This window comes from Peromyscus leucopus, chromosome 6, assembly GCF_004664715.2.
Source record: "Peromyscus leucopus breed LL Stock chromosome 6, UCI_PerLeu_2.1, whole genome shotgun sequence".
NCBI classification, from domain to species: Eukaryota; Metazoa; Chordata; class Mammalia; order Rodentia; family Cricetidae; genus Peromyscus; species Peromyscus leucopus.
Window position 1 is genome coordinate 57,349,079 of NC_051068.1, and position 144,179 is coordinate 57,493,257.

Here is a 144,179-nt window from a genome sequence, read left to right on the forward strand (position 1 = left end):
TTATTATTTTATCAACCTCCTTAGATAAGAATAGGCTAGTTCTACTCCTAATATTGTCTAAATTTCATACCATTTAATTTCTGATGGCTTCACAGTTCTAATTTAGTCTAAGCCTTCTATAGTTAGCATTTCTTTTGTATTTGTTTTATTTTTTTCAGTTTGTTTTGAAACAGGGTGACTTCAAACTTGCAATCCTCTTTTTTTCTCCTGAGTTCATGTGTGAACACACTTAACAGAATTGTGGTATCAGAAGAAGTTTAGGATCAATGAATTTTGCTATTTATTCTTAAATCCTCAAAAATTTCCCATGAATATTAATGGATTTAACCACTGGAAATTAACATTAAATATTTCAAAATGCTTGATGTTATTTCTAACCCATCTGTTCTTTTATTACTATAGAAATGTGTGAGTGTTCAGCCTTTTGACTGTTAAGGATAAAAATCTATAGTTCACTACTTTCCTGAAGGCTTATAGCCAGCTGTGAGTTGTGTCTTTTCTCTGCTAAAGTGGAAAACCAAAGTCCCATGCTTGAATTCTGGGTTTGATACTCGAGAAATGACTCAAAATGGATGGGTGCACCTGGAGATCTTAATGTTAAGTGAAGCAAGTTGGTCTCAGAAAGACAAAAATAACAACCTCATTCTTATATGCAGAGAAATTTAAATTTACATAGACATGTTTGCTCATGTGTGTGTGTGTGTGTGTGTGTGTGTGTGTGTGTGTATGTGTGTGTGTGTGCACGCGCAGTGGAATACTATACCATGGGAGCAGATAAGAGGAAACTAGGGGGAGGAAAGGGACCTGCAAGATGGGAGACAGAGAGATAGAGAGGACAACGGGGAGGGACACAAATAAGAGGAAAGTGAAATGGCATATACGCATGAAAATGTCACAGTGAAACCAATTGTCTTACATTCTAATTTAACATAATTAATTTTAAAATGAGAAATGAACAGTGCACTGAATTTCTGTTGTGTACTCAGGACACTTTCTGTCATCCCAGTGCAGAGAGGTGCAATGGCAGAATTAACCAGGACTCCGTGCATCTGTCTGGTTGTCAGCTCAGTGTCTGTGCTCGATAATGAGCTCAACATTTGCCTAAATTTAAATGAAACCACGAAAAAAAAAAAAAAAAAAAAAAGCAAAGTGTTTAATGTGCTTAGAAATTAGCCCTCCCAAAGGACTGATGCTTGGGGGCTGCAGCTGTATTACTTCTGACAGGCAGCCGAGTTCAGAGTAAAGACAGATACTTTTGAGAAGTGAGGAGTTTGAGTAAATTTGAGTATTTCTGCAATCCAGGCTTGGAAAGGTTGAATGCAGGACCAGTGGCAGTAGAAAAAAGGTGGCAGGATCTAGGCAAATAGACTTCAAAGAAAACATGCAGGACTCATCATGTCTTCCTTTGTTCTTTGGAAGAGTAAAGCTTTCAACTTTCAAATGTCAGAAAGATATCTGAAGGATAATTCAGACTGTCTGGAGTTTTAAATAGAACGGGTATGTACTCAGAGCTATAAAAGGTACCATAGGGAAAAAAAAAAAGGATTAAAATAATGAAAATACAATGAGGATTACAGGTAAGAATGTGTTGTTGGTTTGTTGTCTTCAGAAAGGAGCCTGTGCTCAGTCTTTCTCCCTGCTGGGTTTGGGTGTGTCCTTATCTCAGCTCGGAAGAGTTAGATCCCAGAGTTTACTGTTACCCTCAGCTGTTCATCTCCCTGGCCCCCTTGTCTGCATCTTCCTTCTTCCTACTCCCTTTATGAACATTTCCAGTTCACAAAGCAGTTCCTCTTAAGGAAAGGCAGACGTTTTTAGAAATCCTTTTCTTATTTCATTAAGTGATCTTTCAGGAAGATGCCATCTAGCATCATCTAAAAGTGAGACGCTAGACATGCAACATTTGATTATATAAGTATTTTATATCTTTAGACACATATTGAAATGACATGGCTTAATGCTTGTGTTAGGCTTTCTGTTGCAATAACAAGATACCTGAGATTATTTGTTTATAGAGAGAAAAGATTTATTTTGACTTACTGTATAACATTTGTGCTTATAACTAGTTGACCTCATGACAGCACAGTATCATGAGGTAGAGGACACCCATCTCCTTAAGGGCCTGGAACAAGAGAAGTTGAAGACTGGAATTTCATGGTCACCTTTAAAGATATGCCCCAATAATTAAAAATTATTCACTGGGCTCACCTCCTTTTATTTTTTAAGTTAAAATATAATTACATAATTTCACCCTTTCCCTTGTTCCTAAATCTGTATAGTCTGCACAATGCTACTTGCATGTATGTGATTTCAGGGTTGACGACTTGACATTGGATAACCATTTGGGGATTCTCCCCTGGGGAAGATATTTCTCTGGCTCTCTGCATTCTTTAGTTACTTGTAGTTCTTTGCAAGGGTTTGGGCCTTTGAGATATTTCCCTTCTATGTTAGAATGTCTATTGGTACCATCCTTGTCCAGGTCTAGTTAGGCAGCCATGTTGTTAGATACTTAGCCAACTACCTAGGGCTAGTAAGGGCATGAATCTTAGAGGAGAACTTCCAATTGCCGCTTTATTAAACCAGTGCAATTCCTAACTACATTCTAAATGTTTATCTTTATACGCATACATAAGTCTAGCTGTCATCCCTCAACAAGGACATTTTTTTCCCCAACCATTATATAGAAAGCTACAACAGATCAGATTGTGGAGAACAAGTGACTGGGTGGTATCCAGTACCAGCTAAGTCATGTACAATGCAGCTCTAGCACCCAATTCTCAAGGAACATTGCAGAAAAGAGGCCAGAATGATCGTAAGAGCCAGAGGAACAGTGTGTCTGCTGTGAGATTGTGTCTCCTAGAAATGTCAGAGAAGTTATACCCATGAAATCTCAACAACATATGGCAACTTCTTAAAGGTGTCTGCTGTTTCGAACGGTACTACACTGGGAACTGAGCTTTTGACATACATGAGCCTGTGGAGGGTATTTCTATTGCAGACACCAAACATCCCTAGGTGCTTATTGCTTTACATTGAGTTAAATTTTCTTCTTTAGTTAAATTTTGTTCTGTGACATAAAATGGAAAAATGGAGGGAAAAAAATCATATTTCACCTGCCCCCCTGCCCCCCACTCAGATCAGGGACCATCTTCCTTTTTTGGTATGTCCCTGTCCAATGTTCTGTTCCTCATCCTGCTTTGGTTCTCTGGAGGAATTAGAAGAGCATGAGTAGCATGAGGTAGGTTGCAGTCTGTCTTTCCAGCTCAGGAGAGTCTCCGAAGCTTCCTCTTGACGTTCTTGGTTCCATCTCCTGGTGTGTCGTCAGTGGTGTTCCAATGTATGTTAAGTCTTGTGTGCAAAGAGTATCGGTGGCTGAAGCAGAGAACAATGGGAGAATCACTCCCCCTCCCCATGCTTTGGGCAGCTGTCTGGAAGGATATATTTGATGGTAGATTAGTGTTCACACAGTTATTAGGAGGAGAAAATAGCAATGGGGGTGACTGGCCGATGGTGTGCTTCAGAGGCTTTGTAGATTTTACAACAAATTATGGTCATTACTTCGGCCTAGGGCCATGCGGAAGGTCTGCATGTTCCTTTTTTATTCCTGAAGTAAGAAGAATCACAACCTGTCTGTTTCACATTCGACTTGTGCAAAGCTGTACCACACATGGTCTGTAATATGGGGGCCCTGGGAGGCATGCAGCAGATGCAAGCATGGAGCCCTGTGAAAATGACCATTCTGTTAATTTCTAAAAGGTGTTTATGAGGATCCTCACATCTTTCATCTGGCACTTAGGAAAGGTCTGACTTCCTCAGTTCTGGTGATAATTGATTTTCAGCAGCAAATTCTACTTTATTAACACCCTGGACTTCTGAGAACTCCTTAGACAAATGTGAAAGGACTGGGTGATTTCCTCTTAGGAGAAGTAGAGGAACATTTGTGGTATGTACTTCCTCTCTAACTCAGGACAACTATTAAAGTATTTACATAATTTAGAGGTCAATGAATGTGCATGGGCATAAAACCATTACATTCTTATTTATAAATAGCATTTTATCTTTTCTATTATAGAAGAAAACATATTTTGATGTAACTACAATTTCAGATACGGACAATAGACCTATCTAGTGGCATGTACCTTTAATCCTAGAATTCAGGCTCCTGAGGCAGGAGGACAATGAATTTGAGGAAGCCTGACCTACATAGTAAGATCCTCTCTTTAAAATTTAAGTAAATAAATAACAAATTAGAATTAGGTAAAGCAAATTGATTAACTGGAATAATAAGCAGCTAATAATTTGTTAATAAATGATAAAAATTCATGTTGTAAACTTCAAAAAATATTTAAGTATGTTTTCAAAACAAGAAAGCATGTAGATATTTGGGTGTTTTCACCACAAAATAGTTGTAAGTATGTATGGCAGAACATAATATCATTTGCTCAATTGGCAAAGTGACAGTGTATACATATATTATAATTGCTTTGGTCATTATAAATATATAAATAAGTCAATTAAAATATAAAGAAAAAAGAACATTATACTATTTCAGTTTGAAGTAGTAGAGGGATATCTTTTCTGGCAAATATGATATGCAAAGTGTTATAGATGCATGAACAAACAAGTTATAAGTACAAAAATAAGTGACCTTATCTGTATTTTATAGCAACATTGAAAGAATTTCAGAATTGATAATATAATTTAAAATGCTGCTCTTATAAATCCTTTCAGATATTCACTTCCTATTTATGCCTGAGAAAGTGATAAACACCTTTCATTAATTCTGTAGTTTCACTCTGATAAAAAGGAATGTATTTACTACTGTGTTCCTTCCTATATATAATGTAATCTTATCTCATATTAATATCAAGTGCAATTGTTTTGATCTTTAAAAGAAATGTGTGTAAATTTAATTGCTCTCAGGAAAAATATTATTTCCTGACACTATCAAATTCTGTTTCTGATCACAAGTTGAACTATGACCTAACCATTTTGTATTAATTAATTTATATCAATTTGTTATCATGAGTGTCTAACATTTCAAAGCAGATAATTTCAATGATCAATCTAACTTATCCTATTGATTTGTAAAAAGGGGAAGGTAAGTCACACAGACACTAAAGGCATTTATCAGCATTTCCTAGGACAGAGCTTGTGTGATTCAATAAGCTTAATTACTTGAGTCAGTAGTGACTATGGTTACATAAGGAACAACCTGGGCCATTTCTTACTAAAATGTGTTTTACAGAGCTGGCAATGCTTTATAATTTTCCTTTTTATACAATTACAACAGTATTCCAAAACAGAATTCAGTAAGATCAATTTTTATATTGATAGAATTATAGATCACAGGGACACCATTCAAAGATAATCAAGAGTAACATACAAACAGCTTTGTGTCAACAAAATATGTATTGTCACACTAAAATACATATGTATACAATCAAAACTTATTCTCTCCTATATGAAATGTATTCTGACATTCTCTTCTAGTATTATTCAATATTTAATAGCTAACTAGGAAGTGACTAAATTGGTTTCTTGTCCCATAAATTGGTTGTGACCTATGAAATGAATATTTAAGATTCAAGGAATTTGAATATCACAGTCCCTGTTCCTTGTAATAAAATTTGAAGGACATTGTTATTTTCTGAAATAGCAGCTGGAACATAATGCTGCATTTGACGATTAAAGACAAACACTTTCAGGGTTTTGAAAAAGTAGGTGTTCTAAAGAAAAGCTGTTACCTTATGTAGGTTCCAAAAGCTGAGAAGAATCCTGCTGTTCTGCTCAAATCCCAGTCATGTGGGACAAAGGAATAGTCTGAATCTCAGCTGGGAAATCCTGCTGCCCCACCACAGGTCAGGGTAAACAGGTTGCCTCCTGCCTCTTAATTCCGAAGACAGCTGATATTTCAAACAAAAAGCTCTGACTTTATGTGAGTGTATATAAAAATTATGTTATCGTGAAAAGATAACATTTACAGAAGGAAGTCCGTATTAACATGTTTTTTGTCTTTTAAAAATAATCTCTATTTGATGCTTTTCTGGTAATCAAAACATTCATAATTTGTAAGTGCTAAAATTGTTATGTAACTTCATAAAATACAAATGGCCTTAGACAAAATCTTTACAGAAATGAGCAAACAAAATATTCAGTATTGAGTCTTTTGTCGAAATTGCCTTCTGTGTTTGTCTGCTTGTGAATTCACTTTTATCTTGAGCTTAGAGAGGTGGGTCTAATCATCAGAGTCAGCAAGTTTTGTTCTGTGTAACACAAAAATTCCTTGACTGTTGTCTCCACCATTTCATCTTTCCCCTCCACAAACACCAATAAACGCTGTTATGATCTTATTCACTCTGAAAGTACTAGATGTATATGTTGGTAAACAAATCAGGAATTAATATGGCAATGAAGGGATTCACTTTTGCCTAGGAATCAACTTCCAAAAACCCACAGGAGACATTTATGTCTTTACCCCAGGAGTTTTGGGGGATCCTCTCATAAGTTACTAACCTTCTTCATGTTTATACAGAGAGGAATCTCAGAACAAGATCTGTACACACGTCTCTAAATTGTCATTAGGTCTTGTATTAATTACCCACTTCATATTCATTTCATTCATTTGTTCAAGTTCACTGTTTTGTTAGGAGAATTGTTTAAATGATGACTGTGATAACTAAATCCATATATTGTCAAAGTGGCAAATTGTCTGTGAATAGAAAATGTTTAAAATAGTAAGTTTAATAATTACAATAGAAGACTAATGATTTCTAAGTGTTTTACTGGAAAATATGTCTTTATAGAACAAGATACAACCTTAAAAGAATAGTAAATGTTAGATTTTATAAAATGTCTCTGGCATACAAAAATATTGTCATTTTGTGCTTATAATATATTTAGTAGAAATATTAGGATTGTAGATGATGGCACTAAATCCATGGATTTGAATTTTTTCTATCTCCTGCTCATCATGTTGTCTGGAAGAGTAAGCTCTGTTGAATACTTCATTCTTTTCCTTTTTTCTGAGATGAGACCTCATTGTCTGTCCCATGCTGACTTCCAATGCTGCTCTTTCCTCTGCCTCCCACATACTGAACTAGGATTAAAGAAAGCTCCTCTCTACCCTGCTCAGCCCTGTTTGTTTGATTTTTAATTCTTAAAGCTACAGTGACAGAGCTACCTCTCTGTATTGCTGAAAGGACAGAAGCGTCGAACAGCGAACAACAGCACTGCTGAGAAGGAGATTTGGCTCACATACACAGCTGTGGAGTGGGGGACAATGTTTTCTGAGTCCAGCCACAGCCATGGTGCCCTTCATAAAAGCAACTCTTGGAGGCCATTTCTTTTCTCTTTCACAAGTCTCAACTTCTCTTGTATTTTGATGATTCCACTTTTAGGGAAAACATAGCTACTTGATTAGAAAATTGCCTTTCTTATTCCTTCATCTTTCTGTGTTTAGGGAAAAGGTGAGTGGCACATTCTTGTGTTTGAGCAAAGAGAACATCTTAGGTAAGGGAAACCAAGAGGAAACAAGGAATATTTCTACATGAGGAGATGATTAAGTTGTTCTACAAGTTTGGGTGGTACTTCAGCCTAGCTATTGCCTCATTTTTTTTTTTTTTACATTTAAAGACATGTGTCAGACAATAATTTCATTAAAAGATCTATTATTCTTTTTGTTGGTGCTACTTAGCACATGGTCAAGCTGTGTGTGCACGTATTTCTCACTGTTTGCAAACACTTAGTGAATATTAGAGCTTATGTTCTTACTGTTTTTAATGGAGTAGATGTGATTTATCCTCTAGAAACTTTCTACCTCTCTTTTCCATCACCTTTCACTTTGTCACTTTTCTTATTTAATTTTTTTACATTAAATATCAAGATAATAAAAATGCCACTCACCCTTACACATAACTCTCTCCTATCATATTTTGAGTACATGCATTAGCTATGATCTTCCTATTAGAAAGTCAAGGTGGTACTGAAGAATGCAGATTAAGAAGTATAGGCAACAGCTTCTGTGAATGGGGAAATCACAAATCTGTAAGCTGAAATTAAGACGGTATTTTTCAAAGAGACTAAAGTAACCACATGCACCAGGGTCCTTTCTTTAAGGAGGTTCTGGAGACAGGCTCCCTCTCCTTACACAATACTTTATCTGAAAAACAGACCTTCTGGGATTCCCTGCCCTGTTCTGGTCTTTTAGAGTTAGCTAAGAAACTAACTTTGTCAAGAAGCCTTCCTGGCAATTTGAGGGCAGCCATGATCCTCGGCCCCAGTGCTAGCCTTCACTGTAGCAATGTCACAGTGTCACTGTGAGTCCCTGATGATCTCTTCCTGTCTGAAAGTTCATTGAAAACAATTGCTGCTGTTGCATCGTCACACTTAGAGCCTCAACTGAAGACTTTGCGGTGTAGCCATGTCACTGAATGGGCTGAATCAACATTATAAATGTGGGCTTCTTTCCATTTTCCTTGAATGCTGTTAAGTATTGGCCAGTATAAAAAAATAGGTTTTGAGTTTGTGTTCTTCATCTTTCCATTCCTGTAGACAAATTCTTGATATAATTAACTTAAAAAGATAAAAGACTCATTCTGAAACACAGTTTTGAAGATCTGTGTTAATTATGTTCTCATTGGTTTGACCAAAATACTTGATGGAAACAATGTCATGCAGGAAAGGTTTAGTCTGACTCATGATCTCAGAGGAGCTCAGTCACTCCTCATGGGGAAGGCACAGTAAGCAGCTCAGTCTACCATGGTGGGATTGTACAATGAAAGCTGTTCATGTCTCAGGAGGACAGGAAGCAGAGAGCATAACAGGAACTAGGGTAGGGATAGTCTTCAGAGGCCTTTACTTCCTCCAGCTAAGCCCCACCTCCTGAAGAATCTGTAGTCTCTCAAAGTAGTGCTACCACCCGGAGAACAAGTATTCAAAAGGTGAAGACTTGGAACTAGGCTCCACCTCTTCACTTTTCCATAGCCTTCCAACATTACTCCAGACGAAGAGTAAGGTCTTTGGGGAACAGTTACATGAGACATAAACTTGGTTGGTTTGTTTTTGTTTCTGTTTGGCATGGATCTTTTTTGCTCCTCATTCATTTATTAGAGTACTGCATCATGGTAAAATCACAGAAGCCTATAACAATTCGCTATGACACTATCTGATGTTTATCAATTCTGTTATTAGATTGTGATTCACTTTTATACATACTCTGATCTGTCTTATAGCAATTAATTCTAGTATTGCAGAAGCAAAACTGATCTGGTAATATTTTTGGAAAATGAAATATATTTTCTTATGGGCTTAAGGGAAGATTACTGTGTGATGCAGAATCTGATAATCATAAGATATGGCTTTAGAATGCTGCACATTGAAATTGCAGGGATTCTATAAAACTGATTAAATCACAGTTCATAGCATCTTCCACAAAAACAGAAACACCAGTGTATGTAACTTACATTTAACAAGTTTATCAAACGAAGATCTTAGGTCTGTTCTCAAAAATATCTGTGTGTTTAGATTCAAACCTTGTGAGAACTCCGTTCCTTTGTGGCCATCTAACATGCTTCTAAGGCTTCTTACTATGTAGAATGGAAGGGTTAAGAAATGAGTGCTGGGTCTCCTGGCATTGGCCTGCAGCTGGTGGGAGGGTGAGGCAGGAAGATTGTAAGTTCAAAACTTGTCTGGACTGCATAATGAGTTCAAAGCCACATTTCAGCATGGCCATGTCTCAAAATAAAAAGTAAAATAGGTGGGTCGATAGCTCAATGCCAAAGAGAATGCACAACAAAGTAGGTTAACTGCTAGTCCTACAAAAGCTAAACAAAAGGGAAAGGAATCTGGGTGTTTTAGATAGAAAACTAGGTAAGGCAGATGATGAATGGGGGTGCACATCCTCTGGTGCTTTCACCTGGAGTAAGAGGTATATTTCAACTTAACCTGAATTTGCTTTTTATCTCTGTTCTTTTTCAACCCACCTCCATTTCACTTTGTTTCTAAATTATTTCCTTGAGAAGCAATTAATCTAAGGCTCATGCTGATCCCTTCTATGTATCTTACACATCCAGATCAGCTTTTATATTTACTTACTCAAGTCTATTGAACAACTTCAGTAGGTTATTTTTGTCTTACTTGCTTTTCAAAGACAGAGCTTGAGCTTTCCATAGGCTTACCTCAGAAGCTTTCTTATTTTCCTTCCTCAGGAAAAGTTTAAAACAATCCTAACTATTGACTGGGTCAAAGTTCTAGAAGGTGTTTTCCTGGAAATTCTGATACCAGAAGTGTTTCTTTAGTAGAATACATTGAAGACATCTGTTTATTAGTAAACTCATTTAAATTGTGAGTCTCCAGTGGGGACAATTCCTGCTGTGTGTCTACATTTATTTTGTACTTTGCTTCTCTGACTTTGTGAAATATTTAAGATTTAATGATGAGGTTACGCTGAAAAGAGGAGCATTTCATGCAATGATCTTTATTATTCAGTTGTTAGCTAAACTAATGAAGGACTGCAGTAATCAGTGAAATAGTGGAAACACATACAAACTTAACTCACTTCAATTCCATTTATTTTCCATTTCAGTTTCAATACTTACTGAGTTTTCAGTTTTTGTATGTGTGATAGAAAGGAGCTTCTACCACATTCTAAGAAAGGGACTTAGGATGCATGAATATCCTAAAACCTCTAGTCAAAGTGTATTGTGTTGTTATTTTCTAATGGCTCCTTCCTTGAAGGTACAATGTTTGGGAAAGTGATAAATTCTTTCATTCTAATGCTGTCCTTAGCAGTCTAATCCATGATGATTAGTCTATCACTGAGAACATGAAAGCCAACCTTGCATATGTGTTCTAGTACCTAGGAATTTTAGCATCTAACTGGAAGTATAAAGAAAGAGACAAGAAAGTACAGTTGTGTGTAATATAGTCAATGGTAAAAACATGAGAAAGCTTGGACTTAGGAAAGGATTTTCTGAGAAATTGCTATCTAATATATGGCCCTAGTCATAGTTAAGTACTAGAAATATAAGGTCAAAAGAGAAGGTATATTTAAGCAGGAAAATGAATATTGTGTGCCAGTTCCCCAAGAGAAATGGGAACAGATGACAGAGCTGAACAATGAAAAGAGACACTAGTTTCCAATCAAAAACTTGGCCATGAATCTGAATAAAAAGTTCTCAACCATAGACATACAAATAATCAAGAAATATAAAAAACCAAAAAAACAAACCTGTTCAACATCACTAGTCATCAGGAAAATGTCAATTTAAACAACTTTCAGATGCCATCTCACCCTAGTCAGAATGACTGTTATCAGAAAGTGGAAGGCAACACATGCTATTGAGGATGTGGGAGAGGAGAACCCTTACTTATTGCTGGTGAGTATATAAACTAGTACAGCCACTACAACAATCAGTATGGAGTACCTCAAAATGATTCAAGTACCATATAACCCGAGTTATGAAACTCCTGACTACTTACCCAAGGATTCCACACTATATGATCCAAATACCTTCAAATTCATGTTCACTGCTGTCCTTTTTACAGTAGGTAGGTAATGAAACCTTAACTGATGAATTAATAATGAAAATGTACATGAACACAATGGAATTGCTTTTAGTACTAAAGAAAAATGAGTTTCTGAAATTTACAGGAAAATGGATAGAACAGGGAAATATAATGTGAAGTAACTGAGTCCAAAAATGATAAATGCTATATGTTTTCTTATAGAAGATGCTATTTTAAGTCTTTACATTTTTGGATGTGTTTAAGTTGGAAAGAGTAAACATATAGATAGACAAGGCAACAAGAAATGATCCAAGTTTTCTCACCCCCCATCCCCTACCCTCCATTACCCTCAACATAAGGGAATGGGATAGTCAAGCTGGACAGGGATGGGGTCAGAGAGCAATGAAAGAGAACATGATAGAGGTTGACTTCATGGGGATAGGGAGAAACCGGGTGCTAGGGAAGTCCTCAGGAATGCACAAGGATGGACCCTAGTTTAGACAACTAGCAATAGTGGAGAGGGTGCCTGAACTGGCTAACTCTAGTAATCAGATTGATGAATACTCTATACTGTTCAGCATAGAGCCTTTCTCCAGTAACTGGTGGAAGCAGATACCGAGATCCACAGTCAAACACAAGACTGAGCTCCAGGAGTCCAATCAAAGAGAGGGAAGAGGGATTCTATGAGCAAGGGCATCAAGATCATGATGGGGAAACCTACAGAGACAACCAAACCAAACTAGTGGGAACTCATGAATTTGAGACCAATAGCTGTGGAGCCTCCACGGGACAGGACTAGGACCTCTGCATAAATGAGACAGTTGTGTAGCTTGTTCTGCTTAAGGGTCCCCGTGGCAGTAGGATCAGGATCCATCCCTGGTGGATGAGCTGGTTTTTTGGAGCCCAGTGCCTATGGTGGGACAGCTCATATAGCCTTGAGGCAGGGGGAGGGGCTTGGCCCTGTATCTACTGAATGTGCCAGGCTCCACTGACTCCCCACAGGAGGCCTTACCTTCTTGTAGGAGGTAAGGAATGGGGGATGGTTTCTGGAGGGGGAGGTTGTAGGGGTGGGAGGAGAGAAGAGGGGGATCTGTGATTGGTATGTAAAATGAATAAAAAATTCCTTAATAAAAGCAACAACAACAACAAAAAGGAAATGATCCAAGAGAGGTGGAAGAATCATAGGTGTGTGGAGGGATAAAAAAGACAAAAGAGTAAATTGGCAACATTACAGGTAGAGAAGTTTGAATGTGGGCTGAGCAGAGGAGTAGGGGGAAGGTTAATTTTGGGAAGAATCAATAAAATGAAGGGTATAGGCAAAAACTACATGGAAGTCTACTACTATGCAAACTAATACTAAACCCTAAAACCAATTGTTTAATCAGAGATACTCTGCTTAAATTGTTAATAGAGTTCCTATAAGCCTTTGGTTTTTAAATGAAAATCCCAGTGCCAGGTATAGGGTATCTCTGTATGAATTCTTGGCAGGAGAGCCCTCAGGATCCCAAATCAAAACAGGCTATTGTCATTGATCTTGGTTACACACCAGACTAGATGATAAGGAGGCCATTTTTGAGAATGAACACATACTTGGAATGTAAACTTTGTCAAAGTTCCATGAATAAGGAGGCCACAGGCCCTGGGTGTGTGTGGGAGGAACTGACACTTTGCTAAATGGATATGTAGACAAACTGTCTCTTAAACATTCATGTTCATATCTCTGACTAATGCTGTTCTTAGTGTAGGAGAGAGAGTTTTTTTTTAAATTTCTATTTATTTATTTTTACAGAGGTTGATAATGCAGGGACTCACACATTGTCTAATTGCTGAGAATAAGTGACTAGTAAGTGCTCAGTCCTAAATGAGATATCTATATCAGCTTATTTAAGTCCCATGGAATACCACAGAAGGGGTGGAGGAAAAATTATAAGAGCTGGGACATGGAAAGGAGTGTTACAAAACACTGTCTTCAGGATATGTCATGGGCATCACAGTCTACCACACAGTCGATGTGGCCACCTGCACAAGACCTCTTAGACACACACACACACACACACACACACACACACACACACACACACACGGTGGGATGGGGACAGCAAGAGTTAGAGAGGGACAGGGCGGGTAATGGCGAGGATGATGATGATCACAATACTTTCTGTATATGGATGCAGTTATAAAAACAGAAATGTCTGTTTTGTGCTTACTAACAAGGGGAAGAGCACAGGAAAGGACAGGGCATTTCTGGCCAATCATCTAATGTCTGCGTTTAATCAGCACTGGAGGATTAATGTGTTTCTGAATACTATACAAATACTAAGGCCACCTGAAAAATGCATGTTTCTTTGGCAATGAAGACAGTTCTTATGTGTGTTGTAAAAAATATCTTAATTAGTTCAAAGCATGAGTGAATGGAAGGCTGTGATAGCATGAGGGTCCTTAAATTGTAAATAAAGAGTAAATTAAAGAACTCAGTGAAAATATTCAAGGGTTTATGATATGTTAATTGATGTCCAATTACTAAGGGGAAACATTATTATATCAACATTCCTCAACTTAAGAAATTTGGAGTTCAGAGGAATAAGTGAAATCCTGGGGAAGCAATGGAAACCGACGGGTTGGGAGTGCAGTGAGGGGTTGGGAAAGGCTAACGTTGACTGAACAGGAACAACTTGTGAAATACTTCAGGGTAACTTACAGAAATGTGAAGGAGCAGATTCCAGTTAGAGATCACCAAAGCAGAGTTAAGGAGCAGGGGAAACAATGGTTGACTCCAGAGAGATAGACAGGACCTATCAGAATGCAATGGAATAAAACCTTATTCTTAGTCACAGATGGTTACCAAAACAGAGAAATATGTTTATCAGGACAGAAAGTGAAAGCAAAGACTCCTGTGCCTGTTGTGATATCTCCCTGGCTGTGATTCAAGGCATAGTGACATGATTCATCTTGCTTCTGCATTATTTATTTGCATTCTTATTATACCTGGTTGACAGTAAATATTCTCTCCTTACACACTGTTGAAAGAAGACATTTACCTAAGGCTCTTTTCTAAAATTAGTTTAGATGAAATATCCAGATGAAAAAGTACAATGTATCCAAAGGTTTTTATTTGAACATTACTACCAATTGGCTTAACGGTATGCATTTCTCCTTAATGGAAATATATGATAGCAATGAAGAAAGTGAAACTTCTGAAATTAGTGCAATGCTGTTTTTAAACTTGAACAAATTCATTTTAATTTGTACACCTTATTGTTTGTCAGGGAGAATTTTTCAATGGTCTGGCACCGAGCTACAGCATTCTTATTTCAGTAAATTTTAATTTTGATCTCTCCAGGCAAAATCACGTATATGATAAAGCCTTGTCACAAATGACAAGATGGTGATAAATACAAAATTAAAACTGACTTCTAATTTTGCAGACAGTTTTATATTATGCTTACTTGGCTTGCAGTACTGTAAGCTCACAGAAAAAGAAGCAGCCTAGTTAATCACAGGCATCATGGGATAATTTGTTCTGACAGAACACCATGTGTGCTCATTAAAAGCAATGACTCTTTCATCCCTTTAATCTTACTTTCTTCCTTTTAAGATTCTTGTCTAGTAATTGTGAAGGCTACACAGCAATAGGGATCAAGAATTAATAGCCATGTCTAACATTGCATAAAGCATCATATAGATTCTTCTTCGTTAAATTTGAGGGAAAGAAATAAGCCCAGTCAATGACACTGTAAATGTCTACATTTATAAACCATGAATGGACACATTATACATTTAATTCTCACTTAACACGATGATGGTGATGAACCTGATAGGTCATAGATTATGACTTTTACTGAAATGATATGATGCTCTTAATTGCTGGGAATTTGCAAATTTGTACAAGGCCATTCTCCACAAATGTGGAAGAAAACCTTAAGCATAGTTCATAAAATATGAACATAAGAACATTTACATTTCTCATCTTCCTCAAGACTCATTATTTACTTTCAAATTTTTGATCTGCTCAGCTCACTGACTGATTTGACATCTGCATCTGGACCCTCAGGGGAAAAGATTATGCTAATCTTAAAACTCAATCCAGTGTAGGAGCTGATATACACAGGGAGAGCTTCAGACAACTTGATTCAGAGCCCTGTCTGAATTACTCACTTGTAAAAGCAAGTAAGTTACCTAGTTTTTATGAATAAATATTCATATTAATTTGAACAATGATATTACAAGAATTTTTTTTTTTTTTAGCAATTAGTGGGTGTCTACTAAATACAATCACATTTGAGCAACTTGCTGTTTGTGAATGTTTGTAAGTAATATTTTTATCTCAATGATAGAAACGGCTTATAAAATACTTTAGGTTTATAAATACAGAAAAGCAGAAGGCATGATTAGAGAACCATACAATATGTTTTTGCTTTAATTAAAATAAGTCCACAATTAGGGATGCCAGTGCTGATTCATCAGAAAATGAAACTTAAAAAAAACCAAATATTTATCGTCAGGTAATAAAAATATACTTACATTTTAGAAACTGGAGATAAAGGGTTAATAGGAGGATGTGGTAAACATTATGGCGATGTTTGATATTTAATTGAAACACACAAATTATAAGAAAAGTAAATTATACAACATGACTCCAGGGAAAAAATACAATTTCTAAATAATTTATTCAGTAGCCAAAATTTTTGTATGAGAAGTACAAAAAAATTTAGAATTAGTGGTGAGTTGTAACAAATATTTTAACGTTAGCAAAAACTGTTATGCAGAGCAAAAGAACAAGAAATAGAAAAAAAAATCCCAGTGTCCATATGGAAACCTGAAAGACAATAGCCAAAGCAATAAACATGCTAAGCACAGTGAACATAATGGGATGTACGACAAATGGCATCAAAGTATTCTCCCGAGCTGTAGTGCCTTAAACAGCCTGGTACTGGTGCCAAAACAGAACAATAAAAGAGAATACAAGACTGGCTACAAACCCCAGACTTATGGCCACCTAACTCTTGACAAGGGTGTCAGAAAACATAGTGGAAGAAAGAGTATTCAATAAATGGTTCTGGCAAAAATGGATACCCACTTGTGGAAGAATGAAACAGATGCCCATCATTCACCCTATTCATAAATCAATAGAAAAGATCAAAGACTTTAATACAAACCCCAAATACTGAAATTACTGGAAGAAAACAGGTATGCACTTCAGGTTACAGAAAAAGGCAAGAACTTTCTGAATAAGTTTCTAATAGCACAGGAAATAGTCCCAAGAATTAACTAATGAGATGATGTAAAATTAAATTTTTTTTTTCTGAATTACAAAGGAAACTATAATCAGAGTGGAGAGACAGCTTCCAGAATGAGAGATAATCTTTTCTAATTATACTTTAAGCACAGGACTAATATCCAGAATTTATAAAGAGCTGCAAAAATTATATACCAACCCCAACACACAGTCAACAAGTTGATTAATGGAATGAATAGACAGTTCTCAAACGATACCAATTAATATTTCTTTTTTTTTTCTTCTTTTTTTTTTTTTTTTGTTTTTTTTTTTTTCGAGACAGGGTTTCTCTGTGTAGCTTTGTGCCTCTCCTGGAACTCACTTGGTAGCCCAGGCTGGCCTTGAACTCACAGAGATCTACCTGACTCTACCTAGTGAGTGCTGGGATTAAAGGCATGTGCCACCACCACCTGGCACCAATTAGTATTTCAAAGAAGTGTTTACATGACCAGTGAGACTCCATGGGAGAAAACTAACTTTTCCTTTGCAAGCAGATGTTAATTGGAAATTGGAGACAGCTTTTGGTTATGGATAGGCACTCATGACCACTTCTCCAGCAGATGGCCAGTGCAAGATGAACTCAACGGTATTTTTGCAGACTTTTGTCTCCATGACTTTGGGCACTTTTTGTCTTACTAGCCTTCCGCTTGTATTGTATGACTTTGATTTATTTTACAGGGTGTGTGTGTGTGTGTGTGTGTGTGTGTGTGTGTGTGTGTGTGTGTTTCTTGTCCTCTTTATTTTTCTGGTTTGCTTGGGCTCTTTTTGTCTCTTTGTTTTCTAAGCAGATAGAGAAAGAAAGAATATGGATGTGTGGTAGAGTCTGGGAGGAGTTGCAGGGGACTGTGAACAGAACATATTATATAATTTTTTCCAATAATATATATAACACATATATACATAGATGTGAAATGTTCAACCGCCAGATCCATCAGGGCAATGAATACAAATTAAAATGTCTTTGAGTCCAAACTCACCGAATGGCTATCTTCAAGAAAACTGACCTGTGTAGGAGAGGATGAGAGGAACCAGGAACCTTATTCAGTGATGCTGGGAGTGCCAACGTTATAGCCATGTTGGAAACCACTCCTGCTGGCAATACAAAGCAGAACAGCCACAATGGAAATGAATTTGGTGATTTAAAAAAAAAACTTAAATGAGAAGTACCCAATTACCCAGCTTTACCACTCTACGCACATTCCTGGAGGACTCCATATCCCACCACAAAAATTCTTGTCCATCCATATTTATTACTGCTCTATGCATAACAATAAACAATGGAACAAACTTAGATGCCAGTCAATAGATGAATGGATAATAAAAATGTGGTACATATACACAATGGAATTTTATTCAGCTTTAAAGTAAATGAAATTGTGAAATTCGTAGAAAAGTCGATGTATCTGAAAAGTATTTTATTAAGCAAGGTTGCCCAAACTCAAAAACAAACAAACAAACAAACAAACAAAAAGCAACAGAGAAAGAAAATTACATTTTCTATCATGTGTAGACCTTAATTTGTAATATGTATTTAAATGGAAATAAATGTGGTAAAGCCTAACATACAAGAAAGGACCCTAGGAACAGTTTAAAAGGGTACTTTGGAAAGGAGATTGGGAAGGCAAAGGGACACATGTGACATTAGAATTGAAAGAGACAGGTCAGTAGATAGGTGTAAGGGGACAGGGGCATGGAGGAAATAGAGAAAGGAAAAGCTACAATATTTTGCTTGAAATACAAAATGCTACCTAATATTTGTATACCAGTTTAAAAATACTTAAAGGAGAATGCTTCCTAACATATTTTGTTATGATAAAACAGGTGTTAGTTGCTGATGTAACCAACCGTCTTATTAAATAAGAAACACAGAAACAATGTAAAAGAGAAAGCCAAGAGGTCAGAGCTCAGAGCTAAAATCTCACCCTTCCTCCTGCTGTGTCCCAGCTTCCCGAAAGAGAGCTATTTCCTTGTGTGTCAGTCGTTTCAAAGTCATTCTGCCTTCTCATTGGTTGTAAACCCAAACACGTGACTGCCTCGTCACTGTCTGTATGTACAGCCCTCTAGGTCTTAAAGGCATATGTCTCCAATGCTGGCTGTATCCCTGAACACACAGAGATCTATGGGATTAAAGGCGTGTGCCACCACCGCCATGCTCTTTCTATGGCTCTAATAGCTCTGACCCCCGGGCAACTTTATTTATTAACATACAATCAAAATCACATTTCAGTACAATTAGATTACCACCACAGTTAGTATTGAAAAAAAAAAAGGTTAGGACAGCAAGGTCTGCCTCGACCTGAGATGCCCCCCAATTCCAGCAGACTCTCCCAGTACTCTCCCTCCATGCCATACTCCCCGGCCCCCATTCTAGGAACCTAGTTCAGCTGAAATGCCCTGGAATTTATGAGATTGACCCTAGCTAAGACTCCTAGTGATGGGGGACATGGAGCTTGAATTGGTTATCTTCTGTAACCAGGCAAGTCTTCCAGTGGAGTGACTGGGACACCAACCCAGTCATAAAACCTTCAACCTACCATTTGTCCAGCCTGCAAGATGTACTGGGGTAAAGGTGATGCAGAACTTGCACTTCCTGAGACTTAGAGACCGGCCCCCAGCTCCCAGCCTGCCCCCGACTTCCCTTCTGGTCCAGAGCTCCCAGCCTGCCCCCGATTGCCATTCTGGACCAGAGCCCGCCCCGGACTTCCCTTCTGGACCAGAGAGTTGGACAAGAGAACTCCCTTTTGGACAAAAGAGAGAGTCTTCCTGAATCTGTCAGCTCTTTCTGAAACAAGTACACTGATAAGACGAAGAAAGAACCACAAGGAGATGGGCAGACGTCAAGGCAGAAGTACATACAGCAAAATGAAGAGCAATACAGCATCACCAGAACCTAGCCCGCCTCCAACATCTAGACCTGAACACCAAAAATTGGAAGAAGCAGAAGAAAGTAGCCTTATGAGTAACTTCATGAAGAAGGTAGAGGCTTGTGTAGAGGAAAAGACAAGGAAATTGGAAGAACACTATAAACAACTAGAGGAAAGAGCAAACAAATTAGAAGAAAACAATAAAGCCCTCCAAGAAAATAATAAAGTCCTGGAAGAAAACATTAAAGTCCTGGAAGAAAACATTAAAGTCCTGGAAGAAAACAATAAAACACTGAAAGAAAATCATGAAAAAGCAATGAAACAAACAAAGGAAACAGTCCAAGAATTGAAAAGGGAAATTGAAAAAATAAAGAAGACACAAACAGAGGGAATGCTGGAAATAGAAACCCTGAGTAAAAGATCAGGAACTTCGGATGCAAGTATAACCAACAGAATGCAAGAGGTGGAAGAGAGGATTTCTGGCATTGAAGATACAGTAGAAGAAATAGTTTCATCAGTCGAAGGAAACACTAAAGCCAACAAAGTCATGAACCAAAATGTCCAAGAAATCTGGGACACCATGAAAAGACCAAACCTACGAATTATAGGGATAGAGGAAGGTGAAGAATACCAACTCAAAGGCACAGAAAATATATTCAACAAAATTATAGAAGAAAACTTTCCCAACTTAAAGAAGGAAATGCCTATGAAGATACAAGAAGCCTATCGAGCACCAAACAGACTAGACCCCCAAAAAAAGTCCCCTCGACACATAATAATTAAACAACTAAATGTACAGAATAAAGAAAGAATATTAAGAGCAGCCAAGGAAAAAGGCCAAGTGACCTATAAAGGTAAACCCATCAGAATAACACCCGATTTCTCAATGGAGACTTTGAAAGCCAGAAGGACCTGGACAGATGTAATGCAGACACTAAGAAACCATGGATGTCAGCCCAGACTAATATACCCAGCAAAACTTTCAATCATCATAGACGGAAGGAACAAGACATTCGAAGACAAAGCCAGATTTAAACAATTCCTATCCACAAACCCAGCCCTACAGAAAGCACTAGAAGGAAAATTCCAACCGAAGGAAGTCAGATACACACTCGAAAACACAGGCAATAGATAAAGCCACAACAGTAAACCCCAAAGAAGGGAAGTACACACACACTACCACCAAAAATGACAGGGATGAACAATCACTGGTCGTTAATATCCCTTAATATCAACGGACTTAATTCACCTATAAAAAGACATAGACTTACAGAATGGATACGAAAGCAGAACCCAACTTTCTGCTGCATACAAGAAACACATCTCAAATTCAAAGACAGACACTACCTAAGAATAAAAGGCTGGGAAAAGACTTTCCAATCAAATGGCCTTAAGAAACAAGCAGGGGTAGCCATACTGATATCCAACAAAATAGACTTCAAACTAAAATCAATCAAAAGAGATAAAGAAGGACATTACATATTCATCACAGGAAAGATCCACCAAGATGAAGTTTCAATTCTGAACATTTATGCCCCAAACACAAGGGCACCCACATATGTAAAAGAAACATTACTAAAGCTTAAACCACATATAAAACCCCACACATTAATAGTGGGAGATCTCAACACCCCACTTTCACCACTGGACAGATCTCCCAAATCGAAACTTAACAGAGAAATAAAGGACTTAACTGATATCATGACCCAATTGGACCTAATAGATATCTACAGAACATTCCATCCTAACAAGAAAGAATATACATTCTTCTTAGCACCCCATGGAACTTTCTCTAAAATTGACCACATACTTGGCCACAAAGCATATCTCAACAGATACAAAACAATTAGAATAACCTCCTGTGTTCTATCAGACCACCATGGGTTAAAGTTAGATCTCAACAACAACAAAAACTACAGAAAACCTACTTTCTCATGGAAACTGAATAATGCTCAACTAAATCACCAATGGGTTAAGGAAGAAATAAAGAAAGAAATTAAAGACTTCCTAGAGATCAATGAAAATGAAGAAACCACATACCCAAACTTATGGGACACTATGAAAGCAGTGCTAAGAGGGAAATTCATAGCACTAAATGCACACATAAAGAAGTTGGAGAAATCTCACACTAGTGACTTAACAGCACACCTGAAAGCTCTAGAACAAGAAGAAGCAAAGTCTCCCAGGAAGAATAGACGCCAGGAAATTATCAAAGTGAGAGGGGAAATTAATAAATTAGAAACTAAGAGAATAATACAAAAAATTAATGAAACAAAGAGTTGGTTCTATGAGAAAATCAACAAGATAGACAAGCCCTTATCCAAACTAACCAAAAGACAGAGAGAGAGAATCCAAATCAACAAAATCAGAAATGAAAAGGGGGACATAACAACAGACATTGAGGAAATCCAGAGAATTATAAGGTCATATTTCAAAAACCTCTACTCCACAAAACTGGAAAACCTAAAAGAAATGGACATTTTTCTGGATAAGTACCACATACCTAAGTTAAATCAAGACCAGATAAACTATTTAAATAGCCCAATAACCCCTAAGGAAATAGAAACAGTCATTAAAAGTCTCCCAACCAAAAAAAGCCCAGGACCAGATGGTTTCAGCGCAGAATTCTACCAGATCTTCAAAGAAGAGTTAATACCAATACTCTCTAAATTGTTCCACATAATAGAAACAGAAGGAACATTACCAAACTCCTTTTATGAGGCTACAATTACCCTGATTCCTAAACCAAACAAGGATACAACAAAGAAAGAGAACTACAGACCGATCTCCCTCATGAACATTGATGCAAAAATACTCAATAAAATATTGGCAAACAGACTCCAAGAACACATCAGAACAATTATCCACCATGATCAAGTAGGCTTCATCCCAGGGATGCAAGGGTGGTTCAACATACGAAAGTCCATCAACGTAATACACCATATAAACAAACTCAAAGAAAAAAACCACATGATCATCTCACTAGATGCAGAAAAGGCATTTGACAAAATCCAGCACCCCTTCATGATAAAAGTCTTGGAGCGATCAGGAATACGGGCAACATACCTAAACATAATAAAGGCAATATATAGCAAACCAACAGCCAACATCAAATTAAATGGAGAGAAACTCAAAGCAATTCCACTAAAATCAGGAACGAGGCAAGGCTGTCCACTCTCCCCTACTTATTCAATATAGTACTTGAAGTTCTAGCCAGAGCAATAAGACAACATAAGGAGATTAAGGGGATACAAATTGGAAAGGAAGAAGTCAAGCTTTCCCTATTTGCAGATGACATGATAGTATACTTGAGTGACCCCAAAGATTCCACCCAGGATTTGATAAAGCTTATAAACACCTTCAGCAACATAGCAGGATACAAGATCAACTCAAAAAACTCAGTAGCCTTCCTATATACAATGGTCAAAGAAGATGAGAAGGCAATTAGAGATACATCACCCTTTACAATAGCCAAAAATGACATAAAATACCTTGGGATAACACTAACCAAGCAAGTGAAGGACCTATATGACAAGAACTTTAAGTCCCTGAAAAAAGAAATTGAAGATGTCAGAAAATGGAAAGATCTCCCATGCTCATGGATAGGCAGGGTTAACATAGTAAAAATGGCAATCTTACCAAAAGCAATATACAGATTCAATGCAATCCCCATCAAAATACCAACACAATTCTTCACAGACCTGGAAAGAATAATACTCAACTTCATATGGAAAAACAAAAAACCCAGAATAGCTAAAAAAAACCTGTACAATAAAACAACTTCTGGAGGCATCACAATCCCTAACTTCAAGCTCTACTATAGAGCTACAGTAATAAAAACAGCTTGGTATTGGCATAAAAACCGACATGTGGACCAATGGAATCGAATTGAAGACCCTGACATTAACCCACACACCTATGGACATATAATTTTTGACAAAGAAGCCAAAAGTGTACAATGGAAAAAAGAAAGCATCTTCAACAAATGGTGCTGGCATAACTGGATATCAACGTGTAGAAGGCTGCAAATAGATCCATATCTGTCACCGTGCACAAAACTTAAGTCCAAGTGGATCAAAGACCTCAACATAAATCCAGCTACTCTAAACCTGCTAGAAGAGAAAGTAGGAAGTAATCTTGAACGCATTGGCATAGGAGATCACTTTCTAAATAGAACACCAGTAGCGCAGACACTGAGACAAACAATCAATCAATGGGACCTCCTGAAACTGAGAAGCTTTTGTAGAGCAAAGGATATGGTCAACAAGGCAAAGCGACAGCCTACTGAATGGGAAAAGATCTTCACCAACCCCACAGGTGACAGAGGACTGATATCCAGAATATATAAGGAACTCAAGAAATTAGACATCAAAACGACCAACAGTCCAATTGAGAAATGGGCTTTAGAATTAAACAGAGAATTCTCAACAGAGGAAACCCAAATGGCTGAAAGACATTTAAGGAATTGCTCAACATCCCTAATCATCAGGGAAATGCAAATCAAAACAACTCTGAGATACCACCTTACGCCTGTCAGAATGGCTAAGATCAAAAACACTGAAGACACTTTATGCTGGAGAGGTTGTGGAGCTAGAGGAACTCTCCTCCACTGCTGGTGGGAATGCAAGCTTGTACAACCACTTTGGAAATCAATATGGCGCTTTCTTAGAAAATTGGGAATCAATCTCCCCCAAGATCCAGCTATACCACTTTTGGGCATATACCCAAGAAATGCTCAATCATACCACAAGAGCACTTGCTCAGCTATGTTCATATCAGCATTGTTTGTAATAGCCAAAACCTGGAAACAACCTAGATGCCCTTCAACTGAAGAATGGATAAATAAATTGTGGCACATATGCACAATGGAATACTACTCAGCAGAGAAAAACAATGACATCATACGGTTTGCAGACAAATGGATGGATCTAGAAAAAATCATCCTGAGTGAGGTGACCCAGACTCAGAAAGACAAATATGGTATGTACCCACTCATAGGAAGATACTAGATGTGGAACAAGGATGACTGAACTGCTACTCACATCACCAGTGAGGCTACCTGGAAAACGGGACCCCAAAAAAGACATGGAGAAATGGATGAGATCTACATGAACAGCCTGGTCATGAGTGGGAACAATGAAGAGCGACGGTCGAGGGAAAGAGAGTGGGAGATCCTAGCTGGATCAAGAAAAGAGAGGGAGAACAACGAATAGGAGACCATGGTAAATGAAGACCACATGAGAAGGGGAGGAAGCAGAGAGCTAGGGAGGCCCACGGAGATCCACAAAGATACCGCCAGAAAAGACTGCTGGCAATGGACGAGAGACGGCAGGAACTGACCTACTCCGGTAATGGGATGGCCAGACACCCTGTTAGTTGTGCCATAAACCCCATCCAAGGAAGGTCTGAGGAATCTGGATGCAGACATCCACGGCTGGGCCCCTGGTGGAGCACTGGGAGTCTAATTAGTGAGAAAGAAGAGGGTTTATATGAGCGAGAATTGTTGAAGCCAGGGTTGGATAAAGCACAGGGGCAAATAGCCAAACGAATGGAAGCACAGGATCTATGAACCAAAGGCTGAGGGGCCCCCAACTGCATCAGGCCCCCTGAACGGGTGAGACAGTCATTTGGCTTGATCTGTTTGGGAGGCAGCCGTGTGTTGGTGCCGGGTCCTGGGCTTGTTGCATGAGTTGGCTGTTTGAATCCTGGGACATATGCAGGGACACTTGGCTCGGTCTGGGAGGGGGGACTGGTCCTGGCTGGACTGAGTCTACCAGGTCGATCCCGGTCCTCGGGGGAGACCTTGATCTGGAGGAGGTGGGAATGGGGGGTGGGATGGGGGGAGGGGGAGGGGGGCGAGAGCGGGAGAACAGGGGAATCTGTGGCTATTATGTTGAACTAAATGATGTTGTAAAATAAATTTACTTAAAAAAAAAAAAAAAAGGTGATGCAGAACTTTTAGGTGTGTCCATCTAACAACTGTTCCAAATTGAAACCCATGCTACAAGAGGGAACCCATACCTGACACTGCCTCTATAGCAAGGAAGCAGAGGCTGGATATCCCAGAGACCTAGGATAGAGCCAAACATGACTTGGGAAAAAAAGTCAGAGAAATGATTCCTAATGATACTCCTCTACTCTGCTATACTTGTGGACTGGGGCTTAGCATAGTCATCATCAGAGAGGCTTCCTCCAGCAACTGACCCAGCAACTGACCGGAGCAGGTGTAGAGACCCACAGCCAAACATTTGAAGGAGCTTGGTGAATCCTGCAGAAGAGGGAGAGGAAGAATTCTAGGAGCCAGAGGTGTCATGGACACCAGGAGAACACAGCCCACAGAATCAACTAACCAGAGCTCAAAGGTACTCACAGAGACTGAACTTAAAATCAGAGCACCTATATGGGTCTGAGCTAGGCCCTCTACATATATGTTATGTTTGTGTAGCTTGGTGTTCTGGTGGGACTCCTAACAGTGGGAGAAGCAACCATCTCTGACTTTTTTTCTGCTCTTGGGACCTTTTTCCTCTTCCTGGGTTGCCTTGTCCAGCTTCATATGAGGAAAAGTGCCTAGTCTTATTGCAATTTTAGATGCCATGTTTGGTTGATATCCCTGGGAGGCCTGTCTTTTTCAAAGGGAAGTGGAGGAGTGGATCTAGAGTAGAAGGGAGGGGGAACAGGAGGAGGAGAGACTGGGAGGAGAGGAAGGAGGGGAAACTGCAGTCAGATATAATATAGGAGAAAAGAATAAATTTCAATGGAAAAAGACAGTGAGGTCTGGATAAGGAAATAAAGGAGGGAAATACAAGGGTTGGTAAGATGGGTGTGAGATGGCCAGAGGAAGGACAGAGCTCTCAGGACAAGCCAGGGACAGCAGTCCCTACAGGCTCCCAGTCCACAGAATACTTAAAAAGTTCCCAAAGGCTTTAAAGTTGTAATGCTCTATGGTATAGATACATAAAAGCTATCACTATTATTCATTATTGTAACTATACATAATTTTTGTTTCTGCATATATATTTAAATATAAGTAAATTATATCCACTTATTTATTTATTTGTTTGTTTGTTGTTAATGATTTGACAGGGTTTTCTATGTAGCTCTGGCTGGCTTTGAACTTTTTTATGTAGTCCAGCATGGCCTTGAACTCACAGAGATCCAACTGCCTCTGTCATCCAGTGCTGAGATTACAGGTTGGCACCACCACACTTATCACAGTTTGTTGGCCTTTAAAGAAAGAACCCTCCAGGCTTTAGCTTTGTGCATATCTACCTTCTATTTAAAGCACAAATTCTATGTTTTCACTTTGTGTTTGAGTATTTTCTTCAGTCTAAAGATAGGGAGGAAATGAAGGAGGAAAAAAATCAAAATACATTGTATGGAAAACACTTTTTCAATAAGAAACTAAATAAATTTAAAATTAAAAGCAAGTCTTGGGCAAGGGGCAGACAGCAATATTTTAAAAGTTACAGGTAAAACACAATATTTAAGCATGCAAATATGGCAATCTGCATATTATGGTAGTTTGGGGGAATTTTGAATAAATCTGGTTTTATAACGTTCAGCAATCTGTTCCAAAAACAAAACAAGCAAATGAACAAACAAAAAAGGAAGTTCAATACTTAGAAAATTATTATTAGCATGCAGAAGTCATTTAAGAGTGATTCCATGATATCAATCACATCATTTTAAATTCTGAAGCATTTATTATTATGTGTCTGGAGGGGTATAGGTGCATGTAAGATCAGAGGACAATTTTGTGGCATTAGTTTGCTTTATTGTGGGAATCTTTCTGGTCTAAGCACTCTGCCATCAATGAGAGTGGAAGAAAGGAGATGTCTCCAGAAGGCAGAAGCCAGGACAGTTCCTAAAAGGCCTTGGTCAGAGATGTCACCAGTGGGAAGAACCCAGGACAGTCTCTGAAAGGTCTTGGTCATGAGTCCAGCTTGTGTTCTCATTTATACTCTAAGACCAGGAGGTGGGGAGAAGTAAGGGAGATTTTACAAGGGTGTGCTTGGCACCAGCAGGTTGTTAAAGGCAACAACCCATTGTTTTAGCTATTTCTCTAGGCAGCAAGTAAAGTCGTGCTCAGCAAACAGTCCAAGCAATGTTTGAGTAAACTGGCAAACCGGCATCATTGGTTTGGTTTGTTCTACCATATTCTGCTTCACTATCTCCACCTTTACGTGGGCTTCAAGGCTCGAACTTAGGTTGTAGGCTTTTGTGGCAAGCACCTTTACCCACTGAGCCATCCTGCTGGCCCAATGTCACTTGTTTAAAGGAAGAGATAGAGTACATTTTAATAAATTATCCACAAAATTTTATAATACAGAGAAAAAGCTTTAATGTTTTGTAAGTTGACCTTAGAGCACCTGAAAAGACACACTCACAAACGTGTAACTGGGGAGGAGTTTAGCTTCTTTGGTACTACTCCTCTTTACAAAAGTTCAAAATCAGAGTCAGGTACTGATTTCCTCAATATCATTGTGAACATGAGTGTCAGTGGTGGTTTTAAATAGTAAGTCTCATTTTTTTTATATGGAGAAAATTTCAGGAATATTTTCACTAATTTTTATATTTTATTCCCCCCAGTTCTGGAAATGAATGTGCTATTGGAATTATACTTACAATCCTTAATATGAAGAATAAATATTGACTCCTTGAAACATGCTAGAATGCCTTTAAGTACTAGGGAGATAAAAGTCTACTGAACCATTCAAACATCCTGTAAGGCAGTGTGTCTGTTACCTCTCACTGCAAAACAAATGAGCACCAAAATATCTAACTTAAAGCTGGTCATATTTCTGGTTAAGGACTTTGTGGTTTCGCTGTTATCACTTGTCACACAGAGGCAGAAATGCCTATTTGGTGTCAGATGAGAAGAAAATACTGAGATAAGATCTTTGAGAAAGCATTATAGACTAGATGCAGAAAAAGAAAAGAGTTATGAAACCCTATTTTGGTGAGTTGCAACAATGAAACACTTGAAATACAGGATTGCAAACACACAATAAAAATAAAGAACATAAAATTAACAAAGAAGTGAAATGGAAGACAGAATTTCAGTCAGCATCTCTTTCTATCTGGGAGGAATGCAGTTTCTCCCTTTACCCAGATAGTCTTTTGTAGCCACAACTGCACATAGAGGCAATGTTGTTAGCCTCAGGAATCCACGTGTTGCTAACTGAGGTTCTCCCTGCTGAGAGGGGGTTCAATGTGAGACTGTTTGTGCAGGAATTCACCAACCTGAGAACACCCCGCCCGTTATTAATTACTCCCTTTCTGGTGTGTTGGTGATGTTTTCCATGTCAAGATGGCCTTTTGTGGCAAAGGTCTTCAATGACTACGGAAGACATGCCTACTTAGGTTTGTCTCTGTGGCATCCTACTTGCTTCATTTCACCCTTCTATCTTATTTTGCTTTGTGTTTGTTTATTTATCCTTCTTGGTGTTTGATTTTTCCATCTGGGGATTCCTGTATTTGTGGACCAAATTCAGCAGCTCACTTGCACTTATCAAATTCACTAGGCAGTGACAGGTTGTTCCTGCTTAGGCTGTTTATTACAGGGTGCTAGCAGAGAATCTGTCTTAGGCTCCTGTATCAAGCTTGTGCCTCCATCTCCACACCCAGAGCAGATCCAGCTGTATCCAGCCCCTGCTTACATCTCCCCATTTACATCAATTTCACACTTGTTTGTTGTTCTTCCAGCAGGTATGGCCAGAAGGGGACATAACATCCCAGGCAGCTGCTACTTCCTCCTGCTGTTGCTCACTAGCAACGCATTGCATCTGCCCCTGGATCCTTCTCCAGGGAGTATTTGTCGTCCTCACCTTGCTTCACTTCTCTCTATCTGACAGAGTTAGAATCTGTTGTTGTTGTTCTCCTTCTTCTTCTCTGTCTTCTCCTCCTCCTCCTCCTTCTTCATCCCAATTTTATCCCTCATTGGTCACACATACATAGTTTATCCAAGCCACCATCTTGTCCTTAGAAGCCTTCAGTGTTCCTTTCCGACACCAGTTTAAAGTACCTCACTTTAAAAAATGTTAAATTCTGCCTTGTTCTAATCATTAGTCCTTCTGTCTACTTTTTGAAACCATTCTGACATCTGAATGATTTTAATTGATACTTCAATGGGTTATAATATTCTTTCATTTTAAGTTTCTCCCACATATTTTTCAGTGAATGTATACTGACATACATCATGTTATTTATGCATATTAATCTTAATATGAATATGCACTAATATTTGCTGTGATAGTTGCAATTTTATTCTGTTTGTTTGTTGTTGAATGCCTGGACTTACTTTATAGAGAACAATATTATTTGTAAGCTATATATTGTCTAAATAAGTCCATGTCTTACTCTGTCGCATCTGTGTTTTCTAGAGTGTTCTTTAATAATGTTCACATTAGGTTATATAATTTCCCAGTTATTAGTGTGACTCTTAATATTTTAACAATAGATACATTTTTATTATATATCATGACTGCTATATATTATAATATAGTCAGATAATTGTGGTTTGTTTTTTCGAGGGAAATAATGCATATATAAATATGTAAGTATATATATATATATATGCATATATACTTGGATACATATGCACTATATAATGCATTATATATATATATATTATATATAAAACATTGATGTTTAGTTGTTGAATTTTATAACAAGACAGTTTGCATTCCATTGAGGTAGTCATTTTTTTCTCTTTAACATATTAGCATAATGATTTACATAAATAGATTTCCTAATATGAAATCACCCTTGCATGATAAACTAAACCCAATTTGGTCATGGGATATTAGTCTTTAATAACACACATGGATTCCATTTGCTAATATTTTATTTGGAATTTAATGTATTTATAAGTGAAGCTGATCTATAGTGCTGTTTCCAAGGATAAGTTCTTTGGTATGCTGATTTTGTCGAGGAGCTATGAAATTTTTAAAGAATGAACTTTATTCTAGTTTAGCTCAATATGTTCTAAGATCATTATATGCAAGAATAAATAGTACACTATAGATGACTAGTTGTAGCAAATTAGTGGTAAAAAAGTATATGAAGTTTTTGCATGTGTAAACACTTCTAACTGTTGAGAAAATAAAATTACAACCTAAAAATACCTGTCAAAAGCTTGAGTATAAAACTGTCACCTTCAAAATGTTAGAATCTTATAAACTAGGGAAGCATGCTGTGGCGTAGAGCAGAAGAACAGGAGAGAGCTGATCAAATCCGAACTGTGCTCTTGTGTGTGACAAGAAGGATTTCAACTATTTCATAACAAATCTGATGGCATCATAAAGAAAAAGTAACAACATGTGAAGAAAAAAGAAATTATTTTAAAAAATTGCATGAGGAAGTTCCTTCACCCAGATATGAAAAAATAATTGAGATCTACTTCACATGAATTAAGAGATAATATGTAAAAAAAATGAGATAATAGAATTAATAGGAGAAAAAACAAATTATCTTTTCTATACTTTTAAGATTTTTTTCAACATGTCTATGAATATTTTAGTTGCGTGTGTGCACACATGTGTGTACATGTGCCCTGAGGCATGTGTGAAGGTCAGAAGACCACACTCAGGGACCTGCTCTCTTCTTTCACCAGCTGAGTCCCAGGGCTCAAACTTCTGTCACCACACTTAGTTGCAAGTGCCTCTACCTGAGGAGCCATCCCTCCGGCCCCTCAAACTAAAATGCTCTAATGGAACTGAAGACAAAAAGAACATTTGGGGGGACACTCAATTGCCAAATGCAACAAACGTGCTTAAAGTTATTGAAAACCTTTAGCTCAATAGCTCATTTATTATAGGAAGAAAAGATTTTTGTTAGTTCACAAAAGTAAGAATTGTTTACATACTGCACATAAAGAACAGAGCTAAGACAACATTACTCAACAATCTAAAGACACGTTACGACAAAACACATGCCTATTAATGGTCCTAAAAATGGAAGGCATGTGATCCTCATGGGAAACAGGTACACTGGAAACCAAAAGCATTGCATTTTATAAATTGGGATTTTTTTAATCAAAAATTTCTTCTTCATAGTAAGAACACAACATTTGTAAAGATCTATATCCTAGACATTAAAGAAACTAATGCTACAGCCGTAAATATGCTAACAGGTGCAAAAAGTAGACTTTAAAAAATAACAAATAGAGATTTGAGATTCCACACTCCATTAAAGACAGATCTAACTGAAATGTAAAATACAGGTATGGAGGATCTATGCAGTAGGATCAGCATCTCTTCATGATAAACTCTGAACATTCTAAGTCCAGAGGGATTATACTTCGATCTAGTAAATCTGTGCTTTACAAACTCACTGGTAAAATAGGTGTGAATGGGCAGAAACTGAAAGCATTTCCTCTAAGATCAAAATCAAGACAAGGCTGTCATCTCTTGCTGTGTTCATCAATACAGTATTTGAAGTTTAGGTGCAACAAGCAGGCTAGAAAAGAAATATGGTACATCAAAACCCAAAATGAACGAAAAAGAATGAAAAAAAAACAAGAGATAATCAGTTCGCAGATAACATGTTTCTATATTTATAAAAACTGAAAAACCCCACCCAATGATTTTAGAACTACTAATCTTGGCAAAAAGAAAATTTGGCTACAAATTAGATACACAAAAGCAAGCAGGAGAACTTTATAGGAGAGTTTGGTAAGAGGAAAGAGTGGGGGAATAATATAATTATACTCTTAAAAAAGCAAAAGAGATCATATATACCCAAATTAAGCTTGCTGACAAAGAAATCATGAAATGAGCCCATTCATAGCTGTTAACAGGAAGAAAAGTTAAATTTCAAAGAGTAAATAAGATTAATCAAAAAAGCAAAAAGGCCTCTAGTATGAAATGGCAAGATATCATCTAAAACATTATTTATGATACATCTTAAAATATAAAAATAGAGTGAGATTTCTTGAATTAATTAGTGAAAGGGTAGAAAATGGATGTGGTCAGTCATATGCATTCATTCCTGAAAACATCTGTATGTGTCTGTTATTCATATTAACTTACAAAAATGTGCAATTCATTTACATATTGCAAATGATAAATTTAGGTAAATTTATTGCATCATTTATTTAGATTTTAGAAGTTTGGCTGCATGCAAATACTGGACATGGGTTTTGTTCCTTTCCTTTTTATCCTGAGGCAAGCGCTTTGCAATCAGGCTGGCCTTGAGCTTCCTACACAGCCCAGGCTGACCTGGAATTGGAATTGTTGGGTTGTAAAAATACACCACCATACCTACCAAATGTATTTTCTTAAAACTATATTAAAAAAAAGAAATTTGAAGCAATGTTGAAAAACTATCAAATATAAAGTTTCTGATGTACCATTTCTGTATGTTTGAAAAACTCCATAGTCTAACCAAACAAATTATGTATTATAGTGTTTCCCCCTAAAACCTCATATTGAGGTACATTATAGTTTGAAGAATGTCTTAAAATTAGTTCTTCCTGAAGTACTGTCTGGAGTTAATATCCATGTAATATTGCAAACTTATAGTAAATATTTCTCTTCTTTCCTGTCTCCTAGGGAACACATTTTACAATCTAAAATGCACATTGCTTCTTTCCTGTCTCCTAAGGAACACATTTTACAAAATCTTGACACCAGGTTTGAAAGCATCTTCTCTTGGGCCCGTGCCCTGTGAATTCCCACCTGACAGAACTTCCTTACCTCTAATTTGTGATTCAAGGTGTGAGCACAGAGAGGTGGTTTGATGCTTAGAAGTGTCAGTATGAGAAAATAAAAACAGTAATTGCACAAATAGGGTACAATACAGAAGTGTCAAATACAACGTAATTTTGGAGAAATACAGACTTTGTAGAACTCATTTTTTTCACTATAGTCTAGACATCTTTTCAAATACTGTTTTTCCTATATAAATAGTAGATATAAATATATCAATTTTTGACCTTGGCAGACATTTAGTAGTTCTATCTGAAGGTAGGATTTTTTTAAAGGCTTTATTTGAAAAACTCAAGGAAAGCAGAGTAGAAATGGAAAATTCTGATTTCAATGAGACTCATTATATAACTGTGAACAAAATAAAATCTACATACTTCTGGCCAATCTTTTCTATTTTTATTAAAGTAAAATAGATGACTCTAAATGTATGTAATTGGAGGTTATGTTTTCCTAAAATTCATTACATTTTTAAAACTTTAATAGAGTAGTATAGATGTGTGTGTGATGCACGTGTGTATGTTTGTCCATGTGTAAGCGTTCTCTCCCTCTCTCTCTCTCTCTCTCTCTCTCTCTCTCTCTCTCTCTCTCTCTCTCTCTCTCTCTCTCTCTATGTGTACATGCATTACTGCCCCAGGACCAGCTCACAGATAACTGGCCTAGCTTAGATTGCTGTCAGAGACAGACACTGGCTCTGCCTTGATACAAAGGAAGAAATGTAACAGCTCCATCCCCTTGGGATTTACCCAATATAATAGAAAGTGGGCTTGGTTTTCACAGGAGTTTGATCCCCGGTACTCACATTGTGAATGAAGAGAACAGGTCCCTGAGTATTGTCTTCTGATCTCTACATATGCCTCATGGGATATGTGCCATGTTCTAAAAATGATCCACCATGAGGAAATGGGTTTGTACAGTATTGTAATTTTCTGTGCAGGAATAGATGATGTTGAAGATCAAATTGTTATTCCTTAAGGGAGTTTGTTATCTGACTCCTCGTGACCCTGGGAAGAGGTTGCTTCAGAAACCAGAAATGATTTTCTTTTCACAGGGCCTTGAGTCACTGAGATTCTCCACAAGAAGGTAGGGAGATCCCAGCAACTGTGGATTCTCATTGATTGCTGTGGCAAAACTCTGACAGCATAAGTGAACAAGACTTTTGCCGACAAACCCCAAGGCTGACTTTAACCTTCAGACTGTGCGTATTCACTTAGATTAGATTTTGTATGTCAAGTTGTATGGGATTTGTGTCATAGAATTTGGATGATTCATAAATTGAATTTAATATTGATAGAAATTTCACTTTTTTACTAAAAAGAAATTTTATACAATATATTATGATCACAATTTCCCCTCCCTATTATCCTGCCAGATCCTACCCACATTCTCACGCATCCAACTCCAAGACTTCTTTTCCTTCTCTTTAGAAAACAAACAGGCAAATAAATAATAAAACATAAACCAGAATTTAAAAAAAAAAACAACAAAGAAAAAAGCACAAGAAATACACACAGACACAAACACACATAAACATAAAACCCATAAAAATACATAATCAGAAATTATAATATTCAAGCAAAAGACCTGTAAGATAAAAAACAAAACAAAACAAACAAACAACAACAAAATACTCAACAAATCAATATGAGCCAAAAAGTTTTAGAAAAATACCATTGACTTTATTTTTTGTTGGCCATTTATTGCAGCTACACATAGGGCCTAACACTAAGTGTGTTTTAATATACCCAGCAGGTCTCCATTGGAAAAGACTCATTGTACCTTTGCAACACAATTGTCAGTTGGAGACAGCTCCTTGATTAGGAATGGAATGTTATGTCCATGTGCCCCTCTCAGGGCTGGGACCAAGTTTCACTTGAACCTGTGCAGGTCCTGTGCATGCTGCCACGGTCTCTGTGAGTTAATATGTACATCAGTCCTTTTGAGTATGGAGACAAATCCCCTCTGGATCTTACAATCTTTCTGCCTCCTTTTCTGCATAACTTCCTGAGCCCTGAGGGGATGAATTTGATGATGATATCTCTTTTAGAATTAACTGTTCTAAAGCTCTCACTCTCTGCTCATGGTCCAGTTGTGAGTCTCTGTCTTAGTTCCCATCTAATGCAAAAGGAAGCTTTGCTGATGATGGCTGGGTAGATACTTATCTGTCATTTTAGCAGAATTTTGTCAGTTGTATTATTACTATGTTCCTTTAGCAGAACAAGAATATTTGGTTTTCCCTAGGCCTATGGTCTATGCCATCTCAGGTTCTTGGCCACCTGAGCAATGTTATTCATGGGTTCCACCTCATGTAGTGGACCTTAAATCAAATTAGATAGTGGTTGCTTACTCCCACATTTGTGCAACAATTGTACCAGTGTGTTCTTTAGGCAGGTTACCACTGTCAGTTGCAGGGTTTAAAGTTGGGGTTTTCTTTGGTAGCATGCAGAGTTATTTCCAGGACTATGAACACTAGTCAGTGGGAGTGGGAAGTCTAATTAGGCACCGGCTTGACTTCTCTGTGGAAAATGAGACAGTGATAGGACCTTACCACCCATTTGTAGAGAACAACCAATAGCCTTGGCAATAGCCTGATTTGTTTGGTGATTGTCAGGGAATGCTGTTGGTCAACAACTCAATTAGGTGTAACATACTCCTGACGCTGGGAATTTCACTCAGTGATGAGAGAGGTCTAGTTGAGGCTTTGTCTCCTGAACTATTTGGTAGTTCCATTTAGAATTCTTTCACATATTTTAAGATGCTTCTACTGTAGTAGGGTCTCATATGAGCCTTGAATGGTCCTTAGTATTAGGTGTCTCTCTCAGTTTCCCCTTCCTTACCCCTCTGTTTCACTTCCTCCCCATTTAATCTTCATGTTCCAGTCTTCCCCCATCTCTCCATAACTGTATTTCACTTTTGATGAGAAATAGAGAGTTGTAAAGAGTGTGTGGGGCTTCTTGGCCACTGCCAAAAAAAAAATTGACACAAAAACTATAACAAAAACTTGATCCCTTAAGAAATCTGAGATTATACAACAGTGATCTAGGTGGCACTATGATCAAAAACAGATGAAGCTTCTGGCCACTGAATGACAACATCAGTCCTCCACCCTGTAGCAGAAGGTCAGGATCCACTTGGGCTTCAGAAACACAGGAGCAAGACCTGTAGGAGAAGGACAGCGTGAGCACAGAATAGAGCCTTGCACTACGAGCATTAGGTGTCTCAAGGACAAGGTTTTCCTCTCACATGACATGTCAGAGGTGCAAGGCAGAGTATAGCTGTCATAAGAAGAGACAGGCACACTGAGAAAATCTCATTAGTAAAGCCCAGGTTCACAGGGTATGCCTAAGACAGGGAGGCGCTGTACTAGCAAAGGCAAACATCTACTTTTAAACTAGTGAGATTAAAACAAAAAACTCAGATCAGCCTACAATAGGAATGAATACAAGGTACTTCCAAGCAACTTCCCCTATAGCACAAGCTTGAAGGATGCCTGAACACTTATAGTAAAAAACCCCAGCACTGCAGGTCCAACTTTTACCACAAGGAATCCTGGCACTGATATTAACACCAAATAATCTAGACCATCTTCTGATGATACTGACTCAGCTCACCAGCAGCACAGGAGAAGGAGAGCAGAGCTCATTTCCAAGCACACACACACACACACACACACACTCCTTGCCATGAATATTATATTTAAAATTCAACCAACATGAGAAAGAAAAACCTGTCGTCAAGGGAAAAATAAAAAAAAAGCAACTTATAGATGACTAATATGCTGAAGTTATAAGAAAAAAAAAAAATATATATATATATATATATATATATATATATATATATATATATATATATATATACTTGATATGTCCAAGAGTCTACTAGAAAATGGATAGCTTGCATCTACAAGAGGGGAGATTTAAGTAGAAAGTGTCAAAAAGCAATAGCAGAAATACAATCCAGAGATAAGTAATTCTTTTGTTGATCTCAGCGCAGGAAACATGATTCAACTTGAAGATAAGAAAGAGGGAAAGATGCAATTTGAAACACACAGAGAATAGATGGTTCTACAGCAAGAACCCACCTTCCACGAATATGGGGAAATGCGAAGCCGTCTGCCATATGAGCAACTATTTCATCACAGAAACGATGTAGAGAAGAAATGTGGAAAGGGATATTAATGTTTAATTTTCCAAAAATAACAAAATACATCAAGCTCTATATCCAAAATTCATAGGACACTCTCAGAAGACATTTGTAATTGAAAATAAATAAGAATATCTTGACTCATCATGCTAAAACCACTGATAACTAAAGATAAAAATAGTAACAAGTAAGACAGCTTTAAAAATAACCAAAAGGAAGTGCCAATCACAGATAATTCTATAGTAGGCAGAAAAAAAGGTGAAATAAAGGCTCCTTCAGATAAAATTGAAAATTGATTATTAGTAGATATAAGCTGTAAGAGATTTTGAAGAAATTCTCCACACAGAAGAAATGTTATACAATCACCAAAGAGGTTCAGAGCTGGTAAAATGAAATATTTTTCTTATTTTTGTTTTTATTTCCCTAAGAAATCTCTCCCTGTCTAATACAAAAACAACAAACTGTATTGTGAGATCTCTGGGGGAGAATAAAGCATAAGATTAAAATGTCAAGGCAAGCACAGAGGAGAGGGCTAGAGTCTGTTATTGAGAATTACAAAGTAAGTACAAAAGTGTAACTGTGCTCAGAGTTTTGTTTAAAAAGCACCCCTAATTACTAAGAACTATAAGTAATAAAACAATAAAGAAAACAATGTGGTATTACAGATAATAAATGAAAGAATCATAAAGGGAGAAGAGAACAGATAACCAGGGTGAAATCAAAACACCCAGCAGGGCTTCAGGTTTGAATCCAATCAGATCAATTCAAATGGACAAATTGTCTAAGGATTCCAATTAAAAGTGGTTAAATTGCAAACAAAACAAAGCTTATCTAGCATTCTCCAGGCTGTAGACTCTTTCTGCAGTGTTTTAAAATTTTTAAAAATAAATCATGTGTTTTTTTAAGGTACATGGTATAAACAGTAAACTGTTTACAACCAAGAAACACTATATAGCATGAAATTGGATTTCATACAAAAATATATACCAGGAGAGACAGAGTCACACTTTCTAGTGACAAACATTTGGATACATGCTCTGGAATCTTACAGTTGCATCATATGAAGAGTAGCTTCACCATTCTATGCCCCCATCAACAGTGAGAAAGGGCTCTGCTTTTCCTTGCCAGCATCTGTTCTTGTCATTTGATAATTTTATAATAGTCACTTTAAATCTCAAAGCAGCTTTAATTTTAATTTCTATGATGGCTCATGTTGGGTATTTTTTAAGTGTCCATTAGCCATTTTATTGTTAAGACCTCTCTAGTGAGTTCCAAAGCCTATCTTTTGATAGTTTTTTATGGATATTTTTTCCCTTCACAGTAAGTACTAAGTACTTTGTTACTTAGTCTCTCCGGGTCTGTGGATTATAGCATGATTATCCTTTACTTTATAGCTAATTCCACTTATAAGTGAATACATAGCATGTTTGCCTTTCTGGGTCTGGGTTACCTCACTCAGGATGATTTCTTTCTAGTTCTATCAATTTGTCAGCAAATTTCATGTAGTCATCATTTTTAACAGCTGAGTAATACTGCATTGTGAAGATATATCTCATTTTCATTACCCATTTTTCAAGTGAGGGTCATCTAGTTTTGTTTCCAGTTTCTGGCTATCACTAATAAAGCTGCTGTGGACACAGTTGAGAAAGTATCCTTGTGGTATGGTAGAACATCCTTTGGGTATATGTGCAGGAGTAGTATAGCTGGGTCTTGAAGTAGATTGATTCCCCATTGTCTAAGAAACTGCCGTATTGATTTTCAAAGTGGCTGTACAAGTTTGTACTCCTACCAGCAGTGGACGAGTGTTCCCCTTGCTCCATATCCTCTCCAGCATGAGCTGTTACTTGGGTTTCTGTCTTTCTGATAGATATAAGATGGACTCTCAGCATCATTTTCATTTTCATTTCCATGATGACTAAGGAAGATGAACATTTTTTTAAAGTGATTCTTGGCCATTTGAGATTCCTCTGTTGAGAATTGCGTTTAGACTTGTACCTATTTTTTAATTGGATGACTTGATTTTTAAATTTTTTGAATTCCTTGTATGCTTTAGGTATAAATTCTCTGCCCTGTGTATCACTTTCAAAAGCTTTCCAACAGTTATTTTAATATCTGTGTGAGGCCTCTCTATTGTGCTATCATAAAGTGTTAGATGTGCTGTTATCAGTAGAAGAAGTAAGTGGGGACTTGTTTCTTAGCTTGCCGTTACTATACTTAGGGTCATTTTGTTTTATCTCGCTGGTGACACTAAAGGAATTATTGTTCCCACGGTACTTTTATCCTTTAGCATAAAGAAAATCCAGAGACATAATGAGAGAAAGTAGCTGGGCCATTGTGTTGTTGAATGTCATAGCATTGAAATATCCAAAAGTGGTCTCTTGCCTCAAAGTATTGGGAGATCCCCACATGCAGTTGTGCTCGTCATTCTTGGGTCACATTCTAGTTCTGGACAATCCTAGCAATGAGACAGTCTTGATGTAATTTTTTTTCATTTTTTTGTATTTAAGATGACTTCCATGTGTTTCTGTCTGGTGTGTTTTAAAATAGACAAACAAACTAATTGATAATTCAAACTTTTTGAGTTCTGCATTGTGTTCTAGTTACAAAATTCAACCCCTTCACCTGATACAGAGTCACTATTTCATATGCCACTCTTGTTTAAATAATTTTTTAACTGATGATTTTTTCATTCAAGATTGGAGGGATGGCTCAGCTGTTAAAAATGTGTATTGCTCTTGCAGAGACAGGAGTTTGTACCCAACACCCATGTCAGGCCTCCATCAGCACCTGCACTCACATGTACATAATATAATTTAAAAAGTAAAATAGATCCTCAATAATGAACTGAGTATGCTCTCTTCTGTTTCAGTTCTCCATGATTGATTTAGGTTCTCAATAATTTCATTGCCTTTGTTGAAAATGAGACTCCTCTCACTGTGCTAAGCTATATCCCTTTACACTGAGCACAATTCAGTCTGCACATGTGGTATGTGCCATCACAGGACAGAGGATCTGACACTGATAGATACACTAATAATTGCCCATTCTCTCTATTTCCACAATATCTCTCTCCATCATGGTATCTCTCTCATTGCTTTCCTACTCCATCCCTGTTCCAGTTCAACCATCCCATTCTCTTATGTTCTCATCCCCAATCTCCTACCCTCCATTGCCTACCCCTCACCCCCAGTTCACTCAGGAGATCTCATCTATTTCCCCTTTCCAGGGTGATCCATGTATTCCTCTTTGGATTTTCCTTGTTAGCTATCTTCTCTGGAGCTTTGGGAAGTTGCCAGGAATCCGCAAGAATGACCCCAGCTTGGAGTACTGGAAATAGTGGAGAGGGTGCCTGAACTGAACTGGCTTGCCCAGTGATCAGTTCAGTTAATCCCCTAACTGTCAACACAGAGCTTTTCTCCAAAGACTGATGGAGGCAGATGCAGAGATCTACAGCAAAATGCCAGGCAGAGCTCTAGGAGTCCAGTAGGAGAGAGGAGGAATTCTATGAGCAAGTTTATCAGGATCATGATGGGGAAACCTGCAGAGACAAATAAACCAAACTAGTGTCAACTCATGAAAGTTAGATCAATGGCTGTGGAGCCTGCGTGGGACTGGACTAGGCCCTCTGCATGGTGAGACAATTGTTTAGCTTGATCTGCTTGGGAGGCTCCCTGGCAGTAGAATTAGAATCTATCCCTGATGCATGAGGGGGCTTTTTGGAGCCCACTACCTATGATGGGCCACCTCGTGCAGCCTTGAGGCAGGGGGAAGGGCTTGGACTTGCCTCTACTGGATGTGCCTCCCCATGGGAGGCCTTGCATTCTTATGGGGGGAGTGGAGGGTGGGTTGGGGGATTGCTGGAGGTGGGAGGAAAGAAGAAGGGGATCTTTGATTGGTCTGTAAAATTAATGAAAATATATTTTTTTTTTTTTTTTGGTTTTTTTGAGACAGGGTTTCTCTGTGTAGCTTTGCGCCTTTCCTGGGACTCACTTGGTAGCCCAGGCTGGCCTCGAACTCACAGAGATCCGCCTGCCTCTGCCTCCCGAGTGCTGGAATTAAAGGCGTGCGCCACCACCGCCCGGCCGAAAATATTTTCTTAATAAAAAATATGTCTGAATATATTCAGTATTGACACGCTTAAAAAAAGCAATTGCCTAATTCTCTGCCATCATATGCTTTGTACATCTTGCACTAAGCATCTGATTTTCTCCAGTCACATGACTATCTCTGTTTTGCATTTGGAAAACTCATTTTAGTTTTCTTTCTCACAGGAACACAGAAAATCTTCATGCTTTCAGGAGCCTCTTTGGAGGTTACTTGGGATCTATGTACATCTCTGGCAAATGGTTATAAATGGAAAGGTGATGTGCTAGCTGGAATTTAGAGACTGTCTCTTCTCTCATCTTCCACTGTGGAGGAAAACCATTGGATAGATAATCAACACAGACTGGACAAATTCTTCAGCTTAGGTTCAGCTTAGGAAGAGCCAAGGGGAGCTTGACCTGAATTTTCTGTGTTGTATGGGTGAGAGGTGAGCTTTGCCATGTTAAGTCACTGTCTCATTCACTGCAGAACCAGCCTACATATCTGTAGATCCAGCTCCTGGAGAGCCTTTTCACACATAACTGCCAGCCTTCTACTTCCACACTGACATATCTCAACTCTTTCCTGCTGGAGTAATTGTGAAAGGCAATAACATATCACTCCACCTTATGGCATCTCTATGTTACTAAATAATGTGAAATTGAGCATGCTGATTTTTTTGCTGCTTAAGTTCTCCCATCTTGCTAACATCATTCTTTTTTCCCCTCTCTTCTGAGGCTCAAGAGACTTCATGTATTTTGAAATGGCTTGAGTAAATAAACAAGACTGTGTTGATTGACATTCTGTAATGAATGTGTAATGTATCAGTTGGAGGATACTACTTCTGGTTTTCCCCATCCTTGGCCATATCTCACAGAGCATAGGGATGTCAATAACTACTCCTTTTCTTTCTATCCATAGAAAATGGTGAAAGTGGAATACAAGGCAGGGAAGAGAAAGTATCAACTTGGGTGGTCTGTGCTGGGGAAGGTGATTTTACTCTTCTAAAACTAAGAGGGTTTCATGTTCAGTCTTTCAGTTCTGGAATTATAATGCTACCATACCTAATAAAGAATCATTAATATTGATAATAAAAGTTCTGGGTTGGAGGAAGATATAAGCTTTTAAACATACTCAGGTGTAACTTACCATTTATGGAGGGTGCTAATTCTGTTGCGTATGTGAATTTTTCAAACATAAATGCATGTTAAAGTGTATTGGATGATATAACAAAATTACCATGCAGCTATACTCCTTTCATTACTTAACTCCATAAAGACAAACTTCAGGGGCTAATGTGCATATTATTTGCAAGATAGAGGCATAATGGTGCAATCTTCTATTTTTATTGGGTAGTAGTTACATAATCTAAATCTGAAGTGGTAAATGGATTTTGCTTACTTTTTTAGAGTGAAAAGCAAGTATTTATACCCCACAGAGATAATAAAATCTTTAATTTTGTGGGTTGCTCTGTGATTTGGTTTTTAATCATAAAATGTAACATACAAGTAATGAAATTTCAAAAGAAATTATTTGTGTTCTATGGCAATTTACAGTATTTATTTTCTTTCAAATGTTCCCTATAGTGATGTTTTATTGGAAAACAAAATAGGTTAGAGAAGAATCTACGAAAAGCAGCAGAGTTATATATGCAATGGGATCATAATATAAAGAGCAATTAATCCTTAAACTGGGTTATTTTATATTTTAAATAGCCAAGTCTTCAATTTGAAGAACACATCTCCAATCCTACTACTTGGTTTAACGGTTTTCCTATGCATGTTACCTTACTTGTCTACCAAACATGACCAATATTTACTACCTCTTTACCTCCTTGAGTAATTGGAATAAACTTTTGAAGTGTAAATCAGATTCTACCACCATTTTCCTACCCTCTACATTGCTGTTCTGTTCCCCATGCACCCACCGCTTGGAAACTGAGGCCACATTTCCCAGATGACTTTGACAATGACTTTCCTGAACTATTGGGTTCTACAAGGGACACAACATTTATAGACAAGGAATATAACATACTGATCACAAGTGTGCAAGTGCATGCTCAGTGATTAGGCAGGCAGTGCTTACTGGTCCCAAGTCCATGGGGCAGATGGATGCTCAGCTCTGAAGTTTTATCAACAGCAACTTTGTGCAGAAACATTGTGAACTCTGCATCTTAGGGGTCAACTAGAAACTAGTTGCTTCCCCAGTTGGTTCTTGCATATTTTCTAACAAATTTATTAGCGTCCAATTACCTGTATGAAATCTCTCCAGTTTGAAATACACTTTTTAAATTTCCCGACTTAACTCAAACTCATATCTACTCTTTATTGTCCATGCTAAAATGGAGAAAAAAAATTGAAAAATGCTTTGGAGATGAAGGACAAAAATGTTCTTTAGGACATTGATGGAGCCTTTTCTTATACCAGTCACCCACACTTTGGTTGGTACAGCTGTTAAAGTCTTCTGAAAGGTTCCATACTTGTCCCAGTTTCCTCCTGTGTTGTATTGGTCAGTATACCTTGCCTTTCCACAGATGTAATAAACAGACATTTTCCAATATTTTAATTTTAGTACATCTTTACTAATTTTCTTAGTAAAATCAGAACTATTTTATTTTTAAAAATAAATGTAATGTAACACAGTTACTAATTATTTGAAAATGTTCAGGCAGTGTGTTTTGACCGTCATCACTACCCATTCTTCCCAGATCCCCTAATTCTTCCCAGATCCACCTCCACCTCTCTCACTCCCGATTTTGTGTCCTCTTCATTTTTTTAATTACCCACTGAGTCTAGTTTGTGCTGTCCATTTACTCATGGGTGTTCGGCCATCCACTGTAGATTGGTTGATAAAAAAAAAAAAAAAAAAAAAAAAAAAAAAAAAAAAAAAGGCAGGCAGTAGGACCAGGTCCTGTACTCAGTGCATGAGTTGGCTGTTTGGAACCTGGGGCTTATACAGGGACACTTGGCTCAGCCTGGGAGGAAGGCACTGGACCTGCCTAGACTGAATCTACCCGGTTGAACTCAATCCACAGGGGAGTCTTTGCTCAGGAGGAGATGGAAATGGGGGTAGGCTGGGGGGAAGTCAGGGGTGGGGTCAGGAGGGAGGAGAACAAGGGAATCCGTGGATGATATGTAAAATTAAATTAAACTATAAAATTAAAAAAAATAAATAATAAAGGGCTATATATTTGAAGAAAACTGACTTTTCCTCCCCCAGAGTAATTCCTCAAGTGTTGGCTGGGACTCATGAGACCCTTCATGCTAGAATGTCTACTGGCTTGACCTTGTGCAGGTCTTGTGAAGGCAACCCCAGCTGCCGTGAGTTCATGAACACAGCCATTCTGTCATGCCCAAAAGACACTGTTTCACCCCTCCTCCTAGATTTTAATCTTTTCTTGCTTAATGGTCCTTGAACTCTCTCTCTGTCTCTCTGTCTCTGTCTCTGTTTCTCTCTCTCAATGCTCTACTACTACAGAAACTCATGCTGATCTATGTTCATAGCAACTCTATTCACAGTAGCTTTGACATAGAAAGGCATACATGTCCATCAACTACTAAATGGATAATGAGAATGTGGTACTTACACACAACTGAATTTTATTAAGATGTAAAGAAAATGAAATTATGATATTTGCATTTAAAATTTAGAATACTGTGCTTAACCAAGAGTTTTCTTATTTAAAAAAAATATTGTATGAGAATAAGAAAGGGGTAATTTAAGGGGACAGGGGAGGACTGAATGCAGGTAGTGGATATGTGTAATGAAAAAGAACATAAGGCTAATTGTTTTTCTTGTTCTAATTCTGTTGTGGAAATTTTGGTTTGGGTGGTGGATAACCACAAAAAATATATTTGATACAAAAAGTGTAAAATACAATGTGAAACTTCACAGCTTTTGTTCAAAATGCCTACTGTAACGATATAGAAATTTGTTTAGTTTGTAGCATATCAAATAATGAAAGCAAGCTCATTTTTATCAAAAAAATGTATGTGTATATGTTTTTAACCATCATTTGTATCTGTGTACCACATGTTTGCCTGGTGTCCCAGCATTCAAGAGGACATAGAGATCTCCTGAAAACAGAGTTAAAGAGAGTTTTGAGTCACAGTGCACCAGATCTGGGTGCAGTAGAACAGACAATGGGTGCTCTTTGTCACTGAATCATGGCTCCAGACAAAAATTGTGTTGTTAATAATATTTCTTTTAGAACATTTTGATGATTTCTTAAACATCTACCAAAAAAGTAGACATACAATCATCAGTAAAATCCCCATTTCAAATTTTCTTCAACTATTTTGTATGCATGTGAAAAATTAGACTGAATGTTGTTGCATCTATCACTACTCCATTACAGACTGCTGTGTGCACACAATATTACTTTCCTCTCTAAACCTCTTCCAATATGTTTATCAAAATCTCTGCTTCTCAAAAACTTCTTATGAGGGACTGTAAAGTTTCTAAAAATACTCACAATCAAATCCATATTCTTAGAGCTGGGGAGAAGGCTTTAGGGTTTAAGAGTAATTGCTACCCTTACAGAGGATATGGATTTGGTTCCCAGCACCCACATCAGGTAACTTACAACTGCCTATAAATTTTGCTTCAGAGAATTTGATATTCTCTCCTGTCCTCCATGAAAACACACACACACACACACACACACACACACACATGCACACGCACACACGCACACACACACACACACAGATATTAAAATGTATGATCTCTATAATTACATATAAAGATTGCTTTTTATTTATTTTATTGTTTTTCTATGGATTTGAGGAAAACTCAGGTGTTATAAGGCCTTTGAAAACAGGTTTTTTGTTACCACATAGAATATACGACAGCCATCCAAGCATGGATAAAGATCTATTAGTAATAAAATTCTGTTCCTTGTTTTTAAAAAGTGAAATCATGGAAAATATAGATATTCAATCATATGGATTTCAAAGAGTGAAAATATCTATTTTTCTTTTGATTACTAAAGAAAATAATGAAGTCAAGTTCACTAAAATCTTAGCAATAAAAATAATCCCTAGCTTTTAAAAATCAATTAAGCCAAATGAAATAATTTTATGAAAATAAATGAATGAACAGTATCTTAAGTAGTCTACACACTCCTGAAGTTTTCCAATAATGCTTTGATTATGCATTTGAGTTTTTCAGTTCAGCAGAGGCCCCAGGTAGGCAGTGCTTTATTGAGCTCTGCTTCTGGCTGTATGTGAAAGGAAAGGGAGGCTATGGGGGAGTGATCTTTTATTCTTCATAGATGCTGGCAAAAATAGAAAGCGGGGGATAGAAAATTACTAGTTAGGTACTGTACACTCTGTTTGTGAAAAAGTCCTCCTTTCACATGAATGCCAGCAAGAATTTTCCTTTTCCCTACATATTCTACCACACAGTCTCAGTGTAGTTTAGCATGTATGTTAGGAAAGATATGGCATGGCATAATAAATTTTACACAAAATCTAAATATGGCCCAGTCTCTCTAAGTTTTCCTTTTTTTCAAATTATACTTTGGTATGAACTTAAATTACACTTAAATAAATAAATGGGGATATTGAGCATCTACCCCTGTTTCACATCCGCTGTCATTGAAGTCTGCCAGAGATTGTTTTGTCTTTATTTGATACTAATAATTCTTTTTGGTGACTGGTCACATTTTTTTTAGGTTATGCGCTGCCGAAGTGAGCGCAACTTGTCACATTTTTTTTTTATGTGCCAATTTCTTCATAAAATGTTTCTTTGTTTTATGATTTACTATGATATTTAATTATACTAAAAAGATAGGCACATATATTACATACGTGTATGATAATGTCTACTAAAATGGCAAGATAGTTTTATAATATGACCTATCAAGTAGCCATCCAATAAATAATTAGTCTTATTGATTTGGGACATTAGAAATGTCTGTACTCTGTTAATTAAGAAAGTTTGCTAAAATGGAAAAAAGCATAGGCATACACACTCAGGATGGAATATCTATAGATGAAATAGTATCTTCCATATCCTGCCAGGCCACTGCACATGTGAACTCACAGTGGTTATGACAGTATGCACAAGATCCATGCAAGCTCAAGACAGACCAAACATGAGTATGAAAGAAAACACAAATGGATGCAAAGACTTACCCTAGCTGAGGATCTATTGGCAATTGATAGTTCCTGAAAGAGGGCAAGTCAGGTTTCTTTAAGAATGTAGCTCCTGGTAGGTTGATCATGCTTCATTGGTCTGAGGCCATGTGGGCAGGAAAAACTGGACTCCATGGGTTTTGAAAAAAATGACATATAGCTGAGTGGGTAGAGAAGGGGGTGCATCTGAGAGAGGTTGGGAGGGGGTGGATATGATGAAAACATATTGTACAGAATTGCCAAAGAACTAATAGAAGATAAAAACAAAAATAGTATCAATGATTTTGCTTTTCCCCATTCTGTTTATATAAAGATTCACAAATGAATGTTGGTTTCAGACTTATCTTCAAACCAAGAAGTAGTTTCATAATAAACATACACAATTTTAAATATAAACACATACACACAGAGAATTCCTTCCTGGAAAACTTGCTGCTTACCTTTGTAAGCACTCATATGGCTAAGCCACAGGAAAATCAGCATGCGTACTTCTGTGCATACTGACTGTTAGGAAAATTATTTTATTTTAAGATTTGAAGGTGTGCTTTTCTAAGTTCCCTGCCTTAATACATTGAATTAAATCTTTAAGCATGAAATTCAGAGTACAAAAGCTATCACAGTTAGTGGGAAGGAACCGCATGAAGCTCAAAAATTGCACAGAAATAGATAAATCATTTAGAAACACCCCACCAAGGACTCAGACTCCCACTTTCAGCTGAGCACAAGCTGAAGAACATGGAGATGATGATTACAAGATCCTCTCTTGCATTAAAAGAGGTATATTTAATCTTCCCTAAAAATCTAAATCAAGGTGCCCCAAGATAAATAACATGAAGTGAAATTGGGCTTCTAAAACCAAGAGGCACACACGTTTAATTTCTCTTTGGCTATGTGCTTATACTGCACACTGCTTTTTTATTATTTTGAGTAAAAGCTGAAAAGGGCAGGAGAAAGCCATGGGGCTAAGAAAGCAGCATGAAGCTATCCTATTCTTGCCTTTGGCCCAGGAAAGGTTGCTAATCCCCCAAGGGTTAAGTGGTAGTGAAAAGTAGCAGAGCATGAGCTGTCTTGCTGGTATCCTGCCCAGGAGCAGCGCCCAGTGAGAGATGCTGTGGTAGGCTGCCAAGCGCACAAGCTGGGAAAGCGGGGAGAACTCAAGCGAGCATGAATTTCTCACATTAAAGAACTGTGCTATAAATTCCTTGCAGCTTGCTCTGAAAGAACTCATTTGTGACCCTACCAGGGAGCTGACATCTGATACCCGCCACACACAGGGTGTTGAGAATCATGTAGGTTAGACAGGGGCACACTCAATGTGCTGCCGCTCCTGAACCTCCCGTGTCCTTTCTAGTGTCCCCTATCCTCCTGCTCTGCCTCAACAACGGCATGAAAAATTTATTTCTTACGCATGTTAAGTTACAATGCCAGCTTTAGTTTGAGGATGCCAGACGTATATACTTTTCAAAGTATGCTTTTAAATGAAAGAATTTATTTTTTCGAAGTTATCAGTTTCAAAAATAGGAAATTACATATAGAAGTCACATGCATCAGTGAGACATGTATAAAAATTTAGCAGTTGATGCAAACACTGAGATGTTTGGATAAAAGGGAGACATGGGCCTAGCTGCCTTGTGGCCCCTGTAACACATTACGTGTATTATGTATAGACACATAAATATGTATACACACCATCTATCCCAAATGGATAACTATTGTATATTTACTTATTGTTCAGAGAGGAAAGAAATAAATGTCAATTCTTTGATTATGTTAGCTGGAAAAGCTGCCTGAATTTGTAGGAAATGTAGGAATTTTAAAGGCCTTTAAAAATTAAAAGCCTTTAAAATTTCTGGTGATGAGTGTACTTTGACCATCTTAAGTGAACCAGAGTTCATTCTATTTACATTTGCATACTAACTCCATCACTCCGGCACCAATTAGTCTCTGCTTGCCAGCCAGTCTCAAATTCAGTGGTAGTTATCATGAAATATACATATGTAAATAAAGGAAGATATTACACATTATAGTTATTATAACAGTAACAGATAATTTGAAAAATACAACTGGTTTAGTTATATAGTAATATACTAATATATACTATATACTAAAACAAATGTGTTTTAGTAAAAAAAAAATGTGTTACCTATTTTAAGCTACATGTTCATTTTTATTTTTGGTATGTGTGTGTATGTCATGTATGCATATGCCCATGAGGCCAGAAGAGGCACTGTGTCCTCTGGAGCTGGAGACATAGGCAGTTGTGAGCCACCAGACGTGAGTTCTGGAACCTGAAATTCATCAGAATTGTAGCAAGTGCTTTTAAGTGTTTTGCCAACTCTCCAGCCCAATGCATCTTATAAATGCATTTTGATGGTCATAATTAATGATAGGCACATGTATCTGGTGATATTTCAATAGTTTTGAACATTAGAATCTTACTTCTTTATTTTTTCTATGTATATCTAAAAAAAAAAGATTATAAAATTTGTCTTGATTGTGTTATATTCCTTGTCCTAAAAGATCCGGGAGAACTGAGTCTGGTTTGGAAGTCTCCCTGCTGCATTCTCATTTCTTCCATTAGTGGTTTTACCTTTATCATCACATATAGCCCATATTTTCCTTTTATGTAGGTGTTGTGGGATACAGAACAGATTGTTGGAAATTTTATGGATGATCACAAATCCAAGTAAATAATATTAAATTTTCTTTATAGTAAAATATAGCACTGAATTTGAAGCTAAATAAATTTCAGCTGCTTAACTAATTATACCTTATTATCCTTAAGTAAGTTTGATATTCTCATAAGTGTGTATTAAGTTGTAAATTTTTGCAATTGAAAATACAAATATAGAAAAGGTCATCTTTTGCCCCAATTTTACATATTTCAACTATAAAAGTGAATATATAAATACTTTATATATAGTATATAAATATATCATATATGTTCTGTAGAGGTAACATATAGATATGCATTAGTTAATATGAAGATATTTAGTATAACAATAATACATATAAAATGTAAAGATGGACATATATCTATTTGAACACATATATATGCATATAAAATAGTTTGGAAACATTAACATGACTCAAGTTGTATTTCTGTTATTCAATGTTATTATGAAGCGTATACTGCCAACTTATAACTCAGTGAAATATAAATTAAATTGATATACTGGAAGAAAGATGCAAAAATAGTGAAAAATATATGCATTATCCTTACAAAGTTTGTCATTTTCTCTGATAAATTATTGCCTCAGAGATATATTGGATCTCTATGCATCTGTGAGTTTACTCTGGCTGGCAAGGTAAAGCTCCTCATTGGGGTAATGTTGCAGAGAATGTTAGCATATCAGGAATTGGTAATACTCAAATAAGCAATCTGAGAGGTTGTTTATAGTGGAATCTATTAACAAACACACATTAGACTGGCAGCCTTATATTAATGGGAAAATACTATATATACTGAATTGTTACCCATTCTGGGGTGGGCTTTAATATGATGAAGCTTCTCAAGAGTCACTCATACTCATAGATGTGACTTCAATAAACTTATATCTCCAAGCTGCACATGGGTGGAAGGATTTCTTCAGTCTTCCATCAGTCCTTTATCTGCGGTAATTAGCATTTTTTATATTTCCTAAGAAAAAGTCACAAAACTCTGAAATTTTTGTAGATTACAAATACATAAATATTTATTAAAGGTAGCTATGAGACAAGTACTCTTGACTTGATTTTTCTTTCCTTTCTTCGATTTATTGTTTGTTTTAGTACTCTACCTTTCTTTGTACCTGGGAAGAACTAAAAATATGTTAGCTTGATTTGCTGAGGAATGCCTGTAATATTAGTACTAAAGAGGCAGAAAGGCAGAGGCAGAGGCAGAGGCAGAAAGATATCTATTTGAGGCCATCCATTGCCAGAAAATGTCAATTAGTCTTGAGTTTCAGTAGACTCATGAACTTTTCAGAATAATAACAACAAAGGTCAGTGTCAGGAATGGATTACCTCTTTTGGATTTGTTGGCCAGTGATGTTCTACAGACCCCAAAACATTACTGTCTATTGTCAATGTTCTCCTTAGAAGCCTCTAGAACTTGACAGTAAGTCCCAATTGCAGAAGACACTAAACACTTCAGCCATAGAATATGAAGAAATCAAGACGATACTTACCTGGAAGCTTCATCCCTACTATTAGATTTCATAGTGCTGGAAGGTGCTGTGCATGCTACTAGAGGAACAGAAGAATCTCTAATCTTATCCATTCATGAACACTATGTGCTACATCAATGACCAACATGGCCAGAAATATCACCTACTGAATTAATGCTAAGAATATGAGAATTACTGCCTATTTACTGATTGCATTTAAGACCCTATCCAGAAGCTGTAACCCATGACTGGCACTGATATCAGGAGTAGTTGCACATGTGAAATCACAGCAGATGTGACAGCATGCACGAGACCTAAACAAGTTATAACCCTAGGGGAGAAACCACTACTCTTATTCTGCTAACTGGACCTAGTATTATTCCTAATGGCTTAGTGTATCTCTCAACACTCATCTGAGAAGCTGCATTTTCCTGTAGATGGTGCTTAACATAGAAATCCACTGTCAAGGTGCAGGGACATGACTGGGGAATGCTGAGCCCTAAATAAGACAACTACATCACAGCTCCTTCTACTAAGTCTCCAGGATCATTGTGGAAGAAGGGGCAGAATGACTAAGAGCAGAGGTGGTGGATGACTTCCACACACAACAGAGCAGTCACACATGTTAATTCAGGGCAGTTGTGACAGCCCACATGAGACCTATGTCAGGAGAGACAAGCCCCCAACATGCAGAGGTAGACACAAAATTTCACTACTAGATGAGTATCTATTAGCAACTGAACTACTAGGAGAGGGAAAATCAGCCTTTTTATGAATATGGCTACTAGTAGATCAACCACTCTATTGGATGGTCAATACATCAAAGAGTACTTATACAGTACATATTGGACTTGGTGGGTTTTCAAAAGAAGGACACGAAATTGGATGGGTATGGAATAGGGCAATGGTTCAATATAAGTCCTCAGTAGAACAAAAGTATGAGAAAAATTTTTTCAATTAATTATACTCAGAAAATTTTGAAAACTTTTAAAAGTTTTTTTTGTGTGTATGTATATGTGTGTGTGTCTGTGTGTATGTATGTGTCTGTGTGTGAGTGTGTGTATATGTGTATGTGTGTGCATGTGTATGTATGTGTCTCTCTGTGTGTGTAGGTAAGGGTGATTCTTGTTGAAGTATTAATGGCTATTTCTTTAATTACAAAATACAGAATCTTTTCTCCCTCAATAGAAGGAAACATGTTTATTCTCTTGAAATCAGACATGCTAAACTGCAATGAGTCTCATGTGGTGTTGAGACAAAGCCTCACTAAGAGTTTCTGCAAACTGTCTTTTCAGTACTATATTAGATCAGCCACTTGAGAATACTGTGGTGACTACATTAGGCACCAGATAACCTTCACATGTTGAAAGTGTGATTTCACTTTGTTATTTTTAAGGTAACTTTTCTTTACTGGAGGTGCCAACTACACTAGAAATTGAGAGGATATTTTGTTTTAATGAAAGTACAGAACTGAGCTGTGATTGTTGGTATATGGCTGGGCACATATTTCCCAGAGTAGATGCACTGCATTTAGGGTAAAAAAATGTTTTTGAAATATTTATGAAAATAATATGTTCTTTATATTTTCTTGGTCATAAATTCCTCTCAGTTTAAAATAATACAGTAAACATTATTTTATGATAGCCAATTTTAAAAGGGTAAAAATTTCAACCATGTAGTAACATATAGAATGATGGTTAAATGACTAGAAATTTAAAGGTATTTCTGTTTGATTTTGGGATTATTTAGGGAATTTCGTTTACATTGAATGTTATGTATATTTTAAATCCCCAAGTTCATAGAGGAATTTCTTGTTACATAAAATATACCTGGCAAATGAGGCAACCACATAGGAAAAGCAACATTGATTTTCCCAGCAAAACTCTGAGGCTAGAATTTTCATTAGGCAAAGATGAAGTATGGGATTGAGAGAAGCAGTAGGAGAAAATCCAAAGACTGAACACGGTCTTACCAGGGCTTATCCTGCGTTCATCTCTGAAACTAGATGTGCTCTCAGGTATGCTCTGTATTTAATAAAAAGAGATATAACTGCCCTACAGTCCTACCCCTGAACCAAGATGCAGCTGTCCCACCAATCTTCAAGAATGCACCCCTAACTGTCAATCCCAGGGTTATCTGCAAAAAGGCCATACATTGCTTGTCTTAAAGCCATATTCATCTACAATAGCCATGGAGAGTTAAGGATAAATTAGGTTCAGGATCTTATCTTTAAAGTGTGTGTCTAACACAGTATTGTGAGTCATTTTTCTTTTTCTGTCTTTCTAGAAATTGTGCTTGTTTGCTTATCATATTTATTTGTAGTTGTTTGATCCATTTATAGTTAATATAGCAAGAAGTGGACGTCCTGACTTATTTCTGTCCATGTTGATACATTATGAGAATAGAATTAAGAGTTTACTGAATCTCTGTTTCACTATACTATGCTCTATGTTGGAAAAAAATGTCAAGTGCATCTAAAATCCAAATTATTATCATTTTTGTTCAAATAAACAAAGATGAATTATGACCAGGAAAATGCCATATTGGGAATTGAATAGGAAAAAATATGGATATCCTCAGCAACTGCTTTCATATTTCTTCTTCCTTTATTTCATTGGTATTTTTTACTTACCTCAAAAATGAAAATATATTCACTACATAACACTAAATACGATACAAATGTAAGACTGTTTAATCTACCATTAAAAATAAAAGACAGGCAATGTCTCTGAGCGTTCATGAGGTACCGTGGCCATATTGATTTCTCACTAGCAGCTGGTCTCCAGGCAGAGCCCTTGACAGCGCCAGCACTCTCCTCTGTTATGATGATCAGAGGTAATATTCCATTCTCTTTCTGGACTCTACCCTCTAAGCAGCCTCCGCTGTCCCATTCAGCAGCACATTCTGTGTAGCAGTTTGTGATGAGCTTCAGGTATATATATGCAACTTTAATTAGTGTTTAGTGGCGAGTAGGTAGATTTAAAATTTTATAAGATGCATGCATTATTTAAACTAGTTCTTATAGTTTCAAATTTCTCAACTCAGTAATAGTAATAATGGCAATAACAATTTGAAAACTGTGTTCTTTATAACATCTCTGAGTGCAATGGGAAAGCATATATCCAAATTCTTATATTAAACCAATGTTCTGGGAAATCATAACTAGATTGTAAACTCCTTTCAATGTTTTCATTTTTATCATCACCTTCTCTGTAGAACAGTAAGCCCTAAAGGAGAAATGATCAAATAGCTAAGGGTGTATTGAACTAAGGCAATTCATGCTAACAGAATTCTGCCTACACGGTGGATTTGTACTGTAGTCACCCACGTAATAATGATAGCATTAAAGGAAATGAGAGTGCCATGTTGAATATGAGGGAGACATCTGTTAGCCAGTGTGTGGTACTAATGGGAAAAATTAAAGAAAAACCACCCATCCAAAGTAGAATAAAGTTATGCATTCTAACAAAAGTGCAGTTGCAGAAATGCTTACTGGAGATAAGACATGTTCCATAGAAAGAGAACAACCCCTCCTCTTGATTCTTTTTTTAAAAAAGAAAAGACAAAGGGCTAATAAAGAAAAGCAAAAGGAATAATAAAGAAAAGAAAAGCTAATCCCTTATAATTAAAACTTTGACCAGTGATCAGATTAAATATATTGAATTTTCTGGTTACACACATGCATGTACACACACACACACACACACACACACACACACACACACACTAAAAGTAGTTTATAAAGTTATCATAAGTATGCACTTATTACATTAGGCTATACCTTAAGATATCCAAAGTCTGTTTATCTATCTATCTATCTATCTATCTATCTATCTATATCTATTTATTTATTTATCTTAATGAAAATAGATTTTTCATATAATAGACTCTGACTATGGCTTCCCCTTCCTTTACTCTTCCCAGATCCTTCTTTTTTTTTTTTTTTTTTTTTTTCGAGACAGGGTTTCTCTGTGTATTATTGCTCCTTTCCTGGGACTCACTTGGTAGCCCAGGCTGGCCTCAAACTCATAGAGATCCGCCTGGCTCTGCCTCCCTAGTGCTGGGATTAAAGGTGTGCGCCACCACCGCCCAGCCTCCCAGATCCTTCTTACCTCTCCACCCATCTGAATTCACACTGATTCTTTCTCTCTCTCATTAGAAAGCAAACAGAAATCTAAAAAATAATAAAATAAAATAAGGAAAAACCCAAAGAAAACATAATAGAACAAAACAAACAGAAAAAGTTGCCAAATAAAAAGCATAAGAAACACATGTAGATACAGAAATGCTCACATTTGCACTCACAGAAATCCTTTGCAATCACAAAACTGGAAAGCATAATATATAAGCAAAAGATCTGTAAGGTTAAAAAAATAAATCCCAGACAGAACATTATGAGAGAAAAAAAAATCTTCCAAAAATACTATTGGGTTTGCTTTGTGTTGGCTATCTACCAGTGGGCATTGGACATGACCTGAACTGTGGTTTGTATACTCAGTGATACTCCATTGAAGAAAATTAATATCTGCTTTCATAATGATTGTCACTTGGAGATAGCTTCTGTATTAGGTATATATCTACTTCCCTCTCAGTGCTAGGACCTCTTCTGGATTAAACCTATGCAGTTGCTGTGCATGCTGCTACAGTCTGTGAGTTCATAAGTTCATCAGTCCTGTTGTGTCTAGAAAGGACTGTTTCTTTGGTGTCTTTCATCCCCACCTGCTCTTACAATCTTTCTGTCTCCTCTTCTGTAAAGCTGCCTGAGCCCTGAAGGGAGAGATTTTTAGGACTGAGTGTTCCAAGGTCTCCCACTCTCTGCACATTGTCCAGTTGTTTATCTCTGTACTTGTTTCCATCTACTGCAGGTAGAAGCTTCTCTGATAATGGCTGAGTAAGACATTGACTTATAAGTATAATAAAGTGTTATTAGGCATCATTTTGTTGTTAAGTTCCTTTAGCAGACAATAGTATTTGGTTTCCCCCAAGGCTTATGGTCAATCTAGTCTCATGTTCTTGGCCACCCAAGCAAAGTAGGATATGGTTTCTCTCTCATCGAGAGGGCCTTAAATCCAATCAGATAGTGGTTGCCCAATACTTTTTGGGACAGTCTTATTATTGGCTGGCTTCCAATTCTCAATAGGCCCCCAAATGCTGAGATTACTAGCATGCACCACAATCACTCAGAATTGGACCCCCCCAAATCAAAAGCCAGGTCAGATTCTCCTTGCTTATTTGTCTTTAGTGTGATCGTAGATTTGGGCTTTATATGTAATTATAAACTGAATGTTCACATTTGACATTAGTTCTGATTGTGTAAAATTATGCTTAGATGTTAACATCTTTTAATAGTTTTAGGCAAAATAAAAGACAACTGAAAGAAAATTAACAACATGGATAAAAGAAAGCAGGTTAGCTTGGGGTTGTCATCAAGAGACTTAAAGCAGATATAAGTCCCCAGGACTGAAGAAGCAGAGAGGAAAAGAGTCAAAAGTGCCAGAGTCCGGCTCCAGATGAAGGCAGGGTCTGAAGATGGGTGGATGCTAGAGCAGTGACAGAGGAATCAGATACTTCTTAATTTCATTTTAGGAGAGATGAATGGAGAGGAAGCATACAGGAGTCAGTGGAACAGGTCTTAGTAGAGGCTATAAGGAGTCAGTGTGTGGTGGGGGGAGGGCAGGAAGAAGTGATGGGTCAGGCCATGATGATTGGGAGAATCTTGCAGTCTGACTGACTAGCAGCCAGAGTGTTTCTTTATTTATACTGAATTTAGTAAACATGGATACATTCATGATGTTCCAAACATAGATCATATCATTTTTGTTTTTGGACATGTGTTTCACTTCTTTTTGCTCATCTTTTATTCATCCTTAATAAACTATGACAAAACAGAGTTATCATTTCCAATAATTTTCCCTCAAATTTTGACATCATTAATAAACAGAGTTATCATTCTTACTCATTAACCCCAAGTTTTGAGAATCTAGAGGCATATGACAGCCTGTGATCATGCTGGTTGCTTCAAGGACACTAGAGCAAAATGAAATCTTTAACCACACTGGGCATTTTGCCATGTCTCAAGCAATATATTATTAACTCTTAGTGGTCAGAGTGCCCAGGAAAAATCCTCAGGCCAAAGCTGCTGCACTTACTATTCAAATTCTGGCATAATACAATCAATGTTCCCATTTATATCTTTATAGATTTTCTTCTGTATGTCTAATCCTGACATTCTGTTGTTCCTTGGCCGAATGACATTATAGTGGCTCTGTATAAGCTAACTGTTCTAAGAGATGGAGGTCCTGATGTTTCATACTTTTATCATCTTTCCACTCCATACTTTACTCATCAATATGTCTATGTAGGGCAGAGTTGTATGCCACATTCTTCTCTGAGTGTACAGTGGGAAGAGGCTTGTAATCTGAACTGTGGCCAACTCCTCTAGCCCACCAGATCTTGTTGACCTTTTTGAATTTACTTTGTATTGAGTATCTTGTTCCAGTGTAAGTACAGGAACAGATATTTCTTTTTCTTTTTTTTTTTTTTTTTTTTTGGTTTTTCGAGACAGGGTTTCTCTTGTGTAGCTTTGCGCCTTTCCTGGAACTCACTTGGTAGCCCAGGCTGGCCTCGAACTCACAGAGATAGGGACAGATATTTCAAGAATGTCTCATAGCCTCATGAAGAGACCTTTGGCTTCTATATGTGTGTCACAACCTCCAAGACATAAGAAAGACCTTCAAGTAGATAAGGATATCTCCTTAAAACTGGCAGAATAGTATGTTCAGGGCTGTCTTTGGGAAGCTTAGAAGCAGCATTCCTAGGAGAAGACATAAATGATTCATAAAAAATTTTCCATCAATCCAATATCCTCAAATTGTACAAATATTAAAAGTGCCCAAAGTATGTAACAGGTGGAGATGAAAACCAAAGGTGACATGGCAGCCATCGTGTGGCTCAGCTCTGCTGGATCTTTGTCAAGCAGCTGTGCTGGCTTTATGACTTCTGCCATTCCATTCAGATATGGCTGTGCCACAAAAGGAGTTTTTCGAGGGTAAATAGTAAGTGATCTGAGAATTAAAAAAAAAATGTCAGTTTGTGGGGAAACATGCTATTCACCAAGGCAGAACAACATACTGTCATTGGAAGATTTCCCCAAGGTCAGCTTGCTTATAATATTTGGCTCTGAAAGTAGATGTTTTCAAAACTCTCATGTGACTTTGTATTTAGAAATATCAGGTGATTCACTGTAAGGAAAGATTTCTGACTAGAATGTGAGGGAGGGTATGGAGAAATTACTTATTATTCTTCCTCTGTTTTCTCCTGCATGAAATGATGCATCAGAATACCTGTAATGAACCAGTAGTAAGGTTCATATGAACATAAACCCAAATGTTTTCATTTGCAGAGAAGGAAGACATGAGACAAACAACAATCAGCAGATAATGCCTGCTGCTCACTTTTCCTCATACTTAGGACTCAGGCATGATTTTCTTTACTGACCCCTGACCCTCACTGACCTGAACATTAAATGCTTCCTCTGAAGGCACAAAATAACTGATCTAGACTTTCTCATTCAAATGTCATTGAGGAAATAAACAAGATTAATAAATTATACTTCTCTTGTGTTTCAAATAGGAACATTTGAATTCCATGTAACTGAAATATTATATGACCAGTAGAGAGTCATGCACAGCTTGTGGCCAAGTTCACAGTAAAGTATTAAATATCTGCCAGTTCATTGACTTTTATATACCTCTGCTTTGTTTCCTGTCATTATCACATATTTTTTTTTATTTTTGGCAAATCTTTATTTTCTTTTTATATGACAGATGCACACGGCTTTCTTCGTGGTTGGAAAGTAATGGAAAATTGAGTATATAATAAATCAGATTTTCTCTTTCCTCATTAAAAATTGCTGCATTTTGGAGGACTTGGGAGATGGTTCATTTGATAAAGAACTTTCTCTACAATCATGAGGACCTGAATTTGATGACAAACAAGCCATTCAAATCCTAGGTGAAGCAGCATGAGCCTGAAATCCTAGCCCTGGGCAAGTGGTGATAGCAAGGTCCCTGGGACTCACTGGCCTTTTACACTAGCTGATATGTGAACTGAATCTCCAAACAATAGGTTGGAGAGGACACATGAGGATGACATCTGATGTTGATATTAAATCTCCATGTTCATGCTCACATGTGTGCGACCCACCCCATCCCACACTTAGCAAGGGGTAAGGGAGACCATACAGTTTATTGGGTGAGATGGTATCCATGTTTGAGGAGTATACATACACAGGCACACACACACACACACACACACACACACACACACACACGCACACGCACACGCACACACACACACACAAACATGTGCATACACACACATACATACACACACACAGAATTATGCACAGCATTTGAAGTTGAACAAGAAAGTTTTTATAAAAGTCAAGTATACTTTATAAAGGCAATTTGAATTTTCTTGTATAGATTTTCATGTAGATTATGTATTCTTCAACTTATCTGGGTAGTTCTTATGTACATATAGGAGCCATGGGCTGGAGATTAGGATTGGAACGATTTTACATTGAACTATGAATGTGGTGAAGAATATGGGTTCTGGGTTTTTTTTTTTTTTTCATACTATCTCCTAAGGCTTAGAGGTCTGAGATAGGCTAACTTTATTTCTTAGTTTCTCACTTGAGAAAATGGGAAAGTCCTTCCAACATATCGAGTTTTCTTTAAGTCTGAACACATTATTATGGTCTACATAAGCATATTGGAACAGTGAAGGACCCAGTATGCTTGTAAACTTGTTCATTTTGATTAACCACTCATAAGCTTTTCCTGAAAATTGTATGTTCTAGATTCACTGAAGCATGCCATATCCTTCCATTGTTCTCCCTGGTGATTTTGTAGTACCACATCCATGTGAAAGCAATTTTATGTCCTGTTTGGGAAATACTTTTAAAAAACTGAAATAAGTTCTCAAAAAGCAGAAGTATCAAAATGAAAAGGTAGCCCAGGGCTTGCCAGGTGTCTTATACCATACACACATGACTGCATTCTGCTGGTATGGACTTGAAAATTGTTTGAAGTTTTGCACATGCTAAAATTAACTTGGCAGAACGTATAATTAGAATCACAAATTAGTATGTTTTTACATCATATACCAAATTAGTACATAAATCCAACTTCAGACACAGTGAAATCATATATAAACTAATAAGTATAACTAATTAAACATTAGTAGGATCATAGGCACTAGTTAAATGGTATATTAAATATATGAATACATATAAGATACATATGACTATAATATATAAGAAAACTTCAGCTCACACAAATCTTTTCTTCAAAGTGACAAGTGACATGCACTAAAGTATATAAGTTATGACTAATCTCTTGTATTAGTATTAAGCCATGGATTGCAATCACAGCACTATAATACTACTTTAGAAAATGTCACTTTTCATTATTGTAAGTTTTTAGTGGGAATTAGAGAAATAAGAAGTTAAATTGTATATTTTCTGACTATACAAATCTCATGCTTCTCTATTCTCTCTCTCTCTCTCTCACAGTTTGATTAATTGTGTTTTCCACAACATCCATTCCTTATACACTATGCTTCAATTAGTTATTTAGTAGTTCTCTTCAGGATCAGATAAGCTGTGGTATCACCACAGTAAGCTATGTCACAAGGCTCATCATCCATCATTCCTCATTTCCTCATAGACATTATGTTGTTCCCATAAGAAGTATAAAATATGGTGAAATACAACAGAATATTTTAAGTTATGGATCTGTGGGATGACTCATCCCTAACAGGCTTGAGGGCCAGCCAACCCAAACCAGTAATAAGATGCTTCCTGAGAGCCAACCTGGGTCTGCCTAAGGGTCCTAGCAACAACAGCTGAGACATGATCTGAGATGAACTGGACCAATGAGAAGCAGCCATGTCACACCAGTAGATGTATATTCATCAAACCTTCCCCCAAGAAGGGGTGGAGGGTATATAAGGCTTGTCTCTTCCTGAATGAACTAAGCTTGTTATTTCAACATTCTCCTGGAGTCTGTGTCATTGACTCTGTGCCTACTTGGCCCCCTCCTCCAAAGGGAGCAACAGCACAGGACCTTGTCACATGGATCTATCTATCATCTATCTATCTATCTATCTATCTATCTATCTATCTATCTATCTATCTATCTATCCATTCATCATCATCTATCTATCTATTCAGACGTGGTCTCACTATGCACCACCAATAAGATAATAATACATTTTTAAAGACAAGTAAAATTAAAAAATTTCTAATGAAAATAATCAATCAAAGATAGAATACTCAAATCAATGATTGTATGAGTTAAAACTGAAATCATCCTAAATACAGAAATTGTATTGATAAGAAATACAATTATTAGAATGTATGTTGGCATGAGAATAATTTCCTAGAGAAATATAATCTTAAAGTGATTTTTAAAAAACACAAAATATATAAATATCCCATAAGGATCAATGGAATGAAAAAACATTTTAAAAATCCTTACAAGAGAAGACACTGGCCTTAACTATTTTGTGAAGGAAGCCATCACTTAGTTTTAGACAAACCTTTCAGAAACAGAATAGTTCAGGCCATTTTTTCTAAGTTAGTTTCTTTCCTGATTGTTAAAAAGAAAAAGAAAAACACATAATAGTTTCACCAAGAAACACCGAGGACATAGATGAAAAAATTACCAGGAAAATTTACTAACCTACAACAAAAATGAAATGAATATTAGGAATTCGAAAGCTTGGTTTAAAAATAGAAAATGTCAATATATTAGACTACCAAGTGCTGTTTTACCTGCATATGCAATAGTCCCAACTTGGAAGAGAATTCTATTTCCCCATTACATTTATGTCAGCCTTAGGCAAGTAATTTTCAGAGCAAAGCAAATGTAAGTGCAAACGGCAGACAAACACTTCAACAGGCAGCATGGATTCCCTGTGAATATGTTACTTTCACTCCTAAAACCAGCAATGTCCCAGACAGAACCTGATTCGCTAGCACTGACCCTGGTTGAAGAGTACATGAAGCAGAGCAGCAGCCAGCCTGTGACAGCGAAGAGCATTTGCCAGTTTGGGAGACTGAAGTCTAATTGCTTGTGGCCAGAAGTCACATATGGAACCCTGACGACTTGTGTGACAGTGTTTAGAGGTTAGCTCACATGAAAATGCTGAAATGAGCACTCACACACGTGTCTTCACACTTTGTTGTCATTGATTCCCTTATCCCAATATTCTTGAATCTTCATGTACCCTGTCCAGCTTTTCCCCCTTCCTTCCTGTTACTCCTCCCTCTGCTTTCTTCTCACTTACATTTCACTAAGGTTTGTATTTCTGACTTCCTTTAAGACCATTTCCTTCCATTTCATGATCGATCTCCTTACCATTTCTTATAATCGTTTAATACATGTATCCCATTACAAACATACACACCTATATGATTTTAAATCTAGGTTCCACAAATGAGAAAATTATGGTATTTACCCGAATCTGACTTATTTTCCTAAGATAATGATATCGGCTGGCAACTATTTTCCTACAAACACCAGCATTTCATTTTCTTCACAGTTGTAAAAAGTATCAGTCCTGTGATTGCATCACATTTTCTCTGTCCAATCATCAGTTCATGGACACCAAGGTTCATGGTATTTTATGGCTTTTGTACTTAGTATAGAAGAGTACAAGTATCACTGTGGTGTGTTGATTTAGATTCCTTTGAGTACACAGCCAAGGATTATAGAGATGTGTCATCTGGTTGTTTAATTTTCAGTCATAAGAGAAAACACCACACTAAATTTCCATAGGTATGCACAAATGGAGATCACAGAAGTAAACCAGCATTTTTTAGTGTTTGTTTTAATTGTCCACATTCTGCCTAGGGTGAGATGAAATATCAAAATTATAGGTTTTATTTCCCTTATAAATAAGAATATTGAACACATTTGCAAATATTTATTAGCCCTTTGTGTTTCTCCTTTTGAGAACCATCCTTCCAATTCATCAGCCAATTTATTGACCGGGTGATTTGATCTAAGGTGCTTAATCCTTCATATGTACTGTAAGATACAATTTGCAATGATACTCTTTCAACTCTGTGGGTTGACTCTTCACTCTGGTGAGGTTTTCCTCTTCTGTAGAGTAGCTTGTTAATTTCAGGCAATCTCATTTGCCACTTTTTATGAGTATTTCCTTGCTGTTCCAATCCTGTTCAATTATGCTCATCTATACCTCCAGCTTGAAGTGTTTAATCTATATCTTCTAGTATCTTTAAAGTTTCAGGTCTTATTTTTTTAAATCATAAATGTGTCTATGTTTGCATTTTGTATATAAACACAGCACCATAGAGTTTAAGCTTTTATTTTTTTATATGCAGATCTACATGGGAATAAGGAAAGGGAGATGCCAAGAAGCTAGAAAGGGACCCAGGACATTTGGGAAAATACTTTGATCAGAAAATAAACCGATGATTCGATTTCAGAAAATGTTAACTATGATATGTTTAAAATTTTAAAAATTCTTGATCAATTGCAACATTTGACCATATATAAGAAATTTTAAATTCCTGATGACATTCTCCTATCTCAAGGTATATACCCATAGGAGAGGGCATATATAGTGTTTTCTTTTGGAGCCTGTTACTGAACTTAATATAATATTTTTCAGATCCATCTGTTTTCCTGAAAACTTCCTAATTCGTTTTTCTTTGGATGAAAAAAATCCCATTTACATGTACCACATTTGCACACATCTGGGATGATGCTACTTTTCACTATTGTAAATAGAACACCAATAAACATGGATGAGCAAGTAACTCTGTAAGGATACAGTCTTTAGGGTAATACCTAGGGTAGTATAGCTATGTATGAAAGGGTTCGTTTTAGCTTCTTGAGGATCTGCACAGGCACAGGTTTCCACTCCCATCCCCAATGGGTAAGGAAAGGCTCCTCTTTCCCCACACTTTCTCCAGTGTTTGTTGTCATTTGTTTTGTTGATGGTAGCAATTCTGATCCAAGTGTCATGGAACCTCAGAGTGAATTTTAATTTACACTTCACTGATGACTGTGGATGTTGAGCATTTTTAAAAAGTATTTATTGGCCATTCATATCCTCTTTTAAGAAATCTCTGTTAAACTCCTCAGATCACATATTTGATTTGGGTGTTTATTTTCTTAGTTTTGTTTTGTTTTTCTTCTGCTTTGTTGTCATTGTTCAGAGATGTGGTTTACACAGATGCTGTCCATGGACATTAAAGATATTTTCTATACAGCATCTGGAGCACAGGGTGGACTGAGCTATCCTCTTGTCAACTGACCTTAATTACTTCTCTCAGGTCATTGGCTATTCATTAATGAGTGCTAAAGATTCTTAATTCTGTATAAGAACTCGGCAGAACTACCTACAGTCTTATGAAGAAACTATCCACAGCTATCCACTCGTTCACTGCATATTAAGTGTTTACAGATGTCCAGAGTCTGTTGAAGTAATATATCGATATCTGCAGGTGCTCACATTTAATTATGCCAACCAATTATTAACCTTCTTTTTCAATATTTTAAAAATATGCTTTTTCTTGGCTAATACTTTTTTAATAATGAATATCATTGGGAAAATTTTAGATATTCTATAAAAATTACAAGAAGAAACAAAAAATGAGAAACAAGTTAGGTTAATGATCTGCTTCACTACAATGAGTCTATTTTACCAGTTTGGGAACCACCGGATTTTCTCAGTTTGAAACCTGCAGATTTCCTTAAAGTTCTTTCCCAGACCATCTTACTAGGAACAGCTGTTTAGTTAATTCCTTCTCAATCTCATCTACAGTCTTTTTTGCCTTTGCCATGAATGTGTTTTCTGTCTAAATTATATTTAATCGTAAGGTCTAAGTCACATGTATTTTTGCTTAACATTTATATTTTACTATATACAATAAAATTGATTGTATTTTATGTATTATGTAGTATATAGCATTTACAGTTAAAGTCTATCACAGAAGCTATCTGGTAGCATTAAACTGAACCATGTGGTTCAATGTGGAGGGCGCCACATTTAAGTGTTAGGCTGGTTAAATCATACCTTCTGCCAACATATATTATTAAAGCTCATCCAAGCCTCTATCATCATATCCAAAAGCCTACAAACTAGAAAGAAAGTATTCTGCAAAGTTGTCCCCCACTGGTGTGCTGGATGGCTAGATGGTAGTGTTTACATATAAGAAAATTTCAAGTGGCTCACTGAATAGTCTATAAATACATTATATATGCAACACCCTTTACCAAGGGTGGTCTTTTAGTGCTAATATCTGAGGAGTTCCTGTCCCATGTTTTATGCAAATTTAATTCAGAGTTACATTTGTCATGAAAATAGGATGATTTTGGACAAGAACTCCTGTCAGCTGTTGATTTGGACAAGAATTTCTGCCAGTAGATTGGTCTTTGCCATTAAGATAACTGTTTCCTTTATTAGAGAAATGCTAACTTGCTCTCTAAAGAGCAATGGATTTTGCAAGGTCATTTTGCTAACCTCTCTGAACAGAATTATCAAATCCATAGGAATAAATAACAGTTGTTGCTCTCATGTGTTGACAACCTCAATAATAATCTGTTACAGTGACTCAGTGGCCTCAGGTCAATGTGTAATGATGCAGAATGATTAAAGAGCTTTCTAAGAAGTGCTGAGGAACTTAAAAGGTCAAAAACATACACAATAGATTATAATCATAAGTGTTCCTTTGAAATAAGATATGTTGTTTCTGGAAGAATGACAGTATTCATTAAACTGATTTAAGAATTGCAAAGGAGCCTCTACCCATGCTCCATAATTACTTAAGGAATTTATGTCACTAATTCTGAGGATAACATAGAGTAAAATCCATTTACACATGTGGAAAATATGTATTATCTTGCTGTTTAGAAAATGCTACTTATATTTAGAACTCCTTATTAAGCAAAATTTTATGTTCTGGCTGTAGGCATTTTTCATATATTTGAGTAAATATATATTAAGATCAGTGTGTGGGTGTGGGTTCTATTTGTTCTCGATGGTAATGTTTTAAAGTTCTAAAATATATCATTGCAAACTAAAGAACAAAATTCACAATAATTTTAACTAAGTTAAAAGAACGTAGCTGTGAACAATAATGATCCAGTTTGAGGGAGAACAAATACTTAAACAATGTAAAGTTGTGTTACTAATTAGTTAGATGTTGTCTTTTTGTTCGATTGAAATAGGATTTCTGGGTAGATGAAAAGCTCTTTCAGTAATTTGGGCCTGGCTAGAAATGGGGAGAGAATGAAGAAGTGACAGACACAGAGACACAGACAAAAAGCTGGTGTCTGGTGGACTGAGCTCTTGGATGGAGAAATCAGTGTTCAGAAAGCTCAGCATTTATTCTGTAAAGTTGAACAGCGAGGCAGGGTTATTATATACAGTTGAACTAGGTGGTGGGTTTATTACATTCAGATAAACAAGGAGGCAGAGTTTATGGTATATAGCTGCATCAAGTAGGCAGATTTTCTTTATTTCAATAGGAGCAGTCTTCAGGCAGTTATTATCCAGGGGGAGAAAGTTATGATCACGTAGTCAATGCCATACATGGACCAGAACAGAAGGCTTTCCCATTTACATCTGTTCTTCACTCCTGGGGAGAAGGCTTTGCCATTTTCTCCATATTCTGAGGCTCTATGATTATCATTATTACTGTCCCCATGTCAACAGCACACATTCACTTAGGACTGTATCATTCAGGGCTTCCTTCACTCCCTACAGAGGGACGTTTTCACCAATCACACAGACTGTCACATAAAGGAAGACTTCTGTTCAAGCCAATCATGCTATTGTCCCATTTATACCAAATACAACAGTTCCTCTGTAAGGTCACCATGGAAAGTGCTACCTCTCTGGCCTTGGAGGAAAACACCACAGAGATACCCAGACTTCCCAAAGATTGTGATTGAAAAAAAAATTTACCACAAACTGAAAGAATCATGGTTATAGTTGTACCTTTAGGAGCCAGAGTTGTGCTCCCAGGGCAAGCAGCTGGGTTTATCATGTAGCTTCCTCAAAGTGTCCACGAGTTGTTCTCAATGGCTGATAATGGGCATAAGAGAAGTCTGGCTTGATTAACTGATAGTCATTTGCTCCAGTTAGTCAAAGTTCCAGCAAGGAGTCTAACATAAATATCAGATGGAGTGCTTACAGCAAGAACCTATTGTTATCTATTATTAATATTAATCATTGTTTTAATGGTTTAAATGGGGTTAAATAGTAATTTAGTAATACTTGTTGCCTGCTTAGTAACCCAGGGTAAGTTTTTCCATCTAATTTCTAAAAGTTATATGGTTTTACATTGCTGATTTAGATTTTGGACACGAACTGTAACATGTACAATTTTATGAGTCTCTGATTTTCTTGACAAGGAAATCTTGTAATGTTCTTTTAATAAAAAATAGTAAATTAGTATATTTGGAGGAAAAGGGGAGCAGACAGAAGAGGTATCATTACTCTTTCACTGATTTGTTTTCTTTCACTCACAGGGTTTTTATTTGTTATATATTTCTCATTAACATGTATCATGGCAGATTGAGGGACATTTATAAATGAAACATTATTCTGATAAATACAATTTAAGGAAGTAAAGATTTGGCTTCACCAGTCATTTACTCATCTACCAAGTACTTTCAGCCTAGAGTTCTTGGCAGCAAGGATTCAAACCTACTTAAAAATTAGAGATATATTTGTTAAAATTTTCCATAATTTATTTTTCAAAAAGTAAATATTATAAATAATTATATGTAAGAGGAAAACAAATATTTAGAGGTATAAAAGCATAATTTAACAGTGATGATATTTAAGTTATGCAAATATAAGTACCTAATGTTCCTTTTGCTACCTCTAAGAAACATACCTCGGGATCAATGATAGATTCCATCATAGGATAAATGAAGAAGCACACATAGTCATTTTACTGCCTGAAAAAAATAGACTTCAAACAAAAAGCAGCCATAGGAAATAAAGACAGACATTGTATACTCATCAAGGAATGAAAAAAATTCACCAAGATGTCTTAATTTTATATATATATATATATATATATATATATATATATATATATATGCATATATATATACTAAACAGAGGGAGACCAAATTTCATATAAAAATTCATATAACCATAATACAGTACAGTGTGTAAATTCAATGCCTTACTCACACCTTTAGACAGGTCATCCAGAAGTAAAACAAACAATCAAATAAGAAACAGAGAAACATTAGAATTAAATTACATCACAAATAAAATGGATTGAATAGACATTTGCAATATATCTCATTAACCCAAACAATACAGAATACATATTTCATTCACCAACCCATTGAACTTTCTAAAAAATTAGTCGTGTATTAGGACACAAATCAAGTCTCAACAAATATAAGAGAACTGGAATAACATCCTGCATTCTTTCTGATCACAAAAGAATATAGATAGCTTGAAATTAATAGCAATTTAAACTTCAGAAGACACACAACTCATAGAAACTAAACCACACACCAATGAATAACAAATGAGTCTAGGAAGAAAGCAAAAGGAAAATGTAAGTATCCCAAGAACTGAATGAAAATAAAATCACAACATATCAAAATCTGTGGGATTCAAATGAAGTCAGTTGTAAATGTAAATTTTACAGCACTAAGTGCCTACAAAATAAACTCAGAGGTCTCAAATTAACAACCTAATGATTCACCTGAAGGCATTGTAAGAACAAGAACAAACAATTATCCAAAAACAGTACAAGGGAGAAGATAATCAAAATCAGGGCTGAAATTAATGAAAAAAATATAATACAAAGAATCAGTAAAAGAAAGAGTTGGATCTCTGAAAAGATTAACAAAATTGACAAAACTATAGGCATATTAACCAAAAGAAATATAGAGAAGATTCAAATTAATAAAATTAAAGAAGAAAAGAAAACATCACAACAGATACTGATATAATTCAGAAAATCATAAGGGTATACAGATATATATGCTTATATGTGTATATACACATATATATATACATGCATATGTACATTTATACTAAACTGAAATTTTTAAAAGAAATGAATTCATTTCTAGGTATATATGATCCACCAAAGCTAAATGAATATGAAGCCAGCAATCTAAATAGACCAATATTGACCGATGATATAGTAACAGTAATTAAGATTTCCTAACTAATAAAAGCCAGTACATGACAAATTCTATGCAGAATTTTAGCAGTTCTTCAAAGAAAAACTAATACCAATATTGCTCAAATTATTTCTTGAAAGAGAAAACTAAGTATTTTAAAATTCTTTTTACAGAGTCAGTGTACCCTAGAAATCAAAACAATGACCCAACAACAGCAAAATACGAAAATTATAAGCCAATCTCTCTGTTAAACATAAATATAAAAATTATCAATACAATATTTTAAAATCTAATTTAAGAATGCATAAAAGATTATCCATCATTATCAAGTTGGCTACTTCACAAAGCGGCATGGAAATATCAGAGATATTCGTGTCAAAAAAAATCTACAGATTCAATGCAATCTTCAACAAAATTTCAATATATTCTTCTTAGAAACTCAATAGATAATCTACAATCCCATATGGTAATATGGATGACCCAAGATTGCAAAAAAAAAATTGTTAGCAATAAAAGGATGGCTTCAGGTACCATCAGTCCAGATTTCAAGTTATACTGAGGCATCATCTTAATAAAAATAGCAGGATTGTTGCCGGGCGGTGGTGGCGCACGCCTTTAATCCCAGCACTTGGGAGGCAGAGCCAGGCGGATCTCTGTGAGTTCGAGGCCAGCCTGGACTACCAAGTGAGTCCCAGGAAAGGCGCAAAGCTACACAGAGAAACCCTGTCTCGAAAAACCAAAAAAAAAAATAGCAGGATTGTGACACAAAAAAACAGACACAAAAATCAATAGAATAAAATTGAGAATTAGCATAAAGCATAAAATCACTATATTCAAGAATTATTGATGAAGAGGCAAAAGGTACACATTGGAGAATAGAATCTTCAAAATGCATTCTAGGATTGGATAGTTACATGCAGCAAAATGAAACTAGATCCAAATCTCTCACCCTTCACACAACTCCCAATGGACCAAGGACATTAACATAAGACATAATACCCTGAATGTAGTAGAAGAGAAAGTACGAGATGCACTTCAACATTTAGGAAAATACTTTATGAACAGTACCCCGGTATTGAAGGCATTAAGACCAACAATTAACAAATGAGACTTCATGAAAGTAAAATCTTCTTATACCAAAATGCACCACCATTTGAATTAAGAGGAGGATGAAGAATGGGGAAAAATTCATTACCAGCTATACATCTGGCAGAGTATTAGAATTGAAAAATGTATCAAGATCTTTAAACTCTAAATATCAAAACAACAACAAATTTACTTAAAGGATTAAGCATGGAAGTAGATGGTGAACTCTCAAAAGAAGAAAAACAAATGGATGAAAAATAATTTTTAAGTTTTCAACACTCTCTGCCATCAGAAAAATGCAAATTAAAACTCCTTTGAAATTTCATCTTACCCTGGTATGAATTGCTAAGATCAAAAACCCAAATGAAAGGAAATGCTGGCATGGATACAGGAGAAAACACTGATTCACTATTGATGGAAGTGCAATCTGATAAAAATATAATAAAAATCAGTGTAGAAGTTCCTCATGAAGCTAGAAATAGATTTATTATATAATCTAGTTAAATCACATTTGGGGATATACACAAATGACTCCATATTCTTTCCATTCTTAAAGTTATTAAATGATGTTCTCCTCTTCCAGGATCAACATAAACTCCTGAGCTAAACAATCATAAAATCGCTGATCAAGATACAATATTACAGTTATAAGGTGATCCATTCATATTCTTTATTTGTTTAAATTTGTTTGGTGTCTTTGTGTGTGTGTGTGTGTGTGTGTGTGTGTGTGTGTGTGTGTGTGTGTGTGTGTTTGTGTGTGTGTGTTTGTGTGTGTGTGTGTGACTCTGTGTGTACACATACATGCTATGGCACACTTGTGGAAACTGGGAGGCAACTTCAAGTAGTCAGCTTTCTTTTTTAATAATTTTGGTTTTGTAGATCAAAATCAGGTTATCAGTTTTGACTACAAGTGCCTTTACTCAATAGCCATCTCACAGGCCATTGATATTTTTGTTTGTTACGTTGTTATGTTATTTGGCAGAACTGAGAAATGAACCTGGGCTGTCACACATACTAGGTAAGAAGCTCTACTGCTCAGCTACAATCCTGACCCTGCTAATCTTTCTTTTTTATTATTTATTTATTCTTTTCTCATATATTACATACTGACTGTAGTTTTCCCTTCCTCCTCTTTTTCATCACCTCCCCTCTCCTCCAGATCTACCCCTTCTCTTTCTCTTCAGAAAGGTAGAAGCCACCCAAGGATATCAATCAAACATGGCATATCAAGTTGCAATATGATTAGATTCATCCCCTCATATTAAGGCTGGATAAGGCCACCCAGTGGGAGGAACAGGGTCCCAAAAGCAAGCAAAAGAGTCAGAGAAAGCCCCTTATCACACTGTTCAGAGTCCAAACCAGAACAGCAAGTTACACAAATATAACATATATGCAGAGGACCTAGGTCAGACCCATACAGGCTACCAGATTGTTGGTTCAGTGTCTGTGAGCCCCACTGAACCCTGGTTAGTTGATTATGTGGGTTTTCTTGTGGTGTCCTTGACCCATTTGGCTTCTACAATGATTCCTCCTCGTCATCTGCAGTATTCCCTGATAGCTCCATCTAATGTTTGGCTGTGGGTGTCTGAATCTGCTCCCATTGGTTGCTGGATGAATTCTTTCTGATATTTTTTCTTAACACAGATCTTTGCTCATCATTTTTGCCCTGGGTTTTCTTTTCTCACCATCATTCTCTGCTTTGACTGAACTCATCCTGAGAACTGCTGCTGCACTTTCTTGTCCTTTTCCTACGTTTATGTTGAAGTCATCTTTGTTAGACTGGCTCTTCCCTTGGACTGGTAACTAGACTGAATATAGAAATTGCTCTGAGTTATAGTCTTCTTCTCTCCTAAACTATTACAATTAATTAATATAACAGTTGCTAAGTAGATATTTGATAATTTAGCAGTTAGGATTGCTGTCTGATAGAAGTACCCTTGAAATAAACTTTGCAGTGGTCTCAGGACAGATATTCTGTTATATCTACAACCCCAGTTCTCCAGATGGGTTGAACATTAGAAAGTGAGGTCATTTTTTTAACCATTAGATGCCTAGAAATAAGGGTTTCCAAAGATTCAATGTGACGATATTGAAATATCTTTATTGAGATTCTTGGTACAGAATAACATATTTTCATCGTTCAATTTATAAGAGTTATTATTTTTAAATCATCTAGACCCAGATCTTTCCCCTTGTATGATGCTTTATTAGAGTCTAATGAGTAATAAGTATTTAATTGACTGGGCTGGAGATAAACTTCAATGGTAGTATGTCATCAGCATGTGTGACATTACGCATAGTCCCAATTCAACCCTTGTGCTGTTAAAAATCATTTGATGTATTTCAGGTTATTAACCAATTTCCCAATAGTTCCATGTATCTTTATTACCCAAAAGTCTTCTTAAGTTACTTTTTGCTTCCATCCTTAACCTAGATGAGCTAAGCACAACTGTGCCTGCAGAGTTTTATTTAGCTACAGAATTAGGTTGTTAGGATGTCAGTCCTTGGATGCCCTGGCTTCCATTTGGGTCATGGTTAAAAACAACCCTGAGTGAATAATGAATTTGAAATTTTATGTAAAATTTTACTTTCTGAGTGTTCTGCTTGCATCAGAAATTCTCATTTAAAGCTCAGTTGCTGAAGCTTCCAATTGGCATTTCCCATATCCATATTGATGATTTTGAAAATCACCCTAGGGTTTTTTTTTTAAATTTTAATCTTCATTTTCACGGTCAGTTCAAATGTTACATGTGTTTATAGTTTATCGTTTCAATAAAATGAAGACAGTGCAGGGGAAAGCATGGTCTCTTACTTCCAGTCTCATGGTCAGTGAGAAATAGTGTCATAAAGGTCACCAGGTTCTTAATTATTATTATAGTAATATGTAACAATAAGTAAATATGCTTTGGTGATTTCTGTATGAAAGGGTATCATAGAAAGATACAACCCATGTTTGAATGATGTATGCTTACAGGTTTACCACCTTCAAAGATACTTCTTCATCTTGAAGGGCAGCTTGAAGTTGAACAATCTCAGAACATTCAAAGCCCTAGCTTCTCACCTGCAGTGGGGAGGCCTCATAAGAAAGCATCCTTAGAAATTCTTGACAGTAACAGAAGTGAATACTTTCTATGTAGTTTATTAATTGATGATCATGGCTATTTCCAGTTAATTGAAATTATAAATAAGGCCATGACCACATCAACAGACCTTCATGGCATTTGATAACAAAAGCCCCAGTTAGCATTTAAACTATGTGGTTAGATAAAATGGACATTTGAAATACAGGATGGGATTGTCAGTTCATATATATCATTCACATGAAATGAAATTAATTGATTTCAAATCCTCCACTCTAATTGGAATTTTATATAAAATATGTGTGGTAAAATACATGTCCTGAAATGTTCTGGTATTTTAACACTAAAACATAGGCATAATACAACATGATATTTGGTGTCTACTTTTCCTTAAATGTTATTAGAATTGGTGTGAAGGGTTTTCTATCTACAAAACTGTCATCTGAATCAAACTGACTATGCATACTTTGTATCTGAATGTTAAATAACAAACTTCTTTTTAACATACACATTTGTTTTCCTTCTTAAAAAATGGAAACTCTATGAAGCAGATTTCAAAAGGTATCTCTATAATAAATGTTTATTCCCTTATGAGCATTGTTTCTATGTATCTTTCCAAATCAGGTGTATTGTTGGATATGCAGATTCTTTTGTTTTGTAAGCATGTTGCATCCTTCTGCCCCTTCTATTCTCTGTCTTATTGATATCATATTACTTCTGTATGTAGAAGATTTATCTAGTTGCTATATGAATATAGACTGATAAAGTGATGATTATTTATTAGGCCAGATTAAAATTGGAAAAGAGTCTAATGAATTTGTTAGACATAAGGGATATGTTGGAAAAAGTTTGATTATTGTACCAAGGATCAGCAAGGAAATAATATTTATAAAATTGAATCTATAAATCTGACCTTGAGTAACAGTAGAAATAAGAGTGTGCTCAGATGCCAGAATAAAGGATGGTGGACAGGGAGTGGTGTTAGGTTATTCTTTTCACCTTTTAAACATATATTCTGACTACCTCACAATCTTCTCAAGAAAAGGCACACATACTACAACAAATAACAATATAAGATTGAGATTTCAACATCCTGAAGAAACAGATTATTTTTTATTTATACTTTTGAGTAAAGGTCAAAACTCTCATATCAGGCAAGCAACAGGCTGTTTCCACAGTACCACTTCCTTAGGGCTCTATAATTATTCATTTCTGAATGTGCGTTTTCACATTAATTTTGCTGGAAGCAGCCAGTTGATGGCTCACATGACATGTCACAAAGAGACTGGCAAATTAGGGACTGGACCTTGGTCTGTCTCAATAAGCATTGTCATAACCCCTTTTCCATAAACAAATACACAATGGCAGTAACAGTCTTCACAAGCCTATGTATTCCTAACCCTGAGAGACCAGGAAAATCTGCAGAAGTGTTCACTGATTTATCTTCATATTTTACAAATTGTTCACTTAGCCAGTTGTTTTAAAATTTCCAAGCTTCTAAAAATTTCAACTTTCTGTATTTACATTTATTTTTCTCTTCTCTTTTCATTTTCTGTTCTTCTTGGAGGCCAGGTTGTGCTATGTAACCTCAAGACTGGTCTCAAACACCATACCCTCCTGCATTAGCTCTTAAGGGTTGGGTTTATGGGCATATTCTTCTGCATTGGGTCTACCTCTAACATTTTTAATGTATAGATGATGGTTAGATTTTCTGTAACCTTGATACAAGCCAAAGTCATCTGGGAAGAGAGAATTTCAATTGGAAAATGCCTCCATTAGACTGGCCCTGTAAGTGAGCCCACAGGGGTATCTTCTTGATTAGAGATTGATATGTAAAGGCCGAACTCACTGTGAGAGGTGCCATCCATGGGAAGGTGGTCTTTGAATATGTAAGAAAACAAGCTGAGCGACTGAGGAGGAGCAAGAGAGTAAGCAATACTCCTCTGTGGCTTCTATTTCAGTTCCTGCTTCCCTGTTCCTGTCTGTGGTTCCCACCCAGACTTCCCTCAGTAACTGACTGTGATGTGGAACTGTAAGTTGAGCTTTCCTCCCCAAGATGCTATTGGCCATGACGTTTTAGGATAACAACAGAAGCCCTAAATAAGATAGTATAAAACAGTAAATATCTATGTACATCACCTTTCATGAGAAATCAGTGTGGTAATATTTAAAAGATAATAGTTAACACTATCAAAGATTTTAGCATTTGCTAAGACTTCGTTAATTGGCGATCATAAAATTATTATTCTGTATTTTAATAGTATTGATAATTTTCATTTAGTTCTCACAATAGTATACATGGGAAGGAAAAACACACTCTTTTATGAAGAAGGACCTGGGTTTTCATTTTAAATATTATAGTTTTTCCAAGATCCTCTGAGCATAATGAAAGAGCTAGGATAGAAAATGATAGATGGCTGATTCCAGTTCTCCATCATGTGCCTCACGTAACTAAGGCTTTCAACCCCACATTTTGTGCATTGTATTTAGAACATATTCTTGGTTTCTGAATTTTAAAGGATAATATATAAAATAATAATTAAGTTTGCTTTTCTCTCTTTTCTTTCCTTTCCTTTCTTCTGTTTTATTTTTCTCTTTTTGGTTCTAATTATTGATCCCAAACTCTTGCACATCCTAAACATATACCTTGTTGTGTATCTATACCATAGATCTACTTTTTCCTTTTTCCCCTCAAATTTTTGCATACATAAGGGGTAGGCATGTATATTTAACTATAGAAAGGGGGCATCTAAATATGCACTATGAGTGTCATTTCAGCCTCCTGTGTATATAGAAAGAACTGCTACAGTTACGAGGAATAATTCAGATAAGTTTATGGCATAACATTCTTTAGGAAATCAAAATTTCTTACTAATAAGTGTCATTGAAGGCTCTGTTTTAATTTAACAAATTATTTTTAAATTATGGGATTTCTTAAAGTATCAAGCTTTGAAAAAGCTAGTGATGAGAAGTAGTGGGATCATAATATTAAAGGTCTTAAGATTTCCATGTTTATTTTCTAAGCAATTACATTTGGTGAAAATGTTTTTATACGTATTTATTTACTGAATATTCACTGTCATTTGCTTTGGCATTTTAAAGCTTACAGGTAGCACCAAGTACTTAGATATATTACAGGAACTATAATGGAATTGTTTTCAATTTTTCCAGTGAACATTTCCACTTCAAGTAATGCTAACATAGAAAGTGACATGTAGTAAGATCCACATGTAGTATTTTTACATTTCTAAGCTCCGTGTAAGTGATTTCTATTACCATGAGAATCTAAGATTCACATATCTATCCAGGCAACTCAAAGCAATAAAAAAGCTGATTCATTTGTTCACCATCTATAGAAATGACAAGAATTCAGAGTGCTGAGGAAAGCATACATAGAGTAATTTCTCCATGTACTTTGACTCCTGTGCTTAGGTTCAGTTCTTTATTTTACTTGTTATGTTTGCTTCTTATTTTCCCTTGACAACAACAACAACACTGGAAGTACAGTGTAGAAGGACTAGTCTGGGTGGGCACTGCAACTGATGTTATGATTATTTCCCAAGTGCCATGAGCAGTAGGAATTCATCAGGTCTGTCCTTCTCATCACAGTAATATTTCTGGAACCACAACACTGCTTGCTATGGTTTCAGGTATTTTTGTTATGCTTTGAAAACATTAAGTAGAAATATTCAGAAGTAAGTAACTCATAACTTTTTGATTGTGTGTTGTTCTAGATGGCACAGGGAAAAATTCTCAGCATTCTGCTTCATCCCATATGGGATGTGGATTTCTCCTTCATCCAGTTCATCCACACTACATATACTAGCTGCTTGTTGACCAGTCCTCACCTGTCTTGATCATCAACTTCCATCATATCATAACTCTTATTTTCAAGTATCCTTACATAGTAATTGTGGCTATCTTGCAATGCCTATTTATGAACCCCCCTAATCTCATCATGTGATCACTGTGCTGTTTGTCTTGTTAAGACTACAAGGGTGAGTACCACACAGTAGGATACTATGAGAAAGAACATTGGCATAACTCTTATCACAGCATGTTGGAAAGTTGTTCTGTTTTATTAATTACTGTTAGCATCTTGATGTAACTCATCCATAAGCTAAATGTCATCATAGATAGGCACATACTGGAATGATGACACTGAATGTAGGAGTTGGAACTGTTGATGGCCTTGACGTTCTTTGAGACCTTGAAACATCTTTCCTATGGTGAAGCAGGTGACTGTACTTGAGTGGAAACTTCAGCTCTGAACTGTTAAGATCAATCTTTGAAAGGTCATCAGTTCTGACAGCCTGGGCTCTGTTCCTAGCCAGTGAGCTCATGCCCTCACTGTGGCAGAGGCAGAGGCCAACTTACAACTCATTGTGTTTTTGATAACAAAGATATTTTATTTCATGATTAACAGAAACTGGAGTGTCTTGTTAGTGGTAAATGCTTACTGAATTGTCATTCTTTTTTTTATGACCCTTGCCATTAGTCCCCTTTTAGGGAAAGTAGTTAGTGCCTGGACTATCTTATGAAGAATCTGATGTTGGGCTTTATATAAGTCATATACCTAAGCTTACCTATTTTTAATATTCTTCCTCTCAATCCATCTAGATGTGGGTGTTTGAAGGAAATGGAACTGGCCAGAAGCAAGCAGGCAGAAAAGGCAGTAGGGCTTCTCAAACCAGTTTACAAATAAACAGCAGGAGAAGGAACAGTTGGACTCTCTTACTGATTTCTGCTTTTTGCCTTTTCAATCCCTTTGCAAATGGAAATGGGAGCTAGTTAGAGAAGGACTTCAAACACTACTGGCAGAGAGAGAGCCACAATTGTTTTGTGGAGTTCTTGCTGTAGACTATGAGCTGTGCTAAGTGATTGAAATTGACATTTGCTACTTTTTAAAAATAGCAGTAATTTTGAGTGAAGTAGAGGATTTTCAAAAATCAATAAATGTGCAATCATTTGGAGGAAAGAAAATCTAAGATAAATATCCATCACCCTGAAGAAGAGCGGCGTTCTGGATCTCACTCTGGGGGGACTCATCTCATTGGATTATTTGAGGGGATCTATTGCAGCGCACCAAACATCTTGTTGCTATTTCTAAGTTCTCGAAACCAGTCCCAAGGAAGGAAGCAGGTACCAAAATTGCTCAGTTCCCTTTGTGTTTCACATTCTGTCTCAGGCTTTTCTGCCCTTGGTGCTGTTGTATTAAATGCCAATGGCCAGCTCGGGTTATTTATTGTTACTCTAATAATTACCTCCAAGGATATGAATTAGTTATTTTGTGCCAAAATATGAGTGAAAAACTGTCAAAACTTGCTTCAGTTAATTCTTATAAAATATTCATGCAGAAATCTGCCCTTTTCAGAAATATGTGGGAACACTAAGACTCTTGGTTCCAGAATCCTAGCAAATCATTAGCTGTGGTCTCCAAGTGGGTCAAATTAGCACATCACACATGCAGAACTTTCTATAATGATATACAATGAAGTTTCATGTCAGTTACTTGCCTCAGTCAAGTTTTTCAGATAAAGAAAAGATAAATTTAGTACTTTCAAAAGGCTTAGCTATTAAAAGAAGACAGTTGGGAAGAGAGTTGAATCTCTGGGAAATTCTGACACTGTTTATTTGCATTACAGAAGCTCACTCATTAAAATTATGGAAGTGACACGGGGAATTTAATGGATTTTGACATCTGGTACATTGCAGTGAGAAAATATTACTAAGCAGAACGTCTGAACCATCATTCCAAACTGTGACTTTTATAGTGTGAAAATGACATATGAAAGAGCAGAAAGGAAACTAATTAAATATTTCCCTTGAAAAAAAAACCCAAAGTATATTTTGTCAGGTTTTTTACCCCCGATGTATTTCTTAGAAATTCAAACTAGCCATTAAGTACAGCTGATTAGTGTTCATAACTAACAAAATAAGGGCTCTGACTTTGAGAAAATTATACTCTTAACAGTTTATTTCTGTCATTGGAAAAATATAAGGTTTAAGATTAGATAGAAAGTTATTCCTTTGGGTCTAATTAACACTATCTAAATTGATTATCCAGATATACTAAATGGTCTAAGGATGTTATTTTGGATATACAGGATTCCACTGTTGGCAATGGCAGCTGATATAATGGCATAAGTCAATGCAAAATTGGTTTCAAAGAGAGATAATTAAAGTTGATGATGATAATTATTCATCCATCACTTAAAACAGTCAAAATTCATTAAGTTTTGGTTAAATCTGTATTGTTAAGAAATGAGAAGTTTCAGAGGCTTGGGGATGGTTCCATGAATGGAGTGCTTGCTGCACAAATATGAGGAACCAAGTTTCAATTTCCAACATTACAAAAACAAACAAACAAAAAATTGGGCATGGTGACACATGATCTCAGTGATTTGTGGGTGGAGGGAGAGAGTAGACCTGGGAGCTTTAGTGGCCAACCAATCTGGCCAAAACAATAACCTACAAGTTTCTTGAAAGATCCTGCCTCAGAGAGTGCAGTGGGAGTATAGAGTAAGACTCCTAAAACAGATTTCTGTCTTCTATATACACATAGACAGGTAAGCAGAACTGCACACACATTACAAACACACATGTAACACAAACATATATACACATGGAAAAGAAATTAGAAATTTACAATCTTTCCAAATAAACATTTAGTGTTTTCCTAGAAATTTGTCTTGGCCATTAGGGTCACCTGCAGAAGATGTATAGAATTTCTTTAAAGTGTACATACAAATTACCCATGTAAAAGTGCCTGAATCCAAAGTGACATATCTTATATGCCTTCTCATACTCTTATGGCAACATCTTGTTTTTTCAAAATCATGTTGGCTAAATACAAAAATACACAAGTGTGTTTGTATGGACACTTTTATACTTTTCCCTCTACTGTATTTTTGTCCTCTTCCTCTCTTTCTTCTCTCCCCTTTCTCCCCCTCTCTCATGCATGTATTATACATCTACAAGATACACTGCCAAATCCACTAAATTATATACAACATATGAGCAAATATCTTTTGAATGAAACATCCAAATAAAACTGAACAGGTTTATTGAAATGGATAACAAAGATCATTCAATCTGACCATGAGTATAAGTATACCTTGTATATTTAATCTCCCACTATGAAGAGCTAATTTAAATGGAATACAACCAAATGATAATTTTAAAAGATTAGAGATGGTAGCAAACATAAGCCTATTATAATTGAGAGCACAATACATATTTAAAGAGATGTTCTCCCTGACAGCATTTCCAAATCACAGAAGAGAGAATATGAGCATCTATCTCAAAGGGTTGAAAAAGGATGCTCCAGAGTATGAGTCACAGAAGTCACATGGTGCCTGGGGACATGATGTAGGTGAGAAATGAGGAGAAAAGAATGAAACTCTGTGCAAAGTTCTGCTTAACTCAATGGCCAACCTCTTAAATGCAATCATTCACAGTGAGATTCTGAGATGCTAGGGGAAATACAATATAAGCAGAAAGTTTAAGACAGTTTTGCATTTTGTCAGAAATCTTCTCCTGATGAGCCATGACTAATGTCCAGAAGAGACTTTAGGAAAGCAAAAGCTAAAAGAGACTTATTTTCATATTTTTATGATCCTTTTTTATTAAGAATTTTTATTGCTTTTACATACTAATCACAGAACCCCTTCTCTTCCCTCCACCTGCCCCCAGCCTTCCCCTCCACAACCCACCCCCATTCCCTTCTCTGACAAGGTAAGACCTCCCATGGGGAGTCAGGAGAGCCTGGCACATTCAGTTGAGGCAGGTCCAGGCCCCTCCCCCTGCATCATGGCTGTGCAAGGTGTCCCACCATAGGTAGTGGGCTCCCAAAAGCCAGCTCATGCAGCAGGGATGGATGCTGATCTCACTGCCAGGGAACCCCTTAAGCAGATCAAGGTACACAACATCCTTGCTTATGCAGAAGGCCTAGTCCAGACCTATGGAGGCTCCATAGCTGTTAGTCTAAAGTTCATGAGTTATCACTAGTTTGGTTTGGTTGTCTCTGTAGGTATCTCCATCATGATCTTGATGCCTCTTGATCATATAATCACTCTCCTCTCTCATCAACTGGACTCCTGAAGCTCGGCCTGATGCTTGGCTATGGATTTCTACATCTACTTCTATCAGTTACTGGATGAAGGCTCTATAATGACAGTTAGGGTATTCACTGGTATGATTACTGGGGTAAGCCAGTTCAGGCACCCTCTCCACTATTGCTAGTAATCTAAGCAGGGTTCATCCTTGTGGATGGGAACTTCCCTAGCACCAGGTTTTCCCTATCCCCACTATGTCTCAATCTATCATGGTATCTCTTTCTTTGCTCTCCTACTCTGTTCCCGTTCCAGCTCGACCATCCCATTCCATTATGTTCTCAACACCCATTGCCTACCCTTCATTGTTTTTCCTCACCCCTAGTTTACTCATGGAAACTTCATCTTTTTCCCCTTCCAAGGGTGATCGGTGAGTCCCTCTTAGGGTCCTCTTTGTTAGCTTCTCTGGAGCTGTGGTTCATAGTCTTGTTATCCTTTGCTTTACATCTAATATCCACTTATGAGTGAGTACATGTCCTGTTTGTCCTTCTGAATCAGGATGATATTTTCTAGTTCCATCCATTTGCCTGTAAATTTTATGATGCCATTTTATTTTTACTGCTGAGTTGTACTCCATTGTGTATATGTACCACATTTTCTTTATCAATTCTTTAGTTGAGGGGCATCTAGGTTGTGTCCAGGTTCTGGCTATTACAAACAATGCTATGAACATAGTAGAGCATGTGTCTATTGGTGGAAGTATTAAGGAAACTCTATGTAGTTAAAAGGGAGGTTTATTTTGTGGGGTAACTTACAAGTAAAGGGATAGGTTCCAGGTTCCAGGAAATGTGTAGTGCAGTCCAGTGGTGTTCTCTGGAGAACTCTGCTCGGTCACCTCCAGTGTCCACGATCCAGGAACCAAGAGAACTGGCACATCCGTGTCTCGGGTCTTAAAGGCTCCTCTTTCAGCCCCATCTCGTAGGTATGACAATTACCAGAAGCCTCAATGGGGGTAGTATTTCCAGGTCAAAGCTGAAACAGCTACCCACTACATGTGTTCTAGTGATATCATTGTACATTCCTTGGTTATATGTTCAAGAGTGGTATAGCTGGGTCTTGAGGTAGATTGATTCCCAATTTTCTGAGAAAACACCATACTGATTTCCAAAGTGGCTATACAAGTTTATACTCCCACCAAGAGTGGATGAGTGTTCCCCTTGCTCCACGTCCTCTCCAACATTGATCTTAGCCATTCTGACAGGTGTAAGATGGGGATTGCTTTGAATCTGTAAATTGCCTTTGGCAAAATTGCTGTTTTTACTATGTTAATCCTGCCTATCCATGAGCATGGGAGATCACCATCCCTGACCTCAAGCTCTACTATAGAGCTATAGTGATAAAAACAGCTCGATATTGGCATAAAAACTGACATGCGGGACCAATGGATCAGAACTGAAGACTCTGACATTAATCTGCACACCTTGAACACCTGATTTTTAACAAAGAAGCCAAAACTATACAATGGAAAAAAGAAAGTGTGTTCAACAAATGGTGCTGGTATAACTGGATATCAACATGTAAAAGATTGCAAATAGATCCATATCTGTCACCATGCACAAAACTCAAGTCCCAGTGGATCAAAGACCTCAACATAAATCCAGTAACACTGAACTTGTAGAAAAGAGAGTAGGAAATACTCTTGAACACATTGGCACAGGAGACCACTTCCTAAATATCACATATCTTTATTGTCTTTCTTCTTTTCTCACTCTGACCCTTCAGTTTTGACATTTTTTTCCTGTTTACCTTTCTACTAGTTCATTAATTCTCAGGTCTAGGTAATTTCAGTTACCTATGAAACAAATTATATGTGATTTCCAGATGTTTTATAGAGTCCTAAAATGTTGCTATAATTTTTAATAGAATTAGCTTTATGCTTGAATGATATCTTAGGTAATCAATTTAGGTAATTTAGAATTCTTTTTTGCTATCCAGTGTTTGGTTGTTTTTGGATTATCTTCCAGTGATTAATTCAATTCTTTGCTAGCTCTCACCTTTTCCCCATGTTTTATGAACTTTTCCACATTAAACTAACACTGCAGCTCATTGCTACAGAGATGCTGAGTTAAGGCATCTTCTTCCACAGAGAAGGACCAGTTAAATTGCTTAGGTCCTGTGTAGTCTTGATTTCAGGTTCACTTTAAAAAGTCTCTTTTAGTACTCACTCGTATGTATATATTAGACACAAAGCAAAGGATAACCAGGCTACAATCCACAACCCCAGCAAAAAGATCGGCAGATTGATTGACCACTTTTCACTCTAGCATTCCTGGTGACTAGGTATCATTCATTTTCTTCCATTGAAGAAAATAGGCCCATATGATTGACAATCCTGGTTTCTACAATGCTTATTGTAAGTATTTCTATTATTTTAGAGGGAAAAAGGGCAGCTGTAATAGAGGCAGTGGTTTAGTGCATTGCCTCCACTGCAAGTCTAATTAATATAGGCAAGCATAAGAGAATTGTAAGAATATCTAACAGAGGATCAAAGAAAGGGGAAAGTCAACATAATCAAGACGACCATTCAAAGGTCATTCAAAAGATTTTTTTCTATCTCTTTAAGCAGATCATTAATTGTGGGAAAATCTAAAACAATGTGACAGAAAAATACCATTGATAAGAATATCAGGGGAAGGGGCTAGAGAGACACCTCAGTGGTTAAGAGCACTGACTGCTCTTCCAGAGGACCTGGGTTCAATTCCCAGCATCACATGGCAGCCCACAACTGTCTCTAACTCCAGTTCCAAGGTATCCAACACCCTTATACAGTCAAACCAATGTACATGAAATAAAAATAAATAAGTCATTAAAAAAAGAATGTCAGGGGAAACCCTATGAATATAGGTACGGTCATTAGTATACTGTCTTTGTTTCCCCAAAGTCTCAGCTTGATGAGTTGAAGTGTTTGTGTCTCTCTAAGTTATCAGTTTACTCTCTCTCTTGGGATGTCTCCTTTTGATGGATTTGCCATCTACATTCACATGTTTCATTTGTCCGATGGTCTCTGGATGTTTTTGATAAATACATAAAATCAGGAGCCATCAGAGACTCTGTTAATTTTTTGGAAAGATACAAGCATAACCTTGTCCTGATATTAACATTGGATCTTCTCCCAGGGTCCTGTGCCCCACTACATAGGGTTCCAGATGTGGAGGGGCCCTAGCAGGTATTGTCACTGGCTGGAAAGTAAACCATGAAGAGATAAGAGTGAAAACTTGGGACAGTGCCATTTTTGTGGACCTTGAGTCAAAACTTCCAGGTACTCATCTACATTCTTCTCTTAACATTGTTTTTAATTTTATCTTGAATGGCTTTATAATTTTACAAAGATGAACATTCACTTGTCTTCATTAACATATCCTAATGTACTTAGTAAATGTTAATTGATATTTTCATTCATGCAACAAGAGATCTAGAGTAAATATCAATTATTTTATTTCATGGCATTTTTATTTAATATTTTAATCATGAAACATCACATGATATTTTATAGTTAATATTTATATTTGCTCATATTATTTCTTCTTTCAATAATTATTAACCTCTACCCTAATATATTTTTACATTTTGAACAATTTTTCTTATGGTTGATAATATTATCGTATCTCCTATACTATGGTTCTCTAGAGTGTGAATTCTGTTTTTGCTTCTTGTCTGAAAAATATCTTTAATTTGGTCTCAGTCTGAGAAAATATTTCATGACAATGGAAGTCTTAAACATTCATTTTCTTTTAGACAATTGGAAATGACATCATGCCAAAGAATGTCAAACCCTATAGAGACTGACTGTACTTTCCAGAAAGGTAGTGTTAGATCATCACTGGCTGCTTTAGATTCTTGTTAATCTCCAACATATTTTTTCTGTCTCTGTAAAAATTTCTATTTCTTTATCCTCTCAGGATTATGAGCTTGCTTGTTTATAGCTTGACAAGCTACATTAGTTTATTTTGTTTTAAGATTATAACTTTGATTTTTCTGCCAGGGCCTTCCTTTCTTCTGGGAGAAATTCTCATAGGTATCCTCCCTACATTCTTGTAATAATTCATGTTTTATGTATCTTGTTCCTATTTACGAATTTGCATAGAATCTTTTGACTCATGTATTTGGTTCATTTATTAAGTTTTACTAGATTTGTAAATTATCAAAATTGTTTTTTGTGTGTTTCCTCTCTGTTTTTTTTCTGTTTGGTTATTTTGAACCTGAAAGATACATTATATCTTCCATTTCCTTGATGAGAGAGAATGGTTAATATCACTTTTATGCATGACTTTTCAGTTATTCACAGTCATCTTATTATCTAGAGGTAGTATAGTAAATTGCTGCTGTCCATTATTGCTCTGGTTCTCCTCATGTCAGGTGCATTAATACATCTCTAGATGATTGCTAATTTAGTTTTAGACTTTCAATTTTAAATTGATTACTTAAAAACAAAAACAATTGAGGCCTAGGCTGATGTTATCTTCACCATAATTGATGATTTCCTTTGGTTTACACGAGAGGGTTTTAATAACACACACACACACACACACACACACACACACACACACCACTGAATCCAATCAACCCAATCAATGCTGCCCATATACACATGTGCAGGATTTCCCTCCTATACCAGGCATCAACTGTCATGTGCAGTTTATGATTTCAGACAGATTTCTCAGTGAAGTTGAAATCAACATTTTAGCTAGCCTAGCTTGCTGCCTGTCCCCAATAATCTCTTTGTCTCTGCCTGTCAGAACTGGAGTCACACACTCACCTCACTATACTCAGGGATTGAACTCATGCTTGATTTTATATTTTAATCACTCAGGTTTCCAGAGAAAAACATTACTATTCTCATTGAAATAATAAAATTTGGATGTTAAGACTCAAAACAATTTCAATGGATAATATACATAAGCTAAATTGATTAATAATTGAATAACAAACTTTCTTACTCTTTTATTTTTGAATTTTCATTAGGTCCATTTCATTAAACTTTGACAGTTTTGTAATAAAGATGGAGTTAAATTAGGCAAAATAAATATCAACTCAATCATTATTCCAAACAACTAGTAATTAATTAAAACATTATATTAATGAAATATTACATTGAAATATAGAATACTTCTGAAGGGACAGGGAATATTCATGATTAAAGGTGACTTGAATGAAATTTAAGAGATTAAAATCTGATATTGCCATATAAAATATGAAACATGGGATAATATTTCATGGTCATACTTTCTTCTCTACAACAATTATCCACTGAGTATTTTGAGCCTGCTGTATGTGCATCATTATCAATACAATGAGTATGCTAGTTGTCTCTTCACAGATTGTCTCAATACCTATGCTAAGGAAATCAGCATTCTTTGTTAGAGAGCTCAGTGGTTCACTTTAATTTTACAGTTAAATGAATGAACATGAGTGGTAACATCACCTGTATGATAATCAGAAAAAAAATGCATTTACATATTCACTTTGCATGCTGTGCATTTACAGAGGCTTCTGAAACTGATTGTGATTTTGAGTTAGTTAGCTCCTGAGCCTGAGGACACTCAAGGTCTTAGACAATTCAATCCCACCCACTGTACCTTGGAAACTGAGCCTGCACATTCCTCATCTGTCTTCCTGTTTCAATTTTCAGCATAGAAGACCAGGATTTAGTAATTAAGGACATGGGACTGGCGATGGGAACTGGCCTGCCTGGACTGTGGACAGTAAGAAAGAAAATGAACTAAAAAGAGTTGTAATAAAATCAACCAAAATCAATCTAACAGCATTGGCAAGTCTATAAAAATTGGATTATATAAAGTCTCTAGTCCAAGATGTTTTTATCAGGTTAAGTCTTAATCTATTGCTGTGACTGTGTTGTGATTTAATAATGTAAGTTTTAAGGCAGTTGATTTTTATGTTTTATTCTTCAGTTGAAAATTAAGTACATGTTTGTGTTAGAGAACTTTTATGTACATCATTGGCCCCTGATTGACAAGGACATTGACATGTGTGATGCTTAGGGAAAACTGGCTGTGGCTCATTATGTAACAAAGTGGGTGTGAATTCCTGAAGGCTTTGAACTGCTCAGGTTGTCCAAGCTTGCTTCATGTACTTGTGAATTCCTTTTTGTTCAGGCTTCTTTTAAAGCCAGGGCTGATGGTGCTGTGAGTCACAGTTAGCTGTGAGAATTTCTCCTATTTCTTCTAGTGACGCTAAATATTTCTTTACCTGCTTTGTCCCAAAATACTTGAAAGCATTCTTCAAATATTATGTGTAACTATTATATATTTCTCAAATAGTTGCATACAAGTTAAGTCAAATGACTTGATTTTCTCCTGGTTTGTTTATAACTGGGACCAAGAAAAATAAAGACAATTCTCAGAACAGAAGATAGACTTCATATTCAGGAAATACTATTTGGTGAATTTAAGTTGTTATTTAAAATTCTTATTGTAAATGGGATCTTTTTTCTGGTTAACTTTTGCTTGTGCATTTCTGAGAAAAAATACACAGAACTTTAAACCTTCATTTTTCCCTTAAAGCTACTAGTAAACATCCCTTCTGTGACTGATCAAATAAAGTTCCTTGGGAAGCTTTATATTCTTATCATTTTAACTTCTAACATAGATTCTTGGTTTTTTGTTTGTTTGTTGTTTGCTGGGTTTTTTTTTCTTTCTCTTTTTTGAGGGTTTCACTGTATATCCTTGGTTGTCCTGGAACTATTTCTGTCTGGATTACTTTTGTTATTCATTACCCCTGTAAAATCCACTCTTAATATTAGAACTGAATGTTCCAAGGGAATTTACTTTATTGAAGGCACACAGAAGCATTTGCTATTAACATAAACTTTAGCAAGTTCTCAGTTTGAATCAATGATACCTACTTACTCCCGTAAATTATAAAGATTTTCACGTGTATGCGTTGGGCATTAGTGAAATTCAATGTTAGTTAGCAGACTCATTAATTAGAGTAAATAGGAGAATAAGGTTCAGTGCTGGAGACACTGGAAATAAAATAATTCCAGCGTCAGGATTTTAAACGTTTCAATACTTTTTAGTGAAAAAAAAATCATACTGAGACAAAGAAAGGGCATTTTCATACACTTCTAAACTTGCTTAAAGGTGTTAACCTTTATGAGTGAGGGAAGCCTCTGTAATAGGAACTGTTTAATTGTTTCATTTGCGTTATCTTCTTTAATCCTCATTAAAGTGGGGTAATTCCTATTCTTATCATATGTGAGGAATGAATGTGCTAGATATAAGGTAAAGAACTTTCCCAAGGCAACACAACTCACTGATTTGTGTTGAGAATTCATCAGCCTGACGCCAGGGTTTAGCATGTTCCACATTTCTTCAGCAGTAAGTAGATGTTGAGGGTTGACTGCTAACTTTTTGCTATGATGATACAATAGGGACAAAAAGTTAGCTTGTTAATTGTATTAGTATTAAATATCATGGGGGCAATAGTCATTCCAAGCACCGAATTGTGACCAATCTATAATTATATTTTTATACTCCCAACTGTGACACATTACAATTAGAAGGAAAGATATATTGAACTTTGGGGTAGCTGGACAATGGTAGCTGCCGCAGTCCATCTCTCTTAATACTTTCTCTGAAATGTGAGACGGATTAAAACAAATAGCAAGTAGTGCATGCAAAGAATGTAGTTATGTTAAAACGTTATGATGCAGAAGGAAGGAAGAAGGGAGGGAGGGAGGGAGGGAGGAATAGACGGAGGAAGGGAGGAAGGAAGGAGGAAGGAAGGAAAGGAAGAAGGAAGGAAGGAAGGAGGAAGGAAGGAAGGAAGGAAGGAAGGAAAAAAGACAGCATGCCAAATCCTATTAAGCAACCTCACACACTCCCATCTTGTCCTGTGTCTTCTCAGAGAATATGGAAAAGAAACATGGCAGAAAAAAAAAAAAAAAAAAAACAGAAGCCAGCAAATGGGACAGAGCTGAAATACCACAGAACCAAACAGAAGTCCAGTTTACCTATAAAGTAGTTTCTAATCAACATATTAAAACCCTCTTTGGTTTGAAAATTTAACCATTTACTCAAGCTATCATAAAACTTGATTAAAGTTAATGAGAAGCACTGTGTAGTTATTCTTCTCAGTGGCATATGATAACACCTGACAAACTTCATCTTATAGGAAGAATTATTTGTTCATAGTTCAATGGGTACAGTCTGGTATGGTGTGGAAGGCATGGCAGCAGAAGCTAGAAGCAATTGGTCAGTCATGTTGAAGCTACAGTTAGAAAGCAGAAATTAAGGGAGACTAATGCTCCAGCTTCCTGTTCTCTTGTGTGTTTCCAGATGAATCATACCACCTATAGTTATGGGTCTTCACATGTGAATAACATAATTCAGATAATTTCTCACAGAGGTTAGTCATATTATAGGTAATCCTTCACAAACATTACCAGAGTCTTGTCTTCCAGGGGACCCCAGTTCCTGCCAGTTTGAAAGTCAGGATTAATCATCACAAAAATAAACACAGAATTGAAAAATGTCAAAAAGAAAACACCATGTGGGGAAAACTTTTAAAAAGTCACGAGACATTTTTGCAACACATTGTACAAATAATTCAAATGGCATAAAGAAAAACACAATTTAGCATTAGCACAGTAACTTGTTCCAGACCAGATTCACCAGAGATTCAGCTTTGTGAGTAGAAAGGGAAGAACACAGAATCTTATAAAGCCTCAGACACTTCCCAAGAATTCTATTTAAGTGCAAAGGAATAGCATAATGTCACAGTGGAGACACCTGTGTCACAGGTCTTTCCCCAGAAGATCACAATTAACACCAAAAATGAGAACCAATAAATGTCATCATTGACACAATAATCTAAGAAATGTGTTCTTGTCAAAGGAATGTTTTATTTCTAGAATATAAATAAAAGGAAGAAATAATCCAAGAGAGAAAATATGTGCATGTTTAGACAAATAAATTGTATTTGTAATTCAACATTCAGTTTTGCTTGGTGAGCTAATATTAAATTAAATCCACTGAAGAAAATGAAGACATTTGATAAAATATATCCTTTAAGAAATTTTCTCCTTTTATTAAAAATAGATTTTTTTCTCATATAATATATCCTGATTATAAATTCCCCAGTTCATCCCTACATTCTTTTCCATCCAGATCGACTCCCATTATGTCTCTCATTAGAAACACACAGGCTTCTAAAAGGTAACCACAAAACAACAAAATTAAATATAGTAAGATAAAACAAAAATCATCACATTGGAGTTGGGGAAGGCAAACCAACAAAAGGAAAAGAGCCCAAGAAAGACTCAGAGACCCACTCATTCACACACTCAGAAATCTCATAAAAATAGTAAACTTAAAGCTATAATATATTTTCAGAGGACCTGGTACAGACTCATGTTGGCCCTGTGCTTCCCTCTGTGAGTTCTTAACACCTTTACTTAGTTGATTTAGAGGGCCTTGTTCTGGTGTCCTCCATTCCCTCTGACTCTTACACACTTTCTGCCTCCTCTACTGTGCGGTTCCCTGAGTTTTAAAGGGGGGATTTGATAGAGACATCTCATTTAGAACTGTGTGTTCCAAGGTCTCTTTCTGTATGTGTAATGTCTGGCTGTGGGTCTCTGTATTTGTTCCTAACTGCTGTATGAGGAAGCTTCTCTAATGATGTCTGAATAAGGCAATGATCTCTGAGTATAGCAGAATATCATTAAGAGTCATTTTATGGTTACTTTCTTTTTCTTTTAGACCAGTAGTATTTGCTTTTACCCTAGGACTCTGGGCTATCTATTTTCAGTAGTATTTGCTTTACCCTAGGACTGTGGGCTATCTATTTTCTGATTCTTGGTCACCCAAACAGTGTTGGATATGGGTTTCATCTCATAGATTGGCCTTAAGTCAAATAGAATGTTGATTGGTTATTTCCACAAGCTTTGTCCACCATTGCCCTAGCATGCTTTGCAGGCAAGACTGTAGTCAAATATTTTGTGGCTGAGTTGGCATTTATGTTTCTCTGTTAGTAGCTTGAAGATTACCTTACTATAACAAAGACACTAGAACATAGCAGTGAAAGTTCTATGTAGGCAACAGCTTGACCTCTCCATGTTCAGTGAGTTGTGTGGGTGTTGTCTTCAGCAATGGAACCTTTTTGTCAGTTTGTGGAGAGTAACCTATTTTCTTGACAACAGCCTAGGTTGTTTGAGGATTTCCATAGGACCCATTTGGCCAATAACTCAATTGAATGTAACCCAGTCCCAGTACTGGAAGCTTCATTTGGTGATATGAGATGGCTAGTTGAGGCTCTGTCTCTCTCGTTATTTTGAGACTTCACTAAGATTGCCTTCACATACTTTAGGAAGTTTCCACTGCACTATGTTCCTCTCAAATGCCTCTCAATCATAACTGTTTTTTCCAGAATTGCCTCCCTCAACCCCATCTTTCCTCCCTTTCCCCACCTGATCTTCCTTTTCCCATTCCCCTCCGTATCCAACCTACTCATACAATCTATTCTATTTACCCCTCCTAGATCTGTGTGACTTCCTAGTCCCTTCTTCTATACCTAACCTCTCTAGGTATTTGGATTGTACCTTGGTTATCATTTACTTAATGGCTAATATTTATATATAAACTAATACATACCATATTTGTCTTCCTGTGTCTGGGTTACATTACTCAGGAGGATTTTTTTTCTAGTTCCATCTATTTTGGAGTGTTGTTTTATAGCTTTTTATTTTGCTGATTTGTTCTCATAATTTTTGTAGACATATATAATGATTTGGGAGTTTAACAAATGTTTGAATTACTTCCATATAATAGAAACAACACAAATATGAAAAGAACTTTTCCTCTGGAACAGTTGTGTCCTATGAATCCTTAATATGAATTTCAGAAAATAATGTAGAGTCCCAAACACCACAGATGACTTGAGTTAATAGTTTAGGTAGCAAAAGCCTGTGGAATCTGTCTTTCCAACTAATAATAAATGGTTGTCCATAGGTGACAAATTATACGATGCCAGGTTTCAGCAGTTAATTATGCCAGGAAGCAGAAATACTTGTCATCTACCTACTGTCAGCCCACCTGCAGGTAGTCACCTTCATCTCCCACTGTTTCTCTTGAGACTTAAAGGATTCTGAAGCCGTACAATACACTGTGTTATTAAAGTTGATGCAATTCAAGTCCACATGCATAAAACTCACTCAGGGGATTTACAAGAAAACCGCTTGATAAAATTGTGATTTTTTTAAAATCAAAATTCTTACTGACTTTTCAAGAACCAAGATCTTGCAGTAAAATCCAAGATCATAGGACAAACTGTAAGCATATAAAGTTTATCTATGAGGTGAGGCTTTTAAAATTGACATAATGTAAATCAATATTTATCATAGAATCGAAAGATAGCCTCCATTTGTACATCCTCAGTCAATAAAAACCCCATACCAGTCTGTAATACATTAAACATCTTGGGATGCTGAACACATGAACTAAACCCCATCAGGTTGCATATTTAAAAAGCAGTAATGTATTACTGTGCTATTTTGTATTAATTGTCAACTCAGTGGTGTTAGAGAGCCTATGGCACCAGGCAATGGATGGCAAGGGGGCCCTGATAGGCCATTCTATGAAAATGATTAAGAAGGAAAACCTATGTTGCAACGGTGATCCAAGGATGTTAGATACGGCACATGAGGTCATCTGAGGAAAACTGCATGTATGGAGTAGAGCTAGCCCAAGAGAACGGCAGTGAAGACAGAAGGACAAGCCTCCTCTAGTGATTTCATCGGCAGTCAAGGAAGATGAACATGGAGCTGGAAGATTTTGTTTTCCATGTTGGGTTTATATATTGCTTTGGTTCAGCCTTTGCTTGCTGTGTCTCCATTCTTCCTTTTGGGAATGGGAATGTTTAACCCATGTCATTTCATGGGGAATGTATGGAACAGGTTTGGGGGTTGTATAGAGGCTTCCTGTTAAGAGATTATCTCAGTCTCAGAATAGATTCTCTACTTACATCATTGAATGATGTTGGAACTGTGAAAGACCATGGCACTATAGCTATTTTTGAAGTTAGCCTGGATGCATTCTGAAGTATGGAGTGGCCATGAGTCCATGGGTGCAAGGAACAGAAGTTAGGGCTTATGATAATGTCTGGAAGCCATTTTGACAAGAGTGGGGCTTGTGGTCATTACTATTGCTAACCTGACAATGTAGAATCACCAAGGAAATCAGCCTTAGGAATTCTGTGAGGATCCTGGATGAGATCACTGAGGTAGGAAGACTCACTCACCCTCACTGTAGGTGGCACCACTCAAGGGGCTAGGGTTCTGGAGTGAATAAAAAGGAAAAGTGAGGTGAGCAACAATGTTCATCTCTTTGATACCCGACTACAGACACGATGTGAACAGCCGTCTCTGCTTCTGCTCCTGGACTTTCATTCTAATGGAGTCTGCCCACAAATCTGTCAACCAAAATAAACTCATCCTTCCTAAAGTTGCTTCCTCTCTTTTGTTAGAAATTTTGTTGCTGCAGTGAGAAAAGTGACTAACACAGTTACTATCTCCAGTATTCTCAGGTCTGCTGCTGAGCTGTACCTAACAAAGCATGGGGTTAACAGCCACTTTTCTTCAGTCCCAAACTTAAAGAAAATTATCATTACAATCAAGTATCTTAGAAAAATTGTTAAAATTTCATCCCCCAAACATCAAAGCTTTGACTATGTTAAATTGTTAATATAAATTAAGAAGTTGCTAATATTCAAGGTGGTTGTTTCAAATTCCTTGTAAGGATAATTCTTTTCATGATGAGAAAAAAAAAGCAAGTTTTTAAAAACATCTAATTATTTCAAAGAACAATAGCAAAATGAATATATTATTATTATTACTTGTGTATTGCATGTATGGGGGCATATGTACCATGGCTTGCATTTGACTCAAAGGACAACTTTGTGGAGTTAGTCTTCTCTTTCTACCTTTCCATAGGAGCAAGAGATAAAATGGCCTTGAGTTCTAGTGCACTTGCTAGAACCAATGGCAGCACTTAGCAGAGTGGATGTAGCTCCAGGATTACTGCCCAGTGGCCTGATTATTGAGCACACATACTATTCTTACAATGGTCAGCTTAGTCAACAAATGAATGATGTGCTGTTGACATTGTACTTGACATACAGCTATTTGCAAAAGCTGATGAGCTGCCAACTGGTTAACAACTTGCCCACTACCATTTCCATTAGCTCACCGTCATGTTTTAGAAAAATACCGTACATTTTATTCTATGTCACTTAATAAAAGCAGGCAATTTAATGGAGAAATAAATAGAAAATAACTTGACTCCACTGGGAAGCTTGTCATATGAATGATGATCTGCTAAACAGCCATACTGGAAACATTTTGGAAAGGCACATCAAGGTGCCCTTAAACACTTGAATCCTGCCTTGTAACAAGATTTGGTCTCGTGTGTGGAACATGAAAGAGAGGCTATTTGTGATGTGAAAAAGGAAGGGTAATGGTGGACCAAAAAAGAAGAGTAATAGAGGAGGTGCTGTGATTGCATCACACACACACACACACACACACACACACACACACACACACACGGCAATGTCACAATTAAGTTTTCACTTTGTTCAATTCATATATAGTGATATAAAGAAAGAAAGGAAGGAAGGAAGGAAAGAGAGAGAGGGAGGGAGGGAGGGAGGGAGGAAGAAAGGAAGGAAGGAAGAAAAATTCCTAGTGCTTTCTGTGACTAGTGCAGTTTGAGAGGCCCTGGTCCAAAAGCTGCCTAGACAGAAAGGAATTAGTCAAGCTTCCTTCCTTTCTGAGTATATTGGGCTACAAACATCTACTGGCTGCTTTGCAGTAAGTTCCTGAACCGTCGTCATTTCCAATCCAGAGATACAAAAGGTATTTCTCAACATAGAACATTTTACTGTCTGTGATAGCTGCAGTCCTTCTCCCACCTTCTTTTTTCAGCTCTTATGCTCAAAATGCACAAAGCAAGTCTGTCAGCAACCAGGATGAAGAAGGCCAGGGAAACTTTCTCAGAAGACCATCCTGTGAGTGAGTCACCTTCTAAAGTATACTGAGTCACAAGCTTTCTTATTTAGGGACACTTACCTTATGAACCCACTCATCTTTTTGAATGAATAGATTAAGCACAAAGGATGCTTCATTGTTGCTGGTGATTTATTTTGAGGCAGAGCCACGGTTACAGTGCAATGGTAGAATCTTGTTTCATCTCCATCCTCAAGGACAGGTCAGTGAAGGGGTTACTGAGATAAAATTCCTATAGACAGAGCAAAAGATTGCAAGTTTGATGGGAGAGTTTACATTAAAAATCCTTAAAGTGGATTCAGCTTTTTTCTCTATATATAAAAGTGAATTTGCAAATTGCCCCTTCCTTCCTTTTTAGCCTTTAAACATGGAGAGATTATATCTACCCACATGTCTTGAAATGCCTCTCAAGGGCTGGAGAGATGGCTCAGAGGTTAAGAGTACTGGACTGCTCTTCCAGAGGTCCTGAGTTCAATTCCCAGTACCCACATGGTGGCTAACAACCTTCTGTAATGAGATCTGGCACCCTCTTCTGTATACATAATAAATAAATAAATCTTAAAAAAAAAAAAAGAAGAAATGCCTCTTAGGCTTACCACATTCAAAACCACCATTCAAAGAGGTGCTAAGCCCATCGGTCAGTTAGTAGTTAGTGAGAACAAAACACCTGCCCTGAAAAATGTCAGACAGCAGCAATGCAGACCTAGTATGTGTGTAGCAAAGTTAAAAAGAAGCACAGTTTGTATTTGTTTTTTTGTTCACTAAAAATTTTCATCATAACTCAAGAAAAGTTGTATATACAGAGTTGACATAAACTCACAGACCAGAGTCCTGGGCTCATGTTCTGTGCAAATCTTGTTGCCCATGAACATTTTAAAATTCAACCTGATTTTCTCTTGGAGATTTGTTTTATATTTAAAAGACATCACCCTTCCTGCCTTACAGCCATGGCCTAAGTTGGAAGTTTGTGTAAACTTGTATTTAATGGGTATTTTCTAATCCAATCCTGATGGTTACAAGGTTCTCAATGAGAGATGCTTGTTCCTGTGTTGAACAGTCCGGCATCCCTGATGCCCTTTGTGTTTTTTCTATATCCAGAAGGAGAAACAGTCACGTTTTGATTTCAGAGATTCCAAAAGAATAAATCTTACTTCCATTTAATAGTCCTCTATGTTGCCTTAAATGGCTGAATGCATTTCATTCTGTAAGTCAGAAAAGTATGTATCTGATTCAATTCCCAATTAAAATCATGATTCAAATGCCTCTTTTGTTATGTTCTTATAGGAATGTGACAAGAGAAAAAAAATCAAAAGATAAAAACAATGAAAGACATAAGGATTTTGAGACTGAGAGTGGGGCAATTTGTTTAAATAATATAAATCTCAAGTATGTGAACATCAATAGGTCTAGATGGTGAGCTAAAAAAAAAAAAAAAAAACACCTGATTTGTTTTCAAACTATAGACATCACCCCCAAATTTAGACAATAGATTTTCCACACTATCTCTTTTGATTCTCCTGGAACAAATTTGATGATTTCTCTGGCAAAATTCTGTAACTTGAACCAGCAATGAATTGGAGCAGCCTAGAAACCCTCTGGGGAGAACAGGAATTCTAGGCCAACTTGGACTGTAATGTAGGTCACTAGAAGTTCTTGTACCAGATCAAGATATAAATAAAATCCCAGCGTAAGAGTCAAGGCCCCAGAGTTCAAAATAATTCCTCTTTCTTTGTTGTAAGTCTTTCCCCTTCTATTTTCCTTTTGAGGTGTCAGATACCTGTGCTGTCTATGTCTATCTATATCCCTCTTATGTTCATTTCACACCCTTGTGTATACCCTTCACTTTTACTCACAGTTCTCCCATCTCTTCTCATCTAACTCACACTGGGTGCCAACTTCATGCTGGTCTCTGTCCTCCATTCCCTTCTCGTATGCACTTATAGTAAGAATTATACTTGACCAACAGGGATATTAATGCATGTGTGCACGCAAACACACTTGAAATGCTATGCAAAGAATGAGGTAGTAGTTTTTGCCACAGAGCCTAACCTATTCTTGCTTTATAACTGTGAGATGTGTTCTATGGAGGGCTAAGTAGGAAAGATAACAGGAAATGATCACAAAGATAAATATACCATTATCAATTAATGAAAGCAAGTTAAACTTAAATTCCTGAGGAAACGTTATGGGAGCCTGAAGGTATCAAATAACATTAAATAAGTCAGCTTACTCTAGACATTGTGTCATATCTCTGCATAAAGTATTACTGAACTTGAAAATGAAATTAAAAATTTTTTGCCTTCTCCAGAAAATACTTAAAATAGCAACGAATTTTAAGACAGGGTCTTATTGTCTAGCTGTCCTTCAACATACAATGCAGACTAGTCTGTAATGTGATTAAATCGATAGCAATCCATGGAATCAGCTTAATAATCAAAGGAACTTATTTGGGGGGGTAAACTCACAACCATGGGATATTTATCACAGGGTCTGGGAAAGCTGAGCTATGTCCCATGCTGAACCGCTTGGTCCAAGATCTCAGCATCTAAAACCACTAGGTAGTGAAGAGAAGGGACATAGGTGTATCCCATGTCTTAAGGGATACCTCATGGTCATAGGGAAATGAAACTGCTACATCTGCCTCACTAGGGGTGGTGCTTTCATGGCTCAAACAGCTGCCCACTACAAGGCTGACCTCTCACCCACAGAGCTTCACCTGCATTTGCTTCTTGAGTGCTCAGATTAAAGCCACACACCATCATGTATAGATTGAAATAGCATTCCAAAATTGTTTTATTTTTAATAATATGCATATGAGGGTGAAGTACATATGTGCAAATGACTGCAGAGGCCAGAAAAGAGAATTAGAGTCCTGGAGCTGGAGTAGTGGTTGTAAGATACCTGATATGAGCTCTCAGAACCAGAGTCTTCTGGAAGAATAGTACATGCTCTTAACTGCTACACAACCTCTCTAGACTCTAAAATAGATTTTGCTATATGGTGATTTATATCAATTCTACTGCACATTTAGTTTGTATTTGATGAGTCAAAGCATCTTCCCATTTTTACAATCTCTGATTCTAAAAGTATCATCCAATGTATCAAAATAGTGAATTCCTTTAAAATGGTTAACACTTTGGGACTTTAATGTGATAATTTGAGGCTTGCCTTGTGTTCTAAATATTTGAATACATGTGTTTATATTTATTTTAGCTCTTAAATTTTTATTCAAGATTTTGTGAAGTTATTTACTATACATTACATTGATTTTTTTTTGTTTGTTTTTGAGACAGGGTTTCTCTGTTGTAGTTTTGGTGCCTATCCTGGAACTAACTCTGTAGACCAGGCTGGCCTTGAACTCACAGAGATCTGCCTAGCTCTGCCTCCTGAGTGCTGGGACTAAAGGTGTGTGCCACTACCACCCAGCTCATATTCATAAATTTTTAAATACAATCTTTGCTCTCATTCTATTTTTCTTCTTAAACACATTCTTAAGTACAAACATAATATGATTTTCATTATTTTTTTTGTTGACAGAACAAAATTTCAGCAATTAATTTCTGTTTTCTTCAGGAGCTGTGAAGTAGAAAATGCCATAGCATGTAACGTATTATGAGTTATATACACAGAAGAACTGTGGAATGAGCTATGAAAAATAATCACATGAAGCATCTTGTAGGAGATGGCATTGATCTTTCCAAATGGGTACAGGTTTGAAAGTAAAAGGATTTCAGAATGTTTCAGTAAGAGAAAAATGCACTGCCAAATATACACAGGTTAAAATGATGCTATCTTTGTAAGGAAAGGATACTTTGTTGTATTCTTTTGTATATATTCATGAAAGATGTGTTTAGATTTTACTTGAGAATATTACTAAAAATACAATAGTTAATGTCAATTTATAAGGACTTTTTACAGAAAATTAGAAGCCACTAAAAGGAGAAGGGGATGGGGCTTGTTTGTTTTAGATATCCTGTAGGAACATCACAAATAAATTTTATTTTGTAATGTGAACCTTCCAGATATTTATTTACAGCATTCTTTCCAATAACTACTGAATTTATATTATCATTCTCTGAGATAGACCATGTTACCTACAAAGTAAGTAAAAAAGACAGATGGAAGGAAGGAAGGAACGAACGAAGGAAGGAAGGAAGGAAGGAAGGAACAAACGAATGAAGGAACAAAGGATAACCTAAAAAATATTCCAAAGATCTATTCAGGCCAAGTAGCAGACTTTGTGATTAGAAGATGGATACAAACTCCCTTGAATATGTGGGCCTAGGAGGCCACCCTGGATGCACCAAGACTTGCTTTGTGCTTCACGACCACAGGGCAAGGGCCAAAGTGATGTATTTAGTCAAAACTACTGAAGGTAATATGCTGACCACTGATTGATTATGTATAAGGTGAGGGAGAGGGAGGGTGAAGGAGGAAGAGAGGGAGGGAGGGAGGGGGAGGCGAGGTGGGGGAGATGAGGTTGATGGCAAAGGCTAATTACTAGTTGAGCATGCAATTGGAAGAACAAGAGAGTAAAAGCACTTGGACGCCCTAAACCCCTCCAGCCATTAAGGGAAACTCACAGAATGAATCGGTTCTTCCCCAATCATGACCAAGAAAAAGTTTCAACTTCTAGGTCTAAGATGAGATTTCCACCTACTCACTCATCTTTACCAACAAGGGTCTGGGCACTAAAGACCTCCATCCATCTCACCTCTACACACACACACACACACACACACACACACACACACACACACACACACACACCATAGCTCTGCTATCTGCTTTGAGTTTATAGGACAAATTTTGTAATGACCTTAATGTATCTTTTCATATAAGACCTCAAAAGACCCCTCAGCCCCTAGGTCCTCCTCATCTGTGCTGAGTCTCTTAAGACCTTGGATGTTACCTGTGTGAATCTTTTGCACTGTGAGTCCAACTATAAAAGAATAACTATACTGTGGAAAGTTCTATTCCTTCATATGTAAAATCTGTTCCCTTCCAAACAGTCCTATGTGTGTGACTCACTTTGATTGCCTAATAAGAATGCTGTTGTCCCCCTGAAGATGTTGATGCTTCTGTCATGTTCTTAAGTGCTTATATTTTATCTTCCCAGGGCCATTCATTTTCCTGCATCATAAAACACCTCTTTCACCTTCACGTCTCATGCCACCCTTTAGACATTGTTTGACTCCTGTATTGGGGTGAATTTTTAGCTTCAGGCTTACTGTTTTTCGCTCCAACATTCTTTGAGGTTTCATTGTCTACTAGGTGATTTTTAACAGCCCGCTTAGTTCAGTGACCTCCTCTACTCCAAAATTCCTGCCACTTGTATTGTATTTTACTTACCATGAATTTCCAAGGCACTATCATTTCCAATGTCTGTACTGCTTCATAATTAGTGTTCGTAAGTGCACTCCACACAGCCCATATTCTCTGGTGTGTCAACAATCTTAATAACGACTTTTCCTAGATACCTAATAATCAATTCACTTGTCTTTATCATTTCCTTACCTTGCATCTTCTTTCCTGTTTACTTAGCTTAAATCCACAACCATTAATTATAATTTTCAATTCATTCTCAATGGTCTTGACCTTGTCTTTGTCTACTCAAGCCAAGATCCATATTGCTGCCTACTCTCTGATGTACCCAAATGTATTAAAAGAATGCTACAGCTGTAGTTGTCTTGTTGTGACTTCATGATCATGATACAGCAATGTTTTCTTCCTTTTAAAAAATCTAATACATTTTTTTAATTATTAAAAATAAATTCATCTGTTGTTGCCACTCATTGTCCTTAAGTCCTGTCTGAGAATTTCCTGGTGTCTGGGATGATGTATTACTCTTTTCTTTTCTTTTTTTTTTTTTTTTTTTGGTTTTTTCAAGACAGGGTTTCTCTGTGTAGCTTTGCACCTTTCCTGGAACTCATTTGGTAGACCAGGCTGGCCTCGAACTCACAGAGATCCGCCTGCCTCTGCCTCCCAAGTCCTGGGATTAAAGGCGTGCGCCACCACCGACCAGCTTACTCTTTTCTTAATAATGGGCAGCCATCTTAGTGCATTTACATAGTCTAAGCACATCTCCATCTTTTACATATATGTTCCCCCAAACTCTGAAACTTGCCCTCATTCCCTTCCTTAACAAGTGACCTTGAGAGAAAACCAAAGGATCCAGAAGAGAACTTCAGCATATGCCCAGTGTGTGTGCTTGGTCTGTGTCTAAACTCTAGTTTGTATCTTATTTTACTCAGCTATGCCCATCTCTTGCACTCAGTGATTTGTCAACAGCCTCCTGTCACAGTTAGATCAACTGCTCTTATCACTGTTCTGAATCATAGTTAAAAATGTTATTTTTCTTGTTTTGCCTTTCCTTCCCTCTACTTAACTAACAACAACAAGATCAAGCTAAAAGTTCCTTATAAATGAACCTATACTCTTCCTCCTTTCAAGTTCATGGGTCAAGTTCTCTCAGGTTTAACTTTAGTATCTTATTTTGAATTCCTAAGCCCAACCTAGGAATCCAGATACCTTTTGTTCACATCATTATTTTATTTTGGAAAATGCATACATGCCCTTGTAAGTTATTTTAAATATTAATGCCAGCATTTTCTTTTTGCCTGAAGAATGTGAGCCTGAAAGGCAGGAGTTTGGGAGTGTTTCAAGTATTTCTAAGAACAAAATCTGCAGTATTTGTCATTTGCTCTCAAGACATGAGTTGAATAAGTAGAAAGTCAGATTTTTAACACAAACACCTTGATTTTCTATATAAAATAACATGTTAATTTTTGCTCTTAGAAGCCAGGGTAGTCTTTCCTATTCAAATACAAATCCTAAACTATTCCTATGCATTTTAGGATTATTTGTATGAATAATAAAATCAAATCATAAACGTTTAATATTTCATTGCTTAGGGAAGATGAAGAAACATATTTGACTGTGGTATTGCAGTCTAAATAAATGGAAACATGCCAAAGAGAGAGCTCTTTTATATATCCCTTGTGTTGTAATAGTATAATACATACCATTCAGGAGTGTGGCCATATAGGGGAAACTTAGCAAAATTCACCCTCCTTAAAAACACTCTGTAATCGGTGATAATCAGTTCTTGATTTAGCTAAAGATAGTCCGAAAATATACCATCACTGACCTTCATACCCAGAAGCAGCACATGTTCTCTCATCTGGGGTTCCTAGCTCCAAATCTTAAGATGTCAATATATAATCTGCACTAAATGCAAAGAACAGAAACCAGGATGGTAAAAGATGACCTCAGATGAGAGCTAGAGAGGGGAACTAGCAGGATACAAGTGATATGAACGGAGGAAAAAAATTTAGATGGGAACAGGGGCTTTAATTGGAGGAAGATGAGGGAGTTCAATACAGAAGGAGGAAGGAGGACGGATAAATAACAGTTACATTGTTCAAAAAACCCTCAAAGAATTTAATTATTTCATATTTACCTAAAATACAGCTAAACCATGTATAATATATAATTATATGCATTATTTTATAATAATTAAATTGCCATAAGACTTTTCAAAGGAGTGTAAAGTTGTGTGTGTGTGTGTGTGTGTGTGTGAATAATAAAAGAAAAGAGACTATAAATTCACGAAGGAGCAAGGGCATGTGTGGGAAGGGTTGAAAGGAGGAAAGGGGAGGGGGAAATTATAAATAAATTAAAAATATAAAATTATAAAATAAATATATTTTAATTGAAAGAAAATAAACTAGAAGCTTCAAAAATATATTACAATTTTCTTTTTAAAATATATATATATGACCTATGTATCTATATCTATCTGTATATCTCTATATATGCAACTAATGGTGTAATAAGTTTCTATATTGTCATTTTCTTGCTTCTGCCCCAGGTCCCCACTACCTGGTCCCCTTCCATATTGTCTCTGTGGTAAGATATAGAGTGATTTGGATGGAACCTAATTATTTTGAAGACTCCAAAAGTGTTTGCCCAGCACAAATATTGCAAGTTTTGTGGATGACCATTCTTCTGTTAGCTACGTCTCTGTGAGTAAAACCATGTCAGTGATTTGAAAGAAAACATGGGAGTTTGGGCAATTCTCAAACCTCCAGTCTGTGAACAGAAAGGGGAAGGATAATATGAAGTCAAAGTATAAGGATGAGAAGCTTCATCCTCAGTCACATCCTTCCGAGTTCTATCCAGGTCTGATGTCACATCAGGGCTCTCTGAAGAAGCCTTTCATAAATTTCAGCACATAGCTTTATTCTTTCCTCATTTGTGCTGTTATTACACCTAAATTATTGTGCATGCCTATTATTTTTAAAGATGTAGAGGACATTTATAACACAGTAACTTGTTCCTACTGACTAGATATAATTCTAACTAATTTACATTAAAATCATTTTAGACATACAGTTCTGTTCCAGCTATTACTTGCTGTGCTGCCATTATTCTGGTCAATATGCTTTTTTTCCTAAAACAATTATCTACTAGCACAATATATTTTTACATCTTGTATTAACTTGAATAAAGGAAATTAGTGATAACAAAATACTTAATGTACATTTTGAGTAACATATATATGTATAACTGTAGTATAAACAGAAAGAATAGGTCAGGAAAGAAGCTGGAAAGAAAACAGGAGAACAAAATTTAAAATATTAAATTATTAAAACTTTCTATATTGTGTGTATATGTGTGTAAAGTTGTGAGACTTTCACACAAAACTTTCCAAAACACACACACACACACACACACACACACACACACACACACACACACATATTGGAAGGCATATATAGATCACATTTCTATGATATTCCAAATAAGTACTAAGTGCACATTTGATTTGTAACATCGATGTAGCAGGATTCTTAAAAGTTCTTATTAATAAAATCAAACCCAAGGCCAGTTATTGGGGTGAATACTGGAAGGTCAGAGAGACAGAACAAGCCACAGCTATCTCACCTCACCAGTTCCTCAGCTGGTCCTGTTTCCTCAGACTGGAAGCCTCTGAGTTCTCATCCAGAATGAATCTCAGCTGAACTGTGCTGCTTCAAAGCCTGAAAGCTTAACCAGCCGAATGCTTAACCAGCCAAATGCTTAACCAGCCAAAATGCTTAACCAGCCAAATGCTTAACCAGCCAAAATGCTTAACCAGCCATATGCTTAACCAGCCAAATGCTTCTAGTTTCTGGTCCTTACGCCTTATATATCTTTCTGCTTTCTACCACCACTCTCTGGGATTAAAGGCTGGCTTTCTGGGATTAAAGGCCTGTGTCACCATGCTTGGCATTTTCCAATGTGGCCTTGAACTCACAGAGATCCAGAGGGATTTCTATCTCTGGAATGCTAGGATTAAAGGTGTGTGCTATCACTGCCTAACTAGTGGCTTTTCTGTTCTCTGACCCCAGATAAGTTTATTAAGGTACACAATATTTTGGGGAACACAATATCACCACACATCAACATATTTATGTAAGTGCTAAGTATAGCGACTGGAGAAATGACTCAATTGGTATGTGCCTAGCATGGAAGCATGAGTACTTAACTTTGGGTCCTCAAAACAAAACAAGCAAACAAACAAATGAACAAAACAAACAATAGAAAACAGGCATGGTAGCACACGTCTCCAATTAGAGGGATGGGAAGGTAGAGACAGGAGATTCCCTGGAGCTTATTGGCTAGCCAGCCTAGTTAAGTCAGTGAACTCAGGTTTAGTGGAGATCCTGTCTCAAAAAAGGAAGGTTCAGAGTGATTGAGGAAGACACACAATATCAGCCTCTGGCCTGTGGACACTTGAATGTCACTTACAACACACACATAGACACACACACACACACACACACACACACACACACACACACACACACACCGTACTACCTCACAGCTCATGTTCTTTCATTTGTTGCAATTTAGGAAGAAGATATTACTCAAATTTATTTTGAAAGTAAGGTGAAAATTGAACAGGAAGAAAGGAAAAGAGAGAGATAATGTTGAGTTCAGGAAGGGCATAGACACATCTTCAGTCTGGAAAATTTAAGGATGATATGTGTAGTGTTGGGTATTTTTCTCTACATGGATATAAAACATTTGAAGGGAAGTAGGGTGATATATCTTGAGAAAGTAATTTGTGTTCACATCATAAATTTGCAGAGATGAAGTCTGTACTTTATTTCAGAGGTAGCTGGAAGCCCTTGTAAGAGTCTGATTGCATAAAAAGAAGTGCATGAAAAGGGACTTAATAGAGCAGAGGGAATAAAAGTCTCTGGATGTTGGAGGCTCATAATGAAGATGTGACACTGGGGCAAGCAGAATGCAGTGATGATGGCAGATGAAGACAAATTTTTAGGACCAGGACTTTCCTGAGAGGAGAAAAAGACATGCTATTGTACATGGGTAAGATGCCAAAGAAAATGAAAGCCAAGGATCAGCAAACTGATAAAATGTTTGATTCCAGAGTAATACAAATAATAAAGAGGGAAGCATATTTATAAGATTCAAAAGCTTTAAGAAATCTGTGAGCAAAATGTCTTGGAAAACTGAGTGATTGTAGTTAGAATGAAAATTTATAAAGTAGCATCCAAAATATTGTAACTGAACTCTTTACCAGAGGTAAAAGTGAATATGTTAAAATACATTCTGTTACAAGGAAATTATTACATGAAATAATAGTTCATGCTTAAAAGTAAGCAAATGGAAGGCTATGGAAAGAAACTGCCTGAAATAAAAAAGAATGACAAAATAAATTTAACTCAAATATATTAATGCATAAAATATATTCAAATACGCACAAACACAAACATGCACACACACACACACACACACACACACACACACACACACACACACACAGGTATGATATGAAAATTGTACCATGAAGGATAAACCTCAGCAAAAAAATGTTTCAGATCAAATTCAGCTTTGAATCATCATAGACTTGTGTCATGTCTTCAGCAGTAGGGTTCCATCCTCAACCTCAGAGAGGCAACAAGGGCTAAATCAATAGTCCATATATGTTTTTTTGGAATCATTTGGACTGCCCTGACCAACCATTCAAAAGGAGGTTTCTTCTGCCTGGTCCTGGAGTTTTTGTTAGTCTATAATTCTTGTAGGGAGCATTGTTACCTTCAGTGGTTTAATTTCCATTAACACACATGTATGCACACATGCATACACACACACACACAAACACACATATACACACACACATACACCCTTACATATACACATACATATAACACACACATATTATATGTTAGGTAAATATAAATCAACATGACTCCTTGAGGTTTTATTAAACGACTTTGCTGCCATGAAGGGGAGGCAATTAAGCAATCCCACTTAGATATAACACCTATGTACCACAACAATGACCAACATAGCAAGAGATGCGTAAAGGTACAATAAGTGACACTCATATGTTGGTGAACCAACAATTGTCCAATTGGACTTAAGGTTCCCTCAATAACAGGAAAATTCAATCTGCTACTGAAAACCTAGACATCTTCCTTGGGCTAGTGAGGTCATGGATATTAGAAAAGAATCTACTCACAGAAACTGTGGCAGCTCACACAGGGTCTGCGCATGCTCAAGATAGATGAGGACCCAACAGTGAGAGAGAAAGAAAGAGACATGGAGTCCAAACCCTGACCAAGAAACTATTGGCAATTGATACCTGCTGGCAAAGGGAAAGTCAGTTTTCTCCAATGAAATGTCATGGGGTGTATCAACCACACTGCTGGGCAAGTTCCATACCCAGGAGTAGATGGCCAACACAAAATGAACTCTAAGATTACTTTTTGATGTGTGGGTTTATTGTTTCATTTTGTTTTGTTTGGGCATTTTCTGGCTTGCTGGGGTTTATTATTTCATTTCGTTTTGTTTTGGCATTTTCTGGCTTGCTGGGGTTTTTTGTTGTTTGTTTTGATTTTCAGTTTTTACTTTAAGTTTTGTGTTTTTGTTTTCATGGGTGAGAACACGAAGTTGTGTAGGTGGGGAGGGGGGTGCACCTAGAAAAAGTTGGAGGGAGGAGAAACATGATCATTCTGTATGAAAAAAATTAAATTAACAAAAAGGAAAGAATCTACTACTCATGCTTTGCTCAAACAGCATAATTCCTAACTCCACTCTAAATTTCATCCTTATACCACAGAAAAAGTGTAGCTACCACCTCTCATCAAAGAAGTCTCTCTTTAAACCAAATGAAGATCATCACACAAAAAACAAACAAACAAAAGAACAACAACAAACAAAAAAGAAAACACACAAGTGGACACAATACAGAGATCAACAGATCATGGAGAGCCTAACCCTAATTGATAAACCATTTCATATTTCCTGCATCTATGAGTCAGGGAACATTGAGGAAGAAGGGGTGGAAAGACTCAAAGTGTCAGAATACCATAATGTCTGTGGTGAAACAAATGATTATATAAACAAAACCAGAACAATGGCAGTATAAATGCATACATTCGTGTGGAAGGGGGAAAGTGTATGGGGTTGCACCCCTAAATGAAGACCTATAGGCAAATAATGACTACTGGGAGAATAATCTGCCTTTCCCAGGGAAAAGTATCCTTCTCAGTTTGTTTTGGCTGTGTGACCATGTATTTATATGTGTGTGCATTCATATACATACAAATTTGCCTGTAACAATAATTAAGGAAAAAGAGCTTGGGAGTTGGGGCACTCAGTGGAGGAGATAGAGAGAGGATAGCTGAGAGGGGCTGGAGAGAGGATGGGAAGTGACATAACTGTCTTTCAACTAAAGGAAGTGCTGGGGTAACAGTGGCACAGACCTAGAGAGAGTGAACAAGCAATGACTTGTTCAACTTGAGGCCCATTCTACAGATGGAGCCCCCATCTGACACTGCTTGGATGACCAGGAACCAGAAGCTGGATAGCCCAGAGACCTAGGATAGAAGCAAACTCTACTGGCCATAAAAAAAAAAAAAGTTAATGAAATGGTTCCTGATAATATTCTCCTATATACTCATAGACTGGAACCTATCCCAATTTTCATCAGAGAGGCTTCATCCAGCAGCTGATGGGAGCAGTTGCAGAGACTCACAGACATACCCAAACATTAGGCAGAGCTCATGAACCCCACAAAAGAGGAGGAGGAAGGATTGTAGGAATCAGAGGACTGGAGGACACCACAAGAATGTGACCCTCAGAATCAACTAATCTGGGCTCATGGGGCCCCACAGAATCTTTAGCAACAATCAGGAGCTAGATCCTCTGCATGTATGTCATGGTTGTGTAGCTTGCTGTTCCCGTGGGACTCTTAACAGTGGACTTGGGGGTTGCCTCCAACTCTTTTGCCTACTCTTGGGACTCTTTTCCTTCTTCTTGATTGCCTACATTAGCTTTGAAAAGAAAGGATGTTATGTGCCTAGCTTTATTGTAAATTGTTATACCATATGTAGCTAGAGTTTTCCTGCCTTACCCACAGTCAGGACAAATCTCTATCACCTGCCAGTCCCACAGCTGCTCAGACCCGACCAAATAAACACAGAGACTTATATTGCTTACAAATTTGTATGGCCATTGCAGGCTTCTTGCTAACTGTTCTAATATCTTAAATTAATCCAGTTCCATAAATCTATACCTTGCCACATGGCTTATGGCTTACCAACGTCTTCACATGCTTCTTGTCATGGCGGCGGCTGGCAGTGTCTCCTTCCGCCTTCCTGTTCTTTCTTTTCTCCTCTCTGTTAGTCCCGCCTATACTTCCTGCCTAGCCACTGACCAATCAGTGTTTTATTTATTGACCAATTAGAGTAATTTGACATACAGACTATCCCACAGCAACCGTATTCAGTTAATATCCTTAGAGACCTGCTCTTTCCTGAAGGGAAATGGAGGAGGAGTGGATCTGGGGTAGAGGAAAGATTAGAGAGAAGGACTGGGGGAAGTGAAGGGAGGGGAAACTGTGATCAGGATGGAATATATGAGAGAAGAATGAGACAAATAATGCCTGGCACCTTTTACAAACTGTCTTTCATATTTTACTTGATATTTATAATGTAAATTTATAAAAGTCAAAATTTATTATAAAGTCAATAAGTTGAATACTAATTTCTATGATAGCAGGAGAAATTATCTGTTGTGTATCTTGAATGCATTTCAACTATTCAGAAAATGTCTTAGCTGCTGAGATTATCCAATAAATAATTTAGAAATAATGTGTAAAAATAACATACAAAAGAAAAAAATTGTGAGAATAACCAGAAACATTTTAACACTCAAGTGTTTGTTATGTTTTCAATAACATATTATCAGAACAAAATGACAAACACTTCTCCAACATGGATTTATAATTATTACTGTAAACAATCATAATTTAAATGAAATTAACACACCAAGTGAACTAAAGAAATCTAAAGAGCTTTAAGCCAACAGCATTTTTTTTTTTTCAATTAAGTCATTTGTACGAACAGGAGGCTATAAGCAAACTACAATGCCTGGACTCAGGACTGCTTAATTTAATCTTAGTTCTGACTTTAATTAGCTGTCTATAGTGAACATACCAGTGACTGGACAGTTTTCATCCTAATGTGGACCATGTGACAGAGTTGATGTATGATGGGTAAATACCAATAATCTTATTAAAATCAAATTGCAATTTAAATCCTCCAACTAGTTTTTAACCTAAGGAGGATATTACATATGTGAAGTAAAAGTAAATGAAGACCAAACAAAAATTTGTATCTTAATTTGATCATCAAGGGCATGATCTTTCCCTAAAGGATGATTCATTTGAATTGACACGTGTAGTTCATTTCTGTGTTTTATGTTTCTATGAGCTCATGGAGGTTGACAAATTTGATTGTTGACTATTCAGAGCATCTGTTGCATAGTGTCAGGTTAATGAATGTATGATAGTTTACCCACTGTGACATTGGCGTGCTTGGTAGACATGTGAATTGCTTCCAGTTTTGACATTATACATATCACAGCATTTATCATGAAGACGTCTGTCTTCTGCACAATGGCAAGTATCTCTTTGGGTTTATAGCCTACTACTGATTTATAAGACATAAAGCTCCTTCAACTTTACTAGGCAATATCAATAAATTCTCCACAGGATTTCCATAAATCTTCCAAGCTGCAAAGAAAGCGCAAGCATTTCTTTGAACTAGAATTTGAAAAATCAGCAACCACAATAACTAAATGGTACCCAACTAGAAATATCATTTTAATTTCCATTTCCTTAATGTATACCAAGTTTGAGAACTTTCCTTAGTGAGGACATTCCTGTTCAATTCATGTTCCTATTCTCTTTTTATATTTGTCCTTTGATGTGTATAACACTCAAACTAACAAATACTTGTATTTTGCGTTTTTAAAGTTTGTCTATAATTACTTACCCATAAAAGTTTGATACTTATTTTGTTATATTTCATCATCAGTGCTAAACCAATTTGATGGTTTGATGGTGACTATAAATGCTGATTTACTTTAAAGTTATATTTTCATTTTTCTTTCTGGATGATATAAATGTAGCTGAAATTGCTGAATGTTTTGGTCCAAATCTTTAAGAAACAATTTAATTGTTCATAATTTGTTCATTAATTTTTTTACTATAAAATGTGAATATGATAGATTATTTATTTATTTTTCAGTATTCTAATATGTAATAAGTATACTCCTGTAATTACATCTAACATGCTCAGTACACATTATGAGATTTTTAACTTCCTGTGTTTGTCAGCTAATCCTCCACCAGAGGATTTGCATTTGTGTTTTTGACTGAGCTTCGTCTCTACTACTTTATCTCTGTACTTTGGGTCTGTTTTCACATTCTGGCCAGGCAAGTCTCACTTGGCTTCTTTCCTGTTCGCAATTTGTATAGTACCATTAAATTTATCCTCTAAAGTGTTTTCAAACCCAGTGGTAAGTCTGCTTTCCTTTGTGGAAGATTTTTAATCTGCTGATTCAATCAATTTCAGATATTTTTATTTAGTTAATTTTAATGATGGAGTTGCATAATCTTTTTTTAATCATGTTTGACTCTGCAGCATCTCTATTATATACATTTCACATTTCTCAGAAACTTTATTTGTACCCTCACTTACATTGTTTTGATGAACCCTAACAGAGATAAATTCAAGTTACATTTGACTGTGGCTAATGTGTTCTTGATTGTTTCATTTCTATATTTAATTCATTAATTATTATGGTTTTATAATTTAATTCTCTTCCCCTTTACTTTCCTAGCATTTATTCACTAATATTCAGAACTCCCATAAAAATCTGCCACATTTCCTCTCTTTTCTTTTTTCTCTCATACAGTTCATTCCAATCTCAGTTTCCCCTCCCTCCACTCCTAATTCCCCCTACCTCCTTTCTTTCCCAGATGCATGATTCTTCCATTTCCCTTCACAAAAGAGAAGGTCTTTCAGGGATATCAACTGAACATGGCATAACAGGATGCAGTAAGACAAGGTACACACCCTAATATCAAGGCTGGCTGAGGGAACCCAGTAGAGGAAAAGGGTCTCAAGAGAAAGCAAAAGAGTCAGAGACATCCCTACACCCACTATTAAGAGTCCCATTAAAAACTCCAACCTATACAACCATAACATATGCAAAGGACCTAGCACAGATGCAGGCAGGCTAAGTGATAGCTGCTTCAGCCTCTGTGAGTTTCTGTGACCCCTGCTTAGTTGATCTTGTGGACCATGTTCTCTGGTATCTGTGACCCCTCTGACCCCTAGAGTCCTTCCTCCCTCCAGGTTCCCTGAGCTCCTCCCAATGTTTGGCTGTGGGACTACACATCTACTCTCTTCAGCTGCTGGAGGAAGCTTCTATGATGTTGATTGGGCTAGGCACCAATCTATGCATATAGCAGAATATCACTAGGAATCATTTCATAGAATTTTTTTATTGGCCAGTCACATTTAGTTGTACTCTGGGTCTCTGGGCTATCCAGCCTCTGGTTCCTGGTCATCCAGGCAGTGTTGTGCATGAACTTGCTCTAGTGGCAAGGGCCTTAAATTAGAGCAGTCATTGGTTGGCCACTCCCACAAGGTTTGAGCCACCATTGCCCCAGTACATCCTGAAGGCAGAACAAGTTTTAGGTCAAAGGTTTTGTTGCTGGGTTGGTGTCCCACTACTAGAAGCCTTCTCTTGTTGCAGAAGATGGCCAGTTCTGGCTCTGGATTACTAGGAGTTCTCTCTAGAGTCATTCTCATAGACTCTAGGAAGATACCACTGCACTAGGTTTCAACATCATCCCGCAAATGCCCCCCCAAATCCATTCATTTCTCCCTGTACTCTCTCCCTCCATCCCTCCCTCCCCAACCTGATCCACTTGTTTCCACCTCCACTCGCCCCCAGTCTCTTTCCCCTTCCACGGAGATCCATACATTTACCACCCCCACCCCCACTTGAGTCCTCCTTGTTACTTAGTCTCTCTGAATCTGTGTATTGTAGCATGATTATCATTGACCTAATATCCACTTATAAGTGAGTACATATCATGGTTGTCTTTCTGGGTCTGGGTTGCCTCACTCAGGATGATTTATTTTCCAGTTCCATCCATTTGCCTGAAATTTTTATGGTGTCATTTTTTCAAACAGCTGAGTAATACTCCATGGTGTAAATGTACCAAATTTTCTTTATCCATTCTTTGGTTGAGGGACATCTAGATTGTTTCCACATTCTGGTTATTATGAATAAAGCTATGATAAACATAGTTGAGCAAGTGTCCTTGTGATAGGAAAGAGCATCTCTTGGTTATTTTCCCAAGAGTGGTACAGCTGACTTTTGAGGTAGATGGATTCCTAATTTTTTGATGAACAGCCATGTTGATTTGCATAGTGGCTGTACAAGTTTGCACTTCAACCAACAGTGGAGGAGTGTTCCCCTTGCTCCACAGTCTTGCCAGCATAAGCTGTCACTTGTGTTTTGATCTTAGCCATTCTGACAGGTATAAAATGGAATCTGAGAGTAGTTTTGGTTTGCATTTCCCCGATGTCTAAGGATATTGAACAATTCTTTAACTGTTTCTCAGTCATTTCTTATTCCTCTATTGAGGATTCTCTGTTTAGATCTGTAACTCATTTTTTAATTGTATTGTTTGCTTTGTTGATGTCTAGTTTCTTAGAGTTCTTTATATATTTTGAACATTAGTCCTCTGTCAGATGTGGAGCTGGTGATCGTTTCCCATTCTTTAGGCTGTCATTTTGTTCTGTTGATGGTGTCCTTTGCCTTACAGAAAGCTTTATTTTTCATTAATTCCTATTTATTAATTATTTATCTTAGTCTTTGCTATCAGTGTTCTGTTTGGGAAATTGTCTCCTGTGCTTATGTGTTCAAGGCTACTCCCCACTTTCTCTTCTATTAGGTTCAGTATATCTAATTTTTAGGTTGAGGTCATTGATCCACTTGGACTTGAGTTTTGTGTAGGGTGATAAATATGGATCTATTTGCATTCTTCTCCTTGTAGATGTAGTTTGACAAGCACCATTTGTTGAGGATGATTTATTTTCTCCATTGTCTATTTCTGTCTTCTTTAAAAAAAAAAAAACAGATATCCATAGGTGTGTGGATTTATGTCTGGGTCTTTGATTCAAGTCCATTGATCAATGTGTTTGTTTTTATGCCAATACTTCGTAGTTTTTGTTGTTGTTTTATTTTATTTTTTTATGTTTTGTTTTTTGTTTTTATTATTTATTTATTTATTTATTTATTTATTTATTTATTTGCTGTGGAATAATGCCCTTGTACACGGGTTTAATAAAACACTGATAGGTCAGTAGCCAGGCAGAAAGTATAGGCGGAGCAAGCAGATAAGAAGTCTGGGAAAAGGAAGTGCTGGGTCAGGAGTTGCCAGCCAGATAGAGAGGAAGCAAGGTGACAAAGCAGAACTGAGAAAAGGTACCAAGCCACATGGCTAAACATAAATAAAAATATAGGTTAATTTAAGTGTAAGAGCTAGTCAGTAATAAGCCTGAGTGAATGGCTATACAGTTTATAAGTAATATAATCCTCTGTGTGTTACTTGGGTCTGAGTGGCTTTAGGACCAGGTGGGACACAGGAAAACTCCAATTGCATTTGTTTATGTTTTTAAGATATCCAGACTGCAGTTCCCCTTCCTCCACTCCTCCACCCCACCTCCCTTCTCCCCTGGATCTTTCCTCCTCTTCCCTTCAGAAAAGAGCAGGCTTCCCAGGGATATCAATTGAACATGTGATAACATCAGTTTTTATTACTACAGCTCTGTAGTACAGCTTGAAAACAGGGACTATGATAACTGCAGAAGTATTTTTTATTTTTCAGGCTTGTTTTAACTATCCTGGGATTTTTGCTTTTCCATATGAAGTTGAGCATTGTCCTTTCAAGTTCTGTAAAGAATTGTGATGAGGATTGTGTTAAATATGTGGATTGCTTCTGGTAGAACAGCCATTATTGCTATGTTAATTCTCCCAATCAATGAGCATGTGAGATCTTTATATCTTCTGATAGTTTCTTCAATTTCTTTCTTCAAGGACTTGGCATGTTTACCACTCACGTCTTTTATTTTACTTAGTTAGGTTTACCCCAAGATTTTTTTTATTAAAATTTTTTTTATTTATTTTATGTATCAATCACAGATCCCCTTCTTCCTTCCTCTCACCCCTCCAGCCTTCCCCCCCAACCCCCCATCCCATCCTACATGAAGGAAAGGCCTCATATAGGCAGTCAAAAGGGTCTAGTACATTCAGTAGAGAGGCAGGTCCAAGCTCCTTCTCCTGCCTCAAGGCAATGCAAGTTGTCCAACTGTACGTAGTGGGCTCCAAAAAGCCAGCTCATTCACCAGGGATAGATCCTGATCCTACTGCCAGAGGGCCCCTTAATCAGATCAAGCTACACAACTGTCTATGCAGAGGTCCTAGTCTAAGATATTTTATATTATTTGAGGATATTTTTAAAAGAATTGTTTCCCACATTTCCTTTTAATGATTGCTTACCCCGTGTCCCACATGTGTGCCTTTGAATAGTCCAAGGAAGAAATAATTGCCATTACAATTTAATTGAAGTTAAAAAAAAAAACTTTCCCTATTTCATCTTAGTTTTAAAAATATGTAGCCACATTTTGACTCATTTCTTAATCATCTTAATTCTAATGTTTCCACTACACATCATCTGAAAGAGATCTGTCTTAAAATTGGAGAAGATATAACGAATCATGTTATGTCATGTTTATAAAGCTCAAAGTATTTCATAAATTTGTTTTGATATTTATATAAACCCAACAGCGCATTTATAAATGTGCTTTCTAGTCTTTAATTATTTGAAGATTATCATATCATCTCTGTAACAATTAACTTAATTGCAGTTTTAAAAGAGCATAATCTCTAAATGTTTCAGATCCTTTTGACATGTTTTATGAAAAATGAAAATTCTGCCTCTTTGACAGTGTTTCTTCAGTATATATTACATGCCATTATGATTTTCTAAGATTTCTATCAATTGCTGGTGGTGAGAATCTCGAGTTCTCAGATTATGCCTTCGATTTTTCTTTAAATTCCATAATATTAGCTTCATTTCTTTTGGAACTCATAAATTGCTTACATCTTCAGGGTCATTGTGCCCTTTACAAAAGGACTGTTGCAGAACTTATCTGATACTACATAACAAATTATTCTACAATTTAACAGCTTAAGAAAGCAAAACTATATCATATATGAATGAGTCAAAAAAATTGGAAATCATTTGCTTTGGTTCCTCTGACTCAAAGTCCTTCATGATTTTGCATTAAAATCTTAACACCACAGTGATTGTAGTGTTATTGAAAAACTTGAATGATCACAGACCCACTTCTAAAACTAACCCACATGATACTCTACAGGATTCAGCTCCTCAACAAATCAGTTTGTCTCCAACAATGACTCAGGAAAAAACAACTTTTCTCTTGAGTGATGAGCAAGACAATGCCAAACAGAAACAACCTTTCAAAAACTCTAATCACAAGACACATTATATCAGTCTGACTTGGTAAGTTTCATGGCATAACTCATCCCATCCTCAGGGGAAGTAATTACAAAAAGTGTGAAAACCAGGTGGTAAGAATAAATAGAAGTCGGGCTGGAGAGATGGCTCAGCGGTTAGGAGCACTGACTGCTCTTCCAGAGGACCTGAGTTCAATTCCCAGCACCCACATGGTGGCTCACAGCCATCTGTAATGAGATCTGGTGCCCTCTTCTGGCCTGCAGGGTTACATGCAGACAGAACACTGTATACATAATAAATAAATTAAAAAAAATGAATAAATAGAAGTCACAGGAGGGACTGCAGACTCGATTGATCTTTGACTTGAACCCAGCATTGATGACGCCATTAGGTAGGAAAAGGGCTAGCAGACATCTGCTCATCACAAAATTCCTCTTTTCTCATTAAAATTTAAATTCATCTGAGCTTTTGGCCTTCTAGTTTCTCCAGATACATTTAATTTCATATATATGGACTACTCCTTATAATATGTCTATATTTTCTAGTTTGAAAGGAAAATGATAATATAACATGGCTTACTGTTTCCTAGCTGTACATGGTACACAAATTTTAGCTAGTATGCATTTATTTCCGGAAGTCCAGCTTGATCCTTTTCAAAACTCTTTGTATATATTTATGACTTCTTTTATCCAATAATATTTCCAAATCACCATGTGCCATCTTATTTTCTTCAGGAAGAGGTGTAGTTTGTATTGTTGGATTGAACTTAGTGCCTGATTCAGGCAAAGTACAGCCTCTAAAACTATGCTGCTTTCCAGCTCTCATTTCCACACATTCTAAAAAATTATGTTGGGAAAATTCTACTGCTGATAGCTTCTAAAAGTGTTGGATAAAATATATGCATATATCTACGTGTATATAGTGTTTCATTCTGCCAAACAAAAGCAAATCCTTAACAATTAAATATTAACTGAAAACAGGAATCCTTAAGTACATGTAAATAATAGTGCCTTTTTCCTTAAAATAGTACTCACAATTTATATTTTAATAAATTCCTCAATTCCATTCATTGTAAGAAAACATATCATTGATAAAATAATGTGTAAAATGTAGGTTAAGAATAAAACTCTTTTTAAACAACCATAAGCATATGTACTCAGGAATATAATTCAGAATGTCCTTCCCACATCATCTGTTTTTAAGATGGTTATTATCATCTGTGGAACAAAAAAAAAACACTTTGGTTTTGTCTTGTAGAATTGACCTTATACCCTCTCTCTGCCTATCCCACTGTAGGTTATGGCTACTGTCTTTTGCCTACTGTCCTGCCATCAATGCTAAAATTTCCACATATTCTATGTCATTCTATGTGTCAGGGCCTTTTTGGCTGTTTCTTCATTCTGTTATCCCCTCCTCCTTATTTCTCATGGACAGTTCATACGTGTGTGTGAGAGATTCTTGAATATTCACGGCAATCTCACTCTACCAAACCTTTTTAGTTGAAAAATCAAATAGGTGATCACAGAATCCCCTTGCCTCTTGTGTAAGTCTAGTAAAAATATAAGAAATCAGTTCAGAAGGTTATCAGCTGGGAAGAGTAATAGTAGCAGACTAGGAAATACTGACTTCGTCATGGTGTGAAGGAAGCTTTCTGGTGTAAGCAGTTTCTGTACTACAGCAGTGTGGCGTGGCTGCAGTGAAGGGGTCCAGTGGTTCTAAGGAAAAACAAGTCCTTTCGATGAGGGTTGCTGCAGGACACTATGGTCATCCTAGTCCTACAGTGTAGTATTAGGGTGTTTTTTGTTTTGTTTTTGTTATAATTAAATTATAATAAAACTTTTAAAAAGGAAAATATAGGGAGAGATTGCTTAACTTGTGATAGCTATATAAAAATAGATAGATAAATAAATAGATATTTAATTTTGATATCTAAATTCTATTTTATGGATGAGGATTGTCACAACATGAGGAACTGTATTTAAGGGTCACTGCATTAGGAAGATTGAGAACCACTGGTACAAGGGTATTCTATTTAAATTGCTGATATTACTATTGGTATCTCAGTCAAGTAGTGTGTTTATTCTGAGCTAACAGGAAGAGCAGATAGAAGATAGCTAAGGTCATGCAATGATATTGGAGGTCTAATTCTGAATAAAGATTGGAAGAACAGGGGTATTGATGGAACTCATAATGGTTTTGATTGGAAAAGGGTGTAGAGATATCTTAAGTTGAATTGTCTACCAACAACTATGGTCAGAAATAGTAGCCATTACTGATAGTAGACTGTGTGATCTAAATATTGTCTACAAAATAATAATCCAAGCCAAAAGCTTAGATTCTAAACAAAAAGAAATGTCTGAGTCCAGGCTTTTGGGAAGAAATTCTATAACTTTGAAATGATTTTTCTTACAAAAAGTCAAACCAGCCATCTGAGAGTATTGTGTACATTTAAAATAGGATCCAACAGCTACCTGGAGACCTCCTGGCAGCCAGAGGGATTTATTATTTAAAAAGTGAATCAACCAGGTGTGGGGAGTGTCAATAATCACAGCTATTTTGGGACTGAACGGAGAGGATCGCTTGAACATAAAAGTTCAAGATCGACCAAGCAACATATCTAACTCTACCTCAAAAAGCTAAAGCAAAAATAAAAATAGTTGAGAAAGGTGTGTGTAGGGCAGTGAAAACAAGCTGCACGGTGCTGTGATAATGGCTGTTTAATCTTATCATCTGTTTATTCAACCCCCAGAATATACAGCATTCAGTATGGGTTCTCATGCAAGCTGTGAGCCTTGGGCAGTAATGATGTGCAAATGTTGGGCTTATGGGAGGTGACAAACACAGCATTCTGAGGAGGTGGTTGACCATGGGAGAGGCTACACATGTAATTTGGTCTAAAGAATGTGGGGCATCTATATACCTTTGCTGTGAGGCTGAACAGCTCTAAAAACATAGTCCTTAAAATTGTGATAAATAAAATAGAACGAAATGGCTTAAGCTTATGTCTACAAATTGCTCACAAAAATAATGTAATTATTTTTATGAAAATTATGATTATGAAAACAATCATAATTGTTTTCAGGAGCTCCAGAATCTTAGATGAAAAACTAGGGCTTGTCAGTGTTCTAGCTTTCTTTTTCCTCCATTCCAGAGAGATGGGGAGGAGGAAAGAAAGAAAAGAAAAAGAAAAAAGAACAAAAACCTAAGCAGAGTGTGGAGCCAGCCTGCAGATTTGTGTGGTGTGGATAGCAGAGCCAGAAAATTGGGCAGCCTAAGTTATTTTGGACCTCAGAAGATCATCAGTGAGTGCCAGAGCTCAGATATTTAGTTATTTAGACAGCTGGATTTAATTTTTACTATGATATAATTGTAACTATGCCCCTATGCCCTAGTTCTTCCCTCTTCGAATAAGCAATTGTGTGACCACTTTTAACCTTAATTTACAGGACCCCCAAAGGTAAGAGATTTGAATTTTTAAACTATTAGAAGTACTTTTAAAATTGTATTGTATTTTATATTACTATGTTGATATAAGATGTTGAAAAAAACAAGAAATGAAAAATTATGGAGTATCAGTGATATGCTTATGTGTCAAGCTGACAAGGAATAGATTGTGTTTATTAGGTTTTATTGTCAACTAGACACAAACCTAGGGTCACCTGGAAAGAGCAAACGTGAGCTGAAGAATTTTCATAATCATAATTGTAGTAGTATTATCTGTGAGAGGTTATCTTGATAGATGCTTGACATGGGAGGACCCAGAACATTGTGGGAAGTACTAAACCTAGGCAGGTTGCTTTGGGCTGTCTAAAAATATGGCTGAGCATAAAGCAGGAAGTAAAGTACTCTGGTTTCTGCTTTAGCTCTTGCTTGACCTCCTGTCCCAACTTCTCTCAATGATGGGATATAGACTTTGAGCTTAAATAAACCTGTTCACATCCTAAGTTATTTTGATTACTATGATTATCACAGTAACTGAAAGCAAACTAGGATAGAAGATGTGGTAGTTTTAGCTAAAAAGGTCATCCACAGCTAAGATGCTTGAGTACTCAGTCCTTAGTTGGCGTTGCTGTTTGGGTAGGTTTAGGGGGTATGGTCTGTGGAGGAAGTATGTCACCTCACTTTGACATTATAAAGCCATGCATCATTGCGAGAATGCTTTCTCCGTTTTGTGCTTGTGGTTTGAGATGTGAGCTCTCAGCTTCTAGCTCTAACTTCCATATGTATTGCATGCTGCCATCTTGACTCTGTCACTATGGACCTTATCCTTCTAGAACCATACACCCAAACAGGCTCTTTCTTCCATTAGTTATCTTGATCATGGTGTTTTATCACAGCAATACAAAAGAATTGTCAAGGGCCTCTTTCCCATTCCATCAGCAGAGTTGAACAGTTTTGCCAGAAAACTGAAGTCTAAAATATCTAGTTTTCCCCTTTTTTAAATGTAGGACTCAGGACATGTTGTCCCTAAAGATTTTGTCACCTGCATAGCAAAAAAAAAAAAAAAAAAAAAAAAAAAAAGCCCAAACTACCCCCGCCAAAGAAAACAATGTCCTCATTTCTGAAAGGCTAAGCAAAATCTGAACCAAACTCATGCAAGCCTCCATTTGTTATCATTAGATCAACCCTCTTCTGTTTTATTACTTAGCTCTTTAACTGTCTACTTCTTCAACAAACCACATCAACAGGCAGGTGTTTTTGCTTCTTTGAATCTTGAACTTGTGTTTTCCCCTTCTTTTATCATATTATCAGATTTTTATGCTAGGAAATGGAATGAGAGATGTAAAGGAAGAACAGACATTTCAAAAAAAATTGTCTGATCATTTTTTGTTACATTTATTTATTTTTATTTTGTCAGGGGAGGGAAACATGGAGAGTTCTATAGAAAACTTTTAGGGTTCAGATCTGTCCTCCTACCATATAGATTCCAGGGATCAAACTCAGGTCATCAGGCTTGGCAATGTCACATTTATCCATTGAGCTATCTCACTGGCCCACTGGTAGTTGTTACATTTTTAGTATTCTTCTTTTTCAATGGAATTTGTCTTTGTTACATAGAACAAAAAAACTGTATATATTTATGGCATACTAAGTGATCTCTCCTGTGTACCTCATGTGATTTAGTGGATTAAAAATAATTACCTCTATAAATACTTAGCATTTGCTTATAGTGAAAATATTTATAAGCATTTATTAAATTATTATTATTTAATAATAAAAATTAAATTAATTATTAAATTTTCACTATTTACAGTCACCTTTGTGAGCTAAGCTAATAGCATAGGAGGACTTCTTGCTACTGTCAAACTCTAATTTAGTAGCTATTCACCAATCTACCCCCTACTCTCTCTATCCTCTAGAGTATCCATCCCTTTATTCTCCATTTCTATGAGATCAACTTCTTATATTCCACATGCATGTGAGACACACTCTATTTAGACACTTTTTTGATAACTAACAGGAAAAAAATCTAGCATTTAACTTACTTTTCCATTATAAACACTACTTCAGTTTTACCAAGTGATATGAGATATTAGATACATTCTAAATAAATAAAAAATTGATTAAATAAGAATACTGATTTTTTTTACTTTTAATAAAGCATGAATTTAAGGATGCAATGATTATCAGGCAGTAACAGCCTAGCAAAAGAGTCAACTAGAGAATATATTTTTCCTGATATACCTCACACTATCACCCATGGTGTACCTTTTCACAATATCTCCTTTTATCTCACCAAGACTCTAGATAGAACAAAAATAACACATTAAACCACACCAGGTGGACACAATACATAATGTCCCTGCTGCATTCAAGCTATAAGTAAAGAATCACTTTTACAACATAATATAATAATATATAATATAATAATAATAATAATAATAATAACCATGGCATCTAATCATGTGATGTTACATAAGAATATGAGACTGCCTGAGTTTTTTTATTTTAGTGAACCATGTTGAAATAGATTTGGATGGAATAAAGTCCAGTCTGGAAAGTGAATCAAGACGAGTCAGCAGAAGGAAAGAGGGGAGAGTGCCATAACAGATTCAGCATCTGATCTGACAGTGACGCCTTTTTACACCGTTATCTCTGAAACTTCCCCTGGTTGAAAGTTGACAGTGGGAAGAAATTAAATCAAGCTGAAAAACCTACAGAAGAGCTTATTGAATTCTTAGCTGGAATTCTGTTCTTGAATGTTGAACATAGTAGAACATCAAATTCTGCTTTGGACCAAGGGTTGAGTCAATAGCAAAAGGGAAACTGGCCAACCCGCCTGCGAGGGAGTGAAGACACTTATGTACAGCTGCGCCAGAGCCAAGTTTGACTCGGTATGTGTTCCAAGTATCTGTCGTTAACCCTACCCCATCTGTTAATTTCTTACATTCATGTTCTTCACTTCAGACGTTTCTATTCTAAAAAGTGCTTGATGACTCATGATAAGTGGATGACTTAGCGACACAGAAATATAGGCTTGGATTGGTTAGAATTGCATTAAACTGATACACAAGAACATACAGCATTGCCTTAAACAAGGGGAATTTTTATTTTTTTTACTTTTATTTTTTATTCCTTACATGGTATCTAGAGGTAGACTGTCTAGGGCTAAGACACCTCTTTTTCCACTCCTACTGAAGTCCCAAGCTCCTTTTTCTTTGTTGAGTTTGAAGAAGAAGTATTTCCTCAGAGGACTCTTCTTAGCTTCTTGACAGGCAGTTTATGAACATGTACTGAAGCAGTTGCTTCTGTCTGTGTAACTGGCTACCACTACCCTGAACTGCAAAGTAGCTGAACAAAGGCTGATTCTTGGGTATGTCCCTGACCTCCCCAACAATGCAGAAGCTCATGTTCTGAGAAAGAAGACAAAGGCTATTGCAAGGTGATATGAGTCACATCTTAAACTCTGGTATAAAATTGTTTTTGAACTCTCTGCTGTCAGAACAATACATATCTGAAGTGCCAAAACTCTTTCCTTGCCTGTTTTTTATTTTTATTTTTTTGATCAATGCCAATTTTGACACTATGGTATATAGACACAATTTTCCAATAAATAAATAAGTTACAGTAACCTCAAAAATCTCAGTGATGCTAGAGTGTTTTAATTCTAGATGATAGAACTACAGTTTAGCAATAAACTGTCAGTTAAATGGTTTTGACCACATCACATTGGCATTTTCAGAAAAAGTAACTCAGAACTTGGAAGTATAACTGAAAACAGGGAAGAGGAAAAGGAGTTGGAGGAGGAAAATGGAAATTAAAAAATGAAGGAAAGGAGCTGGAGAGATGGCTCAGAGGTTAAGAGCACTGAATGCTCCTCCAGAGGTCCTGAGTTCAATTCCCAGCAACCACATGGTGGCTCACAACCATCTGTGATGAGATCTGGTTCCCTCCTGTAGCCTGTAGACATACATGCATGCAGAACACTGTATACATAATAAATAAATCTTAAAAAAAAATGAAGGAAAGGCAGGCTGGTTAGCTGAAGACTCCTTCGGTAGAATGCTGGATGCGCCATTGGATATGATGATCCTCTAGGCTGGATCTTAGGTATTTATGTGTATGGCTGGAATGTTTGATGAATTTTTTTAAGAGATACCATTTAAATGGTTTGAATTGATTGCAATGTGAATGCATTGGTCCATTGCATTGTAAATGGTTCCGACTCCTAGTCATACAATTAGATTTGTCTTATAGAGAATGAGGAGTCCTAAATATTGTCATTTGAACCAGTTTTGATGTCTGAGTCCCTTGTTCTCTAAATAAATCTTTTGTCAGTTTGTTAGTTTACATTTAAATGGAGTTTATAATTTTACCCTTTGGAGAATGAGTCATGCAGAGTTTTGGAGCTGTCACTGAGATGCTCAAATGGACTCAACTGATAAAGTCAGAGCAGGTGCATTTCTGGTGATGTAATCCCATGGAGTGCTGAAAACTCATCTTAGTTCCCAGTCTGAATCCTATCTAGCTATAGAATTCAGCTAACTTTATTGGTTTTTGTGTTTCTATTGTATAACCTTTGTTCTGATTTTCCAAACTAATGGCAAAATATCTTCAAGTTGTTATCTCTCATGCTTGAAAAAATTAAGTATTTTTCTGTACAGATATTTCTGGCTTTTTCCCCAGGAAGCATATTTAAACACTGCAAAGAGAGCTGACATTTAAAATTGATTTAATTTACATAACATTTTCTAAAAACAAGAAACAAACTTCAAAGGAGGAATCACAATTGGTTTTACAGAGCACAATATCCCAAATAATAAATAAATGGGTCATTAGCTTATCTCCTCAGGTTACTTTAAGGTATATTATTTTTATTAGTGACTAAATGAACTAATTCTTGTACCAGATGTAAGATGATGTCAGGATAACATATTAGAGCTTGTTTTAATTCATTTAAGATGTCATTCACTCATTTTCTGTGCTACAGATTGAACCTAGGGATCTCATTTATGACAAAGACAGGTTCTCCACCAGTCTAAGAGATCATTTTGAATTTTTTTTTTCATTTTGAGATAGTTCTTTCTATGTATTGTGGTTTGTGTTGAAATTCTGATCCTCCTGCCTCAGCTTTCTTAGTGCTAAGATTACAGCCATGCACTGACATATGTGACTGTGACTTTTAATTATTTATGTGTGTGGAGTAAGGATGGAGAAAGTCAAAGGAAGCTTATGTTTTCCTGTTTGCAATTTTAAAAAAGAAGAGGTATTGTAAAATTCTTGCAGTGTAACCTTTACCAGTATCTAACTTGTGAATATTTCATTTGTGCTTAAATATCCGAAGTCACATTATTATCATAAGTAATTCATAGGCCTGTTCTAAAATATAATTGCATTGTACGAACCAGCTTTACATAGTTTTAGAAGAGAAAAGAAAATTAATTTTGAAAGTATGATTTTTTTAACTACATACTGGTTAACAGTAAGTAAAATACATGGAATTCAGGCCTGTGGTTATTTCCTGACTTTATCTTCCTAAAATAAAAATCATCACTCTTGCTAATAGTTGCGACAGTGTATTTTTTTTCAAGTTTATTCAAGTGATTTATGTGATATTCCCAGATCCCGGTTCTCAAGACTGGAAACAGTTGGGAAGCTGCTATAATGGGATTGTGAAATGGCTCCCAAACTCTTGTACTCTGACCCTAGGGCAGCAGTCCTCAAGTTGGAGACCTTCGGAGGTTGGTTCCTGACTGTTTCTCTTCATCAATGGATCTATCATCTATCTATCTTATGAGAGAGAAAGAAAGAGACAGAGAGAAAGAGACAGATAGACAAATAGAGGGGGGGAGAAGTAAAACATGGAGGTTATTTCATAAATTTAAAAAGGGAAGGCTTACACATTTGACAAGAATGTTCAGAAGTCATTTGAAAGTGCTAAGAAAATGGTTCAGTGGGTAAAGTTGTTGCTGCCCAAGTATGATGACCTAAGTTCAGTTCCCCAGAACTCATATGAAAAGCCTGGCAGGGACACACCTCTGCAACCCTAGCTCTGTAGGCATGGAGACAGATGGATCCCAGATGCTGAATTAACAATGGTGCTGGACCTTACTGAGAAGTAAGGCAGGAATAGCATTTCACTTACTGTTTTGGAAATGACTTTACAATCTCTATGAAAACCTAATATAAATGCAACTTGGTTACAGCAGTACTTTTATAGTTTCTTTTTCATCTATGGCAGCGTTTGGAAAAAATGCCTTACACATAAGTTCTTTTATAATTGCATCATCCTTTCTAGTATCAAAAGCTTCATGCTACTTAAGTAGTGTGCTGCATTTCCCCATAATAGCACAATCATTCACAATAAAGAAACAGAAATCTCTTCATCTTAATAAGAAAATATGTGAGGATCAGGCACCCCCGCTCCATATTTGTATAAAAAGTGACAAAAAGCAGGTTATGTGATGTGAACTCCTTATACATAAAGGAACCAAGCATATACATCTATGCACTGGAACATGTACTCATTCATACTCATTTTTACATACGGAACTTACATATATGGAGAAGATTACTGACAGGAGGAAAAATACATAGGAGATAACAACAATAGCAATAGCTAACATACTGGGTGAGTACCAAACTAAGTGGTTTGAGACTCAGGGATCTAGGTTTCTGCTGCTACAACAGAATCCTGCAAACTGCAAATGCGTATTCATTTTTGTTTCTCACAGTTTGGGAGGTTAGGATGGTTGGTACAACAGCAAGTTGTTGTACTTGCCGAGTGAATCCTTCCATTTTGCACCCAGTATTCTTGAAAATCCACAAGCAGAGATGGCAGAGGGGTAAGTTAGTCTTCATAAACCCGGGCAATCTTCAATGACCTCCCCCAAGTCTCACCTCCAGCAACTACGTTGGGGATTAGGGTGTCAGCAGGCAACTGGAGGAGAAATCCAATATTTATCACACAGCAGAAAGGAGTTTTTCACGACAAATCCTTCATGGCATGTTTGATGTTTGTCATCTGTGAGTTAGTTTTGCTGATTCAAAATCCTAAAACTAAAAATCCTCTAAGAATGGCAGAGATGGTTGGCAATCCCATTGAGTATCAAAACCTAAAGGAAAAGATGACATTTTATTAATCCTTCAAAGAAGAGAAAAAGGAATTTATGAGTGGAGTATTCCAGCCTTTGCTAATAGTTTGCCGTTCTACTTTCTATGAGATTTTAGCTACAAGTCAGGATCATAGACCTAGCTTTTATATAAGCTGTTTCTCCATCTGCCCTTCATTTTCTTCTGTGAAACCTTTGAATTTTATACTTTCGCCAATAATTTAAATCACCCCAAGTCTTACATTTAATTTATGCCATAAATTATGAGTCAAATATCTGCAACATTTGAAAGACACAAAAAATGCAAATGTTGAATGAGCTATAACATGAAGTCTTCCATTAGAAAGAAACCTCCTGAAAGCAGCAGGCGGTTAAATTCTTATGGGCCAGAGTCTCAGATGGCCCAGCTTTTTGGAGAAAGAGATTGAGGAGTAGGAGGGGACAGGGTGGTATTATGAGAGACTGAAGCCGAGAAATATGAATCATTAGGTCCCTGTTATTCCTTCTGTATTTGAGGGTAGTGGATCTCTGCTTCTGCTCCAAATACAGGAAGAAAAAAACAGACAGAAATATTTGCTCATAGACATCTCATTTTAGACCTAAACTGGGTATTTCATTTCCTCTTACAATGGGAACTTTTGGATCAACTACCTCACAGGAATTTAGCATCACACAATGGGAAAAAAGTGTTATTAAACTCAAAGCATCTAGAAGGCATCATTGAGTAAGGAGGCAAGAGATGTCCCGCCTGGACCACCTACCAGAGCTAGTGAGGTCATGGACCTCAGAAAGAAACCTATTACTGCCACTTTGCTAGGCCAGCCTAACTCTTCACTACATTCTACATCATATTCCTATACCCACAGAGAAGCGTAGCTACTACCTTCATCAAAGAAGCCCTTTTTAATGGCAAATGGAGAACATCACAGAAAACCACAGCTGGATGCAAGGAAGAGATCAACAGATTGTGGGGAACCTGGTCCCAATGAATCTATCTACATTATAGCTCAGGGACTATCACAGACTAGAGGTCAGACAGAATGTAAGAGCCAGAATACTGGGAAGTCTGCTCTGAATCCATCTCTGCTTGAAATGATTTCGACAAACAAGACTGGGAAAACAGCCGTATCAATAAACATGTTAACATGGAAAAGGGGAAAGTTCATAGGGTCTCCATACCTAGACAAAGAATGACAGACAACTAATGACTGCTGGGAGGAGGAGGAGAATTAACATCTCCTAGTCATGTTCCCCTTGTTGGCTGTACAATAGAGAGTGGTTGGCACTGAAACTACATATACACAGAAACAACAAAAATGGACTCAGGGGTCGTGTTTATAGATACACACACACACACACACACACACACACACAGGTAAAAATAATAGAGAAAGAGAGACTTTCAACTTCAGGGAAAGGACAGACTTGGGGATAGTTCAAGGGAGGATAACAGGAAGCGACTGGAGGAAATAGAGAGGAAGAGTGATGTCACTGACTTCAAGTAAAGACAGGAAGAGGGGGATCTGTGATTGGTGTGTAAAAGGAATAAACAAAATTCTTAATTAAAAAAAAAAGAGAGAATTGTCCCCGGTAAATTCCTCCAGAAAAATGTATTGATCTCATTTACCTAAATCTCAGAAAAGAGTGTTGAGTTTATAAACATAAACATTGAGGAAAATCAACACTCAATGATTGAAAACAATTATCTTCATAGTCATAGTTTTGAGAGTCATGGGACTAAGTAAATCACAGGAAGCTTGCGTTATGTCTATTTCAGTAAGTACATGTAGACATTTAAAGTGAATATTATATAAAAATTAATATTAAAATGAAATAATTACCAGTGACAAATACATAATAATATTTCAGAACTCTTGGGAATGGCCAATCAACACTAAAATATCTAGCTTGTATTAAGATTTTCCTCACTGGAAACTGCTGTGGATGGTTGATTGATAAATAAAGCACTGATTGGCCAGTAGCCAGGCAGGAAGTATAGGCAGGACTAGCAGAGAGGAGAATTGAGAGAACAGGAAGGCAGAGAGGAGTAGAGGCCAGCCTGACATCCAGGGAGCATCATGTAAAGGTAGCAGGTAAAGCCACGAAATACGTGACGACATATAGATTAACAGAAATGGGCTGAGTTTAAGAGTAAGAGCTAGACAATGGTAGGCCTGAGGTAATGGCAGAGCAGTTTAAATAATATGAGCGTCTGTATGTTTATTTTATAAGTGGGCTGTGGGACTGCCGGGGCTTGGCAGGACCCGGAGAGAAAAACTAGTTACAGGAACCATCATTTTTTTTTTTTCAAGTCCAGAATCAAGAGACTAGCAGGCAAACAAATCTCTAGCTACAGTGACTCAATACAACCCTCCATCTTCATTGGCTGGGACTCGAGAGGAAAAGTCCCCACATCCTGCTGGTTGACCTGATTTTAAACTCATGACTCTTCATTCTAGGGGTCCCAGTCATCTTAACTCAATTTGATCATATTTGTCTAATCTTTTGATAACTTTCTTCCAAATTCTCCACATTTAATTAGCTCGTTCCCATCACTATTCAAGCATATTCTATTACTGTCTTGAATACATTCCTGTTTCCATAGAATTCTTCTCCACCCATTGCTTAATTCATTATTTACTTTACAGCAACTGTCTTGTGACATCTTCTGCCTCCTACTCTTTACCTACATGAAATAAGACTTACTATCTCTTGGATCTGTTCCAATTATTTCACTGCTGCCCACATCATCCCCTCTACATACCAGCAGGATTTTATACATACAGTGGATTACATTTAGCTTCTTGATTATTTTCTTTATGTCTTCCAGGGGACACCCATCTCTTTCTATTATTGACCTTCTTATCCTGCTTCACTTTGCTTGGTTTTTCAGCTCTTTCTTATTTCTTAAATTTTACATATCAGTTGAAGCCAGGGCATGGTCTTAGATTTCTCCTTTAGCTTAATTCATTCCATGTCCTGTCACTTATGCCCCATGACTTTGTAGATCATCTATTTCTGAAGAATCAAACTAGATGCACAGTTTAACACTGAACCTAAAAGTCAAGACACCAACTTCTAGGATTTAGGGGATATCTAAATTGTATTTAAAATTACAAACATATGAAAATGAACTTCTAGCTATTGGTACATTCCTATGCCTATAATCCCAACACTTAGGATGCTGAGACAAGAGGATTATTTGACTATATTGATGTTAGCCTAGACTACATAGCAAAGATACTCTCTTAAAAACTCCAAACAAAGCAGAACAAAAGTCAGTCTCTTTGTCTGGTCCCTATCCCTCACCACAAAGCTTTTCACTTGATCTTCCCATCCTTGTTCAATCTGCCATGTACTTGAACAGAAATTATGGAGATGTCATAAGTTTGCTTTCTCACATGTGAAAAACTATGATATGAAAAAAATGCAGAAGGAGACACACTATATCTCAGAGCCTCTCATGGCATTATCCATTGACTCTGATACTCTTCTTCTGGTAGATATACAATTTACCTTGACATGTGTTGCAAACCTGTGCTCATACATAACAACATATGTTCATTATTGAGCAATCAGTAAATATCTACTCTTCTGCCATTTCTGCTTATTGAGCTAACCAGCCTCCCTTGATCCTTACCTACTCTCCTCCCCTTCCTTTCCAAAACAATACTAGTGTGGCACCAGAATGTAAATCCGAGGAACACATGGGAGGTTTCAAGAGGTTTGGCTTTCTCTAGTCATTTAGGTGTGGGATTTTGAAGCAATGCTACATCAATTTCTAAGTTTACTGAAGGTTTTATTAACACACGAACAGCTCTGAAACACAGTCAGTGATGTATGCTATTTTTTTTTTATTCAGAGTTACTAACTTCCCATTTTTATTTTATTTTTCTTCCTCCAGGTTTGTGTGTTCTACCTCCTGGGGACTTATTCCACTTTTTGTTCTTTTTACTAGCTTTTCTATTATTTTTCTTTTCTCCTTGTTTGTACTTTTTCCTCTACATTGATAGTATCCAGTACAACACTGAAATGTTTTGCACTATCTGAGAGTTGGTCTTTAAGAGTGCCTCTTGGGCTTATACCCAAGGGATGCTCAATCATACCACAAGGACACTTACTCAACTATGTTCATAGCAGCATTATTTGTAATAGCCAGAACCTGTAAATAACCTAGATGCCCCTCAACTGAAGAATGGATAATGAAAATCTGGTACATATACACAATGGAGTATTACTCAGCTGTAAAAACAAAGACATCATGAGGTTTGCAGGGAAATGGGTAGAACTAGGAAGTATCATCCTGAGTGAGGTGACCCAGACTCAAAAAGACAAACATGGTTTGTACTCACTCATAAGTGGGTAGTAGATGTAAAGCAATGGATAACTAGACTATAACCCACAGCTCCAGAGAAGCTAGAAAACAAGGAGGACCCTAAGAGGGGGTATATGAATCGCTTTGGGAAGGGGAAATAGATGAGATCTCCATTAATAAATTGGGAATAATGGGGGACAATAGAGAAGAGAGGATGGAGGATGAGAACATGAGGGAATGGGATGCTTGAGCTAGGAGAGGGATGGAGTGGGAGAACAATGAAAGACATATCTTGATAGAGAGAGACATTATAGGGTTAAGGAGAAACCTGGTGCTAGGGAAATTCCAAGGAAACCACAAGAAAGACCCCAGATTAGACTATTAGCAATAATGGAGAGGGTGCCTGAACTGGCCTACCCTGGTAATCAGATTGGTGGATACCCTGTCATCATAGAGCCTTCATCTAGTAACTAATGGAAGTAGATTCAGAGAGCCACAACCAAGCAGGCTGAGCTCTGGTAGTCCAGTTGAAGAGAGGGAAGAGGGATTACATGAGCAAGAGGTGGGGGGGGGGCAGGGAAGGGGTCAAGATCATAATGGGGAAATCTACAGAGACAACTGAACCAAGCTTGTAGGAACTCATGAACTTTAGACCGACAGCTGTGGTACCTGCATGTAAGTGAGCTAGGCCCTCTGCATATGGGAGACAGTTGTGTAGCTTGGTCTGTTTGAGGGGCCCCTGGTAGTGAGATCAGGATCTATCCCTGGTGCGTGAACTGGCTTTGTGGAGCCCATTACCTATGGTGGGAAGCGTTATTCAGCTTTGATGCAGTGAAGAGGGGCTTGGTTCTATCTCAACTGAAGGTACCAGGATTTGCTGACTTCCCATGGAAGCCCTTACCCTTTTGGAGGAAGGGATGGGGGTTGAGTCCTGAGGGGGAGGAGGCTGGGAGGGAGCATGAGGAGGGATGACAGGGGGATAAGTGGTTGGTATATAAAATGACTTTAAAAATTTCTTAAATTAAAAAAAAAAAAAAAAATGAAGTCTGAGGCGTGTGATAATCCCAACCACTAGGGAGGCTGAGGCAAGAAAATTGAATGTTCAAGACTAGACTAGTCTGGTTTGGTGAATTTGAGTCTAATATAGGCTAGAAAGCCTTCTGTTAAGAAAGTAAAAAAAGTAAAAGAGAATAAAAAGGGTGTCTCAAAGAGATGAGGTTATAGAAAATGTCTGTAGTTATAAAAACCTGTCTGAAATATCCTCCCCCAGAAACTGTAAACTAGTTATTAACCAGACAAATTTTTTCCAAGCTTCTGATACACTAGCAAGAAATCATTCAGGGTTTCAAAAATAACTACCATTAGAAAGATTCTTATAGTAACAAGTATAAGAGGAACAATTACCCTATTGTCTAGTGATACGTGGTCTGTGTAACACGGACAGATCCTATACATGATATTTACTTTCCTAGATGTGCTTATGCCATGTCAACACTTTTACAAACAGGAAATTGTTTTTGTTGTTGTAAAGATCTTTCTAGAATCTTTCTCTTTATTTTATCGTGATGTTTTAGAAGGTAAGCTTTTTTAGAGATGCTATGGGGGAAGTCTGTTGATGCCTTATAGAGCACAGTGTTTTCAAACTAGCAACTCCCAACCTCCCATGGCAACTTATCAAAGTGCTAATACAAGTATAGGTTTTTCTTTGATTAGTGCCTTGTGGGGAGTGAGTCAAAATGTAGCTACAAAATATTTTAATTTTAAAAAATACATGTGGCATGATCATTTCAAAGAGGACAGACTGTGGCCATATTTTTTTTCTTCTGCCAGAGAAACAAAACACTTTGGGAATTTTCACCTCCCACATTTTTCATGTACTGCCAAAGACAGATACAACTTCCTGGCAAAAATATGTAATTTTTTATAGAAGCAACCTTTCAAAGACTAAAAGAATTATCTTTGTACTCTACACTGTATAATTATACCACCTGTGCCATGCATCATCTTTGAGCCCAAATCAAATACAATTCGAAAATATATCAAACCTTCTCAGCAAAAGGGATGCCTGTGTAATAGGAGAGTGCTGCTGTTTTGTCAATCACCAGCTGATCCACAGCAGCACCCATTCAGTATTCCACCTTGAAAACTGCTGTGGCAGGAATGGCAAGGGACATTGTCACGAAATCCATCCCACCGACTGGTTAAAAGAAAAATTCAATTTAAGCAAAAGAAAGGATATAAAGGCCTAGGGGATTCAGCTGTAATCCCCTGGTGTGAATGCCCCAAACAAGGTACCAGGAAGTCCTACAGTGCCTATGCATAAAAGTCCTGTGGCAGGCAACTGGTTAAACCAGATGATTGATCACATGTAACCGAAAGAACCAAAGCCTTGTACTTCCAAGCATCACTTGGAATTGCTTACTGGAAAATCACTTTAAGGAAGTTACATGTAAAGTAAGAAAAAGGTCTCCAGTTAATCAGCTACTTAAAGAATCAAGTGATTTTTAAAATCTCAGACATCTGATTTCGTCAGAAGCCTATTCTTCAGAGGTTGTTCCTGATGCCTTGGTTAACTGAATTGCTTTTCTAAAATGTATCTTCTTGCTTGTTTTCCCAATCGAACTAGAAGTACCTTAGCCACTTACATACCTATGTTCACAGATTTGTGTGTGTGTGTGTGTGTGTGTGTGTGTGTGTGTGTGTGTGTGTGTTTGTAAGAAACACGAGATTCTCTTTCTCTGTAACGCCATTGTATCTGCTATATATCACATTGGAGGTATGGAATAAATACATCCTAGCTAAAGTTGGATCCATTTAGGATGTTAAGTAATAGTATCATGCCCATGAACTTTAAGTTTCTCAAAATAACATCTAAATACTTAATGACAAGGATGTCCCATGGGATCCTCACAAGGAAGTTGAACTGTCAGAAGCATTCTATTAGTTAAGGATGTGTTGTCTTAGTGTTTTCAGAACATTTGAAAGTCTAATGTACTATTTATTAGTAAAATACATTATTTAAATAGTATTTTTCTGATTTATACAGTTCTTTATAAGAATGTCTATCTGTACAAAAATGACTTCATTGAGATAGATTGAAAATTTAGGAATTGTATATGGGTTTCAAGAACTAGCTGGAACAGCTAAATAAGGTTATCAGTTAGCAGAATATAAGTCTTGTACAGTTCAATCATTATGTATGTTTCCAATGTTTGATAAACTGTTACGTTACTGGAATTAAAGATTCATAATCTTTCTGATAGTAATAATTTAGGAGGAACCGTTAGCCCATTTCAGGGGGTATATAGACTAAAGAGCAAATATTGCATATACATATGAAAGTACCATACCAAAATATATTTGTGTGTCTCTAGTATAAATATTAAGCAAATATTTTAAAATATTTAAATTAATCAAATTGAAGACTAGCACAGGAGCTGTGAAGTCAGAATGGGCAGATGGCTCACACACCCATCTCCTCAATTCTTCTCCATCAGACTCCACAGGAGCTCCTCTCACTGTCTCAGCCTGGCCTTTGAGTCCAGGTGGCTGTGTAAAATGCTCGTAATTCAGGATCTTCCTCTGTTTCCACCTTGAGTTTCATTGCTATCCTCAAACAGTCAAAATCTTGTTTAACCCCCAAAATGTGACTTTCTTAATCATTTTTAAAACCTTCTCGTAGCCATGTGGAAATTGTACAGAAGAATGCCAGGGTTCTGCTGACCATTTTATTTGCTTCTTTTCTTCCCAGGAACATTCAGAGATTTATATACTTTATCTCTATTACAAATAATTTCTTTGCATATGAAATTATGATCTGAAGTTGATGTATGCAATGCCTCTGGATTTCTAAGAAGAGTTAAATAAACCATTCTCACAATGTGAGGGAGAGTTATAGTAAGTGATTAAAATCCTGACATTAAGCACTGTCTAATTCGGGGCTTTGCTAAAGTGTCACTTTGGAGAAGAAATGTAAGCATCTACATTTAGCTCCCTAATGTAATTTGAGCAAAATGACAGAACCACTGATTCAATACCATTACTAAATTGCTTTGTCCTTAACCTCCAGCATAGCACTCCATTAAATTACACACTTATTAGCAATATACTTGAAAGTCTGTTTGCAGAAATAATCTTTGTAGAATTTAATTATAAACCATGTATTTAGTTGTATAGCAAAGGATTCTTCAACATGAAAACTTGGACTTTCATTGGGCTTGGCTATTGCTTTACACATGCATGAGAAAAATTGTCGCCTTGACCTGGCTATGCTCACCATCTGCTGAATGTATTCTTCCCCTGCTCCCTCCTCTAAAAGGTCTTCTAAGTATCTACTCAAATTTCACCCACCCTCTAAGAATCTATGCAAATTGATAGGATCTTTCTCTTTCCACCATGTGCTTACCTCTGTTCTCCTTACCTTTTGCTCCACAGAACCTGACTTCTCTCCTGACCCTAACTCTGTAAGGCACCCCTTCCACAGCAACCCCATGCTGAAGTTCACAAGCAGGTAGTGAAAAGTGGAACAGTCTCTTAGCAACCAGCTAAAGATTTGGTACCAATGTTACCATTAACTTTCTATTGCAACTTTCCAAGTTCTTTGGATTCTTCTTTCGTCTCTTCTCAGTTCTGATGTGTCCTCTGTGAGATCTCAGGTTTGCTGCTTTTATTTTATCCTCAGAAGGGAGTACTTTAACCTGCCACCCCCAGAATTTGCATTTCAAATTGTATTGAATTATTGCAATCAAATTGTGTTGTATTATTCAACTCTTCCTTGCTGTCTTTAGTGTATGTGCTTTCTTTTTCCATGTTAGTTAAGTTGGTATAATATGAAGTCATTATCTACATGCTACAAAATTTCTAGGAAAAAAATTTCTTCTTAATTTATTTTTATATAGCTATGCATATACATGTGTGTGTTTGTTCATTGGGAATCAATAATCAAATATGTAATTACACAATTTAGATAACTACTAATTCTTTTCTCTGAGAAATGCTTCAGGCTCTTCCTCTCTCTCCCCTTTTTCCCCTAGGCTCTCACTGCTCACATTCATCCTGAGGGGTTTATTTTAAAATCTGAAGGAAAAGTCTTTAGTTTTAAGGTACAAGAAAATAATTTCTTAGACTTTCTTATTTTAAATAGCAGACATGTTGATTCATACTTAATTTAAAAATTATTTGTTTTCTCCTAAGCCATCTTTACTTTAGCATTCACTAATTGCAATATCATCAACTAAATTCTAGTCTCTTTTATACTTCACACTTAGCGGTGACACTGTTGTTTGATACTTTCCTGTAGAGACATGGCACACTCTGTTCTATTTCTCCCACACAAGGAACCCAGAAGAGATTTAAAAAAAAAAAAAAAAAAAAAAAAAAAAAAAAAAAAAAAAAAAAAACAAACTACTGGGTGCACCAAAGTCCAACCTGGTAAATGATTGTGTTTATTGGGACTGCTCTTAGGACTCTGGGTGAGGGATTAATTATAGAATCAGGGATGACTCAATGGCTCAAGCTCTACAGGTCTGACAATCTCTTCCAGGCAGCTCATTTCATTAGAGGCTCCTCTCATCTGATTGGCTACTCAGAGTCCCTGTAGCACCCCTCCCCCAACACACACACACACACACACACACACACACACACACACACACACACACGCACTTGTGTATTGCTTTAGTAATCTTGGGGAGGGTTCTTGAGAATCTTGCATGTTTGAGATTTTCCAGTCATGTGAAGTGTATTTACTTGCTGAATCTTATAAAGCTCACTCATCCTTAAAGGAAAGGTTCAAATTCAGATGAAACTGCTAAACAAGAGATAGAATTTTGTTTTTAATTGTGACCTCTTTATTTTTTTGGGGGGGTTATGTAGTTTTTGGTTTTATTTATTTGTTTTTACAATAGCACATTAATTCTATGTGCCCCCTTGATGCATATTTAGAGATATGTGAATACCAATCTTCATGATGAACAATAAAGAGAATAACATCTTTATGTAGACAGATATGAATAATTCTTTCACAACACATATGGAACTAGATGGGACAATTTAAGGGGTGATTTTTACAGCAGTTTTGTATTGACAGGTAAACTGAATGGAAGGTACAGAGATTTTCATGAAATCCCTACTCTTAACATGCATTGTGTCTGTCATCATCAAATAACCCCACCAGTAATTTTAAATATTGAAACTGCATACAATAAGATGAACTGGATAAATACTGGACAAAGCTTCATAAGGGTGAGACTTTGAACACTTTACCCACAACCTGCTTTGGCTCTGTTCATTTATCCTTGATCTGGCCCATGCTTCCAACACCACAGCCTGTGCCATGCTTTCCTCTCAATGGTGGACTGAACACTTGACCTAATATAAAACTTGCCTCCTTCAGGTTGCCCTGTCAGGCACATATATGCAACACGAACTGGACTCCAGAGGATGATATTGTATGGGTGGGACAGAGGGTGTTGGGAGGAGAGGAAGAAAATGAATGTGATCATATGTCATTGTATATGTTTATGTATTTGATTGTCAATGACTTCCTAAAAATCTTTTAAAATGAGAATAGCACACTCAGATCACAATATTTCAAAGTTACCAATAGTTCAGTGCTTGGCATTTTCAAATTTTCAGGCATTTAGATCCAAATAGAATAGAATTTTGGTTAAGGAATGGTTTCTGAACCACTCCCTAAACACAGAAAACACAACCTGATTTTGAGGTCCTTTAGACATAATTCTAGATATTTGATTTCAGTGCCTTCCTTGGTCCAGCCTTTCTGGCTCTGTAAAGCACCCTATGTTCTGGATATCAGCACTCAGGTGGAGCCTGGCACTCTTTGTGAAGGCATGCTTCTTAATGAAAGGTGACATTTAATCTTCCAAATATGGATATTAGAATTTTCACAGTAGATTGAGCCTGCTGCTCACAGTCAGGGTGGAAATCCTTTGCAACCCCTTTCTTATGCACAATGTTGCACTAAATTCTGGTAACATCCTTATGAGTTAATCAGATTTGTGTAACTGTGATGGGGTACCCGAGATAACTTAAAATGATGATGGTTTTACTTTAGCCCATGGTTTCAGAGGTCTAAGTCTCAGGTTACTTAGGTCAAGTGCCTTTGTTCATGTGTCCCTGCAAAGCATTGGGGAACATGTGGCAGAGTAAATCTTCCCACCTTATGGTGAGCACGCATCCAGAAAGCAAAAGGAGTTGGAAAAGAGGTATGTGTCTCAATATTTCCCTCAAAGTCAGCCCCGTAGTGACCTCACTCTCCCACCCAGACTTGGCCTTTTTGGGTTGAGGCCCATAACTTTAACTTATGGATGTTTGAAGACATTCGAGAATCAAACCATAGTGATTTGCATGTTTCTAGTGGAATACACTTCTGTGTAGTCAGAAAACCTACCTAGATAGTTTCTTGAATGTTCCAAATTGTATGAAAACAGCACTTCCAAATATTGCTAAGAAAAGGACAAACATGAAACTCATCATGATGGTACATGCCTGTAATCCTATCACTTAAGAGGTATGTGGGGATAGGAGAATCAGAAGTTCAAGCTCATCCTCAGCTACATACCAAGTTTCAGCCTTCCGGCCTAAGACATATAAAACTTTATCTCAAAACAAACAAACAAATAAACAGGGCTAGCATGAGCATTTATAATAGATGAGAAGATAAGGTACACATATTTTCATTAATTCTATCAGATATTCTTCTTTTTATATTTTAAACTTAATTATTTGGAGGGATAAATAGGAGAGAAAGAAATTGACTATGCTATGATTTTAAAGAAAAATTACATTTCTCAAATATGTACTGATATTCTGTTCCTACATAGTTTTCCTAATTACTAGAAACTCCAAATAATTATAATAAATAGAATGAAACAGAACACTGCAACATTTTAAAACATAATCATTTCTGTGATTTACCAAAAATAACTACACTAGTGTATTTACTTCTCAATCATTTGTTAATGATGAAATATATTTGTATATTATGTATGTTATATAATTTCTGGTGATTGATTGTACTTACACAGGTTGTTTGAAGAAAACATTCCTAAGCCTCGATTGTTTAAAATACTCACTGTTCAAAGTATAACATGTGGGACTCATATCTCATACACTTCAGGTGGAAATGATTTCTCTGGTGAAATACTTAGTGGATTCTTTCTTATTCAATTTTTTTGACATTCACACAATCCTACATGTGTATGTGGTCTTACAGAAATGTCCAGAAGGAACAAATGCATAACACATCAAATAAAATCCTGTAAGCCATGCATAATTCATATAATAAAGCAGATCTTTAAACTTGAGAGATTCATCTGAAGGTTTTAAATGGTATTTTCTTGTCAGTGCAATGAACCTAAGAATTTTTTCCAAACACTTCAGCATTTTCTCATTGGTGACTAATTACAGAGCTCTTTAATATAGATTACAGGGAACTGATATTGAACACATATAAGCTCAGAAGTGTTGCCTTTTTGTTCACCTAGCATATGCTCCTATAGCAGAATTGAAGGGTATGTGCACCTTTAAACACAAGAAGGACACCCACATTTATTTATGGCAGCAGCCTACTTCTTATATTTCATTTTATCATATGCCCAAGTTTATTCAATATTCTAGGAAACAAACAATAGCCAATATCCAGATGTCTAGTTTTTCAATTCTTTGATTGCTGTTTATTTTATGATTGAAAAGTCCCACCCAATTCCAACTCATGGACACATATTCTTTCTGCTTTGTATAGAGTCATATAATCAGGGAGCATGTGAACAAGCTAATAGAAGGAATGATAGGACACATTTGTCTTAGCATTTAGTTTGTGTCAATAACCTCTTCACTTGGCTCACTTTCTACCCAGCTCTGCACTGGATCATTTTCTAATCTCACTTCCTGGATGAGACTCACCTGACCACATCATTTCAAAGTGTTACTCCCATTTCATTTTCAGTAGCATAGCTCTACTTTGCCTCATCACTTAGTAAGGTACCATAATCCTACTCAGATGTAGACCCATACTTGGCCTATTCTAAACATTTAGAATCAGCTCACAGCTCACTATTACTAGGTGTTTGTTGAATGAGTGAATCTTCATTTTCTCTTGGAAACAGTCATGGAGATGGTTGCTTAGTTCATTCTGAGTTATATAGCTCAGAAGATAATTGCCTGGTTCTGGAATTCATCCACTCACTCATGCATCTGGGATCAGGGGAGCAATATCATCTGCCTCACAATATCCCAGCACTGCCCTGAACTCCCAATGAGACACAATGAAGAAAGTTTTCTTAGTATAATTCTTTTATTAAATTTATTTAGTCTGTCCATGTGTGCATGATATGTGTGAAGAGTATGTGCCAGAGTGTGCCAGGAGAAGTCAGAGGACTACTTGTGAAGTGGGTTCTTTCTTACCATATGGATCTCAGAAATAAAAATCAAGTCTTTAGGTTTGGTGGCAAGCACCTTTACCCAATGAGCTATCTTCTGGCCCAAGAAAATGTAAAGTCAATATTCAACTTATTTCAGGTCATACAAGAATCTTCTGTCCCATCTGATCTTTAATATGCTGAATTGTATCCCTGTCCTCAAAATTCACACAAAATTCATAATACCCAATACCTCAGAACATGGCTCTACTTGGAAATAAAGGTTTTAAAGACTCAATTAAGAACAAGTAAGGTGATATGCTCTGGCCACAATCCAGTCCTACTGATGTCTTTATATGAAGAGATTAGGACATGGCTATAGAGAAGGTCCTCTTCTCCAAGGGAAGGTGGAGCTACAGAGGGAAACATGTTGCCTGCACCTCGATACTGAACTTCAGCTTCCAGAACAAGCAGAAAATAAATTGCCTTTGTCAAAGTCAACTAGCCCGTGGTAGGTATTTACGATATTTCTACCTATCATTTATGAGGTAAGTAATTTATCTATAGAGAAACAGTAGAGAGAGATGAGATCTGTTTTCTTGGCATTAAATTGTTTGTGCCACAATTTAAAACAAACTAACAATGCAAAAGCAATGCATCAATGCCTTGAACCAGGAGAACAAAACAGAGAATCCTACATGAAGAAATGTTCCCCCGATGAGAACTCCGCATGGCTCCATGTCACTCAAAGAATCTTGGATAGAGGAAGGGATAAACATATAGAAATAAACTCCCCCCGACACACACACACAATTGAGGTACTTAATTCTCTGTATGAGTAGCATTCATAAGTTATTGCTTATTTTAAGTTTTCAAGAATCTGTAATAGCATAAGGGTTAGAGACAAAAGCACTGTAGTAGGAATCTTAACAGTTCTTATTAATAAAATCAAACCTGAGGCCAGTTATTGTGGTGAATACTGGAAGGTCAGAGAGACAGAATAAGCCACAGCTATCTCACCTTGCCAATTTGTCAGCTGGTCCTGTTTCCTCAGACTGGAAGCCTCTGAGTCCTCATCCAGAACGAATCTCAGCTGAACTGTGCTGCTAGAAGCCTGAAAACTTAACCAGCCAAATGCTTCTAGTTTCTGGTCCTCGTGCCTTATATACCTTTCTACTTTCTACCATCACTCCCTGGGATTAAAGGTGTGTGTTACCATGCCTGGCTGTTTCCAATGTGGCCTTGAACTCACAGAGATCCAGAGGGATTTCTACCTCTGGAATGCTAGGATTAAAGGTGTAAGTGCCACATTTTCTAGCATTTGTATCTAGTGGCTGTTCTGTCTCTGACCCCAGATAAGTTTATTAGGGTGCACAATATTTTGGGGAACTCAATACCACCACAAAGCACCACCCAAATGTAGTTTGTTTGAAAACTACCAATGTAGAGAGGGGACTGTAAGAAAGGACAGAGCAGAATGGATGAAAATCAAACCGCAATATGTGTACTATGTTAATGTCACACTGAAACACATTGCATTTTGCAGTTACCATGCATTAATAATTGTACAATTAAAGAAAGCCATTAGTTTATGCTGTGGGATGTTCTGTATGGCAAATGTGTTGCTCTAATTGGTTAGTAAATAAAACACTGATTGGTCAGTAGTCAGGCAGGAGTAAGTATAGGTGGGACAAGGAAGAGAAGGATTCTGGGAAGTAGAAGGCTGAGTCAGAGTCACTGCCAGCTGCCACCAGGACAAGCAGCATGTGAAGATGCCAGTAAGCCATGAGCCATGTGGGAAGGTATAGATTTATGGAAATGGACTAATTTAAGCTATAAGAACAGTGAGCAAGAAGCCTGCCACGGCCATACAGTTTGTAAGCAATATAAGTCTCTGTGTTTACTTGGTCGGGTCTGAGCGGCTGTGGTACTGGCGGGTGACAAAGATTTGTCCTGACTGTGAGCAAGGCAGGAAAACTCTAGCTACAAGCTTATGCTTGAAGAAAAGTGATGCAACCCGGTTTACTTCTCTGAACTATTTAAAATGTAGACCAAAAGTCTACCTTTTGGGAGGTAGATCATTTGATCACTTTATTGCGTCAATTTTCTGGTGTGTTGCAGTGATTGTAAAAGGTCCACTTTTAACTTATTCATTTTGTGGCAATGCAATCCCTTACTGCTGACCTGTCTCTATTATATATTTCTTCTTAACTCTAGGACTTCCTGTTTTCAGTTCTAACTCATCTATAGTGTTGGTTTTACAAACTTCTTTGCTTGGATGCATGCTTATTGGCTAGAGCTATTCTCCAATATAGTAGTCATTGTTTTAATTAGAACAGCCATAACTACTTGCAAGGGACTCTAAATACTGGACCTGTTAAGTGCTTATACATTCTCAAGGAAGGACATCTAACTTACTACTCCAGTTTGCACCTCTCAGATAAGCTGTATATAATTCTGTCCTAATTGCACGTGTCCTCTTGTCTTCCAGGAGAAGTTCTATTGCGCGTAGTCTGTAGAAGGTTAACAGAAGAGTCTCCATCTATGCAGCTCAGGGGAAACTGTCACACATACTCGGATGAGACATTTTGATGATACAGCTGCCTGCATCTATTCTCTTGCAAGTAACCTCTCA

The 144,179-nt window shown here is 36.9% G+C and overlaps 1 long non-coding RNA gene across 1 annotated transcript; it reads right to left on the reverse strand.

The window, feature by feature from the left end:
- Positions 1 to 35,007: 35,007 nt before the first annotated feature.
- LOC119088174 lies at positions 35,008 to 105,361 on the reverse strand. Its single transcript, XR_005091770.1, has 5 exons — positions 105,320 to 105,361; positions 96,434 to 96,602; positions 89,624 to 89,723; positions 87,927 to 88,043; positions 35,008 to 36,509 (listed from the first exon to the last, which is right to left on the reverse strand). It is a non-coding gene; the product is annotated as an uncharacterized LOC119088174 (long non-coding RNA).
- Positions 105,362 to 144,179: the final 38,818 nt, after the last annotated feature.